This window comes from Panthera pardus, unplaced genomic scaffold, assembly GCF_024362965.1.
Source record: "Panthera pardus isolate Hobbes unplaced genomic scaffold, ASM2436296v1 HiC_scaffold_13, whole genome shotgun sequence".
NCBI classification, from domain to species: Eukaryota; Metazoa; Chordata; class Mammalia; order Carnivora; family Felidae; genus Panthera; species Panthera pardus.
In genome coordinates this window covers 45,166,202-45,310,380 of record NW_026526688.1, presented here as the reverse complement: position 1 = coordinate 45,310,380, position 144,179 = coordinate 45,166,202, and the positions used below count along the sequence as shown (strand labels likewise).

The 144,179-nt window shown below is 47.4% G+C and overlaps 3 long non-coding RNA genes and 1 other non-coding gene across 5 annotated transcripts; 2 read left to right on the top strand and 2 right to left on the bottom strand.

Moving 5' to 3' along the window:
• Window positions 1-31,099: 31,099 nt before the first annotated feature.
• Window positions 31,100-31,207, bottom strand: LOC128776752 (U6 spliceosomal RNA). The gene has a single exon (XR_008421930.1). It is a non-coding gene; the product is annotated as a U6 spliceosomal RNA (small nuclear RNA).
• Window positions 31,208-38,977: 7,770 nt separating this feature from the next.
• Window positions 38,978-91,434, bottom strand: LOC109262328 (uncharacterized). 2 transcript variants are annotated; one of them, XR_002077711.2, is made up of 4 exons: window positions 91,108-91,434; window positions 90,079-90,208; window positions 88,688-88,888; window positions 38,978-39,154 (listed from the first exon to the last, which is right to left on the bottom strand). It is a non-coding gene; the product is annotated as an uncharacterized LOC109262328 (long non-coding RNA). The 2 variants fall into 2 exon arrangements; XR_002077712.2 differs by lacking the exon at window positions 38,978-39,154 and adding an exon at window positions 53,294-57,748.
• Window positions 91,435-119,217: 27,783 nt separating this feature from the next.
• LOC109262329 (uncharacterized) lies at window positions 119,218-120,420 on the top strand. Its single transcript, XR_002077713.2, has 2 exons — window positions 119,218-119,340; window positions 120,189-120,420. It is a non-coding gene; the product is annotated as an uncharacterized LOC109262329 (long non-coding RNA).
• A 6,661-nt stretch (window positions 120,421-127,081) lies between these two features.
• On the top strand, window positions 127,082-131,500 carry LOC109262327 (uncharacterized). Its single transcript, XR_002077710.2, has 3 exons — window positions 127,082-127,552; window positions 129,655-129,750; window positions 131,385-131,500. It is a non-coding gene; the product is annotated as an uncharacterized LOC109262327 (long non-coding RNA).
• Window positions 131,501-144,179: the final 12,679 nt, after the last annotated feature.

Below are 144,179 nucleotides of genomic sequence, written 5' to 3'. Positions count from 1 at the left end.
CTGGTGTTATTTTGATAGGTATTGAATTGAATATGTAGATTGCTTTGGGTAGTATTGACATTTTCACAATATTTGTTCTTCCTATCCAAGAGCATGGAATATTTTTTCCATTTTTTGTGTCTTCTTCAATTTTTTTCATAAGCTTTGTATAGTTTTCAGTGTATAGATTTTTCACTTCTTTGGTTAGATTTATTCCTAGGTATTTTATGGTTTTGGGTGCAATTGTAAATGGGATCGATTCCTTGATTTCTCTTTCTGTTGCTTCATTGTTGGTGTATAGAAATGCAACCGATTTCTGTGCATTGAGTTTATATCCTGCAACTTTGCTGAATTCATGAATCAGTTCTAGCAGTTTTTTGGTGGAATCTTTTGCGTTTTCCATGTAAAGTATTATGTCATCTGCAAAGAGTGAAAGTTTGACTTCCTCCTGGCTGATTTGAATGCCTTTTATTTCTTTGTGTTGTCTGATTGCTGAGGCTAAGACTTCTAATACTATGCTGAATAACAGTTGTGCGAGTGGAGCTCCCAAGACAGGTAGGAACTTGAAATGCATATTACTAAGTGAAAAAAAAAACGATCTGAAACGGTTATACCCTGTATGTTTCCAACTCTACGGCATTCTGGAAAAGGTGAAACTATAGAGATGGTTAAAAAAATCAGTGATTGCCAGGGGCTGGAGGGAGGAAGGGAAGTATAGCTAGAGCACAGAGGATTTTTAGGGTGGTGAAAATACTATGTGTGTTACTATAATAATTGGAATGTATCATTATACATTAATCTAAATGCATCAAATGTACAACACCAAGAGTGAATCTTTGTGAACCTTTGTGTGACAATGTGCCAGCACAGTTTCATCAGTTGTAACAAATGTACTACACTGGTGGGGGTTGTGGAAATGGGGGAAGCTATGTATTTGTGGGGGCAGGGGGTTCATGAAAAACATTGATGCCTTCCTCTCAGCTTTGCTATGAACCTAACACTGCTTTTAAAAAGTAAAGTCTTAAAACAAAACAAAACACTGGCGGGGGGTGTGGGGGGGCGTGTCTGGGTGGCTCAGTCAGATAAGCATCTGACTCTTGATTTTGGCTCAGGCCATGATCTCAAGTTTGTGAGATGGAGGCCCGCATCGAGCTCCAGGCTGATAGCACTGGAGCCTGCTTGGGATTCTCTCTCTCCCTCTCTCTCTCTGCCACCCCCCCCTCAAAATAAATAAATAAACGTAAAGAAAAAAACACATGGGGCACCTGGGTGGCTCAGTCGGTTAGGCATCTGACTTTGGCTCGGGTCACGATCTCACCGTTCATGAGTTCCAGCTCCGCATTGGGCTCTGTGCTGACAGCTCAGAGCCTGGAGCCTGCTTCGGATTCTGTGTCCCCATCTCTCTGCCCCTCCCCTGCTTGTGCTCTGTCTCTCTCTATCTCAAAAATAAGTAAACATTAAAAACATTCTTAAACAAAACAACACTGTGGCTAGCAGTATTTCTAGCCTGGCCATTATAGAACCTTGGGCAAATTACTTAAGGAAACGGGACAGCTATCCTTTATTATCTACATGCAGCAAGCCCTGCTCTGGGCACTGTCATAGGTTATATCTGCTTCCCCATTTGTGCAGCGAAGGGGCAGGATCAGGTGATACTCAAGATCCAGCTTGGACATCTACCATCGTGAAGGCCTGTACTAAGACCACCAGGCCAGGGGAGACAAGGCAGCACCAGGGAGGGCCTGGGGCCTTGGGGGCCCCACAAGGATTTCCCAGAAATGCACACGGCCCTTCAGAAGCTCTCAGAGACTCCTGGAGCATACCCCCACTCCATACCCACGTATTTTTACACCAGCGGTAAGCTTGGTGAGACGGCCCTGCTGGTGATCTGAGGATTCAGAGCGCTTGGGATAATCAGTTAAATTCTTATCAAGTTATACCTTTGATTTTCCCATGGGCTTGTGGGCACGTGCAGGATTCCAGACCTTACCCCGGACAAGAAGTTTTTCTCCTCTTTACGACAGTACTAGTGGGAATGGTCATGGTTATTTTCTGAGCACCCAGAGTGTCTCAAGCCCTACACATATATAATTCTCACTCGCATTATTCTTACTGAAACCTCACAGCGATCTCGGGCTACAGATGAGGAACCAGAGGCTGAGAAGTGAAATCACCTGTCCCAGGTCTTATGGCAAATAATTGAGCAAAAATCAAAACCCAGGCCTGTCTGAGTCCAAAACCCAAATTCTTTCTTCTGTGGCCTACTACCTGTCAAAATGAAACAATCTTCACAGCCTTACCAGACAGAGGTGGGCCTGCTCCTGAGGTGCCCTCACAGGCTGCAAACAACAAAGGCAGAGCCAGGAGAGGTGAGCAGGGGCCCAGGTGGGGGTGGACGGGGCGCGGGGCTTTTGTTAAGTCCCTTGGGGGAATGAGTCTCAGGCCCAGAGGTGATCTCTGTACTTGTTTGTTTGTTTGTTTGTTTGTTTAATGGTTTATTTATTTTGGAGAGAAAGAGAGACAGAGTGCAAGTGGGGGAGGGGCAGAGAGAGAGGGAGACACAGAATCCCAAGAGGCTCCAGGCTCTGAGCTGTCAGCACAGAGCCCAACACGGGGCTCAAACTCACAGACCGTGAGATCATGACCTGAGCCAAAGTCGGATGCTTAACCGACTGAACCAGCCAGGCGCCCCATGGTCCCTGCACTTAGAGGACACCTTTACCTTCTTCCCCTAGCAAAATATTTCCTTGTTCGTGGCAAATGTGACCAAATCAGCCCAACCCCAGTTACCCTTGACTGGGACTCTGTGTTTCCAGCCCAACGTGAGGCCCTCCTGGGGGACCCACCCCCTACCCTGCAGCACTCCCCTCTTCCTCCTCCGGTCCCTTTCCTTTCCTCCCACAGAAAACCTCCCGCTTCATTTCCATAGGAAACCTGGGCAGGGCAGGAGGGAAGTTCCTTCCCGGGGCTGCTCCCCCCACACCCAGGAAAGCGATTTTTCTCCTCAGCCTCAGGGCTTCTCTCCTGCTGCTCGGTGCTTCCCCAGCCTTCACAAAAGAGGCTGCGGGTGAAGGTTTTTACATTTAATTCCATTTCTCATCATTTTTACCCCTTTTGGATGGTTCACATCTGAGAGTCTCGGTGGATTAACTGGCCAATCAGATTTCATTATGAGCCCAAGTAGTTCTTATCATTAAACCTGTAATTTATTTCTTCTGTGTTTCATAAAATGTGAAATATTACCATTCTCCAGGAGCTTGAAGAGAGCAGGGATGCTCCATTAAGTCCAACACTGCTCCTCCATAAGAGACCATAATTATATGCGGATTTTTTTCGAACAGCTAAGTTTCTACTTGCAGATGCTAACAAAAGAAATAAGCTTTTAATCCAAACATAATTAATATGAATTACCTCCCCAGTACACCCTGGCTTTGCACCATTAAACTTAATTTTTGTTTTGCATGATAATTGTGTTATCATTACCGTTTATAGGAGAACTCAGGGACCCTCACTTTGTTTTCAGTCAAGACCAAGGGGACTGGAAATGACTTCCCTCCCCTCTGCCAGCCAGAAGCCCCTCAGCCAACCTCCCTGACCTGGCCCTTGCGGCCCCTGCGGCTGGGGGAGCCCCGGGGCTTTGCGCCACATCCATGGCCACAGGCTTCTCTCCCACACAAAAAGGAAACCGATCCCTCCTCCCAGGGTGGAGGCTTTGCTGGGGCTGCCGCCTAATCATCAGCATCGGCGTCACCATCACCATCATCACCATTATTATCATAATTGTTATTATTGTTCCCTACTGTAATGAGCACTGCACAATTTCTTTGCGGCATGCTCCAGCTACCCTGCCATTGGTTCTTTCTGCTAACTATCTGGGGAGTCCAGACTCTGAATTATTGAAGCAAAGCCCCAGAAAAGCTCAGATTGAGCACCAAAGCCCTGGGCTTTATTCAAACTTCTGCTCAAGACTCTGTTCAAGGCCGTTTTTCTCTCTCTCACCCCTGTGCCTCGGTCGCCCTCTTTCTCTTCCTTTCTACTTTATAAAGAAGATTCGTCTTTTTTTTTTTATAAATCTGAGAAGGAAACTAATACCTTTAGAGCTGGGCACTATATATATATATATATATATATATATATATATATGTATATATATATATATATATATACACACACACATATATATATATTCACATACATATACATATATACATATATATGTGTGTGTGTATATATATATATATATATACACACACACACTGTGGTCTACTATGGAGTAGATACTGTGAGAATTCCATATATATATATATATATATATATATATATATATTCATGACTCCTATCATCAAGGAATTTATAATCTACTTGAGGGAAGAATAGAGATGCCCAAATGTTTTTAAAAAGGAGAGGAATTAGGGGCGCCTGGGTGGCGCAGTCGGTTAAGCGTCTGACTTCAGCCAGGTCACGATCTCGCGGTCCGTGAGTTCGAGCCCCGCGTCAGGCTCTGGGCTGATGGCTCAGAGCCTGGAGCCTGTTTCTGATTCTGTGTCTCCCTCTCTCTCTGCCCCTCCCCCGTTCATGCTCTGTCTCTCTCTGTCCCAAAAATAAATAAAAAACGTTGGAAAAAAAAAAATTAAAAAAAAAAAAAAAAAAAAAGGAGAGGAATTATATAATCCAAAACGACAACACCAAAGATGGGAATCGGAGCACCTGCTGGTGTGAGCATTAGTGGAAGAAGAGATAGCAGACGTGTTCAGGGAAGACATAGCAGGGGAATAAGAGCTTGGGCTGGCCTAGAAGGATTTGTAGACGTGACGTCATGGAGCAGGTGAGGGTGGAGAAGGGGGAGCACAGGCCAGGAGGAAGGAACACACAGAGCATGGTCTAGGATGGCAGATGGTAAGGGGATCAAACTAGCTACGGCAAAGTAACGGGGTAGAGGAACAGTGGGAGATGGGAAAGGTCATTCGGAGTCAGAATCCAGAGAGTTCTGAGCACGAGGCCAGGGAAGATAGTAAAGGGGGAGAGGGGGGCAGTTAATGGAAGTGACTTCTTTAGCTGGTCAGTCTGGGAGCACCCATAGGAGGGTTAGACCAGGGAGAGGCTGAGGCCAGGGAGCCATCCGTTGCAACAGTGAGCGGAGATGAGGGGCCTAGCTCAGGCAGGACAAAAAGAACTGAAAGGAGCAATATCTGAAAGAGAATCCACACGACTTGGGAAGGAAAGGAGTGAGAGAGTAGCAGAAGGAACACGTGGGAACTCACAAAATTTCACAGAAATGATCACTCTGCATCTACTACAGAGCACTGAAAACATGGCGCACGGTGCCTGGCACAGGACAAGCACTGGTGACTATTGGCTTTTGTTACTAAGTATTAGTATTAGTGTTTCATTCTGATTTACCCTCTCAGTATCCTTGTGGAACTGTCCAGGATAGCTCTGTTATGCACAGCACATAGCTGCACAAGGAAAGCCACTGAGAGACTAAGGAATGACCCACACGTAATCTTTTTCTTCTTTTACTAACCAAAGCAACAACTGTTGCCCTTCAGACTCTTTTCTCAACAACATTGTTTTAAAAAAATCAGGATGGTGGGGCACCCAGGTGGCTGAGTCAGTTATGTGTCCAACTCTTGATATCGGCTCAGGTCACGATCTCACAGTTCGTGGGATCGAGCCCCACGTCGTGCTCTGCGCTGAGCCTGGAGTCTGCTTGGGATTCTCTCTCCCTTTCTGCCCCTCCCTTATTTGCTTGCACGCTCACACTCTCTCTCTCTTTCTCTCTCTCTCGAAATAAATAAACATTTAAAAAAGATAGAAAGAAATGTTTCCAGAAAACAGATGCTTTCCCAGTATGATATAAGAATTAAAAAAAAAAAATCGGGATGACAATAATGAGGAGCATCCCGGCCAGACCCCAAAATTATGACTCCTGTCATCAAGGAATGGACGAGATTCCTCACCAAGAGTGTTTCACATGCAGAAGCCATGCCACCGAGTGGTACGTCTTCAATCTCAACACACTTTCTTTTCTCTAGGGTGGTGGAGTGGGGAGTTGACACCCTCGTTGTTCTTCAAGCACACGGCATCACCAGGAGCTGGAGGATGCTGTTGATCCCCCTCTCCCATGATATTGGCTCCATTTTACTTGTCAATCTAGCCACCAACGATTTGGATAATGCATTTGGTTGCAGAGAAATTTTGCTCTAAGAAAGACCCTTCTATGAAAGCAAGATTCATCAATGGCCCAGTAGCTGTAAATAGCAAACACAATTTTAAATTCATACAAAGGCTGTATGAGCTGTGCTGACAGCTCAGAGCCTGGAGCCTGCTTGGGATTCTGTGTCTCCCTTCCTCTCTGCCCCTCCCATGCTTACATTCCGTCTCTTTCTCTCTCTCAAAAATAAATAAACATTTAAAAAAAGTTTTTAAAGCTGGAGAAAGACACATTCTTGTTTAGAGAGAGGCCTTTATAAAAACTTTCAATAGAATCATATATGCATATTAAAGAATTTTTGGCAAATACACACACACACACACACACACACACGAGATTTAAAAAAAAAATCTTTCCCATCCATTGCTACCCATGGTCCCTATTGCATTTTGTCAGCTTTTTCTTCCAGTCTTTTCCCTGTGTTCTGATGGGCAGTTTAATGGAATTATAACCATTCAGTCTGACACCATTTCCCAAAACTTCATTCTGCGGAACACTAATGCTTGGGGATGGTAGTCGATGTTGGTTGGATAAAGGACTGCGGGGTACAATAAGTTCAGAAGCAGTAGGTCAAACCACAGAATTTCTCAGAACCTTCGGTGCTGATGTGCATTCGGAAGTCCTAAGTGGGACATACGATATCAAGCATTTCCCAAATACATTTGACACGGGAGTAGGATTCCAAAAAACACACTGTGGAAAAACGCTCCTCTACAATTTTGTATTCTGCGTATCATAAGCATTTCCACATTTTTGTACACCTCCTTCACATCCTTTTAAATCACGGCATAATAATCTACTAAGAAGATATACCATAGATCACTTAACCATTTTGCTACAGTGAGACATTTTGATTAATTTCAAATTCATTTCAAATCTTGCTAATAATAATAAGGCTGCTTGTTTGAAAAAAAAAAATGAGAATGTAGTGAGGATTAATTTCTTAGGACAGAGTCCCAGAAGGAGAATTACTGGGTCAGAGGGTATTCATGTTTTGAGTTCATGGTGCATGGTACCAATTTGTTTTTCAACACATCTGTATCCATTTTCACTACCCAGCACAGTGTGACAGTGCCCACATGCCACACCCAGAGCCAGGTGATTGGTCAGAAGGCTAAAAGTGGGGCTGCTGATGGCTACTTTCATCAGCCTTCATTAGCACCCCCTCTGGCGACAGCTTTTGCAGCTGTCAGATCGGGTACCAGCCCCTCTACCCTCCTCCCGCCTTCTCTCTCTCCCAGGTCCTCAAACACAGGCTCCGAAGTACCTCTGATTTGCGCTGTCTGAGCTAATTGCACAGTCAGAATAAAGACTGCACCAACATCCCCACCCTGAACACTAAAGAGGCATGAAAGAGGTTCTGCTCCCAGTAGGGTGCCGGTAAATATTTAACAACCAGCTCTCCAGGGGAGAAAAGACCCTGATTTGTGGCATTTGCCACTCTGCAGTAATGACACTCTCACCATGACTGATTTCGCGCTAACAACCTGTGAACATAATGTCACTGGCTTGGAGTTCAGAAGGTGTGTACCAGACAGACTCTTGTAAGTCAGGAAAGCCAGCTCCGGAACCACTGCCCAGCCACAATTGCTAGCCCACTGAACGTCTTTCTTCTCTCCTCCCTCCATGGCTCCAACCCCCATCTGAATTCCCCTTCATGTCCAACCACGCCCAGGATCCACTTGAGCCCCTGCTGCTCCCACAGCCCCTGAGCTGCAATACCATCTACACACATCCCAGACTGGGGCTTCAACTTGATTCACTACAGACATCCATGGGGTTCAACTGTCGCGTACTCTAGCCCATAGCTACCTTCACTCTATGCCATCAACTCAGACACCACAGTGCAGCTGTCCCCCACCCCAGCACTCTGCTCTGGCCACAAAGTCTTGGACTATCTTGCCTTATGCACATCCCCTCCCAGCTCCTTGCCTCCCTACTTGGATATCAACCAGGCTCCTGATCTCTATCTTTGCCTCCAGGTTCCCACCCGGATTTACTCCACGGATCTGGTGACAAATCCAGTTTCCACCTCCATAAACAATTAGATGATATTTTTAAATCATTCTCTCTGGCTGTTGCAGAAGCTTCCTTTGCCGACCCCTCTTTTCCCACCCCGCCCCATGATCTTGTATACCCCCTCTGAGGATTAAATGGTCCCTCCACCCAATAGGAGGCCCTGGTACTTTTCCAATCTTCCACCCCCGGGATCAGGCACCCTCCATTGTGTCCTCCACTCAGTATGGCCAGGGATTCTTCACTTCCAACAAACTTCCAAACTAAACTCTTCATTGGAACATCTTGCCGTGTGTCCCCCTCCAACTAACTGGATAACCCATAACTGTCCAGTCCAGAATCACAACTGGAAACCGTTGAGTCCCCTTAAAAAACCTGTAGCTGCTGCCCAGGCCATGCCATGGGGGACAAGTGGAGTCTGCCATTCCTAATGTCAGGAGTCTCAAAGAGAAAACACTCTCCCAACCACAGCACACATTGTGTCCTGGCTAAGGCTCCCACGGCCCTTCTGCGTACTTTCACTCTCATGGTCCGTACAGACAACCTGATAGCTCTCATGGGTCAGCCTCAGCTAGGATGAGTAGGCTAGGATACAGAGGAAGAAGAAAAAAGTGAAAAACCCAAGGGGACAAGGAAAAGGAAAAAGAAAAAAAAAGATATGGAAAGTAGAAAAGAACAGTAGGGCACCAGGGGTAACAGAAGGCATTACGTTCTCCAACATTTCATTGGGATTTCCAGATCCTAGAAAACGTAAATATTTTTTTTCGTTTTGCCTAAAAACAAAAAAAATAGATGCATTACATTCAAGATCCCAACGAGGATCCACATCCCAACTACTTGCATTGTTCATCCCATCCAAACATGTGTACGAAATAGTTAACAGTAATATTCCTGAGTTGAAGCAGGGAGGGTGCTTAACAGTGTTACAAGGAAGCATATGGATCCCCATATTTTTTACCAAAGGCAATCTATTCTAAGCTCGGACTCAATCTGGAAGTTACTCTTCCCCCAAAATGAGTCAAGCTCAAACCCCTTCACCCTATCACCATGCAGGGCACTGTGCGGAATACGGGAGCAGCAGGCGGGAGGAGGCAGCGAGAAATAGAAAGCTAGGATCATTCAAATAGAAATCCCATATAAAATAAAGCTAGTAGTTGGCATTTGGCTGATTATATTAGAGGAAGCGCCCTTCCTAAGGAGTATGGCTGGTAAAGATTCTTCACTTAAGCGAACCTGGAGGAACTGCATAAACAGAGACAGATAATTTTCTGTGGTTAGTAATGAGGAACTTGATACGAGAAACACAATATCCCAACCCAAGTATAACACAAGGCATGGTGGGGGGTGGGTGGGGGGGGGGGGAGCATAACCTGAAAGAAGAAGAGTTGAGAGTAAATCATAATAAAAACTATCTCCTTCTTCCTGCCCCCAGCCACACATGATTTGGTTAATTCCTTAATGAGGATGGATTGTAATTAATATCAGAACTACACAGTATAATTATTGCATATAATTATGCTTGAGTTAACTGTAGAGTAAAATCACATATAGCTTGATTCTATAGTGTGAGTCTTCAGTTACTCTTTTCTGTGAGCGGGGAGGGTGCTTCATAAGATCCGTCAATAAAGGGGCACCTGGGTAGCTCAGTCAGTTAAAGCATCCAACTCGATTTCGGTTCAGATCATGATCTCACAGTTCAGTTCGTGAGTTTGAACCCCATGACAGAGTCTGTGCTGGTGGTGTGGAGCCTGCTTGGGATTCTGTCTCCCTCTCTGCCTCTTCCCCACTTGCTCTTGTACGCTCTCTCGCTCTCTCTTACAATAAATAAATAAACATAAAAAAATTTTTTTAAAGATCCTGGGGCACCTGGGTGGCTCAGTGAGTTAAGCATCTGGCTTTGGGCTCAGGTCGTGATCTCATGGTTCGTGGGTTCGAGCCCCGCATCGGGCTGTGTGCTGTCAGCTCAGAGTCTGGAGCCTGCTTCAGATTCTCTGTCTCCCTCTCTCTCTCTGCCCCTCCCCCGTTCGTGCTCCATCTTTCTCTCAAAGATAAATAAACATTAGATAATTAAATAAAAATAAATAAGATCCTTCGATAAAGAACATCTCCAGGAATATACGTGTATCAGGTAGATCTTTGGCTGTTACATTCAAGGTTGTGATGCTCAGAATTGCCAGAACCAGCAGCTTATATCTCTTACAGATTCTGCCTTATACAGATTTATTCGTATCCAATAGGCCAGCCCAGAAAAGAGGCAGCTACTAGCTGATCCAGAACCTGCCTCAGAATTAAGGTCACCTCTTGGCCCTCAGGTTGCTGAGGCCTCATGTGGGCTCTGGGGGTTGTTTCTGTGGGTCCCTGACCCCCTCATCTCTAGAGGCTACGTGTCCTTAACCTGTGTCTCTCTCATCCCATTTTCTCCCCCACGTCGTCTGGAACCTGAAAGCTCTTTCCACTCCTTTCGTGATTCTCAAAGTGCAATCTATGGACCACTGATGGTCATAAAGTTCAACAAAGGAAGGACAGCAGGCCTCCAACGGCTCCAAAATGCACACCGCACATAGTTAATGAAACGTGGACTTCTCCAGGATGCAGTCTGTGGGGTGCGTGTGTTGGGGGTGGGGGGGTGGTGTGTTAGAGAGAGAAAGGGGCAAAGAGACAGGTCTGGTCTCCAGGTGAACCCCAGAGGATGTGGGGCTGGGGGGGAGGGGCAGCCAATTCACTAGGAGCCATTCTCCCTTCTCATTTCCCACCGGCACTGGGGTGGTGTTTCTTGCACAAAGACTTTGCCACCATCTTGGAATAGCTGCTCCTTCCTCCAGGGTCTGTTTTCATTCCCAGCACCCACCCTTTCCTCATCCCCATACCCTATCCCCCAGAGTGGCTATAAGAATCCTTTCCAGGGGCATAGGGCATTATCTCAGGCGAAAAGACTTCTTTACAAAGTAGTTAATTAATTAATAGAAGTATCTACTTCTAACTCTCCCTTATGAACTCAATTTCCCTGAACACTTTCTCTCTTTGCTCTCTAAAATCCTTCTCTCCTCCTCATCCATTAGCCCTCCTGGGCTTCCTGCAGCAGGGGGTCTGGGGTAGCTGAGGTTCCTGGCCCAAGCTGTCTGCTGCTCAACAGTAACTGAACAGCAAGCCCCTGGCCCTATCCCTTCCAGCTTCCTCACCCTCTAGAACAGTCTCAAGTGTAAACCTTTGACCTCCTTTAAGAACCACTCAGACCAGCAGCGCCCCCACATCTGGAGGGGTCAAAAAGGCAGAGGACGAGCAGAGAGCTCTGTTCCCCCAGGACCTGTATGCATCTATCCTCCGCTGTCCTCTTCCAGCCTGTAGTACCATGGCAAGGAACCTGCCAGACACCAGAAAGGGATGCAACCACCCATCTCTGCCCCCGGCCCCAGCCTCCTGTCCCCTTAGCCAGCTTTCAAAGGCCACCCTTAGACAGAGTAAGTGACACTAAAACCAGCAATTCTCCCCCCCCATTCCACCCCCTTCTGCCCACTGATAATAATGGGCCGAGACACTTTTATTATCATTATTAATTAGCACTTTCAAGCAATGGAATTAAATCAATATGGTGGACTGAAACTAATTTTAACAAGCCATTGAGATCAATCATTGGGACTTTTATCTACATAAATGCCACTAAACTCAGCTCGTTAGTGTAACATTAGCTGGAAAGAAAAAGAAGGGAGACTGGCGGGGTTTTAATTAGGAAGACATAAACCGAGCCACAATTTTTCTTCTTTGATTTGCTTTTAATCTCGTCTGCAAAGCTCTTCTGGTGCTGCCCGGGCTGATTTTCAGTCCCAGGCCACTTCAGCACAAAGGGGAGGGGATAGAGTGAGGAGAAGCAAAGGGCAAGCAGCAAGGAGCACTCAGATGGGGGCCCACCCCCAGACGGACCCGGTTATCTCCCTGTAGCCCCTAAATCTGAAATCTCCGATTCTCCTTGTCAGAGCTGACTACTGTTCCCTTTTGTGTTCACCATTGTTTAACATTTATTCATTCCTGCATTGCATGAAAATTATTTATGTTCATTGATTCATTCAGTGAACAATAGATGAGCACTTAATATGTGCCAGGCACCCTGCTCACTGCCCTAAGAGAATTAAAAAAAAAAAAAAAATGAGTAAGATGTGGTGTTATACCCCTGAGGAGCCTGCGTCTGGTCTTCTGTCCCTCCTAGATTGATGGCCCCTGGAAGGTAAAGACTATAACTTCTTTATGTACCCCCCACCCTATCTAGCTCTATGCTCTGCACCTATGGAAACCCAGTCAATGTTGGGGTTAGCGATTAAGAACCCACACATCTCCCCTCTCTGTGTCCAGGCCCTGGGGTCTGCCACACCACGCCTTCCCCATTCCATGGGCACGTAGCCCCTTTCTGATCTCTACACCTCTGCTCTTGCTGTCTCTTGCTCTAACAACACCCTTCCAGCCTTGTTCCCTGACCATCTGTGGCTTCTTATTCTTCAAGACGTGGTTCTCAGGTCGCCATGTGAAGGACAATCGTTATCTGGCTGTCTGGGCTCCCCCAGCTGCCCAATTCTCACTCTGTGATCACCACTGCTCCATATTACTGTTCTCTTCCAATGGGTCCTGCCCGCTGTTCTACTAAACTGTGAGCACCTTGCAGGTAGGGCCTGGACTTCAGCAATCTTTCTATCCCCGATGCCTCCTCCAATGCTTGGCAGGGAGCTGGCACTCAGTGCAGAATGTAAGCAAGCATGGAGCCATCTATGTTTACCAAGATCAGGGCAAAAACCCAAGTCAGCATTCAAGGTTCACCCACAGCCTTGCCATCGGAATACTTCCCAGTATTTCCTCTTCAACACAAGCCCACCATTCTAGATGTGCTTTGCACATTCGGTTGTCCACATTCTTGCCCATTCCACATGCTCTTTTCCCATGAGTCCTGCCCTTCCTGCTCACCCTTTCAGGTCTGACTCAAGCCCCATCCACCCCTCCCCCCATTCCATGCAGCCCTTCTCATCACAGGAGCCCTCCCTGCTCTCTCTTTGTTTGGCTTCCATATGGGCCTTATCACCAACTACCTTCCACTACTAGATACACATTGTGCCCTGGCTTTCCTTCTGGGCATGGAATAGAAATCTGTCCATGTGGTACTATTTCTAGGAAGCAAATCATTCCTCAGGGCAACAGAGTGCCTGGGGTCACATTCCAGCTCTACTACTTACTACATTCATGGCCTCAGGTAAATTACTTAATCTTGCTGTATCTTAGTTTCTTCACCTATAGAATGGGTACGTGCTTGAGTTTTTTATAAAAATTAAATGCATTAAATTGTATAAAGCACTTAGCATAGTAAGTGATCAATATGTTTGTTATTATTGCCATCGTTGCTATAATTATTACTATTATCAATTTGTTGTGCTCTGATTTCACCCCTACCTAGCAACCTGTTGATTATAATTTGGCTTCCCTACAAGAAAGCCTCACTGATCCGTTAGTCAACATGAAAGAAAATCAGTCTGTGTATTAGACATGTTTCTCTTTGCACGTCACTAAGTCGACCTCCTAAATTTTATCTATCAGTCTTTTATGGGTTAAATAGATTCCTAAGTCCAGTTCAATCCTGGATATACTAGCAATCAAATTTCTGAGGCTGAGGCCCTACATCTTGGTAACCATACCATGGAGCCACCAACTTGGGGCTCTATCTGTGCAGCCAGCAAGGCTTTGTGGGCCGTATCGTGTCTTAGACTTGTTTTCCTTCTATAAGCAAGCTGCTTAAAATCTCTGAGCTCAAGTTCTTATCTGTAAAACAAGGAAAATATTGTAGCACCTGTAGCCATCAAATGGGTGGCCTTGAGAACTGGATGGGATAATGAATGGAAAGACCTAGACTACAACCTTGCACAATAACTGTTACCTCTACAAGCAATTAATCATTATTCCACCTCACCATATTTTTTTGCTCTTACAACAGTCTGAATAATACATTTACATTTACAAAAAGCTTTCACATGTGTTACCGTACTTCTCGTTGACAATCATTCCCGCCTAACAGAGAAGGAAATGAGACCGAACAAAGTCACTTTCTCAGGGTCACACAGTTTTCAAATTACAAAGCTGGAACTCAAACCCAGGTCTTCCCCCAAGAAATGTCCTTTCTTTATAAAACATCTGCCTATCTGATACACATCAAACATACAAACAAAACCCTACTGTTTGTTTAATTAAACTTTAAAACTATTTTTTGAAATTTTGAAATTTTAGCAGCACTCTGAATTCCTTCCACATCCCGCCCCTCTGGCCCCCACTAGTCATACTAGTAAGATACCCTGCTTTTCAATGCCCTGGATCAGAAAACTAACCCACTTGTTCTATGGTGGGTTGCTCTATGGTGGCCTGACAAATGCAAGCCCGGAGTCGGAGAGCTGACCAGATTTTCTTCATCCCTCGGGTTTCTTCATAGGGCAGCTTGTTCTGGGAGGAGCCATCTCTACAGCATCTCCTAAAGAATAGGACAGGCCTCAGACACAGCAAAGGCCTCCCTTCATCCTAAGGGCTGTTCGTATGTTCCTGTGTAGTATGGCAGGTTCTCAAGTCACAGAAGCTTGGAAAACAATAAGTTTACTTGATAGTCACAGATCTGGTTGCTGTTATGCTATGAAGTAGCTAACACTAGACAGTTTCCTCTCTGGAGAGTCCCCACATCTGGATCCCCAAATCACAGATGGTGGATGGCTATAGGCCTTGAGGGTGGAATCCTTGAAAAAAGTTGAACTGTGTTACACCCCCCCCCCCCCCCCCGCCGTGCTCTGGTGAGCTGTCCCTATGCTCAGGGCCATGGGCAGCCCAGTCATTACCCTGTAGTTCCAATTTTCAACTCAGTGCTAATTTTGACTTAGAAACTAGACATATCAATTGCCCTTATGACTTCCTCTTGAACTGAACTCATCACCGACCCCTCTCCTCACCATCTTCCTGCCCCTACTAAAAATGTCTTAACTTCCTCATGTCTAACAATGGTCCCACCATTCTCAGGGCCTCCCAGACACAAGACCCTGCAGTTGTTCTTAAAAATTCTTTCATTGCAATTCTGCAAATTCAAGGAGTACTAGGTATAGGTGTAGACTGGGTACAAGATGTAGACTTCGATCATGGCCCTTCCCATTTAAGGTTTAGAATCTACAGGAGTTCCCTAATTTGTCTTCCTAACGGCAGAGTTCTTCCTAGTCAATCTTTCTAAATCAAAAACAGCAAACCTCTTCCAAAAAGGGCAAGATAATAAATATTTTAGGCTTTGTGGGTCATATAGTCTCTGTCACAATCACTTAACTCTGCTGTTGAAAAGAGCAACCATAGACAAATATGAATGAATGGGAGTGGCTGTGTTCTAATAAAACTTTATTTACAAAACAGTGGAACGCTGGATTTGGCCTATAGGCTGCAGTTTGCCAACCCCTGTCTTATATCTTTCTTGTACTGATCTTCCTTAAACACCATAGTTCTCAGCATTTTTGCAGTATTTTGCAGAAGCAGCGTAATTAGGTCCAAAAATAAGATGGCAGTTTTAGCCTTCTGTAGCAGACATTGGTGATGACCTGTTTCCTATTTCCTTAGTCCACCTCTGAATACCTGCAGCCTCAGATGACAGATCCTGGGAACACTGGTAGTTTCCCACACGAGTCCATATCTCTCTGCTTCACTGCCCAAGGGTGTTCTGTGGTGCTCTGGGAGCTTGCTTAGCTGGTGCTCAAAGAAGAGACACTGGGCCTTTAACACCCTGAAGGTCAACCTCACCAATGGGATGTGAATTGGTATATAAATATTACACCTTCCTGTCCCTTGGGAAGACAGTTCTGAGGTGCATTCTATGTGGATCCACAGAAAGTCCTATTGAGAGCCAACTGCCCACAGCAGTAACCTGTCAACCAGCTTCTCTTCATCAGCTCTTGTCCCAGAGCTGCCACATTTTCTCCATCCCCTCAGTTGCTCCCTAGCATCTTGGTTTCTGGGACTAACCCAAAATGTCTCTGACTCCTAATCCAGGACATTTTCTTCTCATTTTATTTCCCTTCATAAGTGTCTACAGTGGCACTTTTGCTTCTGACAATACGAAAAACTAAGCAGCCTAAACATATCTTCTGTATTACTCAGCCACAAAAAAAGCAGGAGATCTTGCCATTTGTGACAACATGGTTGGGCCTGGGGGTGTGTTATGCTAAATAAACTAAGTCAGACAGAGAAAGATAAATACCATACGATTTCACTTAGATATGGAATCTAAAAAACAAAACAAATGAATAAATAAACGAACAAAAAGCAAAACTTGACCTATAAAAACAGTACAAACCAATGGCTGCCAGGTGTGTGGGGGTGGAGGGATAGGCAAAATGGGTGAAGGAGAGTGGGAGATACAGGCTTCCACTTATGGAATGAGTAAGTCACGGGAATAACGGTACAGCATGAGGAATATAGTCAGTGGTATCATAATAGCTTTATATGGTGACAGGTGGTAGCTATACTTGTGGTGAGCACAGCATGAGGTATAGAGATGCTGAATCACTCTGTTGTACACCTGAAACTAACGTAACATTGAGTGTCAACTAACTTAAATTAAAAAATAAAAACAAAAGAAAATAAAAATATCTTCTGACCCTTAATAAAATAGCTAATTAATTAATGTGGCTTTGTTGTGAATAGGAATTGGGAGGCTACACCTTGACATTATTCAAGGGTGAGGAGCAAAACCCAAGACCTCCACATAGAGCTATATCTGCCATGAAAGTACAAAGTGAAGAAAAGATACAGCCTCCTAACAAAGGAAAACTGCCTCCGTGGTGGCTTTATGTATTTTTTCTACATATATAAAATAATATCCCCTAAGACTTCATAACCTAGATCTCTGTTTTCACTGGGGTCAGGAGTTTGGATTCATACTATGCACATGTAAAAGAAACCTCTTGCTGATACAAGTCAAAAGTAAAGTTGTCCAAGTTTGGTAGTGCCCCAATTCCAAACAAAAGCAAATATAAACCCTTCTGGAAAAAAGGTCCTCAACACAGACCCCATAGATGATGTTCAAGCAAATAAGAGCTCAAGTAAAAAATTATCAAACGCAAGGAGAAACAAGCTACCATACGTCGGCATCAACAAATAAAAAACAACAAGCGTGTGCCCCCTCAAATTCTGAATATTGGGTTATCAGAAAGTGAATATAATATAACTAATTATGTAGTGTTTAAAGAACATAGATAAAATTGGGAAAATGACCAAAGTGCAAGAAAACTTCAAAACTTAAGAAAATAATGTTAGCTGAAATTCAAAATATAATAATTGAAATTAAAAACTCAAAGCAAAGGTTTAACATCAGACTAAACACTCCTGAAGAATAAATTAGCGACATTGAAGAGAGCTGATTATTTATGTAGAATCTAGCATAGTGTTAGGAGATGGAAAATATGAATGAAAGAGAGGTCAAGAAACAAAGGATGGCATTAGAAGGCATAGAACATGTGTAATTGAAGTTATAGAAACAAATTGAAAGAGAGGCAATGTTTAAGAGATAATGACTAAGAATTTTCCAGAATTTGTGAGATGTAGATCTATACATAAAGGACACACAACTATACAAACAGTGTAAATAAAATGAAATGCATACCTATGCACTTGGTAGTGAAACTGCAGAACAGCAAAGACAATTAAAACATCTTTTCAAACATCCAAAAGACTGATTACCAAAAATAAAAATATGAAAAAAAAGGAAATTAATAATTAGACTAGCAACAGACTTCTCACTTGTGACAATGGAAGTCAGAAAATAATGGAAAAATATCTTCAATGTGCTGGGAAAAAATAACTGTCAATCTTGAACAGTGTATCCAAAAAAACTTGTATTTCAAGTTCCTTTCAGATTAAAAAAATTAAATAGTTTATTGCCAAGATATCCTCACTAATAGACTTAATTTAAGAAATATGGGGCAGTTGAGTGGCCCAGTCAGTTGACCAACCGACTCCTGATTTCAGCTCAGGTCATGATCTCACGGATTCATGGGTTCAAGCCCTGTGTCAGGCTCTGCACTGACAGTACAGAGCATGCTTAGGATTCTGTCTCTCTCCCTATCTCTCTGCTCCTCTTCCACTCATTCTCTCCCCCTCCCAAAATAAATAAACCTTAAAAAAAAGAAAAGAAATAAAATAATCCTGGGGTGCCTAGGTGGTTCAGTCTGTTAAACATCCTACTCTTGATTCCAACTCAGGTCATGATCTCACCATCATAGGATTGAGCCCCATATCAGGCTCTGTGCTGGGTGGGGAGCCCCTTAAGCTTCTCTTTCTCCCTGTCCCTCTACCCCTCCCCCTCCCTCACTCTCTCTCAAAAAAGAAAAAAAAAAAAAAAAACTAAAATAATGCCAGAAAAGAATGCAATGCAAGAAGGAATTGTGAGCAATGCAAATGGTAATATGTATAAAAATTAAATATAAATATACTTTAAAATGTAATATAAACACATTATATATGACATTATATATAATGAAAACATAACATACAGCATAATGTAATTTAAAGTTATATATTAGGGTGCCTGGGTGGCTCGGTCAGTTGAGCATCCGACTCCAGCTCAGGTCATGATCTCACGGTTGGTGGGTCCTAGCCCCGCGTCGGGCTCTGTGCTGACTGCTCAGAGCCTGGATCCTGCTTTAGATTCTGTGTGTCCCTCTCTCTCTGCCCCTCCCTGGCTCACACTCTGTTGTTCTGTCTCTCTCTCTCTCAAAGATAAGTAAACATTTAAAAAAATTTTAATTATGAAAGATCTATAGTGGCTCCATATTGCTCCATTAAGTTTAAACTCGTCAGCATTTTATGCCTTTTCCCAACTGAGTACAGCTTCTTTGACTCCTGCCCAGTATGGGTTCCTTCCTCTAGAGGGAATTCCCTGTTGCCATTCTTCAACTCTTCATTCCACTACCAGATTAATTCATATCTCCAAGACTTTCCTCATGCTCCTCTTCATCTTTTCTTCTATCTACAATGCAAACTCTACAGTTCCTAGAAGAAAAATAATAATAATAATAAGACATGAAGCCTTCCAGAATTTACCCCAGACACAGGGATCTCTCAGTAACATGAAATGCTTCTGGGACTAGTGAACTCTGTCCGCCACACACCCTTGGTGTTCAGTGTGGGTGACAATCTTGTCTCTCAACTAGCCAGTGAATTCCCGAAGAGCAAAGAGAGTCTGATATTTCCTTTTACATCTCACTACCTCTAGCTAGCACTGGAGTCAGAAAATGCACTCAGTCAACATCCACTGAAGAAAGGATTAGCATGGGATCCTTTCTTAATTTTTAATTTTCATGGAACAGGTTCTGTTTGAGAATCTGGAACACCTTTATGTCCAGTTGTATTCTGGGGTATTCCTGAGGTCCAGTTGTATCCTGCCACACATCCCTTTCCTACTTAAACCACTTAGTTATTTTTAACCTGTTCAAATTTATTTCTGTTGCTTTTTGACCAAACAGTTCTCATTAAGAAATGTCTGTCTAAGACTCGGGGCAACTCAAGTTCATGCCTCAACAAAAATTAAAAATTATCACAGCCACTGATCTTCAAGATTGTTCACAAACAACAAATCTATGAATGGCAAGGGTGTAATGAGTTAAATTATGTGTTCAAGATCCACAACTAGTTCTTTACATGGTAGTAATGCAAACCTAAGTCTCTTGACACTCATTCCGGGGTGCTTTTCATTTCCCAATGTGCTTATGGATGTTATTTTAGAAGTTATAAGATTCTTTTCTCTTCTGAGCCTCATAAAAAGGGTCCTGATAAAATAGCAATTAACCAATACCTTTGCCAATAGGTAGCTGAGAACTATGGGATATTCCTTTATTATCCATGTATTCATTCAGCAAATATTTATTGAGTGTTTTTGTGGCAGGCATTGTCCTAAGTGCTAGGGACATTCTAGGTAAGGGAGTCTTGACAATAAAGTAAATAGATCAAATATATTTTATGTCAAATATTGATGCATGCTATGGAGAAGAATATAGAAGGAAGGGCATTAGCATTGTCAGGAGGTTAAGATAGATACCTTAGGGTGGACAAAGAAAGTTTCCCTGAGAAGACAACATTTGAACACGAATATCCTAAGAATGGATGCAGAAATAAGGGAAGAATAAAAGAAGAGATAAAGAATGAATTAGAAGTGAGTTGCCAGTAGCTCTTGGATAGCCTGCTAGGCCTGATTCTATGGTCTTTTCTTGGACCCAAAAAGATAACAAGGACAGAGAGCTGGCAAGGCTGTTCTGCAAAGCAAAGAAGTCACAGGTCTGGCCGAACTGATGAGTAAGCTGAGGTAGAAGCCAGCAAATCTTGCCTCTCAAGAAGTAAACAACAGAAATAGATGGTTTAAGGACCAGAGTTTCCCACTTTCATAGCAGACTTTTAAATTTCTTGGCTTCTTTCTCTCTCACATAGATATCACACACTATACACACACATGCATAATACACATATACACAGGTGTGCATGCACACACATACAGCCATGCACACATATCAGTTCCTAACAAAATATCTGACAAGACACTCCCTCACTGTTTTTGGAGGCTTTGAGGCAAACTCTTAGGACTTCTATGATTTCACCAGGTTACTTATGGGGAGAAATCTATCAAGGCCAAGGAACTTGGTTGGGAGGTTGGGGGAAGAGTTATTTGAACACGCATAGTATGAAATCCTACCACTAAAACAAACAATCAAAAAAGACATGTAAAATAATTATTCTATCAAATTATCTAGCAATTGCCAGAGATTAATCTGTTTCTAGAACTCTGCCGGGCCCCTCTGATATCATCTAGGAAGGTCCAAGACACTGATGTAACTGTGTTATCCCACCTTTCATCCATCCTTTGAATCAACATGGGCCTCCTCCTGTATTTTCTATGGAAAACATGGGTTTTGGAGTCAGACCTGGGTTCAAATCCCAGCTCTGTGTTTGACAGAAACTTGTTTTTATGCTTAATTTTCTTAACTGTTTTGTTTTGGTTTTGGTTGTTTTGTTTTGTTTTTGTTTTTTTCAGCATTGCACAATTTCTCCTACCTGCTGTTTATTTCCAAGGACAGATCTGGTTTCCTTGACTACATTACTCAGTAAGCCACTTTATGAGTCCTTCTAGGGGCATTCTGGAGTAACAATGGACTGTCCCAAACTGCTTCCTAGGAGCTTTCTATTTCTTTGTCTCATACAGCCTTTTAAAACCCTGTCATCCCAAGAAATTCAGCTCTGGCTCAGCTAGCATACCATGTTCAGCAAAACAGAAGTTTCAGTCTCTCTGCTTCACTATCCCAGCTAATGATTTCCATCCTCAAGGCCACCTTAGGGTTTGAGATGACTGTGGAGTTCTAGGCCTCATGTCTGTGTCTGAAGGAGGAAAGGCAGAAGGACAAATAGGGGCTCCTCCAGGCTGAGTCATTACCCTTCAAGATGCCCTCCCAAAAGTGCCACTTATATCTCACTGGCTAACACTCTGTTACATGGCCACACATCACTGCAGGAAAGGCAGCAACATGTCCTGTTAAAAGTGAAGACCTATAATTAGGGAGGAAGAGAAGAATAGAAGTTTGATTGGGCCACCAGTGGTCCCTGCCAAAGTGCTGGAAGTCACCATTAAGGCATATGGAGATGGGAGGCCTCCCACACACATGGATCCCACATTAAATGAGGACCTCAAACCCTCATGCTTTTGCACCTTTACTCAGGCTCATCACCAGCCTGGAGGCTTATCTGCCCTTTTAAGCTAACTCTAGTCTTTCTTTGAGACAGCCCTGCTATGGTACCTCCAGAAAATCTTCCTTACCCACTGCCCTGTTCCCCACCCTTCAAGCTCTGGTTTTGCCTATTGCAGTGCTTTTCACATTCCTTGTAATTCTGTGTTAACTGATCTTGCCAGAGTAATAACCAGAATAAGAATACATCCGTGTGCTATACTAAGTGCCAGTCAATTTATTTATTCCCATTATTTCTCTCCTTTTCCCTGCTTTCTCTTTCTTGCTGCCCATTTTTCTTTCCATATTTTTCTTTGTCTCATTCCCTTGCCTGTTTCTTGGGCTTGCCAGGAGCATTGAAGGTAGGTCATCATTGAGTTCCACTGATGGTCTATAAGGTCAAAGAGTATCCTGATCCTGAATCCATTATATCAAAGCTTGGAAGCCAGAAATTGGTCACTAATGGGCCTAAAAAGTCAATACAGCTCCCAATCTGTCTTAACTTACTCTTAAGAAAGAATTTATGCTCTAGGAGAATCTGGTCCAAATTATGCCATTTCAATGTCCTTGATCTTGAGAAATGACAGAGTTTCCTTTATAAAATATTGTGACAAAGAGGGGGGAAAGTACAAAAAAATGCTGCATCCTTTGCAGAGTGCATGTAGATTTCACATGAGTTGTGGGTGTCCTTGTGTCACTTTGAGTAGCTTCTCCCAGTTGGGCCTTCAAGACCATACCCCCATGGTTGAGACAGATTACCAAGGAACCGGGAAAACTTCAGTCAGGAAGAAGTTATTGGGACACAGGCCTTCCTTCCATAAGTCCTCCTGGATCAGAAGGTCCTTACTCGTGTCTTGGTGTCACGTCTTAGAAATGGCCTATAGCAGGGGTGGAGACAGGGGTGGTAGGTGTGTAGATGAGTTCCCTAGGTGATGAGGTCTAGCTGCAAATGTCCCATGAAGAAAGGCCAAAAAGCATGGAAGAGAAAGTCTCTGATAGCACTGCCTGAAGCAATGAAGGACAAACGACTTCTTACAAGGTAGATTCAGATTTCATATCAATTTCTAGGTTTAACTCCCTTTTATTTATTATACTCAATCCTTTTGTAAAGTCGTGTTTATAAGCTCCTTACTTATCTTTGTGGGCTCTATAGTATAGAGGTCTCAGCTCAATACATGACCCACGGGTGAAAGCAGAAATAGTTTCTTTTTCCTCCTTCCCAACCCTGAGGTCAAGGAAGTAGCTGAAATTGTAATTGCTGAGGAGACCAGAAGTATTTACTTTTCTTAAGAAAGGTGATAATCTATAGCATAAGAAAAATCAGACAAAATTTCCTGCTAAAAAACTTATTAGGGTACAATGGAAAACCCCTAATATTTTGATCAGAAAACCTGGGTTTAGACCTCTGTCCAGCCACTTACTGAGTGACTCGGAACCATCTACTTAACCTTCCTGAGAATCAGTTATCTCCACTATAAAAGAGGGATTATAAAATCCACTTCAGAGTGATGTCATAAATATTGAATGGGATGTTACACCATAAATATAAATAAATAGCTTATATTAGAGTAGGTATCTATAAATGTACTTTTGAACCTGATTTCAGACCCTGGAAGAGAAAATGCCAGGGCAAAGACTCTTATACTCCTTTCCTAAAGCTAGGGAAGTTAGTTTACTCCTCACGAATACTTCAAGATACTGACATGATTTCACTAAACTGCTATCAATAAATTCGTATTGAGTAGCTAATATTACTCTCTCAAGCACTGGCGGGGAATGGGGTGGCATGGCGGGATACAGAGTCAGCTAAGTGAGATTTACTGTATTCAGGACCTTACAGTTTATGTGGGAGACAAGACTAACCCCCTAAAGAGCCATCAGCAAATAATAACCCTCATTCCAAAGGCTGGGGAGCCAATGTGTGTTTCTGCTAAGTTGCCGAATATATCTAATCTTTTTATATATTCAGTAACAGGTAGGAAAACTATGGCGAGGGTCCATACGTTCTCCGACAGATGCACCCATGTGAGATGGATTTATGCCAAAACTTCATTTATCATCTATCTGATCACAAAAAGTTCCCACTTTGACTGGTGGATCACAGTGGCATTTGACAACCTGGTGACCAGTGCCAATTCAGAGCCAATTCACTGTGCAGTAAATCCCTGAAAGGTCTGAGAATTTCCTTTTATCTAGTGCACGTGAAGTCTAGTAAATGGCCAAAGGCCCCTTTGGAGAAGGCTTGGAGGAATATTTACAGAATATGGTTGTAGCAGGGTTGCATGTTCATTCTCAAGGGAGACCAGCCTCCCCTTCATTCAAGTGGCTCAGGTTCTGTGATCTGGCTTATACCTGAAGAGTAAGAAGCTAAGGCTCTATTGTGCCCAGTCAAATTGAGTTCCTGGATGTGAGATCTAGAGTGTTTCTTTTATATAGAGGAAGTAATATTTTAGTAGCCTGCCCATCTATTTCACTCCTAGGGACACAATAATCAATTAGTCATGGTCAAAGAGCCCAGCAGGTTATTTGGTTTACCTCTTTATCCCTCCTTCCCATTATAGTGATCATGTCTACCTTGTCCCTAGCAGTTAAGAGCTAGTCCTTGGCCACAAATTTTCCAGCATCCCCATGGAAATCAGGGAGCATATCTACTAACTACATCTCCTCATGTGTAGTGAGGACGCCATAATGCTTTTCAAAGATGCTAGTGTTCTCATCATTAATATGTTACCCAATTTCTCCTCTTAACAAAAGGAAGAAATAAAGAGAATTGTCTAGGGCCTTTGGGAGGCTATAGTAAGAGTGTGGAGGAAGGGCATGCAGTTTGCATATGAGAAATTCACTCCCGTATTCCTATTTCATCAAACATTTGGAGTCAATCTACATTATGCTTCAACATCACTCAACATAGACCATTTTTGAGTCAAAATTTCAGCCAACCAATCAGGTAAATTAATTTTCAGAGATACTTCTAACATTAGATCTATCCTCTCTGCTACATGCACCAATATAATGAATTTGGTTTGATCCAGTTTTATATTCTGTCCTCCTCGTTTTGACACCCTTAGAATTCATTCCCATACATGTTCCATGCACATTCATGCTGCTATAAATTAGCAACATTTTGCATTTGTATCGGAGTATAAACAGAAATGGGGGCTGGGAGGCTTGAGGAGAATAGGCACCTTCACAAGGCACCCGTTCTAGGTGAGATTACTACTGGGTCTTTAACAAAGAAAGAGCTGATTTTGTCAGCTCCAGAAGAGCAGGTTGCTTCCTCTTACAGGCAAGGAGACTGGGGAGTTCAAATCTCAGTTTCAAACAAGTCAACCCAAGCAGAAACTTGGTGTGTTTATGACTTCAGCTTACATTATGACTGTACAACACAGCTAAATTTCAAGTGTAATATTCATCACGACTTGCCTTGTACATGGGAAGAGATTCTTTTGGGCTCTCTATAAAAGCACACTGGTTGTATGAACACCTGAGTTGCAAATTTAAACTTATCATTATCTATGTGTGACTTCTGCAGTGCAGTTAGAAGCATCTATTCCAGGTTACAGTTCTTATAATTATTATTACTGCCATGTAAGTCAAATCCAGTAGCTACTTTGTCCCCAAGACACTTAGGACAATAAGCACTTTATCACAATCAATCGTAGCTGACAATTTTATCATATTATCGTTGCACAGTATGGATTTGCCATTGGCAAGGAGTTCAACATTGTGTTCAGAGCCAGCAAAAAAACCAAACCAGGCCCAGACATTTTTGAGGGTCTTTTTCTTCTAAACACTTCCATTACCAGCATTTTATCAGCCAGTGTCCAATCAGAAAAACAGACCACAGTAAGTATATCAACAGGAAAATAATTTAATTAATTACACAAGTACTGGTGGCCTGAAAAAGCAAAAAGAAAACATTGAGCTATTACGTTGCTAATAACTAGAGGAAGCAGCTACCAAGCTAGGGTTTGGGGGACAAGAGGAAGAGGCTGAGGTTATCAGATCAGAAGCTTGAGGGAGGACCCTCAAGAAGCTGAACCCTCAAGGGCTTATACCACTGAGGAGTAGACATAATTGAATGCAGCTGGTCCCTCAGGAATTCATAACAAGAACCCAGAGAGCTGAGACTCAGACCTCAGAAGAGGTTTGCTGCTTCTGCCCTCACAGCTACTGGTGGTATCTCTGAGGAGTCACTCTAAGGCTGAAAGGCACTGAAAGGAGCTGGAGGACAGAACTAATTGCTGCCTTCAGAGTGAAATGTTCTTGCTGAGCATTGCTGATAGGTCCAGAAGTAAGTTGGAAAGCAGAATTACCTTCCAATTTCCTTCTAGAATTTCCTACTGCAGAACCTAACAAGAACACAGATGACAAAGAAGAAGGTTGTTAGCAGAGTCCGAACACTGGCGTTACAGAGCAGAAACTACAAGGGTGTACTTAGAAATCAAAGGCAGCAGCTTAATTACTAGTACAAATATATCTTACTAAAACTGACACAAGAAAAATAGAAAACCTTTATGTTCTGACCAGTAAATGATTTAAGAAGTCAAAAGTCTTCCTATAAAGCAACCTACAAGCCCAGATGGCTTCACTGGCAGGTGCTACCAATTAGTCAAGGAAAAAATAATTCCAATTATACACAACCTTTTCCTAACTCATTATATGAAGCTAGAATAACTTTTTTTTATCAAACTCAACAAGGATAGTACAGAGAAAATTATATTTCTATTTCATTCATAAAAAAAAAATCCTACACAAAAGACTAGTAAGATGAATTCAGCAACATATAAAAATGGATAATGTATCTTACCAAATTGGATTTATTCAAAAAATGCAAAGTTGATTAAATGTTAGAATATCAATTAGTGTCACCCAATACAGTAACATGTTAAAGAAAATATAATCCAAACATCTCAATTGATGGATAATAAAAGTGCTTGATAAAATTCAATGTCCATTCATAATTTTTTTAAATACTTTGAGGCTTAGGAATAGAAATCATTTGTCTGGTATGACAAAGTTTATCTATTTAAAAAATTATCAATAATATACTACCAAAGTGTTAAACTAGGAAAGTTTCCCCTTTGAGATGTGGGCCAAATGAAAGAGTTTTCTACCACCATTTCTTTTCAACACTTTATTAGATGTGCCAGCCCATGCAGTGAGACAAAAACAATACTGTCATGGGGTGCCTGGGTGACTCAGTCAGTTTAGCATCCGACTTTGGCTCAGGTCATGATCTCAAGATTTGTGAGTTTGAGCCCTGTGTTCAGCTCTATGCTGACAGCTCAGAGACTGGAGCCTGCTTCAGATTCTGTGTCTCCCTCTGTCTCTGCCCCTCCCTGGCTCACATTCTGTCTCTCTCTCTCTCAAAAATAAAATAAACTTTAAAAATACTGTCATTAAACACAGATAATATGATTGTGTACATTAAAAATCTAGAAGAATTCACAAATTAATTCTTTGAATTAGTAAGAAAATTTCAGGGTTTGCATACACACACACACACACACACACACACACACACACATATATATAATCGTCAATGTACAAAAACCCATGGTACAAACCATTCTGAGATAAGACAGTAGTTTCTATTGGACTAACATTCTCACAGATAACACATACAAAATACTTAAAAACCTACTATTTATGGGTACAGAGGGCAACCAAAAGCAGCCAGAAACTGGTCTATTTTTGCCCAAGTATACTCTATGGTCTACATAACATGAGACATCTAGATGTGAAACAGAAAGTTTGACTGGCTTACTCACTTACTGGCTTAAAGAGTCAGGAAATGGGCTTCCATAGCAGCTGAATAGTAAAATCAAATTTCTGTAAAAAAGTGAGACATGAGGAGAGCCTCCAAATCTACACATAATTCCACCTAAATCATTGTCCAACCCCTGAACTTTATACAGGAGAGGTTCTCAGGAGACCAATGGGAACCAACAGCAGCATGGCCGAAAGAACTGAACCAGAGCAAGGATTTCAACTATTGCCTACTGCAGAAGAAATAGTTCGGAGTTTCAGCGCAGCCAAGTTAATGACTTGCTAGAACAAAAATAAACATTCTTCAAAGAAAGATAAGGAATATAGTCTCTATAATTTATCATTGACAAAGTCTAGGTACAATAAAAATTATCAGACAGGGGCAGACTCAGTCAGTTAAGTGTCTGGCTCATAAGTTCCAGCCCTGCATCAGGCTCTGTGCTGATCGCATGGAGACTGCTTGGGATTCTTTATCCCTCCCTCTCTCTCTGCCCCTCCCCACTCATGTGCTCAAACTAAATAAACTTAATAGAAAAATTGTTTTAGTTACTAGACATTTGGGGGTGGGGGAATAAACAGAAAAATGTGACCTAGAGTCAAGGAAAAAAATGTTGTCTATAAAAACCAAACTCTAGATCCCAGATGTTAGCATTAACAGAAAAGAATTTAAAGAAACTATTATAGAGGCACCTAGGTGGCTCAGTCAATTGAGCATCTGACTCTTGATTTTGACTCAGGTCATGGTCTCGGGGTCATGGGATCAAGCCTTGCATAGAGATCTGTCCTGAGCATGGAGCCTGCTTAATTCTTTCTCTCCCTCTGCCCCTTTCCCCTGCTTGTACTGTCTCTCTCTCAAATAAAAAAAAATTTAAAAAGAAACTATTATAAATATGTTCAAAGACTTTAAGAAGCTAATATCATAATGAACAAACAGATAGGGATCTCAGCAGAAAAATGGAAATTACAGAAAAGGACTAAATGAAAATTTACATCATAATTATGGTATCTAAAATGAGAAGGCACTGTATATTAACAGCATATTGGAGATAACAGAAGATAAGTTCAGTGATTTTATTGATAAATCATTAGAAAGTATCAAATCTGAAGAAAGAAAGGGCAAAATGTTTTTGAGAAAGGAACAAAATCTCAATGACCAGCAGGAAAATATTAAGGAACCTAACATTCATGCAATGCAATGAGAGTCCCAGAAGGAGAGGAGAGAAAAACTAGAGAAGAATAAATATTTAAAGAAATATGGGGAAAACTTTCCAAATTTATGTGAAAAACATAATCTATACATCTAAGGAGGTCAGCAAATCCTGTAGAGGATAAATCTTATGAAAACCACATGTAGGTGAATTATAGTAAAAACGTTGAAAAGTAATGATAAATTGATAATCTTGAAAGCAAAGGGAAATGATGTATTGCATACAGAGAACAAACAGTAGGATTTATGGCTGAGTTTCTCATTAAAAAAAAAAAAAAAAAAAAAAAAAAAAAAAAAAAAAAACAATGAAAGCCAGAAGACCACGTAAAGACATCTTTAAATGGTCAAAAAGAAAAAAAAAAAAATCTATCATCCCAGAATTCTATATCAAATGAAAATACTTTTACAAAGTGATGCTGAAATTTTTAGGACAAAGAAAACTGAAAGAATTAACTGGCCATGAACCTGAACTATAAGAAATGCAAAACAAGTTTCTTCAGGTTGGAGGGAAATGATGCCAGATGGAAACTAGAACTTACTGGGAAGAATAAAAGCACCAAAAATGGCTAATAGTGGGTGAACATAACAGAATATTTTTTGTTTCTTCTTTCTAACATCCTTTTAAAAGTACATAACTGTTTTTAAAAAATGATGACACTGTATTGTGGGATTCTTAACATATGTAGATGTAATATATAAAGCATCAACAACACAAAGAACTCCGGAGAGAATTAACAGACTATACTCTTGTAAGACTCAAATTTTAGGTGAAGAGATAAAATATTAATTCTAAAAATACTCTGTTAAGTTGAGGATGCATATTTTAATCCCTACAGAAATCTTTAAGAATACAAAATGAAGAAAGGCGAGAAAGGGAGGCAAGGAAAAGGGAAGGGAGAAGGAGGAGGAAAGAAGGAAGAGAGGAAGGCCAACGCAAAGGATGGAAAAAAGGAAGGAAGAACTTAGGAACAAAGAAAGGAAAGGAGACTTGACTTTGATTTTCCCAAAAGGAGGCAGGAAAGGAGAAACCATGCAAAAGCAGGATAAATAGAAAACAAATGGCAAATGGTGGAGCTAAATTAAACCATGCCAATAATTACATTAAATCTTAATTGCCTAAACACTCCAATTAAAAGGCAGAGATTGGCATGTCTGGGTGGCTCAGTTGGTTGAGTGTCCAACTCTTGACTTCGGCTAGGGTCGTGATCCCAAAGTTGTGGGATCAAGCCCCCTGTGGAGCTCCATGCTGAGCATAGAGCCTGCTTGAGATTCTCTCTCTCTCCTTCTGCCCCCTCACCCTCTCACACTCTCTGTAAAATAAAATTAAAAAAATTAAAAGGCAGAGATTGACAGGCTGGATTTTAAAAGTAAGTTTAAACTATCTCCTGTGCATAAGAGATGTGCTTTAAATCAAAAGACACAGATAGGTTGAAAGTAGGATGACAGAAAAAGATATACCATGTAGACACTAATCATAAGAAAGCTAGAGAGTCTATATTAATAACAGGCAGAATGGATTTCATGAGAAATATTACCAGAAATAAAAAGTGACATTTCATAATGATTAAAAGATCAATTAATCAGGAAGACATGACAATCATAAATCCCTATGAACTTAATAACAGAATTTCAAGATACATGAAGCAAAAACTGACAACATAAAGGAAGTAATAGATATATCCATGAAAATTGAAGGCTAACACCATTGTCTAAGTAACCACAGAGCAACTAAACAAAATAATAAAAATATAGGAGATCTAAACAACACTATCAACCACCTTCCCCTCATTATCATTTCTAGAACACTCCTCCCATGACGGAACATATACACTTTTCCAAGGCCACATGGAACATTCACAAAGATCAACCAAAAATCAAGGGTCAGTATATTTCAAAAACTCGAAGGGGAATTTGTGCAGCATACCTTCAGGTCTACCACAGGAGTATGAATACATCATCACTGGATTATACTGCAGTATAATAACTTTGGACTCTATACACATATATATACACACACATACATTCATATTTACAAATATGTGTATATTTTTGTGTGTTAAAGCAAATGGGACAAAATGTAAACAATTGATGAACCTGATATAAAGATGTATGGGAGTTCCTTGTGCCATCCTTACAACTTGTCTGTAAATTTTTTTTTTTTTTTTTTTGGAACGCTTCATGAATTTGCATGTCAATCCTTGCACAGGGGCCATGCTAATCTTCCCTGTATCGTTCCAGTTTTAGTATATGTGCTACCGAAGGGAGCACACAACCTGTCTGTAATTTTTAATTTTTTTTTAATTTTTTTAACGTTTTTTGTTTATTTTTGAGACAGAGAGAGAGACAGCGCATGAACGGGGGAGGGGCAGAGAGAGAGGGAGACACAGAATCGGAAGCAGGCTCCAGGTTCTGAGCCATCAGCCCAGAGCCCGATGCGGGGCTCGAACCCACGGACCGCGAGATCGTGACCTGAGCTGAAGTCCGACGCTTAACCGACTGAGCCACCCAGGCGCCCCTTGTCTGTAATTTTTAAATTGTAACAAAATTTTTTCAAAGTATCCCTATATACCAGCAAGAGGAAATGAAACATTTTGTTTTATTTTGAGAGAGAGAGAGAGAGTGCGTGAGCACACAAGCACAAGTTGGGGAGAGGGGCAGAGGGAGAAAGAAAGATCTTAAGCAGGCTCCATACTCAGCGCCAAACCCGACCTGGGGCTTGATCCCATGACCCCGGGATCACAACCCACTTGGAAATCAAGAGTCAGACATTCAACCGACTGAGTCACCCAGGAGCCCTGGAAAGGAAATATTTTAAAAGATACCATTTTCAGCCAAGTATCTAAGCCTTATGGGGAGAATTAGAAAACCTTGTTGATAGACTTCAAAGAAGATCTAAACAGAGAGTTATACTGCATTCATTAACTCTAAGAGTCAATATTATAAAGGTTTAAATACTCCCCAAATTATTTGTAGATTTGGTAATATTTATTTATTTGATGTTTATTTATTTATTTTGAGAGAGAGAGAGAGCAGGGGAGGGGCAGAGAGAGAGGGAGAGAGAATCCCAAGCAGGCTCCATGCTACCACACAGAGGCTGATGCGGGGCTTGAACTCACAAACCATGAGATCACGACCTGAGTCCAAATCAAGAGTCAGTTACTTAACCGACTGAGCCACTCAGGTGCCCCGATTTGGTAACATTTAAATCAAACTTTCAACAAAGATTTTTTTTTATTAACAAGCTGATTCTAAAATTTATAGAGAAATGCAAAAAGACAAGATTAAGCAAAACACTCTAGAAGAGGAAGAAAAGATAGGAAGACATTTACCACCAGAGAGTAAGACATCATAAATCTATAGTAAGGAAGGTTGTATAATACCAACGTGGGGACAGACTTCCATGTACGGACATTTAAGAATGGGAGAGAGATGTCATTGCAGATCAATGAGAAATGAAGAAATCTGCCAACAAATGACCAATAAGTATGTGAAAATATGCTCAACATCATTAGCCACCAGGGAAATATAAGTTAAAAAACGAGGTATCACAATAGACTCTAGAACAGTTAATTTTAAAAAGACATACCCTACCAAGTGTTGGCAAGGACACGAAGGAACCAGAACTCTCACAGGCTGCCGGCACGAACAATTTAAAATGGTAAAACCACTTTGGAAAGCTGTTTGGTGGTTTCTTTAATCCGTCCTGAATTGTTCCTGTGGCTCCTGTGGTTTTTGTGTATAAAGCTGGTTGATGGTTTGACTTACAAAGTCAAAATTATACCTACTGTATGACCCAGTAATGCCACTCCTACATAATTTATCATATGCCTTGGAAGCTTTGCTAATGATTGCCAAAAACTGGAAACATTCCAAATGCCCATCAATGGAAGAATGGAGAGACTGAGATCTGTTCATACAACGAAATACTACTTGGCAGTAAAAAGGAACAGACCGCTGATAGATCCAACAGCACAGGTGAAACGCAAAAGCATTCTGCTAAGGAAAAGAAACCAGGCACAAAAGAGTATTTTCTAGATGGTTCCATTGATCAAATATTGGGAAGAGATCAGTGATGGGAGAGGGAACTGACTGCAAAGGGGCAACAGAGAACTTTTGGGGGGAACATGCTATATGTCTTGAGGCGGTGGTGACCACATGACAGTATACAGTTGTCAAAAGTCATCCAACTGTAGACTTCAAAAGGGTGAATTCTCTTGCATGTAACTTATACCTCAATAAATCTGATTTTTGACATTTTAACTAAAAAGAAAAACACACGATGAGATCGCCTTAAATACCAACCAGGTTGGCAAAATATTAACTCGGCTGATATCCTGGCTAGGATGTCAGGAAGTTGCAGCCTGGGTTCTGCTGCAGGAAGCAGGCTCTGAGATGGAGCCTGGTATCAGAGAAGTTCATGAGGGGTCAGCCTCTAATAAAGGGACAGGGGAAGAAGCAGAAAAAGAAAAGTTGCTAAGCCACAGGCCTGACAGAGCCCCGATGGGGCGCTCTGGAGTGAGCGGTGCTCAGCAGAGTGGTCCCACCCACAGGCATCCTCCCACCCACCCACGGCTGTCCCAAGCTGTCCTGGGAAGGGTGTGTCCCAGCACAAAGGCGGGTCTGCAGTGGAGCTGGGCAGCATGTCTCCCTGAAAGGAGAGTCCACGCAGCCCATCTTCAGGTGTACCACAGGAACAAGCGCACTCTATTGATGGTGTTGTGACTTAACCATTCTGGACACCAGTTTGGTAAAGCTGAAGCTATGCATGCTCTATGATCTAGCATTCTGTCCTTGGTATATATCTTTGCGAAATGCATTACCGTGCGTACGGAGATAAGGGCTCATCACAGCACTCTTTGCCATGGGCCCAAACTGGAAACAACTCAAAAAGTCATTTTGTAAATTACAGTATATTCATGTAGTGAAGTCATCAATAAATTATTTTATATTAACATATATGTATAGGGGCACCTGGATGGCTCAGTCGGTTCAGCGTCCGTCTTCGGCTCAGGTCATGATCTCGCGGTCTGTGAGTTCGAGCCCCGCGTCAGGCTCTATGCTGACAGCTCAGATCCTGGAGCCTGCTTCAGATTCTGTGTCTCCCTCTCTCTGCCCCTCCCATGCTCATGCTCTGTCTCTGTCTCTCTCTCTCTCAAAAATAAGGAAACATTTTAAAAAATTAAAAATATATATATATATATGTATAAAATGTTGTCTATCAACAACAATGAACAAGCTATAACAATAAGGTTCACCTGGATGAATCTCACTAACATAATGCTGAGCAAAAAAGAAGTCATGAAAGAATACATACAGTATGCTTTCCTCCATACAAAGATTCCAATTTGGCAAAACTAAACCCTACGGCTTGGAAATGAATATATAAATTGTAGATCTACGGAGAAAAGTAGAGAAATGAGTTTCACAGAAGTCAGGCTAGTGGTTATGCCAGAGGCAGGGAAGGGGGGGGGGTGCTCTGATTAGAATAGCACACTAGGGAAAGCCTCTAAAGTTTCATCATCCACGGGTGTTCACTTCATAATTATTCATCATGCTATACATACATGTTGGAAATGCTTTTCTTCATGCATGTTATATTTCACGACAAAAACAAAGGGAAATGGCACACATAATGGTTAAATGGTTAATGGAAATAAGGTTATAGGAAATAAGAAAAAAAGAGAGGGTTCAGGGGTCATATAATGGTTATCGATCATCTAAAGAGCTGCTCCAGAGGGCCCAGCTAGGAACTTTGAGAGAAAGAATTTTCTAATGATTCAAACGCATGAAATGGGTTGATCTCAACCCGTCTTCCAGCTCTGACGTCTGAGGGACAAAGAACTAGGCTTTGATAGGGAAGTAGGGGGAGCCAGGAAAAAAACCAACAAAGAAGGAAAGAGCGCATGTTTATTTTTAAAACAACTGTCAGTTGATGGATCCCTGCCCCGTGAGCTAATGTCCCTGCCATTTTTCCTTCGAAGGCCCTGCTGCTATTACATAGGCAGAGCGAGCGTTTTAGCTGAACCTGTGCCCCAGGTGGTCCTCCAGACACTCTGTCCTCAGGGAGGCCCAGCGTCTCCTTAGAAGGAGAACAGCACTGGGGCTGCCCGAGGTGGCTCCAGCTACCCTGAGTCCATCTGGACGCACAAGGCCTTGTCTTCCAGACACATCCCCAGGCTCATCACCACCCAGAAGCATGAGAAGCAGAGAGACGGAAGGCAAGGAACACCGGTACCGTTGGTATTGATGATGATGATGAGCTCTGACCATGCATTCAGCATACATTTTCTCGTTTAAATAATCAAGCCCTGTTTATGCCTTCCACCCACACTGCCGAATTCACTGTGACTCATAGATTACTCCCCCACTGTGTGCCACAGCAATCAGGAATGTCCAGCAGAAGGTGAGCACGCTTCGGTTAGACACCCTTCAGGATGCAGGTGCAGGGAGGGGCAACTGGTCCTCATTCTGGGAGGAGTAGTGCCCTGTCTCTCACTAGTGAGTCTCCTCATCTCCTTCGGTGCTCCCTAACCTTCCCCACTGCCCACCGTATAATGACTGACATTAACACAGCACTTCCTGTAGGGGAGATACAGAACTAGAAGCTTCTCGTGTGTATTTCACGTATCCATGTTTCACTGGTGAGCAAACCAAAGCTCAGGGTCCTTGAATAACCCCCGCAAGGTCACGCAGCTTGTGCAGAGCAGGGGAGAATTCAAAAGACCTCCTGGCCCCAGTGCTTTACTATATACTGACTTCCCCTCCAACCTGCCACTTCTGCCCCCACGCCCACGGGGGCAGACCACCTACCATTTTCTCAAGCAAAGGCCCAGATGACTTTCCAGGTCACGTTCTTTCCTTGTCTTGCCTATTAATGGGCATCACCCTACCTGACTCCTTTAACAAAGCCAAGGCATTTTCTCCACCCTGCCGCATAACAAATATTTCTGCCATCTCTCCCTACTCCCTTTTCTGCTTAAGTTTTTGTGAAATTCTGGACAGACCATGAGTCTCTTTTCCACAAAGGCTCATTCCGTATTTGCTTAGGGAGCAGCAGACAGAGCAGACAAGGGCGGGGGGGTAAGGGGCTACAGGTGTTTCGAGCCCATACTGGTCACAGTGAGCGACACCCATAAAAACTCGACGAGTCTGACGCCGTGGGAGAAAACTAGTTTCAAGAGCGCGCATGCGCGTGTTTACAGCTGCTAGGGCCCGCCCGGTGTGCCTGGGTCAGCGGGGCAAGCTCGCCGCAGGCATCGTCCTGCCCCGGGGACCTAACGGGCCCCACCCCCGGGGGCCCCCCACCCAAAGCACAGGTGCATATTCGCGGAGACTGCTACAACCCCCGATCGGGTCCTGAATCACGCGTGACTCACTTGTCAGCCGATTTCTCTGCAGAAAGCTCTTAGCAGTTAATTTCTGGCTAATTTATTATCCTTCAGCTTAGCCCTACAGCGCCATTAGCTAGGAGCCTGACACGACTGAGTGAAATATTGTCTAATTTATTATCTTATTACTCCTCTGGAACAGGATCAATTAATTACCCATTAAAGTATTTCAGCTGCGGAGATTTATTAGGGGCCCTCTGCATTTTAACAGATGATTAGTTATACATGTTTGTTTGCTTGAAGAGCAGAGACTAGCAAATGAATAGAGGCTATGGAGGAGAGAGAGGGGAGCCGGAGCCGTGCAGCAAGAGGCAGTTAATGGATCTCCTCTGACTCCGTGAAAATGGAGCAGTCAATGACAAGAATTATCGACTCATTCACTTGCGGTTTTGAGATAACCATATGTACAGCGGAAGGGGCGGAGGGGGAGAAAAACCCTCACTCAACTGCTTTTTCCATTCAATAAATTCGCTTCAGAATATATTGGATTGGGGTTTGATGGCTATTTCGTGTTTTGCAGAGTGCTGACACTGGTATGATTCAGTAATTATTGTTTCTTTTAAGTTATTGCTGTAATTTTGCTCTCTAAGATCCCAATCAATTTCTGCCTCTCAAGGGCACGCTTGAAAAGCGATATTTGAAAACAGCCCTCTGATAGATTGTGCTGCTACACAGTGGCTGAGACAAATAGCCTAATCTGGCACAAATTAGCTTGGCTTCCACAGATAGTTTTATACAGCGATGTAAATTATATTGTCAGGCCCAGTCACTTTCCTGCTTAGAGTGCAGCTAACAAGGAACCATGGAGACATTATTGGTGCTGCCGTGCACTCCCTGGGATGCTGCAAAGCCATTTGTAAGGGGCGAGAGAGAGAGAGAGAGAGAGAGAGAGAGCAGGGGCGAGAGAGAGACTTGGGGTAACAAAAGCAAGGTAGTCAAGCAGAAGCGAGCTAGAACAAGGAGGCGTGGAGGAAGCCCAGAGTCCTCTTGATCGGGGCTGAACTAAACCCCTGGAAGAGGAGGCTCCTGAGTGTGAGATGGGCGGGCCCACTCCGTGGCAGAGATGGGGAGGGAGTGAAACGCTCTGTCTGGAGGGCTGCAAGCAAGAGAGGCAGGGCTCTGTTGGAAGCAGCACCGAGAGAAGGCAACCCGAACCCCATCCTCCTCTCCGCCTGGAGAAATGGTTTGCGCTGGCCTGGGCTGGGGGAGGGCCCTGCGATGTGCTAAGCAGAGCAGGAGAGAAATGCGCTGATCGCTGATCAGAAGCAGGGCCCGGCCCCACACTGGCCACCCAGGAAGGCAAGGCAGAGTGAACTGACCAGCTCGCCCAATGGAGGGGGCAGGCCCCAGGCCCAGTGAGCGTCCAGTGGGGCTCCATGCTCCGTATCCTGTGGCAGGTGGAAGTTTGCTCCGCTGGGAACGAAGCCTGCCTCAAAAGCGTTGTTCCTGTGCCAGCGTGGCGAGCCTCCTGACCTTTGCCTTCTCTGCCTGGCTGTCAGGATCCTCTGGGACCTGGGGCCACTCGCCTTGGCCACCACAACCCGACACTGCTCATCACCACCCAGTCAGATCCGGCCCCTTCACCATCCTCAACAGTCAGCTCCTCCTTCCCCTTCTCTCGCTCCCATCCAGCACCCTGTCTTCTTGCACCAGGGACACCCCCACTTCTCCAGGCCCCTTCACAGCCCCTCCAAGGAGATTCTACCACAGGGCCTGGCAGTGGAATGCTGCCTTCCTGCCTGCATTTGGCATCTGTGGAATCAAATTCCAAGTTTTTGGAGGCTCACTTTAGGTGCTGGGATAGAAACAGGCCCAGCCCCAAGGGCAGTAACCAACCGCTAACCTAACTTGTCCTGGGACAAGTCCCCAGGCCCAGGGACCCTGGAACCCACTCTGGAGTGTGTCAGGAGCTTAGGCGAGAGGAAGGCCCTGTGGGGGGCTGACCAGGGTAGTGCCAGAGTCTGGGTAGACAGCGGTGAGTATGGAAACACCACATTCACCTGCCTTGGCCTGGGTGGGCCCCAGGGGAGCCCCCCTACCAATTCAATCAGCGGGTTTGGGTCTTGGGGACCACACCATACAGTCTTCCACCCCTCCAGTTCCAAGCCTGTGCCAACATCATGGTCAAAGGCCATCCTTGGCAAGTGACTGGACATACATTTCTCAGAGATAAGCAATGAGGAGGACACTTAATTGACAGCCTTCTGAGGGGAAACAGCTTCCCCACACATGTCCTGAGCCTCTTTGTCTGATAGTGACCCGAGAGCATTTGCTGCTTGAAAGAAAGCGTTTGCTCTGAGTTTCATTTCGTCTTTCCTGCCCGCCTCACTGCCATCCGATACTTCTGAGCTGCTCTCGGCCAGATGTCTGCCCATTCCTGCTTAGAACTTACCTACCCCTCAGCGACTCCAGGAGGGAGGCCGCTATTCCTGTTGGGTTTATTTGGAAAATGAGAGTCACATGCACAGATGACAAAAATACAACATAAGCAAGAATGGTGTTGACTCTCCATCCAATCTGATGAAAATATTGTTGTCAAGCAGAAGGGCGTTTGTATTTCTTTAACCCTACCGCGTGACAGATAACGCTTTATGTAGCTCACGCTGTCTAAATTAATTAAGGTAAGGCTGTAAAAATAAACTCCAAGATGTATGAGCTCTCCAACACAATAGAAGTTTATTTCCCACTTAGCCTAGTCTAAAATAGCATCCCTAACAAGAGGGGTGGTGCTCCTCCAAGCAGTGAGTGGGGGCCCTGCATGGGTCCATCTTGTGGCTTTCGTCTTCAACAGGGGGCTCCCAAGCTCGCTGTGTATTCCGCATCAAGTCTGAAAGGGAAAAAACATGGCGGTGTGTCCATGGGAGGGTCCTAATGGGCCAGGCCTGGAAGCAGCCTGCATCACTTCCAAGGGGTGTGCAATAAACGTCTAGTAGATGGATGCTTGTGTGAGCGAGGAAATGAATGCATTCCCCATCTTCCCAGCAAGAACTAGTAAAAAATATGAGTTTCAGGCAGAAAGGGGGAAAAGAAAACTAAGTCTCTTCTATTTCTCTGTTGGTATTTGAGCCATGACTTACCGTATTAACATTTTTGTGTTTTCTCTAGCAATTATAATGCACCAGAATCTCAACTTTCCACAATCGCTGCATCTTTTCATGCAAAATGCAAAAACTTTGCGACTGGATAGGTCAGTCTACCATCTCTCCCCATCTTTTATGCCATATCTTTTCCATCTTTATGTGTGACGAAACCCACAAGACAATGTTAGAACATACGCTTTATATGTCATGTGTATTTTAGAGAAATTAAGAAATTAAAAACCACATTTTTTATTTGCTCCAGACATTTACCATTTTTTGATGTTCTTCACTCCTTCATGAAGATCTGCTTTTCCATTTGGTATCATTTCATTGCAATCTAAAGACCTTCTCTAGCATTTGTTGTAGTGCGGACCCACTGGCAATGAACTCACTTGGCTTTTTTTAGCTAAAAATGTCTTTATTTTGCCTTCGTTCTTACAAGATCTTTTGACTGGATATAAATTTTGAGTGGACAGAGTTTTTGTTTCTTTCTTTTTTTTTTTTTTATCACTTTAAAGACGGTCTTCCAGTATTTTCTTACCTTCATCAAATCATTGCCTTCCTAGATGTGCCCTTTTGCTCTGACTGCTCTCAAGAGTTTTGCTTTCTCCTCTGGTTTTTCATAGTTTGCCTATGATGTGCCAAGGTCTTCTCCACATTTGTCCCATTTGGGGTTTGCTGAGATTTTTGAATGTGTAAATTTGTCTTTCACCATATTTGGGAAATACTTTTTTCATTATTTCTTCACATTATTTCTTTCTATTCTTTTTGTTTGTTGTTGTTGTTTTCCTTTCCATTCTTTCTTAAGAATGGACAATTCATGCGGCACCCAGGTGGTTCAGTTGGTTGAGTCTCCAACTCTTGATTTTGGCTCAGGTCTTGATCGCAGGGTCGTGGGATCAAACCCTGTGTCGGGCTCTGCACTGAGCATGGAGCCTGCTTAAGATTCTCTCTCTCTGTCCCTCTGCCCCTCTCCCCACCTGCACTCTTTCTCTAGAAAGAGAGAAAGAAAGAAAGAAAGAAAGAAAGAAAGAAAGAAAGAAAGAAAGAAAGATTTATATTGACCTACCTTCAAGTTCACAGACTCTTTCTCCATCATCTCTGTTCTGCTTTTAAGTCCACCCAGTGAATTTTTACTTCAAATATTTTATTTTCAACTTCTGCTGGGTCCTTTTAACAGTTTCTATTTCTCCACCAAGGATATATATTTTTTCATTTGTTTCAGGCATATTTTCTCATGTGTTAATGAATATAGTAATAATAACTAATTTAAAGTCCTTTTTCTGCTAATTCCAACATTTGGGTCAAGAAAGGATCAGTCTTAGGATGCTTGGGTGGCTCAGTCAGTTAAGCATCCAACTTTGGCTCAGGTCATGATCTTGCAATTCATGAGTTCGAGCCCCGTGTCAGGCTCTGTGCTGACAGCTCAGAGCCTGGAGCCTCCTTCGGATTCTGTGTCTCCCTCTCTCTCTGCCCCTCCCCTGCTCACAATCTGTCTCTCTCTCTCAAAAATAAATAAACCTTAATTCAAAAAAAAAAGATGGAATCTGTCTTCACTGACTGTGTTTTCTCTTGAAAACAAGTCACATTTTTCTAGCTCTTTCTGTACTAAGTAGTTTTGGATTATATTCTGGACATTGTGAATGTTGTGTTGTTGGTACTCTGAATTCTGTTACATTCTGCTGAAGAGTGTTAAGTTGTTAGTGTCGCAGTTGTTATAACAATAATTAAGGCAACTAGATTGGTTGGGTTGAAATTGTCAGTTCTGTCTTGTGGATGGCAGCTCAAATCTCAGTCCAATTCTTCTATTTTTAGCTGAGCTGCTTGGATTCTACCCCATGCATGCTGGAACCTGAGATTTGGGTGCGGTTTATATTTAGCAGCCATAGTTGCCCAAAACTTTGTCATCTGCTCCCTTAGGCCAGGAAAATTGCAGGTTTCCTAGAGGAGTTTTAGCTGCCCCCACGTGGGATAGACTGCAGCTACGGGCCATAATAAATGGAAGGCTTACCACACACTATTCCTTTCTCCCAGGTGTCAATGGTGCCTTCAGGTGGCTGTTTCTTGGGTTTTGTCCAGAGTTTACAGTTACTGTCTGTTTGGAGGGGATTCATCCAATCGGCGCTTAACTTGGCCATGCCGGAAGTAGAGCCATCCCAATGTATTTGGGGGTGGGAGGAAGCCAGATGTTCTAACAAGACCACCCTTCATAGTTCCTGGTCATACTGCATTTCATAAAACTTTCACCTAACTTTCAAAGGTGAAAGAGGTGTTGTGGCAGGAGTGTGGAAGGAACAGAATCCAACTAAAAATTCAGACATGACTGGACCTTTAACGTGCATCATTACACGTGTCTTTAACGCATCAACAAGCATTTCCTGGGCGTCTGCTATATGCCAAACAGGGAATTTTCAACCAGAGCTCTTAACGGATAGGGTACATCAAAGCTCCTCCAACCCTGATTAATGTGAATATATAGGTTGTCCTGTACCACGTGAGGCATAATGAACAATGGTCACTATTCTAAGTGTCAAATGTGTGCCATGCACTGGCTCTAACCATCACAAGAACTCTGCAATTTTGTCATCTTTATTTTACATGAGCAGTGCTGTGGGGTGGAAAATGATCAGGTGTCAAAGTTAGATAAGCCTAGGTTTTGATCTTAACTTTGATACTAACTAGATGACCACAGCCTAAGGCCAATTGCTGGACATCTGCAAGCTTCAGTTAACTTACCTATAAACACTCAAAGTTGTCATAATGATGAGAAATAACGAGAATAGAACAACTAATACAGAACCTGGCTCATCGAGCTACCATTCTTTTTATAGACAAGAATAATTAAGATTAGGTAGTTTACATAACTGGCTCACAAATAGGAAGTTGTCTTGCCATCTAGAAAATGCCATAACTGGGTTTCAACCTCATGTCTGTGTATTTCCTTTATAGCTATAAGCTGCATCATCTCCCTAATAATATCGCCATCAATTATGGAGTACCTATTGTGTCCAAGAACTATACTAGGTGCTTACCATATGTAGAGACAGCCCTGAAACTAACCAAAAGATAAGAAAAAATAAGACCCTCGGATCAGGTAATTTTTCCCCCTATGGAATCATGAAAATTATGATGATATTTCTTTATGATATCATGGTCTTTAAGATATTTCTCACTAACCCAGAGTTAAGGTCTTCCCTTGGGGGAAGCACCTTCCCTTGATGGAGTTGCTGTCTACCCCAAATGGTAAGAGAAAGATAAAATGGCTGTTCTCCTGGAGAAGCAGAGGTCCTACAAATGGCCACCCGGGAACCCTTTCATTTGAGAATACATTTAAATGGCTCAGAGGGGTGGGAAAAGAATGAAGTTTGGACAGAGGAATATTTCAGGCCCCCTCAAGCCACTGACACAGTCAACAGCCCTCTGCTCCTTTCTGTGCATCAGAGAGTCAAGCTGGCTATTATTGACTCATTTCATATCTTGCATTTCAATCAAATTCAGAGCTACAAGAAAATTGCCTTTGTCAAGCCGTCATTAGTGGGTTCAAGATTCTTGACGAGTATACACACAGACCTTCCGCACCCACATAGTTATTTAAAGCGATCACTGAATTCACTTAAAAGCAATTAGCTAGTGGGTTGGCCAGATTCCACTTCTCTCCTATATAGCACGACACGTTTTATCATTTCTGTTCAGTATCCCACATCATTGACTTACAGGTTGGTGTTGAATGTTAGTCACATTGTCAGGCCTACTGGTATATCTATTCATGTACTTATCTGTTCAACAAATAATTCTCCAATGCCTGCCTGTGTTGGACACAGAAACTAGAGATGTGCACAGTTGTGTTTTACGATCTCTGTCACAGCCTGATACAGTAGACAGTGTCCTGGCTCTGAAGCCAGAGATCCGGACTCAAGCTCTGTCTCCTTTCTTCACCAAATGAAAGACCTCAGCTAAGTCATTTAACTTCATGGAATCTCAATTTCCACACACCTGTAAAGAGGGAATAATTTACTCGACATCTCTGACTAACGAGGTCTTGCGAGGTTCCAACAAAATCATATAAACAAAAGCATCAACGTTGTACAACAGTATATAAGTATAAGCTATCATTCTAATTAAATATCACATGTCATTTATATTTATTGCTATATGTTTTCTTCACTATATGTTCCTAATAATTTTCATGAGCAGAGCTATTGCTATTATTATAATAGGCAAGCACTACACATTATACAAAAGCTTTGCATAGAGCAACCGAGGGTGAGGGGTAAAGGAATTTTTCGAAGATAGTATATCTTAGCCATTGTTTCCTCCATCAAATAAAGAAGACAACCCAGCCTCTTGGAGCTTACAATATAGTCACAAGTACAGATACTGACGATTTAATTATTGGTTTGATTAGTGTTGGTAAAGAAGAATTAACAGGGGCCATAGGAGCATAGAACAAGGGGAGGGCCCTAGCAGAAAGGAGGAGGGCCCCCCTGAGAAAATAATCCCAAAGTTGAGCTCTGTAGGATATGCAGTAGTTAACCGAGCAGGGAGGGAAACAGAAGGAGTGCTCCAACAATGAGAGAGGTATGTTTGAAAGACCGGAACCGAGGGATAGCAAAGCCGGATTTAGGTGTCGAAAAAAACCCGCTGTGCCAGGACCGAAGAGAACCAAGCTCAGAGAGGCATGAGATCAGCCTGGTGACTCAGGCAGAGGTCACATCATGCACTGTCTTCTAGGGCACATTACAAATTTGGGTTCACGAAAAGCCATGGAAGGATTTTAAGCAGGAGTGATCTTATCATATTTTCCTTTTTACGAAGTAACTTCGACAGTGGAACGGGACATTGATCTGAAGGGGCAGGAGTAAGTGTAGGAAGACCAGGGAGGACCTATTGCAGTGATCCAAGAAAGAGATCATGGTACCTTGTACTCAGCTGGTGGCAGTGGGATAGAGAAGTGTCTATATCTAAAATATGTAAGAGGTATAAATAGCGAGAGTTCGAGAAATACTGATGTGTAGCAGTGAGAGAAAGACAGAACTCGAGAATGATCCCAGGTTTCTGGTTGGAGCGACCGGGTATGACAATGACACTCGCCCAGAAAGTAACTGTAGGAGGAGCAGGATGGAGAGGAAAGATAGTGAGCTGCGTTTTAGGAAATATGAACTGTGAGGGGCCTGTGTCAGCCAATCGTCCTCCCAGACTTCATTCTGGGGAAGCTGGGGCGGTGGGGGGGGGGGGGGGGGGGGGCGGCGAAAGGAAAGCGCCAAGAACCTCAATCTGACAGTTGGATAAAACTTGTCCTTGTGCCTTAGGTCATTTTAATAAATGTGCTTGATTTCTCATCATTCTATGGGGGGTGATGGAAGTCCAGGATCTTCCATTTTTCACTTTCACAACAGAGGGTCCTGGGTCTCGCCTGATGCGAGGCTCAGGTGGTCCCACGCTCCCCAGCTTAGCCTGTGACGAGGTGTGGTCCTGTGGGTTGGGCGTGTAAGTGCCATGTATGACTACGGGCTCACTTTCTGAAAACGGAGCTGGTTGCTCTCAGCTTCCTCTTCCCCCTTTGTGCATGTGCTAGAACATGGTGCTTTGGAGATATCTGTCACCCTGTGGAAGAGGACGGTGCCCCAGATGGTGGAGTAACAAGATAGAAAAAAAAAAACTAAATCCCTGGGCAACTTCATGAAACAGACCTACTTGCCCTCCCCGGAATACCCAGAAACTCTGGACTCTGGTGTGAAGCACAAATAAACTGCAGTCTTATTTGAGCCACCGTATTTTGTATTCTCTTTGTTACAGCAAAGTAGCCAAGTGGAACTGCTTGGTAAAAAAGGTGGATAGAGGGTCTCAGGAGAGCCAGAAAGTCTTCAGAACATAAGAGGCTATCGAAGCTGTGGCGAAGAGATAAATAGTCTTGGCAAGAAAGGCAATCAGGTGAGAAAGCAGAGATGTGGGCAAAACCCTAAGGACTCCAACGGAAGAGGCAGGTGCTAAAACCCCAGCTGACGAAGCAACCTGAGAAGTGACCAGAAAGGTGAACGGACTCCAGGAGAATGGGGTGCTCCGGAAGAGAGTGGTCAGTGCTGGGAGGGAGCACACAGATTAGCGTCTATTTGAGTTCATGGCTTGGAGCTCACTGGTGACTTGGGGAGAAGCTCTGAGGGCATGGAAGAGAGCAGAAGCCATGCCCAAGTAAACTGAGAGGGAACAGAAGCGATGCGTATAGCATAGTTGTTCAGGAAGTGGGTCTGAAAAGGGCAGGGACGAGATAGCTAATCCAGAGATTATGGCAGGGGCAGCATTTTTTAAAGTGGAAGAGATTTGGGGGCGCCTGGGTGGCTCAGTTGGTCGGGCGTCCGACTTCGGCTCAGGTCACGATCTCACAGCTCATGAGTTCGAGCCCCGCGTCGGGCTCTGTACTGACAGCTTGGAGCCTGGAGCCTGCTTCGGATTTGGTGTCTCTGTCTCTCTCTGCCCCTCCCCTGGTCACGCTCTTAGTCTCTCAGGAGTAGAAGTCACAGTACTACGTCACAAGAAGGTGAGAAATAATGGGATGATTTAGGGCAATGTGGTGGAATTGGCCACAGAGAGAAGGAAAAGACATGGGCCCTATTTTACGAGAAGGGAAGCATTTTGCAACCACACATCTGCTCTGCTAAACTGGGTCCAGGTTCACAACCGCCTTTCTGTCATCACATTAGACAACCAATTACCAAATCAGTCAAGTGGGACTAATAAAGAGTTTTGGAGTAAACATTTATAATAATGGTCTAGTTTTTGCAGAGTTTTGAAGCCAACCTAATTAGTGGACACCGGATGCCGAAGCCGTCTACATTTTATTATGTGTGTTAATATGTGCGTACAAAATACAGGCAAATCCCAATTAGAAAGTTAGAATAAGAGCTTCTTGAAGGCAGGAATTTTATACCATTTTTGGTTTGAGTCCCCAGCACTTAATGGATGCTCAGTAAATATTTCAAGGATTCGGTTAAAACGGGGTTTCACAAAACAATCATACTTCTTTAGCAAAGAATTTGCTGCTAGGTACTTTCAAATTAGCCAGTGGCCGTGTTGCATTTAACCTTTGAACGAAAACTCACATTCGAATTTTGGCTATAAATGCCGCTGGCATTCTGAATTATTACCACAGAATCTAGCCACCCCAGTAGTTCAGGGACATATCTATGAAGTAAAATCGAGAACCCAAACCCTCTGAAGTCGGGGAAAAGAGGGTATAGAGAGCCATTGGAGAAGAGAGCAGCAGCAGAAAAATTTCTGAAATTTCAAAAGCGGAGAGGTCGTGAGTGGGGAGAGGGAAATACAAAGGGCCCTCACCTGACTAGCCAGCTGGATACACTTTGTCTTTGTGCCTCGGGTCTTTTTAATTGATTTACTTAATATCTTATCATTCTACCATGGGTTGACAAAGTCCAGGGCCTACCTCTTTATCTCGCCCCTGAGGTGAGTGTCTCCTTGAGGCCGAGAAGTGATTACAGGAAGGAAATACGCAGCTCTCCGGCGCCAGTTTTTACCGGAGCTCTAAAACTCACCCTACCATGTCCTTGGTTTCTGAATTATTAGTCTACTCGCCCTCTTTGCCCCCTGTCAGAAGATGTAACTAAGACACACTGACAGTTCCTGGAGAGCTGTGTTCGTCTCTTCCGGGTCACTGCAGGTCGCCCTCAAGAACACAGCTCAGCTCGGACGTTTTGGTTGATGGGAACCCCCCGCCTTCCGTCTTTATCTGCCTTCGGGAACAGAACAGAGAAGGGACTGGGGGCACTAGAAACGGCACTTCCAGAGAGAGACGAGCCAGGGCCACCCCTCCATTTGTGGGTGAGAAGGATTGCCCGAGACAGGGAAGCAATTGGCCCGAGGTCATGCAGCCACGGGGAGCGGCAGGCCGGGACTGGGGTTCCGATCTCCTGGCTCCTGGCCCCAGATTTCCCTGAGAGACCCCCAGATTAAGACCTTCTCCCCTTTGCAAACATTGACTCCCAACCATGTCTATCTTTTTTTACACCGGTCAGGAAAGAGAAGGATATAGGCATCTCTGTCCATATGCTCTATTTTTTTCCTGAGAAATCATCTGGGGCAAGATCTGTTACTGGGTGGCATATGTTTTCCATTTTACAGCCTATTGTTTTATGCAAAAACACCTAAGAGGTCACAGAGACTCAAATACTCCCCTTGGCATGCCGCCTTCCTTCTGAGCATCTTCATAGCCCTTGCACCGCGCCCCCTCCTAAAACTATCATTCCCCAGTATCTAATCTACCTGGGCTCCCTACTCCATTTTGTAAATCCGTCCTCCCAAAGCGAGGCATTCGGCCTCCAAAGGCCACCCAGTCCACAGCCATGCCTTAGAGATGGCCAGGGAGCAAAGACAATCCTCAGCAGGAAGAGCCGCACCTCCAGGACCCTTTTATGTCTTCCAGGCATTTGCACACAGATATTTATACATGCATCCGCATGCACACACATGCAAACACACACACAGACATGTGGCCACCGCATGAGCCAAAATGGGGAAGAAAAAAAAAGGCCCACGCAGGAAAGGAGAAAATGTCCCCTTTATATCTGCAGGCTGCCTCCAGCAAAAGCATTCCTAAATACGATAGGTTAAATATATTGCTGCCATTACACTCTACAAGAAACACATTCCATAAAAACGAAGGTGCTGTAAATTATACAAATATGATGCTAACAAGCCAGGAAACGCGCCGCTAATGAGGTCAGCTCCAGAACTCCCGCAGCGTTGCAAATCAGGTGCCAATCCTGCATGTGAGGTACAAGAACGGCTTTGGGTCAGCATTTTCCAAGTGCGTTTGTAACCTGCTGTTTGGTGTATGGTTGCACAGGTAGATAAAAAGCCTCCACTTCTCCCCCCCACGGCAACCCCCCCCAACTTTGTTTATGTGTCAAATATCCAAGCCAGCCGAAGAGCACGCTCCGCATTAATGTACCTGACGATTATGCCTATTGTTCTCCTGCTCGGAGTAGAGAATTAGTCACTCAGATGTGTAAATATTGGTTACAGTTTTGAAGCATGCAAGCTTTGTGTTTCTATCAGCCCCATTCCTGGAGGAATTATGCATGCTGTTGGCACCGGGTTTTGTACACACTGTATTTGCTAAAGCTCTAAAAATCAAATAAACATGTTCTCGGCTCCTGAATTATTAGTCCATTCACCATCTTTCCCCGTTAGGGGGGGGAACAATAAACACGCCGAAATGTGGCATTTAGGAACTGCAACAAGATTTCTGCTTGGCATTTACAAGTTGGAGAACAATCGAAACACCCTTCCTATGCCTTTGTCACAAGGCCTCCGGCACAGGGAGCCAAGAAGCCTCTGAAATCGCTCCTGACCTGGAGGTGGACGTGACCTTCCCCTAGGGTCCAGGTGCAGCCTCCACTCGCGGATATGTATCAGATGTGGGGACCGGGGTCGTTCCCAGAGACGAGGGCAGAGAGGGAGGTCGAGAATCTGGCCGTCACACCATCCCAGTTTGGAGGCCAGAGCCACACCTGTGAAGAGCAGCCTGGTTTTCCCCTCTGAGAGTTCCAACCTCTATGTCCTGCCCACGGTTGGGATTCGTGGAGCTACAAGACGGGGCTGAAGAGGCTTTGCTCAGAATGGTTACTTAGAGTTACCCAATATGCCGAAGATCCCCTCAAACTGGCAGCCATTTGGAGGCAGAGAGGGCAGTCGATTTGATAGGCCAACCCCATAGTTATTTCTTGGCATTTTTTTTTTTTTTTTTTTTTTTTTTTTTTTTTGCCATACCAGGATCCAGGATAATTCAGGTTTAAAGCCACTGAGGGTGAGTGAATAGAAAAGTGAGGGGTTTCATGTGAGATGCACAAAAGAATGTAAGCAAACATTTAGCAGATAAATATGATCACAAAAATATCTCCTACATCCCCCAACACTAAGCAAGGTATTTATGGTACGGCTTCAATTTAGAGCCCACAGCAGGGGAGGGAGGTAGTTTTGTTCTGAACCGCCTGGCCTAGCCCTAGTCTCAGACACCTGTTTATACTCTATCGCAAAGGCTTTATTGAGTCTGTTCTCCCCAGTCTAGGGGCCCTGCCGTGGATCTATTTGTATACACATATCCTAGGTTTTGGAAATAACTTCAGCACATAAATGCCATTATTTCCAACAGAGTTGGTGTAAACCATATTTACTACTCAAACACTCAGCTGAAAATCGAGCTGCAAGGAAACAGTAGCAGCAGCAGCAGCGACAACAAAGAAATCAGTGACAGCTACAAACCACAGCCACAAATCAAACAAATTCGTAAAGTGGCCTTGAGGTGGGAAGCACAAAGCAAAGACATAGCAAGATGGCGGGCGGTGGCAGGCGCTCAACATACAGGAAAGAAAATTGAATTAGTAGTTCCCTGCTCTAAATTAAATACGGACTACGTGCGGAGAGCACACAGGGACATCAAAAGGCACAAGGAAGGTATGGAGGGACAGGGGCCACGGTGAGAGACACTCGTTGTTCTCACTAACATAAAAATCCCAACAGTCTATATGATCATAGACCAGGGGGTCTCAGGGTCTATGCAGAGAGCACAGGAGCATCTCCCTGATATCCAGCACCAGCCCAACAACAGGAAACGTTGAACGGGCAGCGTCCACACAAGTCAAGACTCTCTCTCCCTTGGAGGCGTGAACTGTCTTGACTGACTCCTCCAATCAAGAAAGGCAAAACCACAACACCAGAGCCAAATGCACACCCCACATGGGAATTTCCATTCAGTCATTCACTGTTCAGACAAGCATTTACTAAGCACCTGTTATATTTTTGGCACTGAAGAGGATAGAAATATATGTAGGGGCGCCTGGGTGGCTCAGTCAGGTAAAGGTCTGACTCTTGGTTGCAGCTCAGGTCATGGTCTCACGGCTTCATGGGTTCGAGCCCCGCATCCGGCTCTGCGCTGGCAGCATGGAGCTGCTTGGGAATCTCTCTCACTCCTTTGCTCTCTGCCCCTCCCCCACTCGTGCTGTCTCTCTCTCTCTCTCAAAATAAATAAATAAACTTAAAAAAAAAAAAAAGAAATAGGGGCACCTGGGTGGCTCAGTTGGTTAAGCATCCAACTTTGGCTCAGGTAATGATCTCACATTCCACGGGTTCAAGCCCCATGTCAGGCTCTGTCCTGACAGCTCAGAGTCTGGAGCCTATTTCGTATTCTGTGTTTCCCTCTCTCTCTTTCCTCCTCTCCTCGCACTCTGTGTGTGTGTCTCTCTCTCTCAAAAATACATAAACATTAAAAAATCATTTTAATTTTAAAAAAAGACACTATTGTCTAACAGGGGAATAAGAAACATTACATGAGAAAACCATGGTTAAATAAGAAAATGACAATGGCTTTTCAGAAAAAGTCTAAACAGCAGTGCGTAATTGATGACCAATGGAGACAGTGATATAGGCTGTAAGTGCTGACCATGTCTCAGGCAAAGAGAGAGCGCTATAGGCTGGATGAGCCAGGAAGGCTTCAAGGAGGAGGTGAGCTTTGAAGGTAGATAGGACTCAGCCAGGCAGAATAGAGAGAGAAGCAGAATTGATGCAGGGGAATTGGGGTAAAGGCCAGGAGGTAGGAACACACATCGCGTGTTTGGGAAGTCTAAAGTGACCATTTGGATGGATGTGCCAATGGGCCTCTGTAGGACATTTCTCTACAGGAGAATGGAGGCAGGTAAAAGTTCATTTCTACTGAACACCAAGCAAGCTAACGTTAGAGACCAGGTCATGGTTAAAACTTACCTGTAAGGAGCACAGAGCAGCCTTCACTAGAAGGAAAACCTATATTCATATATTTTACATAATACACCTAGGGAAAGTGAGTAAATGTCAGAATCGACACAAGGCGGGGTGTGGAAGAGGGCGGATGCATTTGTCTGCAGTGTGCCTGTGCGTATACATGCATTAACTGCACACTGGGGGCTGTGTCCGCCCCCCTCCCTCCTGGAAAGCACTGAACCAGCACAGTATGCTTGCACACAGCCCTGCTTCCACTTAGGCAAGCTGTGTGTGTTCGAGGCAGCGGGGAGGGACAGCGGGGGAGGGAGACAGGGATACGGTTCTTCAGGCCGGCAGAAGGTACTTGAACTCTGTGGGAAGGTCGGCTGTTTGTAACAAGGATGAGTTGAGAATCACCATAACCCAGGGCAGACAAAGTGTGAAATATACATTTTTCTCTTTCATTTCACACTATTTTTACGAGACCTTGGTGTAGATGCAGCAAGCAAAGCCCTTGGCTTGAGCCCTGCGGGTTGGCAGATTTATTACTGAAAAGAAAGAAAGAAAGAAAGAAAGAAAGAAAGAAAGAAAGAAAGAAAGAAAGAAAGAAAGAAAGAAAGAAAGAAAGAAAGAAAGAAAGAAAAAGAAAGGAAGGAAGGAAGGAAGGAAGGAAGGAAGGAAGGAAGGAAGGAAGAAAAGGAAAGAAAATGGTTCAGCTGTCTGGCCAGGTAGAAGGGATTATCTCTACTTGAGAGAAACCAGACCAAAAATGACTTGCCCGGGCCGAGAGGAGGACCCCTGCTCTGCCCAAAGCTGTGTACCTTCTGCTGAAGCCAGAATTACTACTAATTCCGAAAATGGTTCTTAATCCCATCTCCAGCCTGGCTGCGGGAACCAGACCGTCCCTCTCATAGATATTGTCCCCAGCCCCTTTTGTGCCAAACTCTCAATGCCTGTCCCACCATGGTGCAATTGCCAATCTGACGCATACTGACCATGGACCTAGAAGTCACCCCCCGGCTGGGTCCCACGGCGGGGGCCTGGGTCTGGAAAAACAAATCGCTGCCAGCGGTCCGGGCTCCCACAGAAGCCTCCCTGAGTCACAAACCAGGACCTCTGTCCTGAACCTTCTCCATCCGGGGCTCAGCCCAGAGTCAGCCCAGCGTTGAGTCAAATACCTGATCTCATTTTCACAACTAATAAGGCCAAACGAGTACCAAAAATGGGCTATTAGAATCTACAAAACGCTCTTCCACTCACATCATCTCATTTGACCAATTTGTCCATTTTGACGGGTTTTACTAAACTCTTGCTATGTGCCAGGCACCGTGCTAGGCTCTGGGCATATGAAGGGTATGAAGACGGAGCCCCTGACGTTGGGACAACCCTCACAGATCAACAGCCTGCTTCTCCCAGCCCCTATTCAGGTAGGTATTACTTTTATACGCAGGAAATAGTTGAGGAAAACAGAACCCCCAGAAAGTAAGTACTGGTCCAAGGCCGCAGACCCAGCAAAGGAAAAATCCATACCTGGGAGCTGGTTCATCAGAATCCACATCATGCAGGCTCCTCACTGGCTTAGGGGCTCTCCAAGGCTCTGCTTCTTGTGTTTGTCTCACTTCTCCCACCACCCTTAGAACACACTACCCTCTCACTTCTCTTCTCCAGTGAGCTGGGTCGCTTTTTGCCTTTATCGAAGGCCATGCTCCTCCCGTAGAGAAGATCTTCAGATCGGCCACCCTCCTGCCTCCCAGTACCTGGGCCTAGTGTCTTCCTCCGACTTCTTGCTGCTTGCTTGCCTCGGCCAGGGAGAACTGGTTGGCTCTTCCCACCTCTCTAAATCTTCTGCTTCCCAAACCCTGCCTGCCCTCCAAAAACTGAGCTTCCAGAAAGTTCTGGCTGGAGCTTCTTTGCCAAACTCAGCAGAAACAAAGGAGCCATGCCCGCACCTTGCCTGTCATCAGCCCAGCCTCCAGCACCTCTCCTGAGTGGCCCTGCCATCCTGTGGGAGCATGCCTCTTGGCCTCAGCTTACCCCTCCTTGTCCCACACCGTTCCCCTCTCTCTAGCCCCCAAGGGAGTGGGAGATTCATGTTTGCAAAGTGCTGTGAAAGAGAAAAGAGCCAAACACTTCCCATCCACAGGAAGAAAGCAATTTTAATTGAAAAATGAAATCACAGATTACATGCAAATCTTTGTTGGCAAATTTCAATTACCACCAAATTAAATGCATAGCTAAGCTAAGCATCTTTGGGACACTCCATGTAATGTTTGCCCGGGATACGTCCACATCGATCAGAGGAGGGCGTGATAGGTGTCTTCCTGCAGAACGAGGCTCCAGGAAGAATTCAGGGAACTCAGGCTCTAGCCACCTGGGGTCCCCACACTGAGACTATCTCAGCCAGAAAGTGGGAAAAGAGGGCGGGAAAAGACAGGAGTTCTCACTACGTTTACCCATTCAACCTTCCGTCTTTCAAAAAAAAAAAAAAAAAAAAGCAGGCATCAGCAAAGGCAAAATTAGAAAATCTTCTACCAGCAACAATATTAAAAATTGTGCCCCCAAAATGACCCCGGCTTTTCGTATTACTTTACAAAGGAGAACACCAAAGCCCGGGGAGCCCCTTGATCAAGCCGAGGCGGCCAGCGGCAGAGCTGAGCCATGAACACAGGTTCTATCATGCTTAGGACAGGATTTGGCTCCGAGATGGTCTAGGGAACCCTAAGGAACAGGGTTCACGCTCTGCGGGAAGCCGGGGATGATAAAGCTGTTTCCATTCTCCTATTTATCATCTCATTCTCATATTCTACTTTGTCTTGTTGGCTGTGTCAGGTACGGTGCCCACTGCCACATCCCATTCAGCATGTTAGACACCCAGGGACCATGGGCTTGCGGTGACCCGGGCACCACGCCGGGCACAGGGGCTGCAAAATCAGAGAGCTGGGCACTCTCTCCTTCCTCGCCACCACGATCGCGTCATGCGGGTGCTACGACTCCCTACGTGGACACTGCCCCAGCTGTGCCTGAGACTGGCTTTAAAACAGTCTCGCCAACCAAACTGTAAGTGCGTTAGGGAAAGGGCCACGGTCATTAATCTGTGCGCTGCTTTCTCTATGTCCAGTGCACTGGAGTATGTCCCCTAATGTATATTAATGGAAAGTAATCCACATTGGAAAGAAAACTCTAAAAGCATGGTAGTTGCTGCTAGGAGAAAGTGGGGATGGCCGTGTGAGGCTTCACCCTGAATTTCAAGGCGGTGCTCCTAGATGTCTTTCATCCAGGCAGGAAGTTTCTTATCACTACGAGATAATTTCCATGTTGGCCAATACCCAAGTGGCTGGAGGACGCCGGGGAGGATTCAATTAAGCAACAGTCATGCCCATCACAGCATCTGTCTTGCCCTGGGACACCCCTGCTCTTGCCCGCTGTCAGACCCCAGGACCTTCCGTACACCTGGTACGGGGAGAGGTGGGGAGAGAACAGGAAAAGGATATGGTTTTCAGGCCTGTCCCCAGGGTGGGACGAACCCGTTCTGTGAGTCGGGAACAGCCGCCAAAGCCAGGGCCCCCATCCTGAGTCTGATGAGAAAAGCCAGAGGGAGTGTGACAGGCCTGGACTGATGGGGAGAAAGTCCCCCCTCAACAGGGCCCGGGGGCCCCAGCGAGGGCGGCTCTCACTCCGACTCCGCCTCTGCAGAGCATGTGGGTTCTCGCGGCCTTATCTGCCAGATGGCTCCCGGAGGGGATGATTTATTAGGTGCAGAAAGCTCGCTGATAAATTTTACTGCAAGTCCCCGGCAGAAGACTGGGGGTAGCAACGGCCCAGCACAGGCAGCTCTAATGGAAAGTGCCGTCACCAAAGAGCAAAGCATTATTTATGACTGTCTGTAATGCCGTTCGGGGGAAATTCATCATCGCCTCCCTGCTCCGTGCAAGCAGGGGACAGCAGCGCTGCGGGGCGGGGGAGCTCGGGACAGGTGGGGAACAGTTAGAGCTTCTCTGGGAATCTGCCAGGGGAGAGCAAGGCCGTATTTTCCCGGAGTGACCCCGCTCCCCTTGTCAAGCGCTGACCTACAAGTCCCCTCGCCATCACTCCCCGCCCCCACTGTCCCCGCCCAGCCTCTCACCCTCCTCCTCCAGTCTTGGAAACAGGGACAAGAGAGAAAAAGGATGGCGTTTTCTTGGTCTCCGTGTGGGGTGCGGCTTCTGAGCCCTCTGCGGCTTGAAGGCAGTCTTTTTCAAAAACAGACGTCTAGACAAGTGAACACTCCAGTCCCCACAGGGCTCAGAGCAAGAAAGGGGATGTTCTCCCATTTTGCAAAACTGCAAAAGAAACAGTCTTGGAACCAGACAGTGGCCCAGCGCGGGTCACCGGGCATCGGGGCCAAAGAGCTCAGAGGCTGGCTTCCCTGGGAGGCCCTAAAGCACTTTTCCTCCGCCCCACCCCCCCAAGGTGTCTTGTGCTCTCACCTGGATGGAGACATTTGGGGGTGGCCCTATCCTAGCCCACCCCCTTCCCACCAGGTCAACAAGTGAGGCCCCAACCCCTATACTTCCTTTCCCTAAGTCTAAAGTAGTCAGTGATTACCATCTGCCTCACATTTGAATTATGTATGTCTCAGTCTGTCTCTCTTATCAAATTAAGTGCTCCTTGAGGGCAGGGTCTGTATCTTCTTCATTTTTATATTCATCTCAGCAGTAAGCAGAGCTCCTGGCACATAGGAGCTCTTGATAAATGCTTGATAATAAAATCACACTGGCAGACTTAAGATATACAGGGATTGTGGCCCCATGTGTTCTTATACATCTGTCACCATGCTGGTATTCCCAGCATTTCAAAGTAGCTTGTCCCCACCCACGCGTCCATCCACTCGGTATAAGGGAAAGAGCACTGGATTAAGAGTCAGGAGGGATGGGTTCTAGTGGGCAGCAACCCCAAACATTCTTTGAGTACAGAACATGACTCAAGTCAGATGGCACCCCTACGGCAGTAATCAAACGTGGGCAGCTCGGTTTGCTTCTGCATGCCTTGGTGTGCTGGGGAGTAAAGGAATAATAAAATCTGCCCGTCCTAATTTACAGGACTTCTATGAGAACGTGAGCACGGTGAGGAGCAGGGGATTTGAGTTCTAGGAAGGGAGGGAACAGCTGTGTCCAATGGTTCTCCATGCCAAGAACTACACTTGAGCCCTTCGTAGGCATTATCTTGTGCAAATACCTTCACAGCAGTTCCACGGGGTCAGTTTTATTACTATACTCGGGGTCTAAATTTGAAAACATGGCGTCAATTCCTTCACTAACAGGGAGGCTTTGAGTTGCAGAGTCACTTCCCTCTTGGGGCCTTTTATTCTCATCTAGGAAATAAAAGAGTTGGAGTCAACGCTCGAGAAAGTCCCTTCAGCTTCAAATCCCTGTGACTCGTGTAGACCTTCTGTCATGGAGGTGGCCCAGGCAGCTCTACTCCACTGCAGGGGTGGGGTGTCAATGGAGGATCAGCATTTCCAAGAAAAGAAAAGCTATCTATGCGTGAAGGGGCTACTTGAAGATCTGGGATTTCAAGTCACTCTGACAGGAAACATCAAAGAACATAGAGCTAGAACCCACTATGACTGTCTCCCAAGGAGAGAAGAGTCTGACAACTTTGGGCCCAAGAAGGAGGCAGACCAATGAGGTCAGGGGGACAGGAGAAACCTCGGGTCACTGGTCTACAGGGTCGTCCAGCCTCTGCCCACCCTCAACTAGTGAGGACAGCGACAATGATGCCCCTGACAAGTCCCCATCAATCTCTTTGCCAGCTCCATGGCTGATGTTTTTTACAGAATCCTGACCTTTTAGATCCAGGAGAGACCTTTATGCACAGATTTGCATGGAAACTGAGGACCAGAGGAGTAAAATGACTTGCCCAAGATAAAAGAGCTACCTGGAAACCAAGCCTTGTGACCACTGTTTCGTGCTGGGTGGTCAGTCAGTGCAGTGGGTGCTGGGCCAGTCCTCTCCACATGCACTTATGGGAGGAACATCCAGGTTGTTCCATGAAACATAGGGGATTTGAGTTCTAGGCTCAGAGGCTGGCTTCCCTGGGGGGGCCCTAAAGCAACTTGCCGCCCCCCCCCCCCGGTGTCTTGTGCTCTCACCTGGATGGAGACATTGGGGGTGGCCCTATCCTAGCCCACCCCCCTCCCACCAGGTCAACAAGTGAGGCCCCAATCCCTATACTTCCTTTCTGTAAGTCTCAAATGTAGGGGATCTGAGTTACGTATGTTCCACATATGTAAGAATCACATTGCTGTTTTTGTTTTTAGGAAAATAATAGTCTGTAGCCTTGTATCTTTTCAAAAATACAAAGTTCGGGTATAAGAACAATCTTAGTACAGTTTACAAACAGTATTCATACAAACGTAGACAAATAAAAGAGCCAGTAATAAGCAGTGGGTTTTGATCAAGCCGGTGAGAACATCAGAGTCTTACAGACCACTACTGGTGTGTGTATCAGAGGCCCTTCTCAGCTCTGACTTCAGGTTTGCATCATTGATGATGGTTTGGGCTCCAGCAATCTCAGAGAACAGAATATTTCTTGGAAATGGCAGGTGGAGTGTTCTAAATAAGAATAGAAGATGTGGAGTTAGACAGCCTTAGGTTCAAGACTCACATCCACATCCTGCATCATCACCCAAGGCAAGTTATTTAACTTTTCTGAGCCTCGGTTTCCTCTTCTGGGGACAATAACAACTCCTTCATAGGATTATTTGAAGGACTGCATCAGACAATGTATGTATGATCCTAGTGAAATGCCCAGTACAAATAGATGAACAATATATAGTATTTGAGTTCAGAAACTCAAGGGGGCTCAACCATTGACCGGAAATTTCAGGACAGTCTCCTCTTGGTCAACATGAACCAATTTCTCTCAACTCTTCTCTCTCAATTCCTCTTAAACCAAATACTGTAGATGCATGACCATTCAGATACACCCTGAAGATGGGTCTCCAAAAAGCATGACCCACATTCATTCAAATGACCAATCCCTTTGGAAATTGAGACTTCATTTCCATTTACCAAGTGACTACAGTCTTTCAGTACCTGGAATAAACATGGAATATAAGGTATCTCCGCCATGGCAAATGAGTATGGTATTTTCTGCCAACTATCCAATGACACAAACAAGGGTGAGAACATTCCTATTGTTGGAATCTTCAACTTCAAAACATAGGTTTGTGAACTGGTCTCTGGTATACTGCAGAAGAATTACTGAGTGTTTTGTAGACATGATCATTTCTAAGCTCCAAGACCAGAAAAGTCTGATTCATCTAAAACGAAGCCCAGGAATCCTCATTATCCATAAACCAGAGATTCAGATGTATATCCAGGTTGAGAACCAGTGATCTAAGCCAATGGTTATTTTTTATGTATACCTTATTATACTTTCTCACATATGTTCTGTCTCTTTGAACTTCATATTTACACCATTTGGCCACAGGGATGTTGGGAGAAAGGACTGAGAATACTTTTATCCTTGTCTCGTGGTCTCATGAGCCACTCCATTTATATTTTGAGACTCTCACTGCGCTAGATGTTATAAAAATTTCTCCCTGCTTTCAGACAGTCTTTGGGTTTCACAAAAATGCACCTAGTATTTAACATAGCAGTGAGTCATTAATACTTTAAAACAAAAAATGGCAGGGGCACCTGGGTGACTCAGCTGGTTAAGCATCCAACTTTTGCTCAGGTCTGATCTCACCATTCGTGAGTTCAAGCCCCGCATCAGGCTCTGTGCTGACTGCTCAGAGCCCGGAGCCTGCTTTGGATTCTGTGTCTCCCTCTCTCTCTGCCCCTCCCCTGCTCACACTCCGTGTCTCTCTCACTCAAAAATAAATAAACATTAAAAAAATTTTGAACAAAAAATGGCAAACAGGATTCATCTGGCGTAATACAACCAGTCAATTAGCAGGGGCCACCTGGAACACCTGGGCATTCTGAGGACAAGCTCAGCTCAGGAAAAGGGTGTGCTGATTCTATTAGTGATGCCTGGCATGGGTACAGTCTAGAAAAGAGTCAGAAAGATGCCAATTTTTTCCAGCTTCACCTTCACGTATATTACTTCCAAAGGATAAAGAGTCTTCAAAACGATTGAAAAAGTGATATTTACATGTAAGGGTTTCATTCATACTGCCGTTGACAGCCTGCTCTCCGCCATTGTTATTTCCCTAGCTAAATCGAAGGTGCAGTCAAGAATCTGTGTGTTTCTGGACCCTGTGGAAGAGTACACACCAAGCAGCACTTGCTTTCTCCCCCGCTGGGATGCAAGAAGGTTGTTTTTGTGGTTTCTCCCTGTACGTGCACCATCAGGACAGGCTGCGAGTTGTATAAAGGAATCGCTCTTGGCATTCCCTTTCCCATCCAGTCTGCCTTCCCTGGAAATATTCCCTCTATCCTAGATGCCCTTCCCCACTCTCCACTCTGTTTTTATTGCGACCCCACTGATTATTTAAGGTCCGTATCGAGAACTACTTCCTAACAGAAGACTTGACGAAAGACTAGTTTCCAGTTGGAACTATTCTCCCACAATATTTAGTGACTTTATAAAAGCACTCCTGACTGTCTGCCTTGTTATCCTAGTTAATTGTGTGTTTGTCTACCTCTCCCCCTAGTTGTCAGCCCTTGGAGAGTAGAGACAGAATCATATTCACCATTAGAGCCTCACAACACCAAGCATACAGAGCTGCCCTTGTAAGTAATCGAATTAAACTGGAAATGAAGCTGGGCTTTACTCTGTGAAAGAGAGAAAATAACATATGGGGCGAATCCTGCAAAGGGAAGTCTTCTCTGTGTTTTATGCTCTTCCTGGTGCATTTGTGTGCAGGGAAGCCTGTGTGAGAAAATGTCCCAACCACTCATCCTCCAAGACTCGCCCTGCTTCTTTGGATGACGCAGAAAGAGCACAAGAGTCCGGGGTTGGGGGGGGGGGCCTAACTGAGGCATGCTCAAGGAGGTTTGGCTTCTGGGAAGACTCTTCCCACCCTGCAGAACACACAGGCTATGCTCAGAAGCATAACCAGCAGGGATTAGCACAGCAACTAACACCAGACCTTCCAAAGACAGCACTTGACTGGAGATGTGGTCAACGCAGCAGACAGGGGTCCGGCACCCAGCCCCCCAGCAGCCTTCCCCAGCCCCGAGAGATCCAAGCAGCTGGGCTTCTGGGCACAGCCACCTGTGCTGCCATCAGTCTAGACCCAGGACTCTCGGAGCAGGTGAGGGAGGCAGGCAGAAAGAGGGAAGCTGGGGTTGACCAATAAATAGAAGCAGAGTCTGAGACATCAGCTGCCACTGTGGAGTCTGGGTTGCTGCCTGGCCTTCCAGAGGTTGTTCATTTCCTCCCGGGCAATGTGCCCACAGCATGGGTACAACCACCAAATTAGCTGGGCTTCCTTGCTACTGATCCGGAGACCAACCATTGGGGTTTCCTAGGGCACAAGGAATCCAGGAAATGGGAGGAACAAAAGGTCACACGCATCATTTAGCCTCTTCCCTAAAAATCAGTTCTTATAAAATTATAGGACTGCGAAGCTCACGGGTAACTATTTTAAGCTCTTCATTTTACAGATCAGGAAACTGAGACCCAGACATGCCAAGTGATTTCCTCAAGGACCTCCATCTGGCTAGTGATGGGGAGGGGCATGAAGCCCAGGCTGTCTGCTCTCTAGTCCAGTATTCTTTTTTTTAAGGGGCTGGGAGGGGCAGAAAGAGGGAGAGAATCCCAAGTAATCTCAGCACAGAGCCCAATGCTGGGCTCAATCTCACAACCCTGAGATCAGGACCTGAGCTGAAATCAAGAGTTTGAGGCTTAACCAACTGAGCCACCCAGATGCACCCCCAGCATTGTTTCTAACACAAGCTTCAAAATCCACTGATTACCGATTACTAGCTTTTATTCAACATAGGTAAGAAAATACATGCTTTTTGACAAGGCACTGATTAAAATGACTAATGTATCCAAATGTTGTTTTCTATGTTCACTTTTAGCTCTCAAAATCGTACTGGACAGACAGTTTAGGTTTCGCCAAGAGAGAAGATTAAAGGGAGAATGGAACTAACATTTATTGCACGTTTATGTTTCATCCATCATGCTAGGCATTTCTATATAGGTTACCATATTAAGTACTCACAAAATCCAGAAAGGAAGTATTAATATCCCTCCTTTTATAAATGAGGAAATGAAGCCTCAAAAACACTAAGGGGTTGGCTCAAGAAACAAAGCTAATCGATGGCTGAATCAGGATTCAAACTCAGATCTCCTGGCTCCTATGCCAGTGTCTTTCCACTGTTCCATGGTGCTGCACTCTTGGGATTGGGGGCTTTGGGGACCCTATGATTGATGTTGCCCCACATACCCAATGAGGGCCAAGGCAAGGGGGCAAGTCAGGGCTAGATGGTCATTGTGACTCCCAAGGGGTTTTCCCCCATTGCACAGCCACTCAAGGTAAGTACCCTCTGTTCTACCCTGAGCCAAGTCCTCAAAGGTATCCAGCCTCTGGGTGGCTGTAAATTAGACTAGAGCAATCCCCCTCTGCTTGAGGTTGGGGTAAAAGGCTCTCCTGGCCAAAGGGAGGCTCTCCTGGCCACACCCTAAAGGGGGGTTTCCTCACAGAAGCGCAGAGAGGAGAAGTCTGTACTCAGTGTTTAGTTCTAATAGGTCCCCTCCCTTCCTTACAAATATGCTATGAGGACAAATGAAGCAATATACCTGAAGTGTCTGAGAGCTTTCTAAGTGCGACATAAATATAGCAATGGAGCTGCTGATGCTGATAACAATAATAACAATGGTGATGACGGGACGATATCCATGGTCATAATTTAAGGAGATATTTAGAATGAGAAAACCCAACCAAAATCAATCCACTGAACTTTATTTAGAAGAGAGGCTGCTAATAAAAATATTATGGGACTGTGAACTCTTGGGAAATAATGATGATTTTCTTCTATTAAAAGGCTCATCAGATCCATTTTCAATGTACAGCTCAGTTATTTGTGGGCTCTTTGCCACTCAGTGCAACAAGTTTTCTATAAAGAGAAGAAAAAGAAGAAGAAGAAGAAGAAGAAGAAGAAGAAGAAGAAGAAGAAGAAGGGGGGAGGAGGAGGAGGGGAAGGGGAGGGGGAGGGGGAGAGGGACGGGGAAGAGAGGAAGGGGGAGGAGAGGAAGGGGGAGGAGAGGAAGGGGAGGAGAAGAAGAGGGAGGAGAATGAGGAGGATGAGAAAGGAGGGGGAGGAGGGGAAGGAAGAGGAGGAGAAGGAAGAAGAAGAGGAGGGGAAGATGCCATCCCTGCTGTGCACAGAAGCCCTTGGTTTTGGAGATACAAATGGCCTGTACAATGCCAGCTACTTCCATTGACTGAGGGGACTGGCACTGGCGAAGGATCTGTCTGATTTTCTTCCTCCTCTCATCCCCCCACCCCCATCAGCAGCTGCTGTACAGTTTTTATTTAGAGTCAATAATAGTGGAACAGTAATGAACGGGTGCTGTCTTCTTGGACTTGGTAAGGTCACATTCTAAAGATAAATCTACCCAAGTGTAAGAACCCAACATGGAACGTACATGGAGTACCCACTGCAGCAGCTAACGGAATGCTCCCATGTCATATGGGGCTGATCCCTATTTGTTCAGATTACTCTGTTTAAGGCAGTCTAGGTGGGGAGATTAAAGCCTCAGACTAGTAGAAACAGCAGGGCTAGGAAGAAACACATGAAGTAGAAACCAAACCCCAAGGAGAATGGGGCAATGAAGAACTGGGCAAAATCCTAACTCAGATCCAAGCAGCAAGTGGATCCCCATCATCTCATACTTCAACTGTGTCAAGAAAATGGGAGTGGAGAAGTGGCTACCCCAATGCCATTTTAAAGATGGAATGTTGAAAGCCCGCTAACCAAGTGCATGATCAGGAGATAAAAAGACAATTGCCAACAGCATTTTAGAACTTGCTAAGGCATCTTAATTCTGAGTTCTGGGAAACATCTCCAAACACAGCATGAAGAAGCAGACCACAAGGGCAGTCAAGGACTGAGACCGACTGTGGAATGAAATTCATCTCCATGATTCTCCTTAAGAGATGGTATTTGCCAATGGAAAAGGCTGGACAAGGAGGCCATATGGAGTAATGCCGGGCTTTGTGTATGGAGCGCCTTTGCTCTTGGACTTAGGTGGCCATGGACTAGTCACCCTGCCTGGTCCTGGGTGAACACAACACAGTTTCCTGTGCACAGAGGAGGCCAAACTGCGACATGCAAACCTGATGATTCCCATCCAGGCACGGGTATATACCCTGAATGTGCCATCTGCAGGCATTCTCAGTGAGGAAGAGGTTTCAGGACATCTCAACTGAGCTAACCACCCTGATCCACCTTGAAAATTAGTGAAAAACTGGACCATTTTTCGCAGCTGTCAGAAAGCAAAAAGGATCTGTCCACTGGCAGTGATAAGCTACCTCCTGCCCTTCTAACCCAGAGTTCCCAAACACTGGACTCAAAAGTGTTTCTGCCTCTAATTGAAAGAAGTAAGAAACATGCTTGTTCCTTTGTGTTTTTCCTGATGGTAATTTAAAACATTGTTTTTATATTAAAACACAAGTGTGTTGTGACCAAACATGCAAAACGTGGATGACTTTTTAACATTAAACACTAAAAATCACACATGTAACACTTACTAAGAGAGGTTTTGGGCCATGACATGCCTGGAGGACTTGTCCATCCTCCTCCATCTTTACTTGGGTGAAAAGGTTGAAGGAACTCCGTTCTGAGCTGGGTCTCCTCCTGGTCAGCCCACTCTCTAGCTAAGGAATTCAGTCGGCCACCTGCAAAATGACAAGTCTGGACATAGTCTATAGACATGTGGCTCTAGAACTTTTTTCCCCAGAAGTCTCAAGGACAGAAGAGTCTTGCATCATTTAGGATGATTGGACCAGAATCTCCATGTTGCAGGAGAATAAAATCCATGACTTCCAAAAGGCTGTTGCTAATTTATAATGCCTCCCTGGCCCAATGCCAGACTTTCTCTACCTAACAGTGCACAATGATCAGTAGTTCCTTTCCCTTCCCTCTTTACTGTTCCCTGCACCCAAATAACGCTTCTAACTTCCACTCTTGCCTCATCCCAACAAGATATAAGGAGCTGTGTCCCAAAGAAAATAAGGCCATTGCCTCTCCAGCTTCATCATCACAGAAACAAACTCTTTGCAAAAGCATCCACAATACAGACACTACCACCCCTCTTCCAGCTAATGGGGACGGCTACCACCTTATTTTATACCCTGCTTCCACTTAGTGGTAATTCCAGTGTATCTGGGTCTATCATGGAGCAGGAGAGACAGGGAATCATAGGCCATGCCAGCTTCTAGTTTCAACTAGAAGTATAACTCTTGGACCTAATCATCACAGAGATCGCTTCTACCCTCCAACTAGGCAGAGTGAAAGATGCCTGCGTTTTGTAAATGCTGCTCATGCTTGTAATAATTCAGCATGATGGCAGGTGATGCCCTGTCCTAGATGCAGTCTCTGGTCTAAAAACATGTCAACAAAATCCAAGGCCACTTCATCGCCATTTATTGAGGCCTATACCAAAGTGGTAATTTGGCCCTTAGCTAAACAACAGACAGTCAGGGTTTGCAGTTAAGAACATGACCTAAGTACATCCTTGGCTGACGTTCAGCCCATTCCGGGCTTCGCTGGGATTCTGACCTCATTCTGAGCCGTCCAGCCCATCTTCAAGGTAAGTGGGGACTGTTTGACCCAACAATCCTAGACACAGAAACATTTTTTAATAAGAGAGGGAAGGTTCCGAAAGAATGTTCAATAATGTTTGAATTCACTACAAATTGCTGAGTAGATGGCTTGTGCAAAGGGAATCCAATCTCATTTCCAACACTCTCAGATTCACAGTGCTGTGATTGCTTCTGGAGACCTAATATTATATGTGTGAGGTGCTAAAGCATTCCTGTTGGGTGTCACATCTTGTCTCCAGGGAACTTAATTACTTTCACTATAGTTCTTTAACCACACCACCCTATTCAACCACATCCACAAATCATGTATCTATATAATTCCATCACCCATGATATTGGAGTGACAGCATGAGACAAGAATTTTTAAAGACTTTTATTCACTCATTGCTTAAAAAAATTCTCAATGAGCTCATATTATCTGCAGATACTTTGGTCTAAGGCTTTTCTGCCTGGATTTATTGGGACAACAGAGTAAGCGGTGAAACACACACATTTAATGTACAAAATGTCAACAGGGTAGACTCTCTTTACTCCATCACACTCACCATCTCCCTTCAGACTAGACCCTCTACCTAGGTCCAGGAAAAAGATGACCAGTAGGAATGCCAAAGAAGAAGACGGAAGAGGAGGAAGAGGAGAAAGAGGAAGAGGGGGGAGAAGGAAAAGAAGGAGAAGGAAAGAGGAGGAGAAGGAGAAGAAGAAGAAAGAAGTTTTTCACTTTTGAGTTTCCAGGAGAAATCCCTACGATATAAGGACTTTCAGAAATAATTTTGCCTTTCCTGGACCCACCATCCCCACCGACTTTAGCATGCAACACCCACCTAAGATGGGCGTCCTCTCTCTCTGGAACTCATTACTCTTCGTAAACCACCTCGAACTGAAAACCTAAGCACAGCACCTCCACATCCTCACCTTTGCTCAACGCCCTCCCCGCCCCCCCCCCCCAAAATGTGGCTAGGAAGATCAAGTGGGAGCCTCTCGAGTCAGCCCCTTAAACATAAACTGCAGCAAGAATTTTTTTAAATATGAAACTTATTGTCAAATTGGTTTCCAGGCAACACCCAGTGCTCATCCCAACAGGTGCCCTCCTCAATGCCCATCCCCCACCCCCCGTCAACCCTCAGATTGTTCTCAGTTTTTCAGAGTCTCTTATGGTTCGGCTCCCTCCCTCTCTAACCTTTTTTTTTTTTCCTCCCTCCCCTCCCCCATGATCTTCTGTTAAGTTCTCAGGATCCACATAGGAGTGAAAACATAGGGTATCTGTCTTTCTCTCCCTGACTTATTTCACTTAGCATCACACTCTCCAGTTCCATCCACGTTGCTACAGTTGCCATATTTCATTCTTTCTCATTGCCAAGTAGTATTCCATTGTGTTTATAAACCACAACTTCTTTATCCATTCGTCAGTTGATGGACATTTAGGCTCTTTCCATAATTTGGCTATTGTTGAAAGTGCTGCTGTAAACATTGGGGTACAAGTGTCCCTATGCATCAGCACTCCTGAGTAGCAATCATTTTAAATATTTAGCACCTAATAGTAAGCATATCTACAGTCAGGATAATTACCGCCTTTAGATACAGATAAGTGTGCAAGGCAGCTTTTGCACCATTTCTGTTTGGCCCCAATGAGAGAGTTCATTGACAGAATCTTTTACCCTTTCTTCCCAAAGTGGCCCAGATTCATGCCATCATGCCATTTGCCTTCCCAAATGCCATTATCCATCCATAAATCTAACAAACACGTTCAGCCCCAAGAAGCTCCTATTTCTAGGCGGCAAATGCATCAGTTTTCAGCTGACAGCGAAGTCACTCCCACATCCTCCATTATCTTCTGGTGGGATAGCCTATACCTCAGTCTTCCCCTCTAGCAAATGGGCCGCGTGGCATGAATGGCATCCATAAAGAGACCCAGGGACGATAATGTCAAGGAAATGATCAGACCACCAAAAGTGAAGATGTGCCTCAGTGATCCTTAAATAGAAGGGAACAGTGAGACCCAGCGAGGGGAAAGAGCTCAGCCAAGCCACAGAGCTGTCAGGGCAGAGCTGGGAGCCGCCACCCCCAGTCTCCTGTTTGCAGAGCAGCGTTCTTTCTCCCACGTGGGAACTCTCTTCCACAGAAATGAATGCCTTCCAGTCTCACCCCCACCTGGAGCTGAGCTTCCTGGAGCAGGCAGAGCCTTATCCCTTGTGGGGAGATGGGTGGCACTTTTGATCCACTGCCAGAGGATGGCCAGCCACCTGGAATCCCTGGCTCCAGCATGCTCCCCTCCGTCCCCATGTCTGGGTAAAGGCTTCCACTCAGCATGTGTGTAACTCCGAGCCACATGACACTGAAATGCTAAGTGAAGAGTAATTAACTTTTGCTTCTGAAAACCCACTTTAGCTTTCCATAACTCTTTGGGGGCCATTTCAAGGAAGCCAAACCTCCCGCACATTCTCCCTCAGCAATAAATTACCTTCCTGGCTTTAATTAGCTGCCGGAGTGCAAAACGGGGCTGGGTGCTGACGTGGCGGCTTTCCCCACAGGTCCCATTCTGTCACACAGACTCCAGGAGAATGGCAGCTGCGAGGAGGGACGTGGCGGGCAGTGGACTCCTTACCTGCCCACGGGGCGGGAGGGGGGGCAGCACAGAAGGGTAAGCCTAGATGGAGCTAAAATCTGCAGTAGATGAAATTCATTGGAGGGGCCTCAGACTCCCACTTCAGCTCTCCTGGCCCCCAGGTGAAGAGTCCCAGGCCCATCTTCCCCCTTGCCAGACTCTCCCTCCTCCAAACAGCCCCCAAGCGCACACACACTAGCCCCCAGGTAGCCAGTACCCTTATCTCCCTTATCATTTTTCCTAAGGGACAAATTACTGACAGAGCTTAATGTATTAGCCCTCCCAAGAGAATCTGCTGTATAATTGTGAGCTTAGCTGGAATCCAAATGCATAAGTCCCTAAGTATGTGATTTCAGTGACACCCGTGAGCTGAACCGGCATTGGCTGGGAGAGAAAGTAAAAAGGCACCCTGGGAATCCCCGCCATCATTCCAAGCCCAAGATGGAGATTTGAGGTCCAGTTAACCCTGCCTCTAACGACAGGTGTGACCCTCGGCAAGTCCCTGCCTTTCTCTGGCCCAGCTGCCCAGAAGAAAGGGGTGATAGATGAGCCAGAGTCCCCCTGGGCCCTGCCATGCTGATTCTGGAAGTCCTGAGTATGGGAGGTTGGGGTCGGGGTGAGTGGTGAAGACACATCTAACCCAGCCTCAGTACACGGCTTGTCTTCTCCTGAAATCTTCTAGAATCTTCCATCTGGGCAGGCAGGGGGGGTGGGGTGGGGAGGCGCTGAGTGGCACCACCCCGCGGGAGGAGGCAGCCGGGCAGGGCTGCACCCACACATTCCATCCTGGGAGCTGTCTCCCCGGCCAGAAAGGGCCCTGGGGAGGTGCTGAAGCCCCCTCTCTCCCCCGGGGGAGCACACTTATGCTAATGGTGGCTGCTTCTCAAGGCTTACACCTCCTCTGACAAGCGAGAACCTTCCAAAGCCCAATTACAGCCTGCTTTTTCCAGCCTTGCCTTTCCTGGGGGGAAAAAAATTGAAAATAAGAAGTGCAACCAGGAAGCCCCAGATGGGCCCCACAGTCGGAGGCGGGTGACAGGCGGCAGGGCAGGCGGTGACGGAGGGGACGAGCAGTGGCGCGCCCGCAGCAGGGCCCAGCTCCCCCGCCGCTGCCCTCCGCGCCTCCCCAATTAGCAGCTGCCGGGCAGGCGGGCAGGTAGCCGGTCTGTCACAGCTGCCTGACAGGCCCCGCCATCCCACCCCCGCTGGCGGCCTGGTCCCCGGCCTGTCACGCCCCACGCGAGGGCGAGAAGTGCCTGCGCCCCCCCCCAACCCAAGGAGAGCCCAAGGACAGAGGGCTTGGCTCCAGCCCGCCCTGGAAGAGGTCTGGGGCTGGAGGGGACCCGCCACCCTCATTCCTCATCCCGGCCCTGAGTGAACAGCAACGCCCAAGAGGGACGGGTAGCAGAAGGACCTCCCAAAGGGCTGGTGGGTCCTTGGGGAATCCTAGGAAATGGAAGGCAGAGGCCTGCTCAGAGGGAGAAATTTGAGCAGCCCGAATCAAATCACCGTGAAATCCCCTGGCCCAGCTAACTACACAGCCCCGATGTCCTCTGGCTCGCCTCTTTCCAAAGGGCACTAGGCTGCGATCTGGTAGCACCTCACAATTTCCTGGCCCGGTGATCCCGTGTAATGAGATGGCTGGCTCCACGTCCCACAGATGAAAGCCCTTGACCTCCTCCTGCGGTCTCGGCCTCCCTCCAGACACAGGCACCAAGCTCCCACGGCCAGAGCACCTGCGGAAGCCCAAGCCCCCGGTCACTGGGTGGATCTTCATAACTACCACCTATTCAGGGATCTGAGTTAGAAGTCCTCATTCTCACTGGTTTTCCTGGGGAGGGCCCAACCCCTCTGAAGCTTGCGCGCCTTGCAGGCCTGGATAGCCGAGTGGGGCTGGCTCTGAGACCCTGCCGTGGGTGCAGAAAACCCACCCATCTGTGCTCTCCCTAAACCGAGGGTGCCTTCTACACAAATAAGAACTGGCTCCTGGACCCCAGGGTTATGGGAGCCCTGACTCTTCCATGCCACCTGGACTAGAAATCAACCTTCATGGGCAGCCACTGTTGGCTCGGCACCTTCAGGAACTATATCCGCCCTTTATCTTGTCCTTATATTTGTGTTTTGGTCCTTTCAGGCTGCTCTAACAGAATAGCACACACTGGGTAGTTTCAGTGGGTAGTTCAGCACACACTGGGTAGATCCTTTCAGAATAGCACACACTGGGTAGTTTTAAACAACAGAAACATTTCTCACAATTCTGGAGGCTGCAACGTCCAAAATCAAGGTGCTGGCAGATTTAGGGTATGGTAAGGGCTTGCTTCCTGGTTTGTGCACAGACGGCGGTCTTCTCGCCGTGTCCTTACACGGTGGAAAGGGCCCCTTTTGTAATGGCACTACTCTCAGTCTTGAGGGCTCTGCTCTCATGTCCCATTCACCTCGCAAAGGCCTTGCCTCCTAATGCCATCATCTTGGTATTTCAACGTGTGAATTCTGAGGGAACACAAACATTCAGACCATAGCCATCTGTCTGGAAAGAAATCTACTCTCCCTGGCACAGATTCATGGCTTTGGCTATATTTGAAGAAGGCAGGGTAGGAGCACGTGTGCCCATCCTGGAAATGAGTAAATCATCTGGGATGCCTCAAAGTCAGGGTGAGGTGGAAAGAAGAGAAAGTGGTCCACACTGGTAAAGGATGAGGTAAGGATAAAGAGTAAGAGAGGCCAGGTGCGAAAACTCCCAAAGGGCAGGGAACGCATCTCATTGGCCTTCCTATTCCTAGTCAAGGGTAGTGCCCCGCCTTGGTGAACACCCAATCAACATACATTTGCTGAATGAAGGAGCGACAGGAGTCAAGTTATCTGGTGGCATTCCTGGCTCCTTCGGCCCTGGGAAGATTTAATATACATTCACAATTCGGCACCAGTTCAACTGCCACCACCCCTGTGGACAGCCCCATAAGGAAAGAAGGAGACAAGAAAGACACTGGAAGGAGAGAATGGTAGGAGCGCACTTGGACCAGGCCAAGCACCATGTTCTCCACCCTGTATGAGGATCTCCGGCATTTCAAGCAATGTAAGCAGCTCTAGGAAGCCAGCGTCTGGTTCAGAATTTGCAAAATGGTACTAGAAGGGGGGAAGGAGGAAGGAAGAGGAGAGAGAGGGAGAAATGAACAGCTCCAAACTGATCGCTAAACTACAGAAATACTTACAAATATATAACCTTTCATTTGCATGTGGCAACATCCCTCTGGTAGAGGGGAATATAAAGTTATGGAGACGTAGATAAACAGAACCTACATGCCAGCTCCCATCCATGGCAAGGAGGAACATATATCAAAATCCTTAATTATGATCCCATTTGTGCTTGCACGGTGAGGGATAATCATTTGCCATCAAAGAGATGCCCTTCCTTCATTAAAGCCATTGAGACTCTCAGGAAGTGCTCAAGGGTTTGAAACTCTGTATTTGAATTTCACACATGCTTTTTCCTACTGGGACCAAAAACTCAATCAACACTTGATAGTGCTGATACCAACATTCAAGCCACAGGGGTCTTTACTCCTTCCCAATTGGCCTACAGATAGGACCTGGATAGTAAGCTTGCTCATCTGTTTTTCTCTGGATTCTTCTGTGTGTGTGTGTGTGTGTGTGTGTGTGTGTGTGTGTGTGTGTGTATGTGTAACACATATACAAGCTTGTGTCTTTTTTTTTTTTTTTTAATGGAATTGCTGTGGGAATAAAAAGGACCCAGGCCAAGTTGAAGACGGGAACAATTAACCTCATCTCTCTCAAATGTCCAGAGCCCAGCTGCCCAGGAGTGGAAATCACTCCTCACTTTCATCGCAAAGCCAAACCAACATGAACAGGTTGCTTAGAGACCAGGCTTCTCTTTCAACTCTGGACCCATGCCTTTGGTCCATGCCCAGACAGGGGCTAAGTTAGAAGCCAGAGCTCAGAGGTCATTACTCTTTTCTTCAGAAGCTCTTCAGCAGAGCCTTGATTCCGATTTGCCTTTTCTGTCCCTGTTTCTTACTCTAGGATTCAGGCTGAGCCAACGAAAGTCAGATTTCCTGACTCAGCCAACTATGTCTCAGGGAAAGCATATTGAATGGTATTGGTGCCATAGAATGGAATGCAATCGAGTGGAATAGATGGAATATAGTTTTGAAAAACGCTACTGCCACCAAAGAGGCTTTGCCTTTCTTTAAGCTTCCCCACTGGAAGCAGTGGGGGGTTGAATAGAGTTAACAGCATGCTATAGCATTGTCTGTAGCATACTGGTCTATAGGCTGCTTGACTGAAGGCCAAGTATTACCTATCTGCCTTGAAATGGGATTTTCATGTGCAGCCAAAGACAATAATAACATCGAATCCTGTCACAACCTAATGAGTTGCTAATGTCCATTTTATATATGAGGAAGCCCCGACCCAGAGAGGTTAAGTAACTTGTTCAAGATCATACAGCTAGTAAGGACAGGGAAGGAACTTAGACTTAGCCCTCTGTGAATAAACTAAGCACAGGCAGGCAGGAGGTTCCAACCTCTGCATGGATATGATTAGTTTGGCCCATTTCAATCCCGAAGGACTCATGAGAGACACAAATGCAACACCACCTTCTTGAATTACTGACAGAGGAATTTCCTCTGTGATTTCTCTTGCTTTGGTATCAGACTGTCCTTGGAGCTCCCTCATGATGAGACAAGGGCAGGTGTAACTGCATTTAACAGAAGGGAAGTCTGGGGGCACAGAGAGATGTGATACAGTGAGATGTTGGTGGGCAAACCCAGATCCTAACTCCAGTCACCTGGCCACTGTCCTGAATCTACTCCCACGCCCCAGGGCACGGCCCTGCTTCCTCCCTGCCCCCCATGTGTACACAGGCCAACGCGCTGAGCTGTGACTGACAGCCCTAGACCTCAGGGATCGAGCCTTCCAGATAAAGTTCTTGACACCAGATGCCTTTGGAGCAGGCAGGCAGTGTGGGGAGGGTGGCTGATGGGGGAAAGAAGGACAAGGCCCTTTCTAAAAATAGAGCGAGAAAAGACCAGAAGAGTAGGTGGAAAGTCCCCGGGACAATAAGGCAGCAGCCCTCATAGCACCAGCCCAGTGGAAAAGAGGGGGCTCAAAATACCGCAGCCAGAGAGGCCAGGGTGCCACTCGGGGTCCACGAGCCCCTCACTCCACCCCCCGTGCAAGTTACCCACAGGGCTTCCCAGACAGCATCAGGCCCTGCCTCCCACTTCACCACCAAGTCCCAAAGGCAGTTTCTCCAAGGAGATTTCTGGGCCTAGACCAGCTTTTGGTTCTTTGCCTTCCCCCAACTTCCACTGAGGCTTCTTTCTGAAATTCTCCAAATGGAAAAAGTGAGAAGCATAACTTATGTCTCCTAGTGGATGTAGAATCTAAAAGTGACACTCTGCCTCCATGGGGTCTCCTGATACGCACAGTCCCCGGTCAAGACCCTGGCTCACCTGTCACCCCAAATGCACCTGCCACATCCCAGGCCCAGGCTCAGTGCTCTAACATCACAAAGTAGAAAACGAAGTCACTGCCTTAAAGAGACTTGCCACCTACGAAGTTAAGAGTGTTGACTCTGCCACTAGAAATTTAGAGAGACCACTAACAATAGTGCCTCTGAGTCCTTTGGCAAACTGCAATCCTCTCTCCTTAGGGCCCAATGGCAGAAGCTGACCGCCCTTGTGGGGATAAAGATAGGATGCACTGATTGAGCACCTCCTGTGTGTCAGGCACTGGGCAAGAAGCCTGACCAATATTCCCAACGTCCCTAACTCTATTCTTCAACTGAGGTACTGTTATCTCCATGAGGAAATCATGGCTCGGAAAAGTCAAGCCGACTTCCCACAATCCTCCAGCCAGTGAGGGCAGAGATAGGATTTAAATCACACACCCAGAATGTGATGGAATCACCCCTGAGCAGAGTGGATAGTTGAATCACAACAATAATTGAATAAACTGCCAGGACCAATTTCCCCAGCATTTACTGAACACATGCAAAAAAACAATGTTTAGATTGATGTCGTAAATGGGGACAACCTCTTTGGAGAGCAATGTGGCAGTATCGATCAAAATCTTAAATGCACAAATCCTACATGCCAGAAAATTCATTTATTTGAATTCATCCAACTGTATGAGGATGCTTACTGAAGCACTGTTTGTAATAGAAAAAAGCTGGAATCAACCTAAGTGCCCATCAGTAGATAATAGGTTAAATAAACGGGTTCATCCATAAAATGAAATATTAATACTATGCATGAATTAAAAAGGACGAGGTAGGGCCATGGGTACTAACATGAATGCATGTCCATAAATTCTTTTCCAGTGAAAAAGCAAGTGGCTGTATTATATGCATAGTAGGATCCTGCTTATGCTTAAAAGCATTTTATATATAACACACACATACATATACAGCATATCCATGCTTAAAATGTCTGGAAGCCACATATGGAACTACTAACAATAGCTACCACTAAGAGGGGGTGAGAAATGGGACCTTCTGAATTATTTGGTTTGCTTTTACAGACCCCGTATCAAAGGTTTTATTAATAGTTATGCAGATCACTGTGTTAACACCTGTTGGAAAGCAATCCTCCAGAGGAAGTAACTGAGAACAGAACACCAAAAGCTTCAACACAGGAGGCGAGAGTCGCGGGATTGAAGATCCTCTGTAGGAGCCCATGGCAATTCATGACTGCTTGGGTAACTCGCATTCACTCTTACCTGGCCCTTTATACAAGAGCTGAGGCACCGGAAGAAAAGTAGAATGACCATGGTGGGCTCTATCATCAAAAGACCTAGATCCAAACCTGGCTTCATGATGTTGGGTGGGTCATGGGTTCTCTTGGGACCCAAGTTTCCTCACCTATAAAATGGGTTGGTGCTAGAATCCACCACATGGGATCCCTGGGAGGGTTCGTTGGAGAAAAGAATGTCAAAGCACTTTTTAAAGACCAGGTTGGAAACTGACAAAAGGAAGTGAAGTCACCCTTGACTGGTGCCTCTCACTGGGGAGGCTGAGTCATCAAAGAAGACGGTCCCACCCCAACACTGACACCACCCTCTCCCCTCTGCATTGACAGGACACAGGAAAGAAAACCACCAAGGGCTCACAAACTCTCCCAAGAACATCACCCCCTTCAATTCCAAACTCAGGAGCTAGCGGTCTGGGACTGTGTGGCCATGGAAAATGACCCCAGTGCAAAGTGCCTTCCAACGATGAGTCTTCTGCGTCAGCCTCTAAATCCCCAAGTAAATATTGGTTCATTGGTTTGTTGATTAAAATCACGGATGGCGTGTCTGATGGCTGCCCAGAGACCCAAGGCGCTGAAACAGCAATGAAACGACCCAGGAATCCCTCCACAACCAGCCTCACGTGATTCCTAAACTTAGCCCTTTGCTCATACCCTCTCCCTTCTTTTCCTCTCATTTTCCTACCACTGCCTCCCCAGACCCGCCATGAGCCAACCCTCCCTGCATCAACAGAAATGCACTCCCTTAAGAGCACCCCTGGGCTGGAGGAAATAATAATTAACTTAATAGGCTGATATAATTACATGAAACAATGATGATAACAACAAGAATACAGACTTTGGAAAAAGAAAACTGAGTTGGATTCTATCTCCACCCCTTATTAGCCGAGTCATCTTGGCCAACCAAACCTCAGTTCCTCGGTAAATTGAGGTTGGTTGTAAAACAGCTCACGCAGTCGTTAAAAGACAGGCAGGGGAAGGCGCTGCTGTGCAAATATAAGTTACAAATGCAGGTATCGTTAAACAGCCATACAGTTAAAGTTTCCACGTGCTCGTTAACGTGGTCAATTCAATAAGCCCAGGAGGTGTCAAATGAAGAGAAATGAGGTTCCAAGAGGCCAGCCCATTTCCCCAAAGTCATTCGTCTGGGGAAGGGGACTCCTGAAGTGTGGTGTTCAGACACTGAGCCCAGTGCTCTCCCCACATCATGGGGCGGGCGTAGGGAGCTTGTGTTGGAGGGTTTCTATTGTCTGGCTCAGGGGGCCGGCCAGGCCAAGCGTGTCTTGTCCGACCCTCCACCATCCCAGTTAGCATCGCTCAGGAAAAAGCTATAGGATATAAGCCCCAGACGTGCTGCTGAGGCTGCAAGGCTGTCGGCAGAGAAATGTGACAAGGCAAGGAATAGCCAAGAAAGGGAGTTCCAAGAGCTCGCTGCGGGAACACACAGAAGCAAGTCCCACCGAGAGGCCTTTTAAACCAGCAGTGCTGAGGTTATAGTCAACCCTTCAGAAAATTCCCAAGTCCCTTCTGAGATTCTCAACTGAGTGTTCGATCTAGAAAGTCCTACTGAACGCCTGCTCTGGCAAAGGACAGGGCTGGGCCTCAGACGGGCTAGGAAAATGGGCTCTGTGAGTTCTCACTTCCTTCCACGTTTAATTGCGTATCGTAGGCATGTGTTTTCTCTGCAAGGAAGTCATACTCCCTTGTATTGGGCAGAGAAGATGCAAATGCATAAAAATATAATGAGATCCAACTTAGGAGGAGTGGGGATCCCAGGGTGAGTGCCAGCAAGATGAGCTTTAGGCAACCAGAAGGAGAAAGTTCCACAGGCTCAGAAAGCTGAAGACATACCGCTAGAGTGAAGAAGAATTCTTCCTGTCTAGGAGCCACGGCAGAGTGGAGTTAAAGCAGTATTTCATATTCAGGGCATGCCTCAATTTGGGGTGTCATTATCTGAATTTTTTAATTACATAATAGAGTATAACAGAAAACATCAGACTGCATCAGATGTCATAAAGGTAAATAAACACAAAACTTACAAGCACACACACACACACACACACACACACACACACACACGTGTATACTGGCCCACACCGGAAAATAGTTTTTGCTATAGATTGTGACCAGAGAGTTTGGAAAACACATTCAGACGGAACTAGAATCAGGAGAGAGATGGCTGTGGGGAACAGTTATCTTATTGAGAAGGAAAGGAGTAAACAAAGGTGAGCACTGAGGAGAGAGGGTCTGGGAGAGATCCCCATCTCTCATGGAGCCAGACCCACCTCCCTGACTGCAGAGTGCTCCCTCCCAGTCTCCCTCCCCTCCCTCCACCCCCAGCCAGAACCCTTCCTGCTCTCCAAGTCAGCCATGACTAGTCCATGGCCCTGACCAGTGACCCCTGCTTCTCTGACCTCCTGCGGCTCCTAGCACCCCATACCAAGCACACCATTCTTGAAGTGTTTTGTGAGCAAGGCCACACGCAAAGTACCCAAGTCCTGGAGCAGCTGTGTGACACTGGGCAAATCATTTAGCCTCTCTGAGCCCCCTCTTCTTCATCTGACAGTGATATATGGGAACTGAATGTATGCACCTCTCGTCTCTTTTATAATTTTGTAAATATCTCTCAGAGGAGAACCTCTATCTTCTACTGAGCCTGTAAAAACACGAATTAAACACACACACACCCCCACGGTGTTGTAAATAGTGCTGGACACATGTAAGATACTTAAAATTATTACCCAACTTGGAAACTGGGCCCAGTAAAAAGAATACACCAATACCATAACCATCTATGCCAGGACGGTAGCAGCAAGAGCCATCACACTCACAGCATAGCAGAGCCAGCTTCCTGAGCCTGCGGCCACCGGTCTAGCCACACAGACCTCCACCATGTCCCCCTCCATCCACCCCAGCACCCAGAAAGTCCCGTGTTTAGAATAACACTCTGCTTGTCACTACCTTGAAACTCTTAATAATTTTTGAACAAGGGGGCCCACGTTTTCGATTCACACTTAGCCCTGCAAATTATGCGCTAGGTCATGACCACATCTACAAAGACCCACTAACAAGTGCCTTTACGGAATGCATTTGACTTTTAAAATTCTCCCTTCCAGAAGTTACCACAGGTGATGTTGGCCAGGAAAGCATGTGTATGAAGATCTCTCATCTGGCCAAGGGCAAGACTCCACGTCAGGCAGCTGACCTCCCCGACGTGGGAGTTGCTGACGGGTGGGAGTTAGCAAGGCTTTGATGTGCCACAAATGTCCTTTGTGGGCAGTGGGGCTCTTTCTAGTCACTCACAGTGCTTTCCTAGACCCAGGGTAAAACCAGCCTTGGAGATGAACACTAACCAAACTGCTCACAAAAAGAGTGTACACGGAAAAGCTAAGGGAGTCTAAATCATTCCTCTCTCCTCCTATAAATAGCGTCTACACACCCACTATGAGCAAAGTCTAAAAGGTAAAACTTGAGGGTATTAAAATGGGGGGGGGGGGGAGGAGTACCTGGTTGGCTCAGTCAGTTAAGCGTCTGACTCTTGGTTTCAGCTCAGGTCATGATCTCATGGTTTGTGGGTTCAATCCCTGCATCAGGCTCTGCACTGGCGATACAGATATAATTTTTCTCTCTCTTCTTCTTTCTCTGCCTCTCCCCTGCTCACTGTCTCCCTCTCTCTCAAAATAAATTAAAAGTGGGGGGAGGTACTGAGTCATGGGCCAATCCCTTGCCCTCCAGAAAAGCTATACCCAGATAGCCAAGTAATACCATCTCTTAGAGATAGAAGTCCTGAAAGCTCACAGAAGGAAAAAAGGCCTGCAGGAAAGGCCTTGAAATTGGAAGTAGAACTCAGCTGTCACTGGGGGTGAGTGGGGGAAGCCAGTATTTCAGGAAAGGGAGCAGCATCCGCAAAGGCTCCAGAGTGACCTCGGCACGCTATCTGCAGGGAACGTCAAGGAGAGTGGCCACGGGAGCAGAGAGAGGTGCTTAGTGGAGGCCAGCAGGAAATATAACCAGATCATAGGGCAGGACCTGCTGGGGAGGGCTCGTATGTCAGCCACCGTGGATGGACTTGATCTTACAGATGATGACAAAGCAGATCAACCCCTGCCTGGTTCTACCTGGGGAGAGAACCAGGGAGAATCAAACTGCTAAAGGCTGGGCTCCCAGGAGGAAGGCCGCCTGCCCCAGTGTGTGTGCTGTGCCTGGTTCGCACCTGCTGCCTGGACGTAGACACATCCCAAAAGGGGATGGAGCCTCGGGGCAGAGACACCACCGATCTGCCTGCAGGGAATTCTCTCCCTCACCCTGGGCTTCAGCTTTTCTGCCTTTCTCTGAGATTCCAGCTGTCCCTGCATGGGAGGCTCAGTTACCGCTGGCCAGATGAGTCCCATCTGCCCCACCTCCTCACTGGGTTCTGTCCACATGTGTATGGCACATTACAGTTTGCAAAGTACTTGTCACAAAGATTGTCTCCTTTAATCCTCAAGAGCCTCGGGTGGCTGGCTGGGGAGTCCAGGGCTTGAAGCGGCAAGCATCTGCTTCCAAATGCATGCAACTTCCTCAAGCCCAGCACAAAGGGTCCTGGTCATTTAACTTCCCTGTGTGCCTGTGTCCTCATCTGTAAAATGGGAAAAAGAATGATACCTACCACACAGGATTAAATAGGTTAATAAACACAAAGCTCTTAGAATAACGTCTGACACACAGAGGCACACGCTCAGTAGATACTAGCCCCCTCACCTTCAGCGTCCTCGTCATTATTAGTGTTGTTACTATGGTTACGTTATGGTAGGACCAGTGGAAGCAAACAAGCTGTGTTTTATAGGAAGCAAAGCAACTTGGGCTTCTGATCACACACCACAGGGTTCTTTGTCAAGGAAGCACCTTGACCCCGGGGAAAATGGAAACTATAGGAAAGAAAGGATTTTTTGACTGTAGGATACTTCCAAATGTCCCCGAGCCTAACTGTGAGACGGAGACCCGTCCGTGGCCCCTCTCCAGACTAAGTGATACTCAGCCCACTTACCTGCGTCTTCTCTGAGCTGAGGATCAAGGGAAGAATAAAGGTTTTTATTCTCATGCCGCTACCAAAAATCAAAATTGAAATGCAAAGGTGACAGATCAGAGCTGGAAAGACTTTGAGATAAACGGGCTCTACCCTCTTGTTTTAAAAATGCATAATCAGAATGCTGGACAGGAAAAGTGACTCAGGTCAAGCGAGGTGAACAACGAGGAGCCGTCAGGACCCGAACCGGCACCCCGCCTCCTGGTCCGCCGCGCCTTTTTGTTTGAGTTTGTTACTGTCATTGGGGTTTGTTTTTAGTCTTCCTATGCTTTGTTAATATTTCTCTACTTTCCAGTTTCAAAAAGATATTTCAATGGGGTCTCTTTTTTTTTCAATCTGGAGAGACGAAACTTATAAGAAGGTTGTGGAGAATGTCAAGGGTGGCAAGGAACACACGTGTGCTTCCCATTCTCTCATTCCCTTTCCTCCTTAAGCTGGTGCCCTTGTTCAGTGGGGCTACCCCCAGATCAGCCGCCCCTTAACAACCTATTGGCTTAGGAGCACCTGGGTGGCTCAGTCAGTTAAGCATCCAAGTCTTGGTTTCGGCTCAGGTCATGATCTCATGGTTCGTGAGACTGAGCCCCACGTCAGGCTCTGCATTGACAGCACGGAGCCTGCTTGGGATTCTCTCTCCCTCTCTCTCTCTCTGCCCTTCCCTACTTGCACTCTGTCTCAAAATAAATAGGTAAAGATTTTAAAAAGCCAAACAATCCATTGCCTTACCTTTGTGGCCGTGAAGCCTTGACATGTGAGCCACCTTGAGAGGTGAGCGGAGACCACATGGTGACCAGCAGAGCCTGGGAAGCCACTCTGTCAGAAATCCCACGGAGGAAGTCTCCTCCTGAGCAGCAGGGGTTCTCTGCTTTCCTGTGAGGGGGGTGGGGGTTGTCTTCTGCCTCCAAGCCCAGCTGACCTATCAGACCTAACATTTCTCTTCCTGAGGCTATGAACCAGGTCTCCATGGGGAAGGTCAAATAACACAAGCATTATAATCAGAAAGACCGTCCTCAGTCATCCCTCAGAGTCCTTCCCAGCCATCACCTCCATGGACTGGAAGGATTCTCTTCCCCTCCTCTGCCTGCAAAATTTCTATTTACCCTGGAATATCCAGCTGATATGCCTGTCGTCTGTGAGAAGGACGCTCATCCAGCTTCAGCCCTTGCTATGTCACTCTATTACAGCTTGGGGAACCACATCCTCCAAACCAGAGATGGGAACACAATGTTTCACTCACACAAATGTTTTTAGGGGAAGACAGAATGCTTGAACATGGCGCCATCCTTAGGAAACCCAAGACCTAGCATCACTGTGGTGACAGTACTCCTCATATCCCATCGAATCAGTTCCTCACGTCTACCTTCTCCACAAGTGAGCTCTCCTGTGATACCAGTTTTCAGGATACCCAGCACCTACCACAGGGCCCAATACGTTCCACTGATTGGTTGGTTTGTACCTTACCGCCATTGCCAGTGAATGCAGAGAAGTACCGAGCATTGTTGAATGAACTTCAAAATTCATTCAACAGGAGGAGGAGGGGGAGGAGGAGAAAGGAACAAAAAGAGGAAGGACACTCCACCTTCTCCTTGTTTCTCCCTTCACCCCATGCCAAGAGAAAGTGGTCCTTCCGACTTTCAGGGACACTATGAAGGCCACAGTACCTGTCCTACATATTTGACAGGATTGTGGGGAGAAAGATGTGAGAAAGACCAGTACGATAAAGCATTGTGCCACATAAAGTGATGCATGCTAATGAAGGCAATCCGTTAGCACACGATGGCTGACATTTCTGAGCCATGGTCCACATTACCTTAATATCAACAAGTGAAAGGGTAAAGGGGGTGTGAAGAGAGGGCAAACCTCCAGAGAACCATTGGACCTCTTCTGGCTTAAGGACCCTGTAAATCCCAGAGACATCCCCCGACACCGATACTCGTCACCCCCCCCCTCCGCCTCCACCTCCAGCTCCCCCCTTACTACTGTGAAATGGAAAGTACTGGAAAAGCTCCTGCTTAGGCTCCTTTTAATTAAGCACACACACAAAAAAAGAACCACCCCTGGGTTTTGTCTGTTGTACTTGTGTTCTCGGGTCTGTTTGTACTTATTCTGAAATTACATAATTAAAAAAAATAATATTAGGTAAATGTGCCCATCAGCCTGTCAAGCCTGCCTGGGCCAACCTTCACTTGGGAACCACAGTGACAGCCCCTTTATTTCTCTTACTTGTTTTTAAGCACAAAATATGTCACACCTGGAAGTAATTAGCATAATTTTTACTAATTTATAGCTAATTACACAATTACTTTTCTATGAAAGGTTCTGGAAAGACACTTGAAGTAAGTTCCACCAAACCTAGTGGCAAGAAATTGCTTGAAAACATTTCGTTAGCTTCGAACATTTAGGAGGAGGGAGGGGGAACACCCAATAAAGTAATTCTTTCCTATTTCAGAGTGTTCAAATATGACAGGGATATAATTTCTCCGGTAATTTGCAAAGCAGAATGTCTAAATGTCTCTGCTAATCCAACCCAACCAGAGGCTGCTCTAAAAAAAGGCCCCCAAAAGAAGCGTTGTTGAGATGCCCAGGACAGAACATAGAAAGCACTGCTTCGCAACTGTGATTGGTTTCACGACGGAGCTAAAATGCCGACGGCTCTCCCTCCAGGAGTACACTAACCTTGTGACCAGAGGTGACCCCGGGCAGGTGTCTTTCTCAGCTCCTGAGAAACTGGGGTTCAAGCCTTGGGAGCCATCTGACTCTGAAAGCGAAATTCCAGGCTGCCAGGACCTGAGAGCCTTATGTTGTCTGCACGGGGCAAACACTCTCCAGCCTACTTCACTCAATGAACATTTTCTTGCGCCCCTACTCTGTGCCCTGAAGTCCACGGGAAGATTTATAAAAAGGACAATTCCTGCTTTCTCTCATCGTGACGAGAAGGAAAAAATTATGCCTATCCCCCAAGAAGAATTTCTTGAACACAGCCTTAGGCAGAGGGAGGAACTGAAAGGAAGAACTGGAGGCAGCCCCTGCCCTCAGGAGGTGGACAGTCTAGAGGCCAAAGCCCCACGTGGGAAGCACGTGGCCTAGCCCCGCCGTCTGGGTCCCATCGGCGCCCATGCGGGCGGCGTCAGGGGCTATCGGTGCTGCTGAAATGGAAAGATGAGTGATGGTGACTGGAAGGGTGGCCAAGGAAGGATGATGGTGTCCCGACTGTATGCGACGTACCAGGCAGGGGTGTGGAGGGGAGAGCCACAATGGTTTCCTGAAATCGAGAGTGTGCTGTCAGGCCCACACAGGTGGGTCCTGGGAGCAAAGGTGACGATAGGGGAAGTTCCCCAAATTCCCTAGCAGAAAAGGAGGTGAGGGAGCCAGGAGCACCCTTAACACCTAGAGACAGCCACCGGGTCCGGGAAGGCCCCCTGAGACTGAGGTGAGGCCTGTGCCTATCCTGGGGCTGCATATGTGGTGACAGTCGATAGAAGGGAAGAACACAGAGCCATCAGGGCATGTAGGAGTTGTGTGAGGTCGGCAGAATTGGCTGGGAGGGCAAAAAGGCGTGTTATCACATGCCTTCACAGCAGGGATAGTATCGCCCCAAGGAGGCAGAAACTGATTCTTGGGGGGGGGGCAAAACTCTAAGAGAATGCGATGGTCTGTGGCTCTCCAAAGAGCCACAGTACATAAACAGATATATTGTGTATCTGCAATACTAAAACTTCATGTTGGGGGTGATCGGGAAACACTGTCGAAAATGTCAGGGCAGTGGGGAGTGGTCATGCAAGATCAAGGAAAGCTGAGAAACCCAGTGGCAAAAGAAACCCCTCCACCAAGGTGGGGCAGTCAGCAAAGTGTCTGACTCTTGATCTCGGCTCAGGTTCCCACGTTCACGGGATCGAGCCCCGCATCGAGCTCTGTGCTGACAGCATGGAGTCTGCTTGGGATTCTCTCCCTCTCCCTCTCTCTCTGCTCACACGCGCTCTCTCCCTCTCTCAAAATAAATAAATAACCTCTAAAAATATTTTTTAAAAACCAACAAACTTCTCCACCAAGGTTTAAGCTCTTTGAAAACAGGTCCTCATCCTGCAAGTGGCCCTGCCGTCATCCCTGTCTTCTGAGGGCCAATCACTCCTTCCAGGGACACGAGTGCCTAAACTTGCCTCTTCCGCTTGTTGCGCGTGTCGCTGTGTGGAAATTCACTCGTCGGCAAGTTGGGCCCAGCCCCCTCGATGGGGTGTTTTCTGAGGGTGGAGACTGAATTACGCACTTCAGGACCCCTGCTCCTAGCACCCAAAGCAGCAAAGCAGCAGACGCCCCACAAATGTGAGTAAATCTGAGTTCCATTGTCGTACAGTCTGAGGTCTTGCTTTAAGGACACCTGTGTAGGTGGCAGGGAGGCACTTGGAAGATGTCCAGTTTCTGCCAGCCTCACCTCAAGGCTACTGAGAGATTTTGGCAAAGGAGTATCTTCTGCCTCCCACAGGAGAGTAATGTCAATGGCTTACACTTGGCACATTTCTTTCCGTGTTTTCAAATTATTCTCCAAGCTACTGTCATCTGACCCACACAAGAACCCTAGGAGGTAGAGGAAGTCATTAATGGCAGCTCTTTGCAGATTCCCTCATTCAGTCAACAGGTATGCCTGAGTGCCTGTGGCCTCCGTAGTGCCGTGTTCCAGCACTAGAAGACAGAGGGGAACGGGATGGCCAAGGCCCTGTGGTCACACCGCTTACACTCTCTGGAGAGGACATGACTAACAAGACAGGCAACCCTTCTGATAGATGCGAAGAGAAAACAAAAAGCAGAGTAATGACAGAGACACTTTAGGCCCCGTGCTGGGGGAAACCTCCCCACCGAGGAAACGGGCATGACATGACATTCTGAGTGAGCATGAGTTGGTCTCTACAGCTAGAAATCAAGACTCAAAGAGGCTACAAGACTGGCCCTATCTCCCGCAGCCAGAGGAAGGCAGGTCTCCGGATCCTATCTGCCCAGACCACCTCTTTTTTTCAACTGTTTCCCCCTATGAATCTGCTCCCCCTCCGGTTTCCCAAGTGGAGACCTGAGTTATAGGAAAGGCAAATGCACGCGCGCGCACACACATACACACACACACACACACACAATCTGCTACCTACAAAGGAAGCAGCAGATAGGCAGACAGGCAGCGAGAACACCCAGCCAGAGCGCGCACAGGACCCAGCCTGGGCTCTGCTCTCTTGCAGACCTGCCAGGCGCCTCTCAGAGGAGCACACCGCCCCCCTCCTGTGGCCAAGTGGCCGCCCTGTGAACAGTGTTTATTATTCATCAGGCGTGATGAGACTGTTCGGGGATTTCAGAGTCAGCTGGTGGTTTCATTACAAGCAATCAAGGAAGCTTTGGACAATTCATGGGAAGGTTTTGACGAGAGGTTGCATAGAATCCTAGTCACTCTTCCAGCACCCGAATCAAAGTCTTCTTACTCCTTTCCTCCCCCTGCACCCCCACCCCAGCACAGAAACTTGAATGTTCATTCTTTCCCCTAAACGTCAACACCTCTGGTGACTCAGGGGTCAGTTGTTTTCTCCCTCCACTCAACAGATGTTTTATTCCTGCTCCAAATCCCTCCACCTTGGAAATTCTCCTTGACCCTAGAAATAGAACACTTCTTCCGGCAGGCCAGCACCCTTTAATGGACACCTCCAGAGATACATGCTGGGTCACCACCCTGAACTGTGAGCTCGGCAACGGCCGGGAATGAATTCGAAAGATGGCTGAGGTAGGTACCTGCGTCACCTGGCCCACACGGTGAGCAAGAGGCAGACTTACCATGTGCCTTGGAGCCTTCTGGGTCTTTGCACACATTTTCTCTACTCCCCACTACAAACCTATGAGCAAACTGTTAGGAATCCCCATTCGGCGAGTAAGGAAACTGAGACTAACAGTTTCTGTATCTAGGACGTCACACAGCCACTAAGTGGCAGACCTAAGGGTCAAACTCCAGTCCGTCTGAACGGAAATCTGGTATCTTTGCACAACAGCGTGGTGCTTCTGGCTTTTCTCAGCCTCGGCACCTCAAGGCACCAGCTGTGGAAGTGAACGCTTCCAGCAGGAGTGAATCTTGGCCACCCCCACAGATGCACAAGGACAAGGTGAAGGTCTCTCAGAGCTGCAACAGAGGAATGGGGCCTGGAAGCAGGCAGGAGCATCTCACCTGGCAAAGGAAAGACTATTTATGGCCAGGGCTTCTGTCCTGGACAGGTGGTGACCACGGCCAGGGCCAGTAGCTATATCCACCCCACTGCTGGCCAGGATTCACTGAGGAGAGCACTCCCTTTCTTGATTCCAGAGCAGGGACCCTGAGACTGAGACATCACAGCTGGTCGGATGACTCACCTGGGCCAACCACCTGGTTTGAGGGCTCATCCTGATTAAGCTGGGAAAGGCCCCATTCCGTTGGTGAAGGAGACGCACTCCTCTCTGTGACCTTATTGACTTGACCTGGATGAGTTTTCCCATGTTCAGGAAAGTTGGTTTCAGGGACTGGCTGATTTTTTTCACATGACACTGTTCCTCGAGTAGTAAAAGGTCCCGTGGATTTGAGGTCACGAAACCAGAGTCTGAGGCCTGACCTTGCACTGACTACAATAAACGGACTGCTATGTTGGGCACGTCACTTCTCCTGCCCGGGCCTCAGGTTCTCCACCTGACAAAGGAGAGGGTGTGGGCAATGATAATCTGAGGCTTCCAGATCTGGAACTCTATCGTTGCAGGCTGCCCCGGGATGGTGTTTCCCTCCAACACAAACATTGCACTAAGTTATCAGAGGGTGAGAGGTGACAGAGAGAGAGACACACACACGGGAAAGTAGAAACAAAGGCCCAGCAAGATGGACAGAGACAGATCAATGCAGGGGAAGCTACCCAGCCAGAGAAAGGAGGAACAGCCTGGTGGTGTGGAGAGAAAATTAGAGCCCCTGATGTAAGCAGACTCTTGCCAGTATTGCTGGAAACAAATAGTGACAGATTGCTAACATGTTACAGTGAAAATTACCAACATGATGAGACTTTTGCACCATAACCAGCACCTCTTGTTATCCCATTAACAAAACTGATGAGACCAAATTGCTAATAGGAGAAAACTTTCATGTTGGATTATATCACTCTTGTCTTGCATGGGGAATGCAGTAAAGGGCAAACTGGAAGGCACGCTGAAATCTCCCCAAGAGCCATTTTACCTTCGACAGGGGTGGAGAAAGCCCTAGAATGCCCCCCTCTTCCTTTACATCTAGAAACACCCACAGATGCCACCAAGTATCTCTACTACCACGGCTCCAGACGTCTGTCCCCATCGCTGAGCCGGGCTGGGAAGAGCTATCTGTCATTACAAAGAACAAGAACCAGTGACCTTTACAAAGCACACGGGGGACACTGGCAGAGCCAGGGTGGCTGGGAGGGGACAAGTGGAGGTGGTAGGTCCGAGCGTGTGGAGTATTGGATGCCAACTCACTTCCATCTGCCCCAGGAACAAACCAGCATATCTGAGCTCACGATTATTTACATTTTTACCACCCCCAGCTGGCCACTGCCCACTACAGCTGGGGCAGAGAGAGCCCCAACTCTTCATTCCATTAGTCAGAGTTCAAACTGTCATCTAAGCCCTGGGAGGTGTAAGGAACAGGACACATCTGGTTCTTGGAAGGATTTGCCCAGGCATGTCAAGAGGATCTTTCCTCTTTGGGCTAGGGAAGGATTTCCTGCTCAAACTCAAGTCATATGCAGAGAGAGCCAGATTAAAAACTTGCTTATGTTCGCTGCTCTCCCAGAAAAACCCGCCAGTGACCCAAACCTTTCACGTCTGAGGTGTTTTGTTTGTCACTGGGATAATCACGGACCACACCAAGCCCCCCACTGCCACCCCAGAGGGGGGCTCATCTGCGGGCCTTACTCCCTGGTCGTTACTCAGAAAAGTAATTGGCCCAAGATTATTCTGAGTAATTAAATGGCAAGGGTTTTTGTATACCAAACAGGGACTTGTCTTTGTCAAAAAGTCTTTACAAAGTACCCGAGTGCTAGGTGTCAGACAGGACAAGTTTTTTAATCATGTTCAAATGATTTATTTAAACGTCAAGCCGTGTCACCTCACTTCCTTTCATTTTTCAGACTGTTTGTGTTTTTTCTGGATGATAAATTTATCTTCAGACAGCCTCAATATGACTAATTAACTTTGAAATATAAGAACCAGATGTGTGAGTTGGAGAGCTTTCTGAACTGATGCCAGACGGGCTAGTGGGTTTTTTCTTCTTCTTCTTCTTCTTCTTCTTCTTCTTCTTCTTCTTCTTCTTCTTCGTCTTCGTCTTCGTCTTCTTCTTCTTCCTCTTCCTCTTCCTCTTCCTCTTCCTCTTCCTTCCCCCCGCCCTCCCAACCCTGCATGTTCTCTCCCTGCTGGCCCTGAAATTACTAAGCAGAGACACATTTAGTAAATGGAATCACAGGACTCCAGCTAACAGTGAGCACCCACTGTTTTTTCTCTGCTTTCTACTGGTTAGCCTTTCAAGACCCCATGCTCTTGCTTTGAAAGTGACCCCAGGATGCCTCCCTGTGACTGGCAGAGCTGTCCTAGAGGAGGGGCTAGAAAAATTCCCTGGGCCCACCCCTTCTTTAATGATCTATCCCATGTGGAGCAGGGAGCTGCCAGAATGTATTTGCCACATGAAAGTAAGTCACCCTACACTATGACACCGAGTGATTTCTTCTAAAGAGTCTTCCCCTGTGAAGGGCTCCTCAGATCTGCCTCCTCCCTGCTCCTTTTTGATGAGCAAACCTGAGCACAGCACAGGAGGAATGAGCAGGGGTGGAGGCTGGCGATTAAGTCTCTCAACTCCCTAAGCTACAGTGCTTTTCAGTAATGGCACATTTGGGGGTTGGAAGCTGCAGGTGTGTGTGTGTGTGTGTGTGTGTGTGTGTGTGTGTGTGTGTGCGTGTGTGCACGTGTGCACGTGAGTGCCTGCGCCTATGTATTTCACTCTCAGGGACAGGATGGGTGACAACAAAAATGACAATTAATTTCTCCAGGATTTGCGTAGTGAGGGGAAAAAGACCAGAGTGGAAGGCAGGAGCCGGGTGCCTCAGTTTCCCTGTGTGGCCATGATGGCCCACTCCACCCGGTCTCTCGACCAGAAGTAGGTTGAGGTTATGTGAGATCACAAATGGGAAAGTGCTCTGAGCACTTGGAAAGACATGCACACATCCTAGGGGATTATTAGGATAATTACCACTATTATTATATCATCATGACCAGTATCATTATCATGCCTCTTAATGTCTGAGATTTTTCACCTGGGATAATCTCACTCACTTGCAAGGTCAGTGCAGTTCCTGACGATGCCAGGCTCCAAACGCAAGGATAAATGGCGAGCTTGGTTCTTTTCCTTCTCAGGAAGAATGCCCACAGAACACCATCCTGGGCCCGGAGAAAGGAAGTCGTCCCACCTGACGCCTCAGACTCCATGCTGCTGGTGGAAAAGGACTCAGCCACCAACAAACATCAGCACGTGTGCTGTAAGGGGACAGAAGGGCCAAGTGTCAGTCCCCTTCCCTCCCCCAGAGAGCAAGGCAGGTGGGAGGACTGGGGACAGTGGCTGCTGCCCCTCCCTCCCCCAGCCCTCCTGGATCTCTGTGAAAAGCCTAGCTCCCCGCTCTGGGGACAGGACAAAGATGCATGGAGCAGGTTGGATCCTCAAAAACATAACAAGGTGGAGCAGGTCCCCTTGGATACCCGTGCCTCTCCTCCCCCTGATCCCAGCCCCACTCCCTTTCCACAGAATACTTCATTGCTTTCAGCAGAGCCATCCAATCCCTAGTGAGAGGGAGTGTCACCCCTCAGAGGAGGTGTTTGCATTTTAGCAGGAGTTTCTGGGAACTTATGAAGCAAAGGGCCTTCCATCAGTCAACATGGAAAGACATGAAAAGGAGGGGGAACGGACAGGGCGGAGAGAGCATGCTTCACACTTCCCAAAGCAAATCATGCCTGCTCCTGATGCCCATGAGACATCTGGGAGGCAGACAGATGGACCAGAGCTGGGGGGGGGGGGGGGGGTTCTTGGGAAAGTGACACTGAGGGGGCCAGCCTGCTAGTCCCCCAACCCTGACCTGAGGCAGCAGGAGGGAAGACCCCGTTATAGGGCAGTGAGTCTCACACTTACCCATGGAAGCAAGTCCCCATCCCCCAGTGCCTTTCCCCTCCTCTCTGAGGACAACAGTATTAAGCCCACTACAACTCCTTAGGAAGTGGGAGAGAGAGGCAGTAGGAATACAGAGAACTACAGCTTTATTTGGTATCGCCCAACTTTGCAGGACAGACAGACAAACAGATGAGCTAGCAGTGCAATAATCCAGTGAGAGAGAGGGACAGAACAGGAGAACACACATGCACGCGCACCAACACACACACACACACACACACACACACACACACACACCAGTGCAGTAGCAGCAGCCCCGCCCCTGGGGCACCTTCCCAGAGCTCTGAATGCCTAACCCACCACATCTCCCCCCCCACCCTACCCCCGACCCCAAGCCAACCCCACCCCCACGTAGTCAGTCTTTGGGGAAAGCTGCATCAGGGACCTCGGCTGGGTTCTTTCTACAGCACTGCCCCCTTTCCCCAGGGGAAAAAAATTTCAGATAATTTTCTGACTATGAATAACATTTCCTGCCATGTCAAACTAAGATAATTATGGAGCTTACCAAATCGCAGGATCCCTGATTAACTGACCCGGGACAGGGAAGTCTGGGAAGTTCAGGAACCCCGCAGACTGGGAAAGCGAGGGCCAGACTCCTGGGACTGGTGTGGCACCCGCTGCTTCCCGCAGCAGCCCTGCGAGGAGAGAGCAGACGTGTCTCCATCGGTCTGCACCTGAGAGCCTCCCTCTCCCTCCTGCTCCCTCCTCTCCCCAGTGGAAATAGAATTTGCATCAGTGAGCCAGAGGCGCCCTGTACTTCTGGCCAAGGGAGCCCACCCTGGAACGCCCCTCCAACTGCACAGACCCACCCAAGCGTTTTTTGGAACTAAAAGACCTGGCTTTGCCCCCCCTCCCCCATGTGAGCACCCCTGCGCCCTCTCCCACTAAGCACACATAACAAGCAAAGAAACTTGACACTGTAACCGACAGGAGCCATCGTTTGGGAGCTGTCAGACGTGATGTCTCAGAGACCCGGGATCCGAGGGCCCTTCCCCCTGTACAGTCTGAGATATTTAATAAAGTAAAGCCCTCAGGATCAAGAGGCTGCAATCCCTCCCATTCCTTCCTACGGCTCGCGCTGGAGTTCTTTAAAGCCTGCCTCGCGTCTGTCTCTCTCTCCAGAAAGCCTTTCATGCCGCCTCGCCAGACTGACATTTTGACAAGTTGCCACGAGTGACATCTGATTTGTACAAATTTCAAGACTAATAAATCTACCTGTCAAAGCGGAAACTTTAAAAGGAGCTAAGCCCAGCGGGTATAGTTTAACAGAACTCAAGTTGATGAAACTGTAGGATGGAGAAATTATATCTGTCACAATCCACCCACATTAGTTCTGCAGAAATGTTGGCAACTGAAACAAACGTCTTTCACGGGCGTTACCGAAAAAAAAATTTTTTTTCTAATAAAAATGTTTTAATTGAAATAGGAGATTAATACCATGAGTAACAAGTAACAGTTCTATTTGTAAACTAACAAATTTTATTTATTTAATTTTTAATTTTGTTGCAGATGTGAGAAATGTCTCCCCTCCCACCTCTGAAGCTGTCTCCCTGGAATCTGGACTTTCCATTCAAGCTGGGGCCCATCAATCACGCTGCAGCTCCCCAGCTCGCTGGCTCTTGGGGTGAAGGGGGGCTGAGCACAGCGTGCAGAGCTGAGGCAGCCCCACTGCCCACAACCCTGGGTCCTGGCCGGGCCGCCTGGCTCTCTGTTCCCGCATCTGGGCGGGTGCAGGGCGCTGAATCCCTTCCCCCGCTGCTCTCCAGTCTTGACCTGGAGCCCGAAGTCTGGCCCCCATTCTGGGCTCTGCTGTGGGATTTTTGTTTTAAGGATGTGAATGTTGCTGCGTGGAGAAAGTTATGTCTGGCTAACTTTTTACTTTATTTTGTTTTATTTTTATCTTATCTTCCCTTCCTGTTTCTGACAAGTCCACTTTTGCCCTGAATCATCACGTCACAGATGGAGGAGCCAGAATTCATAGATCGGGGTGGGGGGGGGTGGTGGAGAAACCAGGGGCGGGTGGGGAGGCCCTTCATGCCTAGAGAATCAGAGAACATGAATGCATCCGAAGCAGAATCCCTCGTGTTCTCTGTCCTTCCCTCGCCTCCTTCACCCCCGGAGTCAGAGAGAAGGCTACATGGCTCCAGCTCCTAGAAGTGGCCTCCAGTCGCCCTTAGGGGTGAGCTGTTTTCTATTTGATGGCAGCCGTCACCTCCAGATAATTGTTACTATGACTGCTGTCTTTTCTCCTGGGAGTTCAAAACAGGATCTCTTTTGCCCTCTCACTCATATGGTTAAGAAGCAAGTAGGCGGGACAGAAAGGATCTTTGTTCTCAAGTTCAGCCAGGGGCAGTGGGCTGAGGTCACCCAGCTTTGCAGGATGGAACCCCGCACTTGAGGGTGGGGCCAGGCCCCCGCTAGGAGACCACATGGTCCTTCTACTTCCTCCGCACGTGGGCTGCCTCCTCCCTCCAATTCCAGAGCTTCTGTTTGGTATTTATTTGGCTGGGACAACATCTAGAAGCTAACACCTTCTTTCATATTTCTTGGCCCGCTCTAGGAACTCGGTGTGTGGAGCTGGTGATAATCAGGATAATGATGCTACAGCTGAGGAGTGTGAGGCTGGGTCAAGACTCGGGGGGGGGGGGGGGGGGGAGGGGGAGGGGTACGGGTCAGGTGGCAATCAGGGATGATGCCACAGACCCAGAGCAGCAACGCCAATCTGTCTGCCCTGAACTGGGGCAGCCCCTAGTTCTACCCAAGTCTTTTTCCCTGTCCATCAGATACTTGCTAAGCAGATCCCATGTACAAGATGCTCTGTTCTGCACCACGTGAGTTACAGAGGAGTGCAAAACATGATCCTTGCCCCAAAGGCGTTTGCAGTCCATATGGGGTGATGTAACAAGATGACATAACCACATAGATCCTGATCAAGAACAGAGTGATTTCAAGTATGAAAAGAAAGCATGGCCGGCAAAGGTGCCAGACCCAGCCCTGCCACTCACTGGCTGTGGGACTGGGGTAAGAGCTTCCCCCTCTCTAAAATAAGGATGACAAGACGACACGAAGGCCCCTGGGTTTTCCCTGGGTTTTTGAGAAGAGGCGTTGCAAGATCATATATGTGAAAGCTCTTGGTAAACAGTGGAGAGCCTTCACCAAAGGATCAGGTTATGAGCCGGCCTGAACACAGCCAAGGAAGGAGTAAATGAACACGCGAATGGAGACACCGGCTGTGTCTCTGAGGACAGGATGGAATTCAGCCGTGTCCCGCTCCCCCTGGGCCTAAGGCACCCACAGCCTGAACCACGTTTCCCAGCCTCCGTCCGCCGCGATTCCGGGGGCCAGATCGGTCCCATCAGAAGCAGGCGAGGCTGACGCACCCAGCAAGCCAAGCCACAGAGTTAGGAACTGCTGGGCTGGGTTTTCTGCTGAGACAGTTGCTTTCTCTCTCTTTTCCCTCAGCAAGATGGTCCCTCCAGGGAAAGGTTCAACTATGCCAAATGTGACTAATAAAAAAAAAAAAAAAAAAATTGTTTAAAGGGTTTTTCTCTAGAATAAACACTTCACTTTCTATTTTATTGGATTAGCGTTTGCTAACGTCCAAAGTTTCTCGCCTAGCAAATTGGAGACCATTTCCCTTCCATAATGACCTTCCTCATGTTTGGATGAGGTGAGTCAAGTCTTATGAAAGGCGGGAGGCACACGGCAGGGCAGAGGTAGCGGCCCCGAGCAGGCGCACAGGACGGACACCCACACTCTGTCAAGGGGCCGCCTTCCCCTTGCAAAGGGAGGCAGGGCGCTTTGCCCCCCGGACACAGCCAGTCCCTGGTGCAGCTCCCTACCCCATTGCCTCCGGTCTGGGGTCCATTACCCACACGGCAGGAGGAACTTCACTTTGAGAGGAGAACGAGGCCCGTCTCATCTACTACCTCCAGGCAGCATTTGGGGTTTTACAACCAAAGAGAAAAGAAAAAGAAAGAAAAAAAAAATCCTGAACTGTTTTTCAAATGTTCTGGGTCTTGGCAAACCCCAAAATGCCTTTTGCCAAATGCTTTTTCCCTTAATTTTCAAACCTCGGGTGTATTTCCAGAACAATCCAATCCATCTGCTTCTGATTCATTTACACTTAACTCATTAGGAGGCTGTTGCGTAAGGAGCGGTTTGACGTCCCCAAGATCCCCGGGTGAGGGATTCTTCTTCCCCCTTTGAATCCGAGGGAGGCATCCTGCCAGCTGGGCATGGAGCACAAACCCCCCAAAAAACAGAAAGCCTGGCTTGAAACCTCACGTCCCCAGGATGAGACTAATGTTCTCGTGTGTCCCACACATCACTCATCCTGCTGCACTCTTCCCATCAGATTATCACCATTATTGCTGTTATTGTCGTTAAGGATACAACAAACGGCCACATATTACGGTGAAAGGCTTTGCATCGTACTCCGCAGCGTGCTAGTCTCCATTCATACACCCTTGACTCATCTGTTGAGACCTTGAATAAACGCTCCCAACCAATGGTGAGCTACCAGCTGGGCCATGGGTGGGGTGTCAGATACAAGACTTAACATCTAAGCACCAACCCCAGCCTCTCCTGTCTTCTGCGAGGGCTGGGAGCTCTACCAGGAAGCCCCAGAGAAGAGAGGTGGGTAAGGAGCAGCTTCAAAGGGCAGAAAGCAAGGCTGGAGAATGTGGGGACGACCCAGAGGAAAGCACAGAGAGAGAGGCTGCTGGTGTCCAGAGATGTGAATGGCTGACCATCCTGAGCTACGAGCTTCTGCTGCACCACAGGGATTTCCCTTGCTTTACCAGAGAAGAGGCTCTTCCGTTCCACTTTCCATTCTTTATTATCATGCTCACATCCACCTTTACTCAACAAACTTAACTGAAAAAGAATGTATGGAGTGCCTCTTACGTGTTCACCTCTGCCCTGTGCCGGGAACCACAGGGGACTGACTTTCCCTTGAGAATTTGCAGCCCATCGCCAGGGGGACCGGGGGAGCTTTTCGTTGTTCGTGACAGTAGATCTTTAGAAGACAGCCCTTGGCCAAACGAGCAAGGCACAGAGAGAGCATAAGAGCTGTCCACTGAGGAGAGAGATCTCATGAGTTGGACCAGTCAGAACAACTCCACAGAGGAGGAGTGTTTCAGATGGGCCAGCATGGGAGATTAGTGTTGGGCTAGGTGGAAAGGAAGAGAGGGTTCCTGGAGGAGGAAATAGGGATGAAGGCTGATTTATGGCAAAGAACATGGCATGCTTGTAGGGCAGTAAGAGCAGCCATGTTGAGAAACAGACGCAGATAAGAAAGTAGGGTGTAGGTGATTCAGCTTAAAATCTGGATTTAATCTCAAAGGGCAAGAGTGAGTCACTGGAAGCTTTTGAGCAAGGAAGTGTGATGGAGAGAGCAGTGTTCAGGGGAATAATCTAGTGATAATGTACGAGGTAGACTGGTGTGGAGAAAGAGTGTAGGCAGGAGACCAGTCGGAGTCTGTTGCAATAATTTAGGCATGTCATGACAGGGCTCTAGAACAGTGTGGTGGCAGTGAGCGAGGATTAAAAAAAAAAAAAAAGAACAAATATTACAAAGATCAAATCAATTGGACTTGATGATTCAGTGGCTGGAGGACCTTGAAAAGGTGGGGGGACGGGGAGGGGGAGCAGTTAAGAGAACACAGAAACCCAGGAGTTTATCAAGTGAGGAAAGAACATTCTCCACACAGATGGCATGCATGTAGGAGTTAACATGTGCCAGGCACTGTGCTAAGTGCCTCCCGTGAACTACCTCACCATCGTCACCACAAAACGGGAGAGAGGGTGCTGTCATTATCCTTGTTGTGCTGATGAGAAGCTGGGACCCAGAAAGGTTTATTAGTTTAGCCAAATCCACACTGAAGGGGTGGGGACTTTAACATTTAACCACGGGAATCTGCTGTCTCTTCTTCCCTAAACCAAGCCTCCCTCCTGTCTAGTAAGACACTGACCCTCACACACCTCACACGCACTACAATCCATCCTGAAATGCCTTCTGTAGTGCTTTACTTACCCAAATCCGGATCAAGCCTCCCTCACCTCCTTCCAGACACTTGTCACCACCTCAGCTTCCACGACCTTCTCTCTTTACCACCTCCTATAAGATGTCTTGTCAGAACCAAAGCCCTGAACATCTAATCTCACGCCTTTTTCTGTTGCCTTAGTCGGTTCCTATGTTCACCTATTTCCCGGTTTGGGGGGCTTGGCAGTGGAGCTGAGCCTGAGTCCCAGCCTTGCTTCTGAACTAGTTGAGTCGCCCTGGGCAAGTTACTCAACCCCTTTAAGTCTGTTTCCCTAGCTGTCAGTTGGAGATAAAAGGGTTACTGTCTGGATTATGTGACAGAACGCCTGGCGCATAAAAGACACTCAGTGAATGATATCTATCAATATTATTACTGGTGTTTTCCTTAATAATCTCACGACGCGCAACGTTATATCCAAAGTTTTAGATATAGTAGGTGCTCTGTGAATATTCTTCCGCTTAATTTCTCCACCATTTCAACAGCTACGTACAACATGTCAGTGTTCACTCCTTACAGTCTTAGATCATTACACATATTTCGCCACATTTTAGACAAACGCATGGGATGAGGGATCCTGTCGTGACATGCTTTTGATGGAGCATCTCCCAACCGGTTCCAGACAACCACAGCAGAGACTAAGGCGTGTAAGCCTCCCCTTCTCCTCCCACCCAGGGGATGCGGGACTCGGCCCAGCTGACAGCTGGGCTGGTCCGGGCAGAACCAGGACCCTGCCCCAAACACTGCCCTCTGAGCCCCCCATGGCCTCAGCCCAAGACCACTCCGTGAGAGGAGGGACTCCTCCTTCTCGGCCCCACTATGTCCTCCCTGCTTTCCTTCTTGCCACCTAGAAGGCCAGTGTCAGGGCCCCCGTGGCTGCTCAGAGCGCCTCCCCGAGAAGACTGCCCGAGTCTTCCTCTCTCGTCCCCCAAGAACGCCATCAAACTCTGCTCTCCCCAGCGAATGCCTGACAGACTATAAGAACTTTGCCTATGAGAGCAAAAGAGGGCACAGCCTTAACTCTCCCCCCAAAAATGACCAATGCAGAAAAGAGGCGACTAGATGAATCTGAGGGGCCACTGGCATTTCAGTGGCAGATGTCGTAAGCAAACACCCTACCCTTGTTTTGCGTTCATTCATTCATTCATTCACACACTCACATACCCTGACAAATCTCAACAAGCAACTCTTGCACAGGATAGACGTGGACACAGAGATTTAAAAGCCAAGGTGGAGGCCTCCAGAAGGGAGGAGCCCAGGCAGGCAGTGGGGAGCCACAAGGATCACGCCCAGGACGCGTGCCCAGGGGCACCTGCAGCCCTGCCTGCAGCAGGTGCAGCCACTTCTGACCCTTGGGAGCAAGCACTAGACTCAGACTGGGCCAGGTAGCCGTCCGCTGGCCCCCAGAGCCCCCAGAGGGCCTGGCTGCTGGGAGAGGGGAAGGTGCAGGAAGACAAAGACTGAGCCGGGATGGTGCTTAGGACACATTTCCCATGGCTCTCCAGGGAGAGGCGGCCCAGGGGGAAGGGAGAGGCAGCCTGGGGCCCTGTCTTTCACCAAGCAGGGGAATGTGGGTGGGAGAAGTGCCCCACGGCCCCCTCACTTCTCAGCAAGAAAACCACCTCGCTGGTGGGCCTGCCTCCATCAAAGTGTCTCCTGCAGTGGGGACAACAGGGCAGTGTTTAGGCTTTGTGAATTGCCTCTCAGTCCTTGGCCCAGGACTTTCCTTTCTTTCTTTTTTTTTTCTTTTTCTTTTTAATGGGGATTCAAGGCCAAAAATACACGCTCTTTCACATACACGCACGCACACACACACACACACACACACGCGCACACACTCAAAGGGAGGGCTGGCGGCAGGAGGAGTCAAACCCCAATGCGCATCTCAGGCTTTAAACATGCACAGGCTGTGCTTGGGGAAAATGTCACCGCTTGGCTGAGAGCATGGGTGGCACTGGCAGGCAGGGAGAGGCAGAGAACGGGAACCGAATTTAGGAGTGACTGGAAGGTCGACAAGGAAGAAAAGCCAACGCGCAGCACAGCGTATATACATAGAAACGAGAAGCGCTTCTGAGCGTGGCTCTGGCACTTGCAAGGCGGCCACAGTGACCTCTGGGCATAAAGAGCTGGCCCGTGGTCTCCTCGTGGGACGTGACACGCAGCAGGCTCCTCCCTCCTCCCGAGCCCTGGTTGCTGCTGATGCCCGTTCTCGGCACGTTGCTCTCTGACCTGTGCCCCCAACCCCAGGCCACCGCCTGCATGCGGGGCCCATCCAGTCTCCCAAGCCCACTCCCGTGTCCACCTGAGTTCAGAAGGTTTCACCTTTCTGTGAAACGCTGATCTCCTGCTCCCTCACCATTCCCCACACCCTGGAATGTTGGATAGTTTGGGCCACATCTGATTTAGCCTTTGGTCTTTATCTGCCCTCGTTATGTGTTCTAGAGGTGCCAGTATACATCTTGTATCTCCCACTAGAAACAGCATATTCTCCAAGCTGAGGCACGGAGCCATTTGCTTGTCCTGTCTTCCGGCCACTGTGGCCCGCACGGGGTTTAGGGACAACACGGACAGATAAGGACACAGGGGCTAACTCGATTTCAACCTCACATTACTGACCGGCCACCAAGAGCTCACATGACTAGAGAGAGTCCCCAGGCCCTGCAAAACACCTGCATACCCTCCTCCTTTCCTCTCGTGAGCAAACGCGCTTTTCCACGTACCTTCTTCCACCCAAAGCTCTTTCGCAGGGGGCCCCTTCTTTTCCAGCTCAGTCAAATTGAAACCTCTTTGCCCGATGTCTAGTCATATCCAGTGGACCAGAGTTGCCATATTGTATCAAAAGAGGTCGAAAGCTTTATACTCAAAAAACCACAGCACATGGGGGATTAAACCAGGAGAATTTAACTCGCTTAACTGTGATAAAGTCTGGTTAGGGAGATTACAGCTGTGTGTACCCGAGAAGTAAATATCTCCGAGCTCTCACTAGGCCGAGAGGAAAGGAGGGCTTGTCTGGCAATTTTATCATCTTGCAGGAAGAAAAAGGAGAGGAGAAAAGGGAGAATAAAAGATGAGAGGTGATAATCTCTGAAGTTGAGCTCACTCTTGTGTTACAGCACATGGCAGAAATAGAAGATAACTGCGCTGGCAGTCTCGCTGAGAGATGGTCGGCTCACTCAGGAGGGCCGCCTGCCTGCTGCTTCGGAGCCCCCCAAGGGGCGTGCATGGGGGGCACAGAGTGAGAACTGGTCCAGGCAGAGAAAAATGGGGTGGGAGGAAGAGAGATGTGCAGAGAAAAATGGGGTGGTCCAGGAAGAGAGATGTGCAACACAGAAAGGCTGTCTCATCTCCTTTCTTCCAGAATATATATAATATATATATATATATATATATATATATATATATATATATATATATATAATATATGTATAACATATAGTATATTATATGTATATTATTGGAGTTGGAGGATATATATATGTATATGTATATGTATATGTATATGTATATGTATATGTATATGTATATATATATATCCTCCAACTCCTATAATCTTATACCTGGAACAAAATTTCAAACCATGAAATGAAGGGATTCTCAACCATGGGCAAGATGGCAGGATGGACGGAGGAGTGCTTTGCCCAGAAATGGGGTAGGGGAACAGGGGAATGTGTGATTTGAAAAGCATGATTTATGTATGGTTTACCCCAAAATGTAAAAAAGACTAATAAATTGCTTTTGTAATATAAATGGCAGCAAGCAGTGCTCAATAAAATTTCCCTAGCTGAGGCGGCATGATTTTTAAAAAGAAATGGTTAGAAAACACTGATTCCAGGGACTCCTGGGTGGCTCAGTCCATTTAGCGTCTGACTCTTGATCTCAGCTCAGGTCATGATTTCACACTGTCATTGAGTTCGAGCCCCATGGCCCCATGTCTTGGCCTGCTTACATTACTAAGAGCCTTAGATTACATCAGAGCCTGCTTAGGATTCCTCTCTCTCTCTCTCTCTCTCTCTCTCTCTCTCTTTCTGCCCCTCCCCAGCTCACATGCCCCTCTCTCTCTCTCTCTCTCTCTCTCATTCTCTCTCTCTCAAAAATTAATAAAAATAAACTTAAAAAAAAAGAAAGAAAGATAACACTGATTCCCGTTCATCCTTCCCATTTCACAGGCCAGGACACTGAGGCCAGGAAAAATAAAGTGACTTACCCACAACCACACAACTGGTTCCCAGGAGAGCCAGGAAAAGAAATGAAATCCCAGATAGAAGAATTATTCTTGTTCCACCACTGGGCTCCTGGCATACCCCAAGAGCTTCACCCCAAAAGCATCATTCCTGGGCTCAGCCTCCGGTTGTGGCCACCTGGATTGAGTCCTCAGCATAACCCAGGGCCAGAGCCCTTGAAGGAAGGGAGGGAAGAAGGGAGGAAGGGGAAGAAGGAGGAAGGGAGAGGGAGAGAGTGCAGTGGAGGGGAAAGGAGGAAGGAGAGGGAGGGAGGGAGGGGGAGGGAGGGGGAAGAAAAAAAGGGGGAGGGAGAGGAAGGGAGGGGGAAGAAGGGGGAGGAAGGGATCTTTATCGTGAGGATTCATGATATCCTGGAAAAAGCATGGGCTCCTGACATCAGGATTTGAATCATGATGCCTCAGCCTACGAGCTGGATGACTTAGAAAAGGACTTGATCGCTCTGAACCTCTATGTTCTCATCCGTAAAATGGGGCTCATTTTGTTAGTTTTTCCACCATCATTTCCAGTACTTAAAGCTACAGACTATCAGACATCCCCTGAGGTCATGTAGAGCTTACCTCATGGGCAAGAAAACTGAGGGCCAGGCCGGGGGTCCCAGGCTAGCACCTTGTCCCCAGCCCAGTGCTGCGTGGTGTGGCAGTGATAACCAGGAGCCTGGTGCCCAGCTCTGAACCTGCCTGTCAGGGATGCTCTCCAGACCCCCCTACTCACTTTAAGTGTGTAGGAAAATCACAAAACCTGTGTGATCCACTTTTGAGGGTTTCCCAGTGGTGGTGTCTCTCATAAGGAAAATTGCCCTGGCGTCTCAACAACCTTAGAGACCAGACCCTGTTCCAGGTGTCCCAAGAAAGGGCTGGAGCAACGGAATGAGAACGTTAGGTCAAACATAAGGGAAGTTGCCCTGATGAGTCACGGGTGGAAAATAATGGAGATTGTATGGGTTCCCTTTTGCTGCTATGACAAAATACCACAGGTTTCATGGTTCAAAATAACACAAATGTATTATTCTCTTATACATCTGGAGGCCACAAGTCCAAAATGGTTCTTACAGGGCTAAAGTCAAGGCATCAGCAGAACTGTGTTCCTTTCTGGAACCTCCAGGGGAAAATCTGTTTCCGTGCCTTTTCCAGTTCTTAGAGGCTGCCTGCATTTATGGGCTTGTGGTCTCCTCCATCTTCAAAGCCAGCAATGTCCGCTAGTCTTTTCCACATCACATCACTGACTCTGAGTCCCCATCTCCTGCTTTCACTTATAGGGACCCTTGGGACTCCTTTGGACCCACCCAGATAAGGTCAGCCCATCTGCAGCCTTCACTCCCCTTGGCCATGTAACATAACCTGTGCACAAGCTGCAGAGATGAGCATGGGGACCTAATCGTGAGGGGTCCATTATCCACAACAGCCAAACCTCATCATCACTCTCCTCCCTGCCAGGGTGACAGAAGGCACTGTCAGCTAATCACAACACTCACTCCTGCCTCAGAACCCTTCTTTTTTTTTTTTTTTTTAAACATTTATTTATTTTTGAGACAGAGAGAGACAAAGCATGAACGGGGGAGGGTCAGAGAGAGAGGGAGACACAGAATCTGAAACAGGCTCCAGGCTCTGAGCTGTCAGCACAGAGCCTGACACAGGGCTTGAACTCACAGACCGCGAGATCGTGACCTGAGCTGAAGTCGGCCGCTTAACCGACTGAGCCACCCAGGCGCCCGGGAACCCTTCTTAACCATTCTTCTGGCATTGGGCGTCAACCAACTGGACTTGAGCTAGAAGCAAAGTCTACTTGCTAGCCCTGACTACAGATGTAAACTCTAGAGGAAGGGCAAGATGGTTTCTGAAGTACTGATATCTGCAGGCCATCCCAGAGTTTTGGTCCCAACAAAAGACGGACACTCCCCGACTGCAACTCTTCCTTCCCGTTTCCGACACCCAAGCGAGTCCGCTGGCTACGTGGATCCCTCTCTGCTCTCCCTCTGGGACCTCAGCTGATGGCAGGACATTTTCCCGGTCAGGTCTTCTGGGGGATTTTCTGTCTGAGGACTCAACTGTCCCAAGTGACCCCCTTGTTTTAGGGTCACCGGCCCATCCTCTTCAGTCTCTTTCCAGATCTGCCGAGAGCGACCCGCAAAGCCCTTATTCCTCACAGGGAAGAAAATGTTCTTTCCACAATATCCTCCTCACAGAAATGTGCTGGCATTGCCCCCTGGGACTGCCCCACCAAACTGGTTTGCACAGTGAAAAACTGGATCTGTTTCCCTTAAAACCAAATGCGTCTCACAACCGCAGGACAAAGTTGTGCCGTGCCTGGCCAAGAGAACATGCGTTTGTGCAAATGTTCCAAGTCCCTGACTCAGATTTGAACTCCATTTTGTTGAAATGGAGAGGAAAGTATGGTTATGTGACCTGGGGGCGGTCCTCGCTCTTCTACTGGCTGGGAACACAGAGCTGGGGCAAGTCCCTTCAAGTCTATATGAGCCTTCATTTCATCTAGTCAAAAAAGGAAAGTTGGGCCATCTTAATTCTAGGATTTCTTTAAATTCTCATAGCAAACAGTTTTGGCTCTCACAGCCTGGAGTGGTTCCAAAAGAGAGTAATGAGAACAGTGGGGGACTCAGAACCGTGGGTCTGAAAAGTGACAGAGGACATTGGGGTGTTCAACCAGGAAAAGAGAAGCTGGCAGGTGGGACCCAGGCCCCCCCACTTTCCCTGTCTACAGCCTATTTGTATTAGTAACAATGACTTAACTTTTACTGGCTCACTCAGGGTATCAGCCCCTCCATAATTAACCCCCAATATGTCTAGGGGTTGCCTCATGTATGCACAAGACACACACACAATTTTCCGGCCATCGACCATTTTGTTCCCTTTGGCCTGCTCTAGACCCTCTACCAGGACACTGGTCACCTCTTGTTGGGTCTTGCTGTCCCACAGGGGCTGGAGGCCCCCCGAGGCCAAAGAACGGTGGGGTTCCATGACGTGGTAAAGGAGAGAGCCTCTGCACCACCTCCCCCCCATTGTGTGTTTGACTCTAAAGGCGAATCCCAAAGCTGGTTCCCCAGTGACTACCACGTGTCAGTTCACACCGTGGTTTCCATATGTACGTATAGCCCCTTTGCTCTCCACAGGTTTTGTGAAGAAGCCCGGATGGGGCCTGAGATGCGAACCAAACCCAGTTGTGAGCCATTCACCAGACCATGCTCAGAATTATGCCCGCCCTGCTGCAATCAAAGCTTGGTTACCAGGCCAGCTGTTTGTGCTGGTTCCTTCTTCCTCTGCGATGAGCTCCTTCCCAGGAGGCTCCCTTTGCACAGGCCCACCCTGGCAGTTCACCAGGCCTGCTCAGACATGCCTGACCAGGCCTGGGCTCAGGCTGGGACTCCCCATGCACTTCATGTACGCCAGCTTGCCACGGGGGAGAGGCACTGCCCTTATGCTTCCCAGCCACAAGGAGACCGATACTGGAAGCTACAAAGAGACAGAAATTTTCCTTCTGTGTTGAGCCAAAAATCTAATGGATCTGTCAGTAGGCGTAATGAAATTTCTCAGGTGGTCATGAGCGTTCTGTCACGTGAACTATTGAAGTCAGACGGTGCCCCAACAGGGATGTCATTAAGAAGATGCCCCGAGTGTCAGACATTGCCCCAGAAACCTGTACATCCATCATCTTTCACTAGATAGTTCTGGCTGGGAGAGCACCTCCCGAAATGCCCTAGAAAAAAAAAAGGTGCCAGGCTGAGCAAGTTGGTTTCGTTGCCTGGGGAGGATACCCATCCCGAATTCCTCTCAGACTCTAGCTTTCAAGGTTGAGACCCTCCTATCTGCATATGGAAGAGGTCTGCAGAATGACCTTCTCCCACCCAAGTACGAACCAGGCCCGACTGTAGCCGTGACCCTCTGCAAACTGCAAGGGTGTTGCCCACGTGATCGAGTCCAGGAAGACCAATTTGGGGGGCGGGTATCGAGTTCACTCAGGAAGAAAGAGAACTCGGGAAGCACATTAGCTACCCTCGAATGTACTAGGGGCACAAAGCAGAAGTACATTCATATCTTCAGCCTCGGATAGGAAAAGCGGAACGCTGGATTGGAGTCAAAAGACGAGATTGGGCCGTAGCTCTCCCTCGTGCCCAAACTGTGGGATTTCAGGTAAGTCATGCGCACTCAAAGCCTCTATTTCTTCAACATGCACGTCGTAAGACCGTTGTGATGAACTGAGATAATGCTGTGACAGCACGCTGTGCACGCATTGGTATTCCCCAGCCTGGCTTTCCATGTGTCTTATTCAGCTGTCTACAGCCAGCGCCCGGATTCCCTACCTGATACAACATCCCGGTGTTCAATAAACGTCCATTGAATTCTCCTCTGGAGAAACATCTCAGAAGGCAATCCATAGTTAAAGGTTCTGGGGAAGCTACATCCATCTTTAACTGAGGCAAGACCTATCGAACAGCCAGAGCGGCCTACGAGACTGATTCAGAGGCAGAGAGCTCTGCCCCGTGGAGGTGTTCAACCCCAGGAGGCCTGCCAGATGTCAGAAGCGCTCTAGAATGATCTCTCCCTACAGAATGTGGGTGGTAAGCGTGGCAAAGCCACATCAAGCTGTAGCTGCCTCACCGGACAGCCGCCTCACTCACCAGCTCACGCACCTGCCGCACGCCCCAGCCCCTTAGCACATACGTGTCAAACGCAGGCCTCACCACATAGCAAGTCACCGTGTGCCAGGCAGCTCCGAGGCACTCACAAAAGACTGGCAATGTGAAGACCGCTCGTGCCAAGGCTTTGTGGAAAACCATCTTCTCTCCCTAGACCTCCAAATCCAATACTACAACATGGCACTCTTCGCTTATGTATCGGTACCAGATAAGCGCTGGATTCACTCACTCGCTCAACGAGCATTGATTTAGCACCTAATCTATGACACGTGCTGCCAAGGGGGGGGTGGTGGCCAAGTTCGGGATGACAGCAAGTGTAGGGTATAGCATGCACTAAAACAGATCCGCCCTGCCTCAGGGAGCATTCCTATCTGTCCAGGAGACAGATGTGAGGCAATAACCAAACAAATAAACGCATAATTGCAAACCGTGGTCTGCCATGAAGGAAAGGTAAAGGAGATGTTGAGGGACTCTAAGGTGCCACAGTCAGAAGAGGCTTCTCTGGAAAAGCGACGTTGACCTCAGCCTGGAAGCTGAGTCCAGGAAAACCGGCTGAAGAGCAGAAAGCAGGAGCAGCGTTTGTGAAGGCCTGAGGCAAGAACACGACTAAGACAGTCCAAGGGCTGAGGGAAGGTGCGCATAGCTGGGAACAGTGAGCAAGCAAGCCAGAGGGCCATGGGGAAAGTTTTGTCTATCTTACCCTAAATGCAAAGGAGGACCAGTAAAGGGTGTTCAGCAAGAACTGAGGAGATGGGATTTGTGGCTTCAAAGAAAAGTCACCCCCTGAGGAAGGGGGGGTGGAAGGGACTCACGAGTGGAAACAGTTGAAAAGCTATGGGATGGCTGGGGCGCGGGCTGCCTTGCACAAAAGCCACGGGCGGGGGGGGGGGGGGGGGGTAGGTAGTACAGAGTATTGATTCTATTTGAGCTGCCCCCTACAGGGAAAGGTAAAGGAGCAGGGGAAAAACAACACTGGACGCTCCAGGAAAATTATGGGAATAAATTTCAAGCAACCCTCAAGTCTTAGAGTCTGACGACACATAATTACAGTCAAAAGATAGATCTTAAGCCCAGATCGTTCACATAGCCCCAGGTTACTACTTAAAGAAAAAAAAAGGATAGGAGGAAATATACCAATATGTTAACAGCCGTTATCTTAGATTACAGGTGCTGTTTATATCCATCCCTGTGTGTTCCTGTTTTCCAAGGCTTCTACAGTCATGTATGTGTTTCTTTACAGCTAGAAAAAAAATCCATATATTAATTTAGGAAATGATAATGTCATCTCACTTCCTGGGTGCGTCTCCAGGAAAGATGTTCAAGGTGTCTGCTGGGATTCCATTCTCCTGTTGGGGTAGTTATCCTTCCTACAGAATAAAGAGCAAGGAGGGCTCCTGGGTGATTCAGTTGGTTAAGCATCTGGCTTTGGCTCAGGTCATGATCTCACAGTTCGTGGGTTCGAGCCCCCCATTGGGTTCTGCGCTGACAGCCTGGAGTCTGCTTTGGATTCTGTGTCTCCCTGTCTCTCTGTCCCTCCCCCACTCACTCTCTGTCTCTTAAAGATAAATAAACCCTAAAAAAAAATTTTTTTAATAAAAACTAAAGAAAAAAAGAGCAAGAGGCATTCACAAATCACAATTATCAAATTCTCCCAAATTCTCCCACAATTATCAAATTCTCTCTACCTATAATTGCTTTCTTCACCTGCCCTGGTAACACACACGGCTCCTTTCTGGGTCTACCCCCTAACATTGCCTCCTGGCCCAGCTTCTCCACTGGCTACCTGGAACCCCACCACCCAGGCCCTGGCTCCCAGCTGCTGCCGACTGGACCAGAGATAGATATCTGACTCCAGTTATACCACCTGGATTCGCTCTCTCTGGAATCTGGAATTGACACAATGAGACTAAGCGGAGAAAGACGGTGGTATATGAACAAAAATGCGGTCATGTGGTGTTGGGCACAGCTGTTGCAAGCCAAGGCCACGAAGAAGACAGATGCTCCAGACCTGGCCACCCACCTCGTCCCCCAGGATAGCCTGTCCCTTCTTAGACGTCTGTGAGATGACCTATTGTGTCCTTTCAGTATACCCTGGATACTTGAATTTGTTTGAGGTGTTTCTCTCCTTAGAGCCAAAGAGTTTCAGCTAGGAGATTCTCCTCGTGTTGAGCTAATAGCCCAATTTCTCATTGTTTTCAGCAGATTACATACCCTGCTGACCATTAAGCTTCTGCCCAGGGTACCTGGAGAAGGCCATGGGCAAGGGTCTCTTCCCTTCCATAGGATTCCCTCCAACTCCCCTCCAAGTCAGGCCAAGCTCCAGCTCCAAGTTGGCTACGACACCTGCACTCTGCACGGACTGAACAAACCCAGAGCAGACTGCAGCCCCCGCAAGGCCATCCTGCATCTCCATCAAGAAGCACTCAGTGCCCTGTGACCTCACGAACTTCCCGAAGGCAGAGCTTTGCCCCTTGGGGTGAAGCCCCTGCATGAGGGCCAAGGGCCCAGCAGCCACTGCCTCGAGCCAGAGGAAAGAGGGAGTTTGACAGCTCCAAGGTAAAGCCTCTTTTTATTAAGACAACACAGCAAACTCTTTTTAACCACAGCTGACATCACTCTAATAAATCACCATCATGTCTTGTGGGATAGAAAAAGCCAAAACACTGTCACATTTGATTTTGCTGGCTACTCGCGTCTCGAGAACAAACCATGTGTTTTTAATCAACAACACTTTGTTTTGCATTTCTCAGACCCCAATACTCTTTAAATAGTTGCTTTTACCAGAGGGCTATTTTAAACCCAGGGCCAGCTTCTTCGCAGAGGACATTAAGAAACAGAACACCACGTTACCGGTTCACCAGGCTTAGCCCGGGCACTTTCTCTGCTGGGATGATTATGTCTCCGGAGGTTCTATCTGTCTGTTTCAGAGGGGGGCTTTCCTCTTCCCTCTTTGGGAATTTAATTAAATGTCTTCCCAGAAAGTTGGAGTTTTTTGGTTTCTCTAACAGGCAACCCATGACTGGGTTATGGGAAAACGGCAAATTCCCAGCCAAAGGAAACAGAGAAGTCACATCTGGGACTAGGATTCCAGAGGAGGGAAAGAGGAGGTGACAGAGGAGGGGGACTGGTGGAGGGGAAAGGAGCAGTAAAATAAGATTTCCAGAACGGTACTTGTCGATTTCTGTGTGCAAGCAGGCCCCAGACTTCTTGGAGGTAGATGTGCTTGGGCAAGCCCGCTGAAGCTTGCCTGGGGCTTATCTCCTGGATTTCTGGGAATGAGCGGCACCTCAAGGCAAGAGCAACCTGTGTGCAGGAATCTTCCACTAAAAGGGGCTGCCCACCTAACTGCCCGATACACCAGGATCTCAACAGTGATTGGCAGCTGGGTTCCTCCTGCCCTGACACATGTCTCCAACGCCCGGCTTTAGAAAGACAATGAAAGGGCCTGAGACAGAAGGTCCTGACCTGAACCACAGAAACACTCTGTGCTGTTTGCTGAATAGTTAACTTAGCCCAATTGAATGATCCAACCAAAAATATAGGCGTGGCTACCATGTGGTTCTGGCATCAGCTACCATACCTCAGCCATATGGCAAAATTCTTTTCCTTGGCGACTAGTGAAAGCCTCCAACATGGGCCAGGTTAGGCTTCCTTCTTCCATAGCTGTCCTAACCATTCATCCCCTCTTGATCAGATCATGCATGCCACACAGGGTGGTCCCAGACCCACGTCACTACGTGCATGTCAGACTCCCCACTTCTTGGATCTGAGCTGATAGTCTAACTGGAGAGGGCTCTCAATTGTTCAACAAAGTTCATTCTTTCATGAAGGGTCTTCATCAACCATAGATCGACTCTGGTTCTTCCTTTCTCCATTTATTATTCTATAAACTCATGAACTATGGTGTTAGCATACCACCCCATGGAAAACCCATTCTGTCAGGGTCCTTGGCAAAAGGGCCTGCCCCCAAACACCCCAGTCATCTGCACCTGTTGGGAGAAGGCAATAGTTTATATATGTGCCCGTCATTATGGGGGAAAAAAAATCTTCCAGACTGAGTGCTATCTGGAAGACCCTTTCCCATTACTCAGAAGCCCTTTGTTCTGGTCAGTTCTCTCTCTCATCGATGCATCCCCTCTTTCCTGGGCCAGCATCAGTAGCCGTTTACCCTCAGCCTCCTCAGCCTCACTGGGATCTGCCCCAGGAATATACTCCCCTGTGGGAATTTCATTCGGCCATGTAAGGGTCTTAAGCTTATTATTTACAGGTCCAGGTTAGAGATTACTTTTTCCAGTTGGGTATTACAAATGGATACTTAAAACTCATGACCTGGGCCCTTAATATTCCATGGCTAATGTTTCTATTCATTTGGTCGTCTTCACAGAATAAAGTAGAAAACATGAAAAGATATTAAAACACTGGAAAACATCATCTGGTTGCTGTTTATATGGGTATTGAGGACTGGGTTCAGAAGGAGGCATGTGCGTGCACACATGTGTGTGTGTGTGTGTGTGCACGTGTGTGTGTGTGTGTGTTGAGGAGGACTGCAGATTCCAGAATGGTACCTGGCAGGAACACCCTTCAGCAAGCCTCTGAAGGCACCCTTCAGCTGCCTCTCAGGTGTTCACTTCCTGTGTTCACTTCTACCTGCTTCCCAGGTCTCCATCCATGGCCATGGCCAGGTGCACTGAGCTATGAGGATCGGGAAAGGATGGAGCCTTGCCACCCAAAGCGTGGTCCCTACCCAGGCATTAGCAGGCCTATCAGCAATGCACAGGTTCTGCTGCCCCACGTGTACTGATGCAGAATCTTCATTTTGTTAAGATTCCCCAGGTATTTTATATGAACATTAAATTTGAAAAGCACTATTTCTGAACCCTGGTTACACATTAGAACCACCTGGGTTTTAAGTCTACACTAATTAAATCAGAATTTCTGGAGGTGGGGCCCAGGCTTTGGAATTTTAACTAACCTTCGTCATTTCAACGGACAGCCAGGGTTGAGACCGCGGGTCTACAAGAATAATCATTTAGTGAGCATCAGCTATGTGCCAGATGTTGATTAGGAGTTTTATATAGGCCCTCTTTGTCCTCACTGCAACCATCGATGGGTAAACACTGCCCTTCCCATTTTAGTAATGGCTTGTCCCACGGCCCATGGCCCTCACGTCAGAGCCGCTGTTTGAACCAGAGCCTGAGCTCCAGGCACCACGCATCTAGCCCGTGGATGGTAGCAATATCCCCACACCTGACTACCACCGACCAATGGAGAAACATCCAGGAAGCTCCAGGAAGCCCAGGCTCAAAGAATACAGTGTTTTTCTCACAAACAAGCAAATCAGGCCAAAGTGGGAAGAGCAAGATTTAAGAGACCCACCGTACAGCGGAGACCGACAGGTCAAACTGGCCATGCCCTCCCTGGAAAGGCCAGGTACCCCAGCTCACAGACAAAGAACCCTACTACCGGAGGGTGTTTCCAATGGCTCCTGCCTAGTCATATCCACAAAAGCCAAGCCAGCAGGAGAAAGGATTTCAGCTAGATTTTATGGGACATTTATGAACAAAACGTACTTATTAGTAAATAGTAATTATAGGACAGCAGGTGCCCCAGGGAGAGTAGGTAACATGGGATCTCATTTTCTAATGCCCTCCATGAGCAAACCCTGTTTGAAATTAAAACATCCTTGCTGTCAACACGAGTGTTTAAAGGGACCCGGGCTTCTGTAATGTAAGCAGTAATTCTAATGCCTGCTGTTAATTGAAGGCTTCATCATTTACAGGGTGCTTTCACATATACTAATGTGTTTAATCCTCACAACAAGCCTGTGAGGCAAGTATTTTTTCTTATCCCATTTGATAGATGAGGAAACTGAAGTTCCAGGGCTATGAAGCGGCAGGCCCAAAGTCCAGAGCTAGTGACTGAATACAGAGCTGGACATTCATTCACAGGCAAGGCCAGTGCCTTCCAAACCACACTCAGGTCATTCAGTCAAAACTCTGATCCCACCAGAAAAACTGTCCTCCTTCACTTCTTTTTTTTTTTTTTTTGAGAGAGAGTGCGTGTGTGTGTGTGTGTGTGTGCACAAGTGGGAGAGGGGCAGAAAGAGAAGGAGAGAGAGAATCCCAAGCAAGCTTCGAGATGTCAGCACAGAGCTCAACACACCATGAGATCGTGATCTGAGCCGAAACCAAGAGTCAGACACTTAACCACCTGAGCCACCCAGGTGCCCCTCTCCTTCCTTCTAGAATTCCCTTTGCAGCTGGTCTTCAGAGCCTTTAGCGTCCTATGTGCCATGTGCAGGCTGAACTCTAGGGAGACATTCTTGTTCCCATTCTTGTGTCTGAGACTTAAGGCAGCTATGAGCAGGAGTTTGCCCACCCCAAAGGAGGGCAAGGGCAGGTAAAGCTTGAAGAGCTTACACAAAGCGCGCGCACGCGCACGCGCACACACACACACACACACACACACACAGAGTATTTCGAGAGCAGGACATTTTCAGGGTGACGTTTTAAGCCGCCCAAAAATTCTGCTAGCAAGTCATGAGCAAAAGAAATCATGAACACTTCCAATATGGCTACCAAGTCATAAACGTCATCACCAACTTGCAAAAGATTAAGGAATCTGGGAACAAATTAGCCTGGTGTAGACAGTGACTTACGGAGAAGTCTCAGAGAGGAGTCAGAAAAGCCAACAACTTTAAATCCTGTAAAGTTTCTTAATCAAGTTACACTATTATTTGAAATTGGCAGAACACCATTGGCTTTAGTCCAAAGACATAATATATGACTTTTTTTTTTTTTTTTTGGTTTTCTTTTTTAAGGGCATTAGGGTTTTAGTTCCTTTTTTCCTTCTTCTGGAGGGTTGGGTGGGTTTTTTTTTTTTTTTTTTTTTTTTTGGCAATATGTCGCTTTCTTTTCTCAAATCTGTTTCCATCCAACATGCATAAAATGGAGCCAGTTCCAGGGAGTCCTACACCTCCCTTCTCCTCATGCCCCTAGAAGAGCTCACTCCTTCATTAAACCAGCTAGCCCCATAGCCACAAGCAACATAACACAATTTTGTGCAAATGGCTGTCTGCTCTTCCTGGTTCCCCCTGACAGTTCAGCTGTCTCTACACAAAGGTGTAAGAAAGAGGGTGAAGGAACCCTCACCAAAGAATCACCCAGAGATTATGGGTGAAACTTCCCCTTCAAAGGCTGCCTCCGGTCCCCATTCCCACAGCTGACCTTCCTCCCGGAGGCTTTGTTCACGGCTCCAGACCCGCCTGGCCTTTGTGTTGCCCCCTCGCCTTCCCGTCGCCCCCCCCCCCACCCCCACCGCCCTGACTCTCCCAGCCTCTCCAGGGCCGCCCTCTTCCTTCTCAGGGAGCCCCCAGCCAGGCGAACAACTCCCCTCCCACAGGCCCTGAGAAACCCGGAGATCAAAGAACTCAGCAGCAGGGCCAGGTGTCCGTCCTCCTCCACAGGCCACAATTAATCAAGCCGCCTGACTCACAAGGAGATCAAACCCGGCCCCCCGCCAGCTGTTGGTTAAAGCTGGCCTTCAAGTTGCCCTCATTAAATTTCCTCTCCCTCTCTCTTTCCCTGCTGACTCCTGTCCCGTGATCCATCTATCTCTTGGATCTTTCTCTCAGCGCTCTTCCTGTCCCTTCCTCTCTCCTTCCACCGCCTATCAGTTTTTGCTTTCCTCCATTTCCTTGCTTCCCCAACCCCGACCCCTCCATGGCCTGCCAGCCACCCCTCTCTGCTGTCTCTGCTCAAGTCACTTGGAAATCCATGGTCCCCAGACTCCCTTGCCTGGACCCCCTACTCAGCCTCTGATGTTCCAAGAGGAAGTCTGGGCCGGGCTCCAGGGGTGTCCGAGAGCAGGGTCCCTGGTCCTCACGGCCAAGGATGGTCCCAAGGCCACCCGCACTGAACTGAATTCACCTGCTGCTCTTTGCAGCAGACGCAGACCTCTCCCGCACCACACACATGTGTGCACACACACATACACACACACATACAAGCACACGGGCACATACACCCACCACGTCTGGGCTACCCTTCACTCCCCGCGTTCGGAAAGCCCCTAAGCCCTCGGAGGGAGCTTCCCAAGGCAGCCCCCACTGGGCCAGCTGGTCAGCCCACACTTCAGCACAGTTTGCCGGCCTCCAGCGGGAGAACCATTTCATCCATGCACGAGAAACGGGGGACACCACCTAGAAGCTGGAAAATGGGCAGAGATCCTTTCTTTTCCTACCAGCTCTGCCCAGAATGAGGAAGGATGGAAACCTTGGATCCTGACTTCTCCTCGGCTGATGTGTTGAGAATATTTACTCCAGTTGTCTGGGGTTTGTTTTTATACACTTTTTCCTACAACAAACACTGGTGCAAAAAAAAAAAAAAGTGAGTATGGGCTGCAGAGTACTGCCCTCTCTCTTTCCCGTCTCACTATATATACATCTATGTATTTTTTAACTTGTTTTCCATTTCAGTGGTTCTTAAAGCGCACAGGCGTGAGAAAACACAGATGGAGTGGAGCAGGCAATGTTGTAGCTGTGCACAGAAGACATCACACCATGTTAGAGATTTTTAGAAGACTTGGAAGACCTCAGGATGCAGAGAGGTTTTTTGGTTTGGGGTTTTTTTTCTCTCCCCCCCTCCCACCCTTTCCTTATATAGTTGGAATCTTCTCTTGCTTCCTCTCTCAGTTCTATTTCTTTATCCCTGGCATCACCTGCTGCCTCTGGGAACACAGAGTCCCTTGGCCTGGGTGACTGGGTCACTACGGCTGCCCCGGGTTTGACCTCTGTTACCTGCCCGTGTTTCCCCAGCTGTGGCGAGGCGAGCCTGGGCGGGGGGGGGGAGAAGCCATCCATCACCCGGGGGGCAGCACAGGCCTGAATGGGGGCGAGAAGGGTCAGCACTGGTGCGCACTTGGGCAGGTTGGAGGGGGCGGGGGCATTACAAATTGTGAAGCTATCGGAGCCGGGCTTGATTGATGGTGCAGAAAGAGGGGCAAGATGCTGGCACCTGGGACGAGCCTGTGCTCCAGTCCTCCACCAGCTTCCTGTCGGCCCACCCCCAGCAGCCCTTTCTCCCAGCTTTCTTTTTCTTGCCTACTCACAGCCCATCAGTCAAGCCGTGCCCCGAAGCTGACCTTTTGCAGAGAACAGCCAGCCTAAAAGAACCATTTCTTTCTGAAAAAGCTCACCAAGGGATTTTATTAATGCTGGCAGGCCCACAGTCAACAGCTTGCCACCCCTGCTTCCCGTCCCGGCCGCCTGCCTCCTCCCCTGGGGGTGTCATTGGCTCTGAGCAAGAAGGGGAAGGGGCACGTGTGGCCGGATTTCTTTAGCAGCGCCCCTGTTTCTCTCTCGGCCCCAAACCCACGTCGGCCACAGGTAGGGCCCGCGGGACTAACAGTCACCTGTGGAGCCATCAGGTGTCTGCCCAGCCTGGGCTCTGGAAAGCAGCCATGGGTGTTTCCGGAAAGGCATCGTGGCCACCCCTGGGAGAACGGCGAGGATGGGCTAAAAAGTCCGGCTAGAATGGGGAGGAGGCGTGCTCGGAGGTGGGACAGGGGGTGGGTGCACGGTTGGGCACTTTCTAGCTGGCAGGGGGACCTGTCCATCTCTTCCGAGACCACACAGGTTGCCAGTCACGCCACCGTGGCGGCACAATGGAACGGAGTGGGGACATGTTGGGGCAAACGGTCATGGAAGATGTTTAATAGAATTACCATTAGGCCTCGAGTTAATGAATCACAACTGCAAGAAATCATGATAATCCAGCAGGCATTAATGACAGATTAGCTTCAAAGCTGCCATAAAAGTGCCATAATGCTTACCTAACGGCATGATTAATTCTCCCAGTACATAATGGCTTTATGGGGGAACCAGGCACCAACAGAGGCTTGACAGCCGCACCGAGATCCCCAGGGTGCCGGGGCACCCCCACCCTGCCCGGACCGCGTGGCTTCCGCTCTGCCTGGAGGCAGCTGGCCCCACTGGATTGTGGGTAGGCAAGGGCAGCTGCTCTGGCTTAGCCCAGAGCCGGCCCAGGAGGGCGATGAGGAGCAGTCCCCCAGAGCCCCTGCAGCGCTTTGCACTTCACCAGGTAGCCCCTGGCCAGGGGAGCCAGGGAGTCAGATCACCCCAACCCTGTGATTTTCTGATCACAGCTCCTGTGACCAGCACTGCTGCTCGAAGAGCCCCATCCCAGTCCCCCAGATCAAAGGATCTAGCACAGAGAAGTCTGGAAAGAGTACATACCTCATTTCACTGCACTTCTCAGACACTGCATTTTTCACAAAGTGAAGGGTTGTGGCAACCCTGCTTCAAACAAATCTTTCAGCGCCGTTTTCCCAAACAGCATTTGCGGCTCACTTTGTGTTTTGTGTCACATTTTGGTAATTCGCACGATATTTCAAATTTTGTCACTGTTGTTATTGTTATAGTTGTTATGGTGATCTGTGTTCACTGATGACACCTTCACTGCAAGCTTGGGTGATGGTCAGCATTTTTTAGCAATAAAGTATTTTTAAATTAAGATACATACTTATGGGGCGCCTGGGTGGCTCAGGCGGTTAAGCGGCCGACGTCAGCTCAGGTCATGATCTCGTGGTTCGTGAGCTCGAGCCCCACGTCAGACTCTGTGCTGACAGCTCAGAATCTGTGACAGGCAAGATTCTGTGTTCCCCCCGCCCCCACCTCTGCCCCTCCCCTGCTCATGCTCTGTCTCTCTCCCAAAAAAATAAACATTAGAAAAAAAAATTTTTTTAAGTTATGTACTTTTTTTTAGACCTAATGCTATTGCACACTTGATAGGCTACACTGTAGGGTAAACATAACTATTACATGCCCTGGGAGACCAAAGAAGTCAGCTGACTTGCTTTATCCTGATACTTGCTTCATTGTTGTGCTCTGGAACCCAACCCGGAAGATCTCAAGGAATGCCTATACTGACCATGGAACTCACCACAACTGTGCTCCTCGCAGCTGTGTGGCCTGGCAAGTCACTTAACCTCTCGGTGCTCAGATCGTCAGGCTCTGATTCTGTGCCTTAAACCACTAGACAACCTCCCTATAGTGGCCCCTGATAGTTATTAAGCACCCACTCGTATTCCACGCATGATGCAAATCTCCTTGTATGTAGTATTTCGTTTAACACCCCCAACAACCCTATGAGATGGTTAGTTATCACTGTTATCTTCACTCTCCAGATAGGGGAACAGAGGCCTGGAACGGTAAAGCAGCTACACAGTTAAAGCAGCAGTAGATGTGGAAGCAGGCAATACTCCCTAGTTCCCTGCTTCTCTATCAGCCCTCTTCAGCCCTAATCCCATCAGCTTAACACAGGAGAAAAGCAGCTGGTGAGACACTGAACATCATCCTGTGTGAGAAAGAGACTCAGCTCTGCTTGACAGCCTTCCCCGTACCCACACGGCAGTGGAAAATCTGTGAACTGAGTGGCAGCCCATCGGGACTCTCCATTTCCTGTTGCCCTTGACTCTGTGGACCCTGTTCTGACAGTGTTACCTTGGGCACGTAACCGTTCCTGGTTTCTGTCTCTGTTTCTCTTTCGCGCAAAGGGAATAGTGATAATAATAGCTTGCCCACCTGACAGCAGGAGTGTCTTGACCCCTCAGGGCTCAGATCCGCCTTTCCACAACTCCACGAGAACCCAGGCCACTCTCCTGAGCGCACCCACGGACTCCACTCTAGTGCCTGCCACCGTGGTCGGCCCATCTTCCCATAAATATGGAGGCAATTAGCACAAAGCCCAGGTCCAAAGGGAATTCACCGAGCCCTGTTCATCTTCATAATGTTGAAGAAAACCCCCCAGGAGGCCTGAGTCACTGCTGCGGCAGGCGGACTGCTCCTGGTCTGATTAACTGAACTCCGTGAGAGGCACGCAGCCCTCCCTCCAGACTTGCTCTCTGCCCACACAACTCCAGGGTTCTCACCAATGGAGACTTGCACCAAGCTGCCACCGACACCCCACAAAACAGGAGCAAATTGGTCCTTTCCTGCCAGAGAATCCATGGGCTCCAAATTTCCCCCCAAAGTCTACGTTTCTTTTAAATTCCAAAATCAAATGGCAAACCATCACTCAATCAGCAAATATTTACTTTTAGAGGGCACCATGGGAAAGGCCGAGAAGATTCATCCCATCCCTTTGCAGCCCTGAATCCCTTGCCAGACATATGTGCCGCCAGCATTGGGTGGGTTTTCTGAAGGTGACTACCTTCTTGTAGCCCCATTCTCTTGTCTGAGCAGACTGACTGCCCAGCGCGTGTCAAGCGGACCCTCTCGCTTTAGTTATTAAGTCGTAAGATCCCAAGGTTGGAAGAACCCTCAGTGATTATTTCTCCAACCCCTCCCCAAATCTACCCCCATCTGCTATCAACTCCTCTGAGTCAAATATATAGTTCTTATTTCAACATGCTGTGCTCAGTGAAAGCTCCATAAATATTTATTAATGGTGGTGCCCATGATGAATTAACAGCCAAAGCTATAAAATTAAAGTTTCACACAAGCAGAGACCCTGGTGAGAAAGAAACTGCTACATAAAGTTTGAAATTTTTCAAAATGACAAGCGTTCACACACGCATATTCACACATACGCACACGCACACACGCACACACACACACACACACACACACACACACTGTGTGGCAGATGGAGGCCACAGTTCTTTCTCACCTATCCAGAGAATCACACTGGAAACCAGGAAGTGGCCTTCTTATAGAATACTCATGCCTTTGTGAAGGCTTCTCAGAGGCCAGTCAGCCCGGCCTGTTGGGATGTGCCCAGCCCTTGACACAGTGTCTCTCTTTTGTCTCCTTGCTGGAATCAAGGGCCAAGGCAACTCCTGAGAAATAAAATGGTGCCAGTGAGGGTTTGATCAAGTGTCCCAGCTGGGCTAAAGTAAATGCAGTAAACACATGCGATTCTACGGATGCTAAAAGTTCAAGGGAAAGATCCAGATTAGGCCAGGGAGCTGAAACAAGAATTTTTCACATGGTAGCATATACCTAGAAGGAACTACTGGGGAGCATTGCCATAAAGAAGTCAAGAACTTTGAGGCTTAGTGGGTAGAGACCAGTCGTCACTGGTCCATCAGACTTTGCAGCCCCTGACCCCTCCCCCAACAAGTTGATGTGCATGAACACACTAACTGTAGTCTACAAGCCTCCTGTGGTTCGGTTTGAGATGTAACTGACAGAGCTAACTCCTCCCCTCCTCTGGACCTGCCGGGCCCCTGGAACTGCACCACCGAGGCACCAGAGGTCACAGTCGGCCCTCTCCATCTTCGTCCCATTTGACTCAGAGAGCGAGTTCAGGGGCTTGCTAAGTCTGAGCCACACACTGAGCCACGGAATTACCTGGAGGTCAGGCAGAAAGGGGCCCTGCCACTCCTGAAGCCAAACGAGAGGGAACCATTTACAAGCTGGTCGGGTACGTGGGCTAAAGAAAATCTCAGCCATCCTGGAAGAAGAAAGCAGAGAAGACCCTGAAGAAATGAATTAGAGCCTGTACTCAACTTATATAGTGAGATCGCCTGTGTGACTCACTTCCTCTGCACGGGTCGGTACCCCAAGTCTCCCTCCCACCGGAGGAAGCTGGTTGTAGAAGTGGCAGGGAGGGCGTGCGGCAGGCAGAGAAGTCGAAAGGGAAAGGCCTAAACTCTGAGGACAAGGCTTAGGAGGACTCTTCCACCTTTTCCCCACTTCAGCCCTTGTGGACAATGTAGCGAAAGATCCCCCAAGAGCTATGAAGAGAAGCAGCGTAAGCTATGTTTGCCCTGCCCTCCAGTAACCCTGCTCCTTCTGGTTTTCCCCTGGACTCCATGCTGGTCCCCTTCTTCCAGCTCTTGTTTTCCGTCTGGTCCCCAGGAGCCCCCTATTTGGACACTAATGCTGATGACTGACCAGACAACCTGGGAGAAGACAAAGAGAGTGGGAACCCACCAATGACCACTGGCATTTAGTGGCATCGCCCTGTGCCCTCTGCTAGGCAAAGTCCTCCAGCGGGAAGATGACACTGTGAACGTGGACAGAAAGAACACCCATGGGCCAGCTGGCAGTGCTCGTTGGCCCCTACCCAGCACAGGCCCATCTTCCCTGGCTGCTGAATACTGTCTCATGATTCTGCTCTAGTTTTTGCTGTTGGTTCCTGCCCAGATGGGGTGTCTGATCTTGCCATGGCCAATATTTTCTGCAAAAGGGGACCTGGTACACTTTTATAGGAACCCAGTGGGTCCCTGGGGCCAGACTGTAATGCTGTCCAGATGCAGAAAAACAGAAGGGCCATTCAAAAACAACCGAAATATCAACACACTTTGAAAGCGGTCTGTTAGCACTGTCATAAGCACAATAAACAAAACAATGAAACCATCAGAAAGCACCGTGACACAGTCAGGCTTTAGGAACTTGGCTTTGATGACTTTAGAAAAGCAAAGAGAGGGGGCAGAACCAGTTCCCACTTGGGCCGAGGCTTGTTTGTTCTGCTTATCTGAAGTCAGAGCTATGAGTAGTCCCCATCGAGATGAGAGGATCTACAAGTTTCCCCCTTTGCAACGGGCCCCCTCGGCAGAGTGGCGCAGCTTGCCACAGGCGGTCACTTTCTGCACATGGCCCATGAGACGCCTATTTGCATACCACACGCCCATCTGCTGGAAGGCCCTCCTTCCCTCTGAGTTTGCCCAACAAACAAGCGAGCTCACCCAACGAGAGACCCCTTGCTGGCGTTCTTACCCTGTGGGTTCTGGGAGATGAGACGTAGGCTGGTGGGGACAGACTGGCCCTCACGCCCTCCCTGACACTTGGTTAGATACCCCCACCCCAGGTGAGTCGGCGAGGACTCATTGGCAGGGTCCGCCGGTCCTGCATTTTGGAGGGAGAGGCTGAGAGAAAAATGGGAACTGTCAACCTGGCACACTCAAGCCTTCCAATTTGAGCTGTGGGGCTGGGGCTGGGGCTGTCCCTGGGTGAAATGAGGCCACCCGCTCACCAGTCCCTCAAGCTTGTTTCCCACTGTCTCCACGGCTCAGGCTTTGCTTAATTCCCAAAGCGGGCGCTGGCCAACTCGTCTATCAAATTACCTGCCAGTGGTTTAAGTAAGCTTAGTTCTTTTAGGTGCAGTCCTGCATTTTGACTCTACTCAAGCAAAATAAGGGATTCATAAATTGGAGGAGGGGGCAGGGGGGTCTGAGGCAGCTATCTGCTGCAGGAGACAGGGCTCTGGAAGGGAACAAGGTTGATGGCACGAGTGAGAAGCCAGGAGACCTGGGTGTGGGCTCCAGGTCCCTGTTCAGCTGCCCATTTCTTGCTCCCCCTCTTCCCATACATATACCCAGTTGGCCAGCCTACTAGGCCCTACAGTATGGGCAGGTGAGTCAGAAGATTTGACCATGGTCTCTTCCTAATTGGAAAAGAGACCACGGTCTCTTCCTAATTGGAAAAAGAAACTAAAACAAAACAAGGGGCACCTGACTGGCTCAGTCGGTTAAGCGTCTGACCCTTGATTTCAGCTCAGGTCATGATCTCAGGGTCGTGGGATTGAGCCCCGCATAGGGCACAGCACCGTGTGGAGCCTGCTTGGGATTCTCACTCTCTCCCTCTCTCTCTGCCCCTCCCCAGCTCTCTCTCTCTCTCTCTCTCTCTCTCTCTCTCTCTCTCTCTCTCTCAATAAAGAGATAAACTTTAAAAAACAAAACAAAACAGATATCAAAACAAAGGAATCAAACGTACGTCGAGCAGGAACCTCCCACGCCTGCTCCAGGCCTGAAGACAGAAGTCCACTCTGCTATAATCCTCCCCCTTCCACAGCAAAACGCTTGCAGTCTCTGCAGTTTCGTCTGCATCTGGTTGTTTTTCTGGAACAGAGAATGATTCCTCAACAACTGGTAAAAATTCACCGAACACCTTCACTGTGTCCAATCACCTCCTTTAACCCCTTCAAACATCTCAACAGGGAGGAATAATCTTGGAACCAAAGGCTCAACGTTACCAGATGCCTTCCCTGTGATGGAGGGAGCCCCAGGTACCACAGGCCCACCGCTCTTCAAGGCCCTAAGGCCTCCTAGCCAGCAAGGAGCAGAAGACTGGGACTCGGTGCCTTCAGGGTGGTCGCCTTTCCCTTGGTCAGCTTCCTGTGGCACAGAGGAAAGGGTCCCATCTCTAGCACATGCTGGCCGCCAGCCTCAGAGCAGGGACAGCTCATTCACATGACTGTTATAAGGACTAGAAGAGATCAGTGCTTAGCAAGGACCAATGCACAGCCCGGCACAGAGTACTCTTATTACAGGGAGGCAATGTGGTCCTTCACAGGCTTCGAGCCATCCTGTTTGGTACCTGTTTCCTGGCTAGATGACCTTGGACCAATTACCTAACTTTCTGTCTTGGTTTCCTCACCTGTAAAATGAGGAAAACAACATCTATCTCATTGGGGCTGCTGTAAGGATTAAATCAAATTAAGTTAGCTACTTGTCAGCTAGGTAACCTCAAATGTAAAATGTAGATAATAATTGACCTAATCATAGGGAGGTTCTGAGGATTAAATTTCTTAATATACATAAAGCATTTAAAATAAGGTTATACAATGGTTCACTATCATTACCATCAGAATAGAAGTTCCCTGAGGGATGATTCCTGGTCTGTTCCATGCACTGATACATTACCAATAGGACATGGCCTGGTACATACCACATAAATAGTAATTGATAGAATGAACCATTGAATGCTATGTAACAGAGGAGTGGGGCAGATTCCGTTCCCAGAAGGCTTCCTGGAGGAGGTGATGCCGAAGGGTAAATAGAAGTTAGCCAGGCTGAGAAGGTGGGGAAGGACATGCTCGCAGAGAAACGAGCACAGGAAAAAGAACCTAGTGTGAACAGGTAACTTCAAGCAATCTAGTATTTACAAAATAAAAAGTACAAATCAGGGAAAGGCAGGAGACGGTAGCTTCCCTCCCAATGATGGACCTTAGTGCGACTAAATATACCCTGGAAAACATACCCAAATGTGAGCAGTTGAAAAAAACAGCTTCTGTCAGCCTCTCCCCAGGGTTCAGACCAGTGGGCCTCATCCAGGAGAGCCCCAGAAATAGCAGTTTCCATGAGCCCTCCCTCCCTGGGAAAGTCCTATTACAAGGGACCCTAACCCATCTGTCTGCAAGATTTCCAGCCCGCTTGGAGAAGCAGGCGACCATGCCTGTGAACTCTGACCCCATCAATCCCAACAGGGGCTGGGGCAGCATTTACATCTTCAAAGGTCCTGGTAAATGTTAGCCAGCAGCCTCCTTCCAGCCCCCAACCCTCACCTCCTCCCACTCTGGGCCACCAGGGGTCAGGGACCTGGGTCACACCTGGTTAGGCCTAGCCCAGGCCCTGTTCAGCCCAGCACCTCGTCCTCAGATCTGTCCTACCCTCTCTCCACTGCATCACTTTCTCTCCCCCACACACTGAGCCCCGGCCTAGGGAAGGTGCAGGCCAACAGAGAGGGGGCCCTACAAGGAAGGCCCAGGACACCTTCCGAGGGGCCTTCAGACAAAGGGGAGCTCAGGTCAGCCACCCTGGAAGGAGCCCTGGGTTCTGGATTAAGGGAAGGGACAGGACAGGCCTGTAGCCCAGGGTCAGCCCCAGCAACTACTCGATCAAGCAGGTTTCAGTGACCTCTCCCTGACCCCAGTAAGCTCCCAGTTGTCCCTCTGATCTCCTGGAGTCAGGGAGGCCTGTTAACTTTTACCAGACTCCTTTGACATGGAGCAGTGCTAATAAGAACCTGGGAGGGAGGTTCACTCAAGTGTCAGCGGCTCAGCACAGCCCTCCCCAGCCTCACCACCTGCACCCGGCCCTGTAGCTCCAGGCTGGAGCACCTGCCCCTTTGCCACACCACAGGACATTTGAGGAACAGGGCCCTGGGCCCAGAGAAGCCGAAAAGGAGCCCAGGCCCTGAGAATCTGCCTCCACACTGGTCCCACCTCAGACCCCAATTTCCCCTACCGGTGGCTCTCATGACAGTATGGCCTCAGCTCACAGTCCAGAGCAGGGCCAGCCCTGGCCATTTCACAGAGGAGTGTGCAAGAGTACCCCCAAAGAGTCAGGGCCTTGCCATGGCAGAGCTGGGACTGGAACCAGAGATCAGTAGCTCTCTTGAGCTTTGGGGACAGGCACTCAGCCAGTGCTGAGAAAACAAGCAGGAAATGCAAGTGGCTAGCACTCTCCGGCTCAGCCTCCCTGCTACTCTTTTCCACCCCTGACCCAAGGCACGCTTCCCCTCAGCTCCTACCCGAGGTGGAACAGGCACAGGCAGGTTAGTAGACTAAGTATCAGAGGCTGGATTGTCACCTCAGCTCTACAATAATGAGCTGTGTGGCTGAGGAAAACCACCTCCCCTTTCTGTGCCTCTGTTTCCCCACTTGTAAAACATGGGGCAGGTGGGGCTCTTAGATCCCTTCTCATTCCACATTCTCTGAATCCAAGTTTTCACTGCCTCCAATTTCTTCTACCGCCCCACCCCCAAAATCCGCCTCAAAAACCCTGTTAGAGTCTTTTGGTTTTGCCGCAAAATTTGTAGCCAGAAGGGTTCATCTAGCCTAGTCCTTTTATTTAAAAAAGTGAGATAGCTGGAATCCAGAGAGATGAATTAGCTGAATGACCTTGGACAAGACACCTAAAGACAGCACCGGGCCCGGAATTCAGGTGTCCTGGTGCTTTGTTCTTTATGCTATGCCAGCTCAAGGCTCCAAATCCCCCAGGGAACCCCCCCTCCCTCCTCAGAGGGAATGGACCAAGTTCTTTGCCTGGCATTCCGAACCTGCCTGCCCAACAGCCTGTACACTCACTGGTCCCTGACAACCCCCCACTCTGTAGTCAGGCTCCCTCTCTCTCCCCAGCAGAGTCCAGAAACAGTCTCGCCCCAGCCTTGGCTAATGAAGACCCCCATCCTACAACTTGGCCAAGTTCAACTTCCCCCATTCCCTCCCAGAGCTGGGGGCTCACCCGGCCCTGCCCTCCCTCCCCGACCTCCCACAGGCCACAGGTCTCAGCCATGACTCACCCCATTTTTTTTTTAATTTTTTTAAGTTTTATTTAATTTTGAGAGAGAGCATGAGCGGGGAAGGGACAGAGAGAGGGGGAGACAGAAGATCCAAAGCGGGCTATGCTCTGAGAGCAGCAAGCCCAAGGCAGGGCTCAGAATCACAAACTGTAAGATCATGACCTGAGCCAAAGTTGGACACTGAACCGACTGAGCCACCCAGGGGCCCCGTCACCCCATTCTTGAAGGTATCACCACCTCTCTGCCTTCTCCACACAGCCTGGAGTTGAATGCTGGTTCTACTGCTCACTAGCCATATGGGCAAGTTACTTTGCCTCCTTGTGCCTCAGTTTCTTCACATGAAAAGTGGGGGTCACGGGAGCGCTCACCTAAGCCAGTCATTGTTAGACATGACTAACACACGCACGTACTTAAAACAGTGTCTGACACATTAGATAGATGATAGATAAATAGATGAGAGATAGATAGATAGATAGATAGATAGATAGATAGATAGATAATGTATATATTGGCTACTATTATACTTTATGTTTCATGTATATATTTTTCTCAACTGTAAAGTATCTCTGAATGCAAACATAATAATGTATTTCTTGATAACTTCCAGATCTGTGGGTGATGTGGATCAAGGAAGCGTTCAAAACTGGACTGATAGATACATAAAACATCTAGTCTCTTTTTTTTTCTTAATGTTTATTTTTGAGAAAAAGAGTGAATGGGGAAGGGGCAGAGAGAGAGAGGGAGACACAGAATCTGAACCAGGCTCCAGGCTCCGAGCTGTCCGCACAGAGCCCAATGTGGGGCTCGAACCCACAAACCATGAGATCGTGACCTTAGCCAAAGTCCGAAGTCTGGCGCTTAACTGACTGAGCCACCCTGGCACCCTAAAATATCTAGTCTTTTTAAGGGGTGACTCAACATCGGGATGAGCTAGCTCATTATGGGAATGCTGTTCATCGTCACACCTCTGGGACCTAGAAACAGCACCTTGTCTTTTATCAGAGTATTCCCCAAACCATGGAGATTCATCTTAAAATTGTAAATGCTCTTTCCCATCTCCTGCCACCAGCAGAGTCCCCTCAATGCTGTTGGTTCACCCTCTCTGCTTGGTGCCTAAACCAGCCCCTTCCCATTCAACCCTACCAACAAAGGCTGGTGGTGATTGATGGTGACAGTGACCTCCAATCTGCGCTTGCTCTTGTCCACGAGGCCCCCAGCAGCCTCCACAACTTTTGAAATGCAGACTCCCCACCAGATGAGGCTTCTGGTTTTCTTCCCCCTGTGAAGTGGCATGTTTGATCTGGACCCTCCTGGGCTCTCTCCAAACGTCTGGGCCCTGGAATCACTGCCTGCCATAGCCTGCTACCAGACTGCCTTTGCGGGTACAGGGCTGAAGCTAGACAGACCTGGGTTCAAATCCCGACTCTGCCACTTTTAATCTTTGTGTTCTTCTGGACTCTGAATCTCAGGTTCCTATCGTGAAGAAGGAAAATGAGGCATGTCCCAAGGAGTCGTTGGAAGGACTGCCTCAGATGACACACGAAGCTGCCAGCACCATGCTGGCACATTGTCATGACTCAATAAATAACCGTCATGGTAAGGAGGGGGAGGAGGAGGAGGATTATAATAATGTGAAGGCAGAGGGTTGTCCATGAGTACTAACTTTGACTCAGTTCTTCTCCTTCCTCTTGAAAGGAGGAAGCACACAGATACGCACGCACATGCGAGCCCACAGGTACGTGTGCACACGCACCCTACATCCTGCCCACAGCATTTCATTCTTTTCCCTGCCCAGAACGCCTCTAGCTGCTATTTGGGACAACCTAGCCCCATGGAGCCATCTCCTCCTTGTCCCTTCCTCACTCATCTTTCGGGGCATCTGCGGCCCGGACACATGTCCTCTGCAGCCAAACTGCCTGAGACCTGCTCTCCTTACAAAAGAATCCGTTTCCACTAAACCCCTGAGCGTTTCACATGTCGTCATTAGAAAGCCTCTTGTTTACTCATCTTCTTTAGTTTATTTGCCCAGTCCACAAAAATATTTGGTCGGCGTGACTTCCTGTAACCAAATGTGGGTGCCCAGCCGAAAGGTATCAAGACGCCTGTACTTTGATGAGGCTGTGGCTGGGGCCGACCGCCATTTTGAAACAAGCACAGACCACAAGAATGCTGGGCAGGGCCTACCCCCTGCAACTGTAACCAGATTTCAGCGCCGTGGGACCCATGAATCACAGGCGTCTGGAGAGGTGAAGAGGATGAACCCCTGGTGCCAGTGAAAGCCCTGGCTCCTGTGAGAGGGGGGGAGCAGAGGAAAAAGAATCCGAAATGTGCCAGCATCCCCTCACTGCAGAGGCTACTCACAGGGTGTAACACTTCAAGTGGAAACATAGAATAGGCGTTTGCATTTGACAGGAAAGGTTTGACTTTACCTCAGAGTTCTAGCTCTACACGCTATAGGGCTCTACGGCCCGCGCTCTCTCTCTCCCTGTCTCTCTCCCTTTCATTCTCTCCCAGAGCCCCACACTTAGGGCCTTGAATGATATTCGAAAACAGACTCCCTACACCCTTAATTGTATGGGAATGCAGTGGGCCAGAGGAGAGCCCGCCTGCAAGTCTGGAACAAGATAACCCTGTTTAAAGAATGTCAGTAAACACCTCTGAGAAACAGCCTCCCTTGGAAAGGCAATGGCGAAGGAAGAGATTTTTCCAGGCCTCCATTCCAGGAAGCTCGTGGGACAAAGAGATTTCCCTGAAAGAACCCCATGGATGTGACTGCAGCTCCTCTCTCGGTTCCTGCGTCCCCGTTCCCGGGGTGTTCAGAGCAGCGGGAGATGGGGGCCCGTCTGGGGAGAGGGAGGTCTTGCGGGTGAGGAGTTTTAACAACTGAAATGCAGAGACAAGCATCAGAAGGACTCATCTATTCCCCCTTGAGCAAAATCAACTGAGGGAGAAGGAAGAAAGGGAGTGGGGGGAGCCTTCCAAGTCGAATGAGTCGCTGAGTTAAATTACAGGGGCCTGGGAGGGATGATTAACAACCCTCATGGTTTTCTGCTTCACAGCCATTACTCACCCCAAACCTGGGGCTTCTCGGTTACATAGCCCAGCGCAGGCCGACCATTTTTTCCATTGACTGAAAACACATTCTGACTGAAAACAAACTTTGGATCCCCGAGGCTTGGCAGGCCCTGGGTCCTTCTCCATATTTAATCAACGGGAAGCTAAACACTTTCAATCTGTGATGGCTCATTTGGACGGGGTCTCGGGGCTTTTGCTTGGTGCCAGATATAATAACTCTCCTCTCTCTTTTCTAAGGCCTATTTTATAATTTTGCTGTTTTTCAATGTCAAGCCCATCTTTTGAAGAATTTTTATTGGATTTCCTGCTAGACTTCAATGAGGATTTTTCTTGCTTTGGCAGAAGTATCAAGCAGAACAGGGGAAAAACTCAATCATCGTCTTGGAGAGTCGTGATGGTGCGTTGGGGAGGCGGGGGGGGGGGGGGCGGGTGGTCCTTTGTCTGCTCGCACACAAGCAGTTTTCTAGAAGGCTAGAGGCCCAGTGGCCAGCTTTGGGAAGTCCTCTGACTTTGATTCATGGGGTGACAATTGACAGGCAAGGCAGATGGATGTCAAAAGAAGGGAAGCTGGGACAGGAAAAAGGGGAAGTGGGAAGTGAGCCTTGAGTGTGAGAGAGAGCCCAAGGGCGGGTGGGTATATTCGAGTCAATGTCTGCCACGCGAGACCCCGCACCACCATGCACACTGAACCGTGCCCGTTCACAAGGGCTTCTGGGACACTGAGGAAATGGTCAGGCAGACTCTTACCCAACAGCATGACCCCCTCAGAGCTGCGGATACCCCAAGAATGGACAGGAAGGGCTCTATCCCGGAGGCTCCTGGTTTACCAGCCACAGCCACGGTCTCTGCTCCTGCTCCCAGGCAACATTCAGATCTTCAGTGTTTCTTCACTGAGATTATTCCCCAGAGGAAGCAGCTTGCCAGTGAGTGACAGCTTTGTTTGCTCATGTTTTCCTCTCTTCCCAGAGTCAACTTTCAGAATATACCAGGATGTTCCCTCTTACTCCTGGACTTTCTTTTCTTGTACCCTATTCCTTTTTATCTTATTTTATTTCATTTTATTTTATTTGGCAAGGTGGGGGGGGGGGGGTCTCTACAGAGGATTATCCAGAGAAGAGAAGTGGTTCTTTGTCCAACAGCAAACGAGGGAAAGAGAGAGCCTTTTGATACTCTCTTTTCATGTTTCACTTTTTGTGACTTTTGATGTGGAGATGTTACGTAACCACACTTCACACCTCCCTCTATTAGCCTCATGTTTGACAGTTCATCTTCACATGACTCATCTACTTATTCCCATAAAACCCTCCGAGAGACAGGGCAGGTATCACAATTGTCATTTCTGAGGTAAACCAACACAAATGACAGAGGCCACGTGACTTGCCAGAGTCCCGAGGGTAGTGAAGTGGCCAAACCAAAGTGTGAGCCGAGCTGAGCACTATTTTCTACTTTACCACAAACCATATACGTTGATGTCATGATCTCACAGTTTGTGGGTTCGAGCCCCGCATCGGGCTCTGTGCTGACGGCTCAGAGCCTGGAGCCTGCTTGGGATTTTGTGTCTCCCTCTCTCTCTCTCTCTCTGCCCCTCCCCTACTCGCACTGTATCTCTCTCTCTCTCTCAAAAATAAAAAGTAAACATTAAAAAAAAAATGGGCAAAGCTCCCCTATGTCAACTCCCTGTCACAGAGTACATTGAGAGTTGAGATGTCCATGGCAATTTTCACCACATCCACAGACTGCAGAACAATCTAACTTCAGGCCAGACTGCAAGACCAGGTTTCCAGGGCACCTAAGCCCCTCCTCGTACCTTCCATTTCCTGTCAGAGAAAGTTCACAAAAAGGTCAGGTCAACAAAAGTTCTTATGGAATACCCACTCAGAGCCCAGCAGTGGACTGGTCAATGCGAAGAAAAGATATTATCCCTGCTTCTGAGAAGTTTACAGTCCAGATGATGAGATGAGACACACATAGTATCCCAGGATGTCAGAACCGCAAAAGGACCTTAGCGGTCACCCATCCAAGTCCCTCGTTTACCAGCGAGGAGATGGGACAGTCCAGAGAAACAGCGAGTCAATAAGGACAATTCCGAACAGTATTTAAGTTGATGCTATAGAGAGCAGTGGGGGAAGCCAGTCAGAGGAAGCAAAGTGGCCAGGGACATGTTCTAGGAGAAAACAAAACTTGATCTCGTCCCCAGAGCGTACATAGAACTGAACGGATGGACAGGGAGAGAAGGGCCACCAAAGCAAAAGGGAGAAGGGGAATCTGAGTCCCGTGTGTTCCTGGGACCATACGGGGGCCAGAGTTTAGAGATGGAGCTGGAGGAAAGGGGCGGGGGAGAAGGATAGGTAGGAATCAAGCCTGCAAACCTGGCTGACACCAGCTGGTGAGAGACCTTAGGCAGTCAGGAAGACCGTGCACATGACACTGGTGAGAGGTCTCATGAAGGTCAGGGTAAGCCTAAGGGCTCTTGCTGAGCAGCGAAGCCCTACTCATGTAATTTTCTAACCTTCATACCCACACCTAACAACCCAGCTGAATTAACCCAACTGACAGAGATCCCAATTTGTGCTATACTTTGAGTCTGGAGAGAGTAGGGACCCACCCTACTCTGCCATGGGTGGGAGGCAGGTCATCCTGCCTCCCCAGCGACCCTCTTCATTCCTAAAGCCACCACCTCCATGGTCCCTGGGAGCTCCCCAGCTCCCGGCGCCTGGCCCATGGCTATTCAGGAGGTCCTGGGCATAGGCTAAAAAAGCAAAGAATAAAGAAGCAAAGAAGAGGGAGACTATCTCAGAATACTAACAGCTCATATCTGATGATGGGAAATTAGAGCAAAACCCTCTCCAGGATATCAGAGAAACTCCGAGAAAATCGACAACTGGCGCAGAATTTTCTCCAGCCCCTGGGGATCCTGGGGGCGTCGTGAAAGCTGGAAAGGGACTTCTCCTGTGTCCCTGTCGCCCTGCTGCACCCCTGTTGCCGGAGCATCTCCACCAACCTTTGTTCCTTTTTGCATTCCAAGCCTGTACCTCAGTTTACCCGTGTTCGCCTAAAAAAAAAACAAGAAAATCAGCCCGCTTCCTTCTTAACGGAGCCTGAGACAAAGACAAGTCAGAAGGTAAGAACCAAAACACTTCCGGGGGAGGGCGTGGGTGCTGTTGCAGTAATACTAATAATGACCACAATAACGTCATTGTTACTCTGCCTCCGAACACAAAGCCTGTCTGCCCTCATGAACAGACCTTTGTTCTTCCAGCAGCTTCCATCTGAAGGGGAAGCACATCTTCCTGAAGGTTACATCAGCAACCAGCCTTCCATCTTCCTGTCCTAAAGAATCCCTGACACTACTCTGAACATCAGTGCCCCAGGTTTCTAAAGCCTAAGAAACCTTTTCCTGACAGGCTTCCCTCAGAGAAGAAGGGCCAGCCCCAACTACCCTCATTTCCTACTCAAGGGCACCAGGAGCAAAACTTGCCCACCCAGCCCGGCAGACGGACCTCATTGCCCGTGGAGACCCACCCATCAGCTCTGATCTGTCCTAGGAAATTCAAATTCCACATCCCTTGATTATGAGCAATCAACACCTTTACGTTTTCCTCAGGCCAGGCCGTCTCCAAACATGATCCCCACAGCCCCAAATGACACCCACCACACCCCAGGGCACGCGGCAGGCGAGCTGGGGGTCCTTACCTCTCTCCACCTTCCCACTCTGGACTGTTCTCTGTGCCCCTCACGGTTGCCACAGGTCTCCCAGACCTGCTCTGCCATTTGAGGCAAGGAAGCACGCTATGGTATTCCATAAATTACTTGGCAAGAGTGGATGACAAAAACAAAATGTAATTCAGATTAAAGTCACCCTCCAGCTGAAATGATAGTTTATTAAATAAACGGCAGTGCTGCCAATCAACCTTGCTGGTAACCGGGCCCCTTAGATTAATCTTTCTGGGACTGATTTAGGATCCACCTGGGCCCTCTGAGAAGATTCTCCCATCATTTCCTCCCCATCTCTCTGGATCAGGCTGCTGGGCTTGGCGCAGTTGACAAATTCCCCAAGTAATCCCTCAAAAGATTGGAGAAATGCTCCGAACGCTCCATTAAATTTATTTTCCATGCTTTAAGAGACCCAAAACTATGTCCAATAAATAAGTGTTCCCTGTGATTTACTGAAATGCTCCTCTGATTTAAAGTTATAGGGGGGAAAATATGGAGCCCCTGGGAGCCCAGGACCAGCCTTGCAAGTGAGACCAGATGTGAGATTTTTTGCCCGGGGAGGGCGGAGGAAGGGGGGGCGGGGAATCGGCCCAACTGGTGGAGGTTTGAAAGTGACAATGTCTGAACCCCGGTTCTCGGCTTTAACATAAAAGGTCCCCAGTTGAGCATTCTTTCTCACAAAATTTATTGTGGTTGTAGTTAGAGGGGGAACCATCAAAAGAGTAATTCTGGCCCTTGTTTTGCAGAGCTCTTTTGATAAATATGATACTTAGAAATATGCCTCCCACTAGACAGAAAAGCCATATAGTTAAAATGAAGTAATCTGTCAGTAAACTCGCTAGAATCAAAGCCAAAATGAAACCTGTAAAAGGAGAAGGAGAGGGAAAAAAAAAAAAAAAAAACTCCACTTAGAAACACTTGAGTCAAGCAGGGGAGAAGGTGGAGATTAAGAATTGTCCTTTATTCAGATATTTTTATCTACGGAGTTAAAAGCGGAGATTTATTTTTAAAGGGGGCTATTTCTGTTCCAATCTCCAACAGATGGGCCTGTGTTCCTGCCTCTCTCCAGCAGCCCAGGCTCAGCGAAAACAGCTTCTCTTGCGAGCTGAAACTTACCCAAATGAACCAGGAATAAAAACTTTTAGAAGCAAACGTAACCTTTGGAGCTGCTTGGTAAATATTGGGTCTGTTTACTACAGAGGCCCAGATGTGCCAAAACCAGCAAACAAACAGGAAGGCGGGAAAACGGCCAATGTGCAGACTAAACTGTATATGAATACGTGTCATACGTACATTGCATATGTGTGCGTGTGGGTATATCCGTGGTGATTCTCAAAGGCTAAGAAATGTCCCCGTGGGAAGTGTCATTGTTAACGGATTGTTCCAAGTAGTCTATCTTCAGGATCTACTCCCCTAAGAGTGTCCCATCCACCTGATAAATCACCTGTTTGGACAATGCCTGTTTCATGGTCAGTGATGAAAGATATTTGGGGTAACTCCCTTGGTGAAATTAGCCCCAAAGCGTTTCTTATTCTTCTTACTCTAAGCCTGAACCGAAAGAAACTCCACTCCAAGGCTCCGTAGGTTCTTGGGTGAGGCACTTTGGAAACCTTCCAAGGTGGTCAGGCCATTACAGGAAAACGTTCTCCTCCTCACCAAGCAGCAGCCGCTGGGCGGGGCAGCCCTCCCAAGGCCTCGTCCCAGGAAAAGCCTCCTTTTGTTGTGTCTGCTTCCTGTCCCCAGAACAATGCCCGAGGCAGCCAGCCTTAGAGAATGGGAAGTCCCCACCACTCCCATGCCAAGATGGGATGCAGGGAGACCTACCTGCCTTTTGTCCCGTGTCCCGCATTTACCCCAACCAACCACAGGAGAGAAAGATCCCTGGTGTATACACAGCCCGGGACAAATGACAACATTCAAATTCTCCATTCCCTCCACCAGCATTTGTACCCTCTTGACGTGTGCCTACATGAACGTGGGAGAAGAGAGGAGAGAGCCGAGGTGTCGTGGAAGGGATTTTAGACATCAGAGGACTCCAGGTCTGATCCCAGCTCCGCCAGTGGGCCATCAGTATGACCTGAGACCAAGGTTTCCCCTCCCAGACCCCCATTTCTTTATCTCAGTGGTGAAAGGTTGAACCAAATGACCTCCTGTCCTCTGACTCTTAGGGAGCTTCGTCTTTCCGTGGCACCCATGCTGGTCTGGACAGAACTGGAGGGTGTAGAGTTTGAGCAGCACCTGTGTTTACACTGTACAATCTGCAGTTTACTGTAATAAAATCATTTAATACACTCATAATTTTTTTGGCAAGGGGTTGTGTTTATGGTGAGCAAGACGGAGAGGGAATGATTGACTACCACTGATTAAAACGATAAATCAAAAACAAAGGAGGGAGGACTCGAAGAGCACAAAGCCACAGGCAAATCCAATTTAAGTCTCAAGTTCTGTGCCTTTGTGGGAACAATTGCGTCTGATGATGAGCCAGCCCTGGAGGTGCCCCCCCAACCCACCGCCCGCGGCTGGGGTGGGGGGTGGGCGAGGTGGAGGCAGGGATTCCTACCGCTCCACTCCCCAGGGTTTTATCCTCTTTGGGTAGAAAAATAAGGAAATGGTTTGACAAGAACCAGTTTTACAAGAACTAGTTTTCTTGGGCCACCATCCTCCAAAAGGATTCGGAGGGAGGGCCGGGAATAAAGGAGTGCATGCGCACATGCTTGTGCGTGTCCAGGTAGAATAATTTGAGCAAGACCTAGAAGGACTTCTCAGATTCACAACTATCCCTCCAATACACTGCCTGAAACTGCACGGCGAGCAAGGATTGCTTAAGGTTGCCGGTGCTTCTGACCTCATAAGCACTGTCCTTCAACAACAGAGTGCCTGCTACACGCCGGGCGATGTGGCAGGGCAGAAAGGTTATAAAGGATCCTTCATTCACCAAATGCTGACCGTGGTGTGGGCACTGTCCTAGGCCCCGGGAGGGGACAGAGCAGTGGAGAAGAATCCCTGACCCCATGGGAAGGCTATTCTCGCAGCATTTACATGCTCACGAATAAACACCACGTTGGCCCCAGAGAAGAAGACTCATAGGCAAACAGCACTTTACAGTGTGATGAATGGTAATCCAGATATGCCCAAGGGGTCCGGAACACTGAGAAGGTGACTTCTACTCTGGCTCTTAAAGAAAGAGAAGACCCACCCATTCACAGCTAGGGATGGCAATGCTCCAGGCAGGGGGTGACGGTGCTCCAGGCAGGGGTCACTGCATGGGCAAAAGGGTAGGGTTGTGGAAGAGCCTGCTGAAGTTGGAAGGGAGAGAATTGAAACTCCAGGGAAGGGCTGGGTAGTAAGCCGATTATCTGCTTATCAGCTAATGATTTAGGTAGTCAATTTCACTGCTCTCAGAGAGCAAGTCTTCAAAGAGCAGTCAGAGGCCAGTGTCTAGAAGGGGAGGGTCACAGAACTGGGAGGCTGAGTGAAGTCAAGACAGACCTCCCATGTGTCACAACTTTGCTTAGGACGGTGTGGTGGAGACAACGACTGAATGTTCGTGCCCCCTCTGACACCGTGTGGCATTGTTTCTGGGGAGGGGCCTTCCTTCCAGTTTTCAATTCCCGCACCTACTCCCTCTCAGGTCAGTTCATGGGACTCACCAACGGAACGTGAGCAAAGGGGCTGCATCGTGTCCAGTGTGTCCCGTCTGGTTAAGGCTCCCACGTGCTCCCTGGGCAGAGACCCCTCCACAGAGACAGTAGAGCCAGGCAGTGAAGCTGTTGCCAACCATTTCAGGGACTCAGGTGAGCCAAATAACCAGAAGCAGTCTCATCAGAATTGTCACTAGTGACAAAGACACTCATCAGGATTTTCATTTGTGGTGAGCCACCAAGATTCTGACATTGTTTGCTACAGCAGTTGGTCTGCTGTTGGTCTTAACACAGCTAGACCCATTCCCAGTGAAAAATCAGTTTATAGACATCCCTGCCATAGACCGGGTTCTCCAGGAAATGTCTGAGACTGAGAACCGTGTGCAAGGTTTACTGAGGAGTGCTCTCGAGACGGACACCCATCGTGGAGCGAGGGAGGCAGCATGGGGGCAGAGGGAAGACTTGAACTATAATGCAGTCACAGCAGAGGCCCAAAGCCACAGGAGCTCCGAAGCTGGGATGGCCCTTGGCTACGTCCTGCCTTAAAGTCAGAAGTCCACACTTTGTAACCCTGCCTCAAGCAGTCATTGGATGCAAGCTACCGTTGAGGAAAGGGTGTGACCTTGGGCAAAAGCTGCCGCACACGGCAATCTCTGGAGACTGAGACAACAGTTGTGAGCCATCGGCAGTGAAGGGAGAGCATTCCTCAGCCAGAAGGCATACCATAGCATCCACCACAGTCCACTCATTGTGCCACCAGGTTTCACTTGCTTGGTACAAGTTCACGTCTCCAGGGTTCTGATTGGTCTCCTTTCCCAGGGAGACCAAACTGGAGCTCCTACCACTCCATGCAGTCTTGGGCTGCAACTGATATTCATCATCTCCCTCTGCTGCAACCCATTCACAGAATCGCTCACACACCCCCACCCCCACTGGTACTCTCATGGTTTAGGAACTTATTTATCAGGGCGACCCAACCTTCATCTTTGAAGGAGAAATCTAAGCCCCTGGCCAGCATGCCCTTCTCAGGACATGACTGCTATACTTGTCCATTTACCATCAAAACTGGACAGGGAAAGACCATGAGATGTACGAAGTGACAGTCGTGTCCTGCCCTGCCCTCCTGGTGTATCAGCAACCCTGCCCCTGCTGGTGATCAGGGTCCCCTGCACCTGACAGGGTGGCGACTTCCATCCTGGCCTTCTTGCCTCTTGATACAAGGAGGAGGAAGTGACCAGGCAGTAGCCATCAGTGGGGCTCAGTGAGACTTTTGCTTTGTTTCTTGGCTGAAGCCTTCTCCAAAGAGCACCACCTTGAGCCCCACATAGCCTAAAGTTGTGAGGATGGGAAGCAGGTTCCCCAAACGGGTCACTAAGATTCCCCAAAACAGGGTGCCTTCTGTGTCACCTCAGTTTCTGGCCCAATATATTCTACCTGTCGGAGACATGCACCACATAATCTCATTAATTTAGGGTACATACTGCATCCTAGAGAATGTACCTTGTCTCCATAAGGTATCGTCTCCACTGGCACCTCAGCTATGCCCTCAGAAGGTTTTTTCCATTTCTTTATCAGACCAACAATTTCTGGATTGTAGGACATATAAGAGGACCAGTTGGTATCATGGTCACACGGCCACTGCCACCCCTCTCTTACTGTAAGCGGGTCCCTAGGCCCAATGCCATATTGCACAGGATACCATATTAGCGAACCAGACTCTGCAAGGCCTCAGATACTCATATTAGGTGACATCACATGGGCAAAAATATCAAACTCATGCCCAGAATATATGTCAATGCCTGTTAGGTTGAATCACTGCCCCTTTCAGGTAGAAGAAATCCAATATAATCAACTTGCCACCAAGGGGAGGGACAGGGACTCCTTTGCTGTCAGTGTAGACATTCAGCAGCAGAAGTAGGAGGTTCAGCCTTAGCGAGTGGCAATCCATGCTGTTGGGCCACACATGGCCTCCGTCTCTGCCACTGTAGCTACTCGGTTTATGCCCCCGTCATGCTAGCATGGAAAATGAGGTCAAGAGAGGGAGCTGATAAGAAAAGACCAACTGGCTGAGTGATTCTGTCAACCTGGTTAAGCGCTTAACCAAGATGAACACTCGCTAACGGGCTTTAATAGGTGATACAAAGATCACACTTCATGCCTGCTTCCGTAGGTCTGCCCCCACAGGTCTCCCCCAGACCTGCTTGTCCCTCGTCTCCAATATGTCTCCTTCCAGGTGCGTGACCAACTAGCCAAGCCATTCACCACGTCCCAAGAGTCATTACCTATTCTTGCATCAGGCCACTCCTCTTTCCACACAGAGTGAGTCACCAGGTGGTCTGCCCAGAGGCCGGCTCACTGGGAGGGTTGCTCTTGGCTGCCGTCTTTCAGGTCTTGTCCTGAGTGGCACTGTAATTCAGTTGCCATCCAGGTTTGGCTTCCACACACCTACCAGGTTAATCCATCCATGAGCCAAGCTCAGTTTTTTCCTCCCCTGTCAATTGGTCATAAGGGAACCCTCTGCTTCCTTGTGGCCACAAGTGCGAGCAGAGGGAAGGTCACCAGTACAATGATAGCAGACATGAGAGTTTGAGCCACCTGCTCAAGCAGCTTGTTTGTGTCCTTCAGCACTGCCCATGCCCACATGCTGACGTCCTACTGCCATGTCATTTTGGATTGCTGTTGGCCTCTCCAACCTTTGCCTCGGAGGGTCTGCCAGAACCCGACTCCTGATGGCCAGGCTCTGTCTCTACCAGTAGCATGCCAAAAGCTGTTTTTTTAATGGTAAAGATGGCATGGTCTTGACCTAGAACCCTGGAGGTCTGTATTGTGACCCTCCTATGAAGAGAATGACAACTGTTCCCTTCATAAATACCTCTAACATCATCAAGTCTACCAGGTCATACAGCCCAGAAAACAGGGATCTTTGCACCTTGGACCTTATGCAGAGTCATCTCATGTCTGGGCTCTACTGAAAGCTGAAAGCCTTCTAGGTCATTAGGTAAATGGATCAGAGCTATATTCCCAAGTAGGAAACATACTGCCTCCAAAACCCAGAGAGGCTTACTAGGTCTCAAGGGTAGGGAATGAGATATGCAATAACCCATTATTTTATTTTATTTTATTTTATTTTATTTTATTTTATTTTATTTTATTTTATTTTATTTTATTTTTTAATGTTTTATTTATTCTTGAGAGACAGAGAGACAGTGTGTGAGTTGGGGAGAGGCAGAGAGACAGGGAGACACAGAATCCGAAGCAGGCCCCAGGCTCTGAGCTGTCAGCACAGAGCCTGATGCGGGGCTTGAACTCACAAACTGTGAGATATGACCTGAGCTGAAGTCGGACGCTTAACTGACTGAGCCACCCAGGTGCCCCTAATCCATCCGTTATTTTAAAGAGAACATCCTAGCACGCGCCAGACCACTGGACCCCAAGGAGTTTCTCACATATGGTGGGCTCTTAAATATTTGCAGGATTTATCTCCCACTGGCTATAGTGTATGTGTCTTACCAATGCTCCCAATATATTTGCCACTTCTTGTTAATCCCCAGTAAGATTATCAAAATAGTGAGTGTTAATATAACTAGGGAATGTTCAGATGGCACAAGTCCCTTTAGACTTTATTATGACAGAGGGCAGAAGAGTTCACGTAGCCCTGAGCCAAGACATAAACGTATACTATTGTCCATCTTGTGTGAGTGTAAACTGCTTTCTTCTTCCCTGATAGGTATGGAAAAAATGCATTCATCGAATCAATGACTACATGCCCTGTACCCAAGGCCATTCTAATCTTCCTTGCACAAATACCACTTCTGGCAAAATAATTGCAATTGGAACTCTGTCTTGCTTGGGTTTGCAAGAGTTCACTATCACCCACTAGGACCCACCTGGGTTTTGTAGAGGCCAAACTGGTGGGTTAAATGAGGATATGATGGAGACAACCACCCGTGCAGTCTCTAGGTCTTTAAGAATGACACTAATTTATGACATTTCTTCCTTTCAGGATGCCTTATTGGTTTTTATTTACTATTTGGCCAGGAGGTGAGGGAAGATTCAGGGGCCACTTGGTCATTCCTATGCCAGTATCTCTTACCCCACATGTTAAGGAACCAGTGTTGTGGTTCTGCTAACTATTGAGTCTATGCCAGTGACACCTTCAGGAATCAAGGAAACGACCATTGGGTGAATCTGAGGCCCCAGTGGACCCACTGTGAACTACCCATAGCCAAAGGGACCATACTGATGCTTCAGCTTCCTGGGTGTCAATTTTAACACAGATCCTGTGTCCAAAAGTCCTTGATAAGCCTGGATATTCCCTTCTCCCCAGTGAATGAGTACCCAGGTAAATGGTCATATGTAACTTTAGGGAAAGACTGAAGAAGTTATTGCCATTATGTATTTGCTATGACAATACAGGGCCCTTTCTTCTGGAGACCTGACCTCCCCTTCAGTTGATGGGTCCCTGGTCTACATACTGACTCAGGTCCAGAAACTAGGCAAAGAATACTTTTCATTAGGGGCAACTGCCTTCAGCTTCCTGAGCTTCCATCCTTAATTTCTTTTGGTTGTATGGATCCAGCAATATCCATGTTAGCTGCCCATCTATGTTGCCCCTGGAGACTATGTTCCATTAACTGTGTTCATCATTCTCTGCAGGCCAGGCCCTTCTGGCTACCACTCTGTCCTCACTACTCATAATAATTGTGCCTACCTTGCTTCTGATGATTAAGTGATGCCAGTTGGCTTTCTTAGTTGGGAATCCTACCATCCCCTTTGCTACAAGGGAGTGAAATTCTGTAACAGGATCTCCCATTGTCACCCCTAGCCTACAGAGGACAGCCACCCCTGCGTTTCTCAACAACACTGATGATGAGGATATAGTCCATATCACCTTCATAAATGAGGGTTGGGTTGGGGAGAGTCCTCTGACCTTCTTAGAGAACAGTCAGTGGTGGGTTTTCTAGCCTCACACAGTAAATCTACTCCAGCAGGCTCACTTCTTTAGGGCTTTCCATCCATCTGTCCACTGTCTACCATGGCTGTTCTGGAATTTCTGCTTCGCTGAGTGTGAGCCTTCGCTTTATCCAAGCTTCCAGGGGTCTTCCTAGCAGCATGCTGGCACTGTCTTCCAAGGTCCTTGTCATATGGTAAAATCCTGAACAAGAGGAGTGTGCCCCCATAGCAAAAAACAAAAACAAACATCAAACACCAGCAAAACTCTTTCATTCCCTCATGCCACTCTTGGTCCAACACCTGAGAAGGCGGCTCCAGACACACTGGCCCAACCCCTGAAAGTACCCACTGGTTAGGTTAGCTCCTTTGGCGTCTAGGCCGTTTCCTCCCTTGGCAGGCCCAGCGCTTTTCTGACCAGATGATGTTGCGACTTACCCTGGGTTGTTAGGCTGGTGGCCAGGAAGGGAGGGATGGCTGAATCCTGAGGAGCACATGAGGTGTTGCAAGGCCAAGGCCTCTGCACTGTCTTCAAGCTGGGGAGAAGTGTTAGCCTTGAACAGGAAAGAGTGGGCTGCTCCCGCAGGCCTGGAGGGGTCAGGGGAATCTGAGGATTCAATATTTTTTTAGTGTGTCAACTCCGATGTTCCCATCCCAAATCTCAGGATCCTGGTTTGGCCATGACAGACTTGCTGGGTGTGAGAATCCAGCCTTCTCTGGAGCTCTGCTGTCCTTATCATAGAGTCCTAGCCCTAATCCACCTTTTCTCCCCTCTAGCTTCAGGCGAGAAGAGTCTCTTCTTATGCTTCCAAGGAGGTCGGTGGTGTTAAGTCGGTGATTAATTATCCTCAGCCTTCATTGTCTTTCTCCAACGCATCAACAGCGCCCAGGAACTATTTCCCTAGTCCTTATAATCACTGCTACCCCCAAAACTCTCAAACATCTGAGATACTACACCTGCCAGAACCTTCCTTTCCATCAGTATCCCATCTCATCTCACCACCAGTGACAGGCTTAACAATTGAACCACTACGATGTGCCAGTTCACATGTGCCAGTTCACTCAGCACATCCCCTACCACCAGAGAGGGGGTCCTTGTTGCCAGCCGGCCGGCGGATGATCCAACTTCCAGATCCCATTTTAACATGTGCCTCCCTGCACCTCTGCCCATACCAAGCATCGTGAGTCTGTAGGTCTGTCTCCTCCGGAACCAGACTTTGAGGTAGAGATTTGCCTGCAGGTGATTTACTGAAGTGTCCTTGAGAGGGTGTGAAGGAAGCAAGATGGCACAGACATTGAAGTTCAGTTGCAATACGGCATCAGAGGCCTTAGCCCATCCCGCAAAGAGCTCTGGAGCTGGGATGGCCTTCAGAGACGTCCCGCCTTGAGACAAGAGAACCAGATCATTATCTACCACATGGCCCAGTCATCGGGTGTGGGCTGACCATGCAGAGGGGACACAGCCTCAGGAGGAGGCCACTCCCTTCATTGCAGGGCAGTGCGTGGAGAGGGACAAACCCAAGTACCGTCAGCAGCAACCCTTCCAGCAGCTGGGGAAATCAATGCTTTTGTCCCCGGGGGGGATCTGGGCACTTCACAGTAACATTTCACCATAGCTACCATGCTAGCATGACTATGAGCATTTATGAAAACGCTATATAACAATTTGGCCTGGGGTTCAGTCAGTTAAGCATCCGGCTCTCGATTTCAGCTCAGATCATGATCTCATGGTTCGTGGGTTCAAGCCCCATGTCAGGCTTTGCGCTGACAGTGCAGAGCCTGCTTGGGATTCTCTCTCTCTCTTCCTCTCTCTCTCTCTCTCTCTCTCTCTCTCTCAAAACAAATAAACTAAAAAAAAAAAAAAAAAAAAAAAAAGATTCTCTCTCTCCCCCTCCCTCTCTCTCTCTCTCTTTCTCAAAAAAAAAAAAAAAAAAAGTTTGCCCTGTACCCCCAAAGCAACAGTGTATGACAGCTGGGCAAGGAGAGGTCTGGTCACCGACCATCTCCACTCCTGCAGCCATTGTCCACATGGATACAATGGTCACTGGAAAGAGGGTGGAGAAAACAGAGGGCATGTTTCTCTTTCATCTTTCCCTGCTAAGCACGTTTCTCCTTGGAAATGATGCTATATATTACTGGTCCTCAGCCTCAAATTACAACCTAAACCAAGTGACCAAATATTTACCAAAAATTTGCAAAGCACTCTTAGATGAAACCCATCTGCCCAGTGGTCCACCCAGACATGGGGAGGGCAGGAAATGAGAAAAAATGGTGGACAGAAGAGTCGTTGAGTGAGCAAGGCACACTCATAGACACATAGACGCACACACACACACATTCACACACACTTTTTACGCACACACATTCACCCATTTACACACACTCACATACATTCACACACACACGCACACACACACCATTCAACACTCAAACCCAACAACAGAAGGGAGAAGAGGGCATCCCCTGGAAATAGAAAAGCAATTATATTTGTTGAATATCTTTTTTTTTTAATTTTTTTAAATTTATTTTTGAGAGAGAGAGACAGAGAGACAGAGTGCAAGCAGGGAGGGACAGAAGAGAGGGGCAGAGAGAGAGGGAGACACAGAATCCAAAGCAGCTCCAGGCTCTGAGCTGTCAGCCCAGAGCCCAATGTGGGGCTCGAACTCACGAACAGTGGGATCGTGACCTGAGCCAAAGTCAGATGCTTAACCAACTGAGCCACCCAGGCGCCCCTGTTGAGTATCTTTTATATAACAACACCACACTAGGGGCTTTAAATACGCTTTAAGTTGAACCTCACAACTCTGTAAAGAAGGCCTTACCTTTCGGAGGCAGAGAAAACTAGGGCTCAGAGTGGTTAATGACCTGTCCAAGCTAACACTGCTGGTGAGTGAGCAGCCCACGGTTGAGGGCAGGTCTGTCTTACTCTGAAGCCCACGCTCTGTCTTCATGCCAAACCCCCCCAAAGGTGTCCACTCTGTGGAGGTAACCATCACTGCCTGCATTTTCTTCCCTGTCTGGCTCCCAAAAGGCCCCACTGGGCCACGTGTGATGTGCTGCTGTCCACAGTGGCTAACGTGTCACTTGTAGTTTCTTTTTTTGCTTTGAAGGCAAAATTTCCTCATTTGTTATACGCTTATATGTGCAGTAAGAAAAGATCAAGAGAGCCGCTAAAGCCCCAAATAGCCACTACAGTAACTGAAGCATAATATCCAACATTTTCTAATCTTATAAACTAGAACGTGCAAGCACTCAGAACTGAAAGGATCCTCACTCTATAATCTAGAATGGTTTTCCAGATAACAGAGGAGTCTATTGCTTTAAGAAACATAACTTTTCTATTCAGCTTTCTATAGTTTGCACACACACTATCCTACATCCTTAAATAGGGATGATAAATTATAGAGCATTCATTAAGGCTTATCATACAGTAATGACTCCCAGGGTTCCTGAGCTAAATGACCCAGATTGTTATGCTTTTGGAGTTCATGTATCAGCTTTTGATAGCTTTTCTCCTCCACCCTTGGCGGTGGTCACCTCCTACTGCTGTTGGTGAGATGCTTCTAGATCAGTCTTTACCTTGCTATTTCTGAATACAGTGGCCTGGGAAACAACATAACCAGGCTTGCTGGAACTGTGTGTTAAATAATGCTGACTAGATTCCAAGCGAGGGACTAAGGGTCTGTTTTTTGAGAAACCTATGAAACTTTAGTGCATTTATTCATTTAACAGGATTTCTCCAGCAATTACTAGGGGCCACTATATGGCTGGGGAGATGGTAGAAAACAAAATAAACCGGAGCATGTTCTCTTGGGGCAAGGAAAATTGACTGTGTCTATTCTAAATATGCACAGGCCATTTTTGTCCCCTTGCTAGTTCTGCACTGCGTTCGCCACGGGTGGGACCGATAGACAGCCACATTCCCCATAGGTGAGGTCTCGCTGTCCCGTCGGCAGTAAGTACTCAAGGAGTACTGTTAGGAGCACAAAGCTCCTGATAGAGAACCATTAGTTCTAGAATTCCAACACACTGTGGATTAAATGGGCTTTTGTGGGCTGGTCTGGGAACCTAGCCACCACCCGTACCTCTGTTTCTATAGGAAAATACATTCCAAGTACCAGACAACTGACTTGCAGATGAACTTTCGGAACAGAACTCATTTGTAAGTTCAAGACTGCCTGTACTTCTCCATAAATGCCCCAAATAACCAGGGCATATTTGACCCAGGGGTTAGAAATGAGAATGTCTGGATACCACCCAGCCTCCCCATTAACTAGCTCAGATCCCTCAGGCAAATCACGGAATCTCTCTGAATTGCAGTTCAGACCCTTATATATTGGGTTTCACAAAGATTTTATTAAAGAGGCAGGGGTTCTGCTGTTTAAAAAAAAAAAAGGTTCAAAAGCACTATATAAAAGAATCAATAAATATGCTTCCAATGAATGAATGGAGTGAACAAGAAAACTTCATTTACATTCCTGATACACCTTGAGCAGTGCCCCAAAATGAAGAACTCTGTTCTCTTCTTGTCCTTTCTACAGAGGCTTCTGACCCAAAGTCCACACATTTGGGAAAGAAATAGAATGGTTGTCCTCACTCCTGGGGATCCCCGCTAAGGATCTGGGCTTCAGCAGGACCCAAAGGAGTGAGTTGTTTACGCAAGGCCATCAGATGCATCACTAGAGCCCGGAATGGCTGGCGATCACCAAGCGGCATGCGCTTGTTTGGCAGAAGGGAAAGAAAACGTGGTACTTGAGGAGAAAATCAAACCAAGACCTGGCCTCACAAATAACCATTCCCCTCCTCCCCAACCCCTCCCACCCGCCAGAGCCCAAACCGGTTTCCTGTTCCACCTGCCTTCCCTTGATTGCCTGGCAGAGCAGTGCCGTCCGGAGCGAGCCTTGCTGGGAGATGGCCGGCCTGGGCGTTTCTAGGCCAGGCTGCTGTTAAAGCCCCCAACCCTGGACTCCAAGGTCACGTCCTGTCCAGGATGGTCTTTCTCCCACCTCCCTCTTCTTCAGGCCCCCACCCCTCACCCTCACGCGCTCTTGTGCAAAGAAGGATGGCTTCGGGGAAAGGCAGGCACACCAGGCCTTTCTTCGTGTAGACGGCATTAATGGGAAACTCAGGGAAGAAAGTCCAGGAGACCTGGGGAGCTGTCGCCACATGTGCAAGTGGGGAAGATTTATGCCGAGGACCAGGATGTGGACATACCGATGAATTATCCTTTTGTGCCAAGGTAAAT